The sequence below is a fragment of the Populus nigra genome, chromosome 1, assembly GCF_951802175.1.
Source record: "Populus nigra chromosome 1, ddPopNigr1.1, whole genome shotgun sequence".
Classification (NCBI taxonomy): Eukaryota; Viridiplantae; Streptophyta; class Magnoliopsida; order Malpighiales; family Salicaceae; genus Populus; species Populus nigra.
Window position 1 is genome coordinate 29,507,548 of NC_084852.1, and position 117,554 is coordinate 29,625,101.

Sequence of the window (117,554 nt, forward strand, 5' to 3'; positions counted from 1 at the left end):
CAAAGATATTAATAAGAAAAGAAAAAAAATTTACTAAGAAATTATTTTGTTTCAATGGAAGTTAAATTATTACTCTTTTTATATATAAAAAAAACAGTGTGATATAGTTAAGTAAACAAATTAAAGGGCTCAAAGAAACACAAGATTATATATCTTTATCTATGTCCATTTCTCAATTTCCCGATTTAATCTTTAGTTAGCGTTAAAATATCTTTTTAAAATTTAGTAGCACATATAATCTTTAATTTATTTTATTAAACGTATACATCAGATTTTAAGTAATTAAGATTTTTCTTGCTACTACAAAACAAGTTAACAACGCCTGAATATTCTTTTTTTTTTACATCCAAAAAACTTTGATTTGACCCATAACATAGCAAGTGACAATGATCTAGTCAAGACTATAATATTAGGGGGAATTTATTTTTTTTACATTTTTGTGTATTATCATTTGCCCCCTTAAGTCTTTTAAACAATCATGTTTGAAAGAATTTAACCAAAAAAAGTGGGAGAAGAAAATACTTATTGTATAAACATTACTTTTGTGGTTATGTTTGCATGAAAAATGTTACCTTTATGATTGTGCCTTAATGAGAAATGGATGTTTTTTTTTTTGTGACTTTTGTTAACATTTGAATTTTTCTTGCAAGGAAGATGAGATGCTATCAAGTTCTAGTAGAGAACAGTATTATCTAGGAAATGAAAAATAATTTGTGATTAAAAAAAAGCATTATATAAGGAAATATTATATGGAGATGTATATATTTGAATGGAGATCCCCCGATGGATATTTTTCATGGAGTCACGTATGGAGATGTCAATAGAGATATAAAGATCTCAGAAGATTTCAATGGAGACATGACATCTTGCTATGGAGATTTTTTATAGAGTTATGGAGATTTCAATGCAAACATAGAGATCTCGTCATAGAGATTTTTCATGGAGATACGTTTGAAGACATGAAAAATTCAATAGAGATGTGAAGATTTTAATGGAGACATGAAGATCTCATCATGGAGATTCTTTATGGTGTCATTAAAGACATTCAAAAAGTTACGACTTTATTTAAAAAGTTTAAAATATTGAGATATAATTTTAAAAATTATTTGATCTTAGGTAGTGCTTCATAAAAAAAAATTATGTTTATTTATATTACATCTCGATCTTCATACATTGTTGAAGATATCACCTAGAGATCAATCTTTAATATTCTTTTTTAAGGCATGATATTCTTCAATGTCATGATTATGGTCATAGTGATAATGACAGAACTTGTTAGGATTTTTTTATTTTCATGTCACTCTTCATTAGAGGTGGATAATGTATGAATTCATTTTCATCAGCATACATAGTGGTAAGAAGTGTGATTAGCGGCTTAAAAATGTCAGGCGATCATAAATGGACCCTTTATTGCCCCTCTTGGATGATGTCTAAGTAGGAGATTAAAAGTGTTGTGGAGATTATGCTATTTGGAAATGAAGGTATCCCTATCTGGTGACACTTGCTTGTTTTACTCGAATATGGTTCCTCATTGCTATTTTACATTGAGGAGAGTTCTATTAAAGAGAGTATACAAGTTTTTCTATAATTAGTGGTTACTTTGGTGGCAATTAATTCGAGTATATTTTTCATGTTTAATATTTTCTCGTTAAATCTTTAGAGATAAGCTCTAGTGCTTTTATTTTCTCATTGGATAATGGAAAAGAGCTTAGTCCTGCTCTTTTTAGCTAGAATAATAGTGTTGAAATGAAAGATGAGTCTTTCATAGAGATTGTGAAGGCTAACAATTAAGTCAGGTTCAAGATTGTGATATCATACTTTAGCAGAACCATAAAATATTGTTGGGAGAACTTTGCACATTGCATCAATATTTTGTTTCAAAAACTCTAGGATGCTTTTGATGTTTTTGATGTTCTCTTTAGGGTCTGTAAAATCATTATGGTTGTCTAAGTTAGCCTTCTCAGAGACATGTTCTTTAGAGATGTCAGTGTGTAACACTCAATGACAAAGTAAAGTCTCTTACTAAGTGGTACTAATATTCATTATTATGAGCTTATGCAATTATTAATCTCATCTCGTGTCTAAGTTTACAACTCCTTTGTAAAGTTCAAGTATCGTGCATACTTAACATATTATTTTATCTTGTTCCTTTGAGGAAACAAAGTTGTAGAGTTGTCTTTGTGCCTTTAGTGCATAAAATGAAGTTGTATGTTATATTTTACATTAATGGAATGGAAAATTAAGAAGATGTTTTTGTATGGTTAAACAATATTATTGAGCACTTGAACTTAGTGAAAGAGCCGTTAAAGACCTAGAGTTTCTATAATATAGAGATCAATATTTTTCATATGTTAGAATTTCACCATCCATAAAAAAATACAATGGATGAGAGAGAATAAACTGGATGAGAGAGAAAAATACAATGGATGAGAGAGAATAAACTGGATGAGAGAGAATAAACTAGTTTTTGTTTAAGTTTCCATAGACAACGCCTTCAATGAAGTTGTGAAAACACTTCAAACAAAAATTTAACTTTTTATGGTTATGTTATGGGTTGATGGTAGTGATAGGCTGCCTTTGATTGATAGGCTTAACCGGTTGGCTGGATGTTCACCTAAAAAGTACGTCTGTGAAGAATAGGAGATTATTTGTTGTTTAAGTAAAAAAATATAGAAAAATATAATAATGTATAAGAGAAAAATAAAATGAAGTTGGAAGGAGTGCACATCTGAGTGTAGCTTGTGTATGTGTTGGCCAGAAATTGTATAGCCTGGCCTGGCTTTGGCTGTGAATGGTCTGAGTTTTGTATGCTAGAACTTGTGTGGTATGGTCAGGCACCTTTGCATGGCAACTGCTGCTGCATTTAACAATCTGATAACTATTATTAAATATACAATCTAACATGAAAATGCTTTTTTGTTTCCATATCCTTGCATATTATCTTTCTAAGAATTTGCTTAAGACAGTTTTTCTCAAAGGAGCTTCCTCATCCTCATCATCTTTATCAGACTTCAAATGTATGTTTAGAGCACATCGGATTATGGAATTGACCTGCATCCTCAATCTGGCATTGTCAATGAAAGTTTCTGTCAGCATCTTCCTCAACTCATTGTCCGTTCTATCACTGTCATTTGTGTTGTGAGTTTCATCCAATCTTGCCACAGAATTTTCCAAATCCTGTGCCAGGAGCTGTGCCTGCTCGAGTTTATGAAACAAATGCAAGCATGTAAAGGTTAACATAACCAGGATTGCAAGAAATTATGAGAAACGGATGTTAAAAAGGTAGGATGGTACATGAAATCATAGAAACTTGTTCAACCAGAGTTTAGTCCAAAGTGTGCAGTGCAAGGAAAACCAGTCTAGATTTTGTACATGAAACACTTCTGAATTTCCTTAGAGCCGATAATACACCCAAGACACCAAGTTGGATAAAGAATCTTGACACGCTATGCTGTAATTGTAAGTAGTGCAGATTTAAAAAATTGCTGATTTCAAAACTGTTCCACGTTATGTAGCGTCATCACCCAACAACACCAGCATCGATTTGGACTTTTTCCCAAAAACTGGTGCTTTCAATGGGGTTTTTTTTTTCAGATTATTTGAAGTCACCTTGCATGCATCTATCCATCATGTTTGCGTCCTGCCATGAGAGATGGATAGAATTGTCTCATGCAGTAGCAATCTAAAATTGTCTTCTTTCTTTGGGTAGACACATCTTTTCTACACTGTTCTGTTTTTTATATGGATTACAATCCGTATCAATCAATTGATGAACAAAGGTTCTGAAAAAACATCAAATAGACATGTAGAAAAGGATATCCCTGTCAAGAGCATCGAGAAGGATATCCCCGTCAAGAATTTAAATGTTCACAGAACAATGATAAATCCCATTGCATTCCAAACCACTATCTGCGCACCTTTGTTCTTTCATCCAAATATCACATGCAAGGAACCGTTGATTCAAAGAATAAGAATAATAGTTTAACGGTTTTAAACCACTGAGGCTGATGAGAATAAGTTGGTTGTTAAATAAATCAACACCCATATAAATTCATCCAGAAATGCACAAATTTAAATTATTCACATGCAATGTAAATGCATGCATTTATGTTTGATATGAAAGCATACAAGGTACTATATTTTGTGGGGAAAAGCACCATGTTTTAAATGAGATTGTCCAAACACTATATTTCAATAAATGTGAGCTCCAAACTCCAAAGCTACCATCATGTGGAAAAAAGATTCAAGGAGGAAACATTTTCTCATTTTCAGGGTAATAAATAAAATGTGGGAAGTTACCTCTGCAAGAAGGAGACCAATTCGATTGTCAGATGTAGTCAAGAGATCAATGGCATCAGATGGTGATGAAGTATCCACAATTAATTTATCTTCCTCCTCGATAAGGAAGTTCACACTGCATTCTTCAAGCCTGTTGTGAAGAATTTCACACTCATGCAACAGCTTGGCATTAGCAGCAATTACATTCTCGGTTATTTGCTTTTCCTTATGAACTGCTCTCTGAAATATACATAAAGAACAGTACTAATTGATGGGGTTTTTTGCAACAAAGAACTCTATGCACATAATAGAATGCCACATGTGAATATGCAAGTATCATTCAATAATATTTCAAAGAGAAACAATACAATAAGATTGATTGAAGAAAACCTAAGAGCAAACCAAATTAATAGAAATAAGGGAGAAAATTTAACTGGTTGGGTAGACATTGAAGACCTGACTTGAACTTGTGATACAAGAAGCAAAATGATGAAACCAACATGTTTTGGTGAAAAGGGAATTTACCTCTACTTCTAATTTCTCTTTCATCAATCGGCTAAGCTCCTGCTTTAGTTCTCTCTGAGAATTTCGAAGAGATTTGACCTCTTTAACAAGGAGCTTTACATCTGCTTTTGACTTCACCTGTAACTCTTCATGATCTTTATTTAAGTCTTCAAAATCTTTTCTAGCAACATCCAACTGCTGCAGCAACATTTTGTTCTCATGCAGTAACGAAATTTTAGCAGACTCAGAACATGCCTTTTCATCCTGGATATTATCATGGATCATTCACCAGCTCTCATCGTAATGGAATAGAATGAAATGTAGAGAATGATAGTTTAAAGAGAATAAACCTGTTCATGTTTCAGTTTTAGCTCCAACTCCAAACACTGTCTACGGAGTTCCTCCACATCCCACTGCGTTTGAGTAAATCTTTCCCTTTCAATCAAAACAGCTTGTTGCATGTTTTCTTTACAATTGTTTGTAGTAGTCTCAAGATCCACTTCCAAATCTTTAACCTACCAAAAAAAGTCCTCAAAACCCGGTTATGTCCTCGCTAATGATATGTACATGTATATTATAAACTGCATGGCTTATTATTGCCTACTGAAAACTAGTCAAAAAATGCTACTACACTCATAGAATCAAGAGATGACGGCTAGATTGGAGCAAATAGAGTTAGTGTTGTCCAGTAACACGAACTTCACAATTCAAAGCACAATTTTGGTTGCACTGCAGTATTTCATCCAATTAAATAACAGTGACAAACCTAAACCTTTGAATACAATGAGCCCATAATTGTTCAGTTGCACTTTACTAATATGAATGTCTATCCAAACCATTCAACATCATCTACCATCAAAAGATCATTCAATTTTACTGAGTTAAGTAAATTTGTAATAACAAAGATAATGGTGTTGTCTATCCGTTTCTCTTCTTCTCAGAAAAGATAATTAGTTACACTAAAATAGGAATAAGAATATACAGAACACAGGTGTGCATGCGCATATCGAGAGCGAGACGTGTTTATATCTTGCTGGAATTTTTGCCATTAAAATAGCACTAGTATAATGATGGCAAGTCTACCTAGCTCCAAAACTTCAATGAAATTCACCTGGTCCATCTCAATGTTAGAAAGAATTTTTCTTCCAAAAAAGATAAAAGATAAAAGATTCACTTTGCATCACACATCACCTTAAATTTATTCCTACGCTGCTATAAAAATGAAACTAAAGCTGCGCAAGAAAGCACAAAAGCATAGTCAAGCATACCTTTGTTGTCAAGAATTGCCTCACAGCAATCTCTTGATTTAATCTTGCTATAAGATCTTCCACATCTGTTTTTGCAGTAGCCAGTCTTTGCTGTAAAGTATTAAGAACCCTGTTCAATTTATGGCGCTCATCTGATGGAAGAGCAACTAGTACATCCCTTGATAACTGTAAATCAGAGCTTACAGAAGCATCAATGATTTTAGAACTCTCAGTTCCTTCAGGACAATCAAAGGAATTATCACCAAATAAAGTACCCATCCCCAAATTTGATATTTCACTAGCTCTCACAGAACTGATGTCACTCTCAATACTCTCTGTAGACAGTCGTCGGATATGACCATCCAGCCTCAGATACTCTTGTTCGGGCAAAGGTACCGTTTCATCACCAAGAAAAGATTTAGCTTTAGATGTACTATCAGCATGTTTATCTCTGCCTGTGATACTTTTAACCCTTACAGTATGTATTTTCTGCAGGGAAAGCCTTTCTAGGTTATCCAGAATAGAGGTCTTGCTAAACCTGCTGTGTTTAACAGGTGTTTCAGCGGCATCGGTTATGTTTTGATCAGACATTGAAGCTTCCATGCCAAGATCATCATTGATATCTCTTTCAATCCTAGGAGTTGCAAACCCTAACATCTCATCAGGAGAATCATAATCATGATATGATGCAACTGATGTACTACCAGCAAGAACAGAACCATCCGAGCTGGTTTGCAGAAGAAATGATGGAACCATGCCAATAACAGATGAATCAACATCTTCCCCTTGCTGATTTGCATCATCAAAAGCTGAATAGGATAAAACTACATATTAATTCAGAAAATCATGAGCAATAGAGTATTTATATTCTTTGCTTTGGGAACAGTACACTGTTCAAGGTTCAACCAAAAAACAGAGTTATTTTCAAGATGCATCTACAAACACCTACATGATCTTGCTGCAGCCTCAAGCTCAAGAAATGTTCCTACTGGAGCACTTCTGGATACATCAATGTCTGATAATAGTTTTTCCATCCAATCCTCCAGAGAACATCTTCGCTGCAAAATACTAGCCATTTTGAGAATATTATTACCATTATTATTCTAAAGGAAATAGCTAATTTTAAATTCTAGATACACATTAATCTCAGATTGTATTGTTGAAGACAAGGGTATTTTTGTTATTTCTAAATTTGGTGAAAAATCTAGAATTTCCAGGTCTTTTTAGTGTTTCTTTAGTTTAAAGTAATTAGCTTTATTGGGTATTTCATATTCCAAAATAGAACTAATAGTATTTTCTTATATAGGACTTGGAGTATTAGAAACTCTATGCAAAGGTATGTAATGCATTATTTTTAGAAGAGACTGGATGAATAAAATCCAACAATTTTGCTTTTGATTGCAATGCAATCTCCTCTTAGGTGTGACTCCTAAGAATCCTAGATGTGAAGCTTAGGTTTTCTATCCTCTAGATGTGACTCCTAGAAACCATACTAGTGTGACTCTAGTAGTTTCTACAATTTCCAGTAACTCAAATCCCACATTCCAACCATCAAACAACCTCCATTGAATTCCAAGCCCAATCAATCCTATTGCTCTTAACCATCAAAAGAAGAACTCAAACCAAAAAGTTACTATTAACATCACTTTTCATAGCCGTAAACAGCCCCTGAAATTCACACCCGGAGCAGCACCCTAAGCTGTCCTGCATACCCTTTGCTGTAAATAAACACATGTAAACATGGCTAATAAGGAAAACACAAACTTATCGAGTTTCTCCATCCATCCTTTTGATAACTAACAAAATACTAAAAGAACACCAAGATGGAGGCACAGTCCCCATTAAAAAGGTTTGGCAAAAGAAGGCTGATAAGCAAATTGATCTGTAAAGATTCAAACCAAAAAAGTGAAGAAGGAATAATCTCTAGTTCCAAAGTTAAGAATATGATCTCTCTAGCTGACAAGAAAAAAGCAACATCCACCACACCATCTTATATGCTTGTTCACCAGAAGTTTCATCCAAATCAAGCCCAAGGCTCCATTTTCCAAGCTACAGAACTTCTTTTCATATACTTTGCTTTCTAGCATTTCAGTTCTGGAACCAAAGAACACAATTTCCAACCCCTTGAAATAACAACAGTTGTGAGTTGTGGCTTAAGTTGGTGAGTAGGTTTTCGTTGGATTGGTAATTGCATGGTTTGGAGTCCTAAACAAGAACAGAATGTGTTTACATATTCTATTTAGGAAATGAGGCTTGTTGGTGTTGTGCTTGAAGTGTGTTTCCTAATGAATCTTAATGAAAGACCTTGTTGCTAGTATAAATAGCACGTGTAGTGTCTAGTTTATGTGTGCCTCAAATATTGATTGTGTGTAATGGCAACCATAAATCTGGTAGTAGAATTTTTTGGCACTCATTATTGTAGGTTTTTGAAAGGGTTGCCTTCTCGTTTAGTTTTACACAAAAGTAGTTTGCGGGGGCTAATAGTTATGCAGCAAATATTCCTTGGATGTAACCGGGTTTTGGATAGTTAGGTGTGTGTGTGTGTGTGTGCGTGTGTGTGATTAATTTGTGCTTGTTAACCCTGTATTTGATACTAAAGTTTTGTGGAGTAGGCTTTGCCGAACCACGTTATATTTTGTCCCTTTTATTTTGTGCTATTACTTGGTTACTTGGGTTTTGCACAACACCACCACCAAAACCAAATTGTTCTACTAGGTAAATCCAGCTAGTAGATAAGTTCTTGTGAATCTAGTTCTAATCCAAAAGTACGTGATGCAGCCGACTAAATAACCAAGGATATCTAGGTTGAAACCCCATTATGCATGTACTCACCCCTTCATCAATTTCAGTGCCTGCACAATCCTATAAGAAAAAATTACTCAAGCTCCCACCTAATTTCAAAACACTGCATCCTCAATGGACTAACCAATCTGCATTGCCAAAATTCAGCCAAACATCACCTCTCTTTCCCAGTTTGGCCCCATACTAACAGACCTTGGCTAACAGAGTAATCTCCCAGCTGAAATTCAAATAACTTATCACCATGCCTCTTGCATCTGCTCCCTCAACTCAAGGCTGCAAGAGTCTCTGCCTGAAACTTAACTAAATTCAGGTGCAAACCCGTTGTTTTGGTCACTCCACCTGCCCATTTCTCACACTTTGGTTTTTTTTTTTTGGATGCTCAAAATCCACAACTAAGTGCTGGCAAAAGAGAACAACTATAACAGTATCCTATTTAGACATGGAGGGTATGGAAACCCAGCTTGGAAGCATGACAATCACTCAAACTATGCAAGATCATGTGTTTATGGGTGAAACCATACAAGGGAAACTAAAAATAGAAACATTCAAACATCAACTGAAGTCCAAAATCATTATTTCAGCAAAGCTGTTTCACATTCACAAACAACTGTCATTCCAGGCTGGTTCTGTCAATTGCTAAGCCATTTTCTTTACATTTTTTATATTGTAAAAGTCGTTATAATGGAGCTGCTCTCCATGAATAGCAGAAATGGAGTTAAGAAGATCAATCGTTCTCATCACGGCTTGAAGTCACATTGATAAACTTATATGCACTTTCTAGCAGAAGCGATTATCGAGCATACCACAAGTCACCATAGACAAATAAAAACTGCTGAAGGATATTGTCCTTCTGAATCTACCTTGGATATAATATATTTTGCCAAGCTTCCCGCATACACTTCTATAATTACATATCCAGACTACAGTTCTACTCAAGTTACAATTTTCAATGCTTTTATTCTCCACAAACAGTCAAAATCTGAAGAGAAATTTAGTCCCAAAATAACCAGAATAAGGCCTAAGGGTTCCTTTATTATCTTAGGCACTGAGCATGATGAATATAATCAAATATAACAACATAGAGAGCAAGTGTGGAATAATGGTGCTCCAGTTGCAAAATTTCAGCAAACCATCCAAATAATGGAGGCATGCTTGAGTCTCTAAAACTAGACAAGACAATGGAATATCTCCTTTCCCATGCTAGTTACACAGCTTCCAGGAGCAGCAGTATCTGAATGTATGTCTTTATTTGTTTGTTCCATTATTTCCTTTTGATCTATTCTCTGTTTTCACGGTTGCAATGAGGTAAGAAAAATTGAGACAGATATTAAAAGAAATCTTCAAAAACCTTCTACATATATATGCATATACAGAATCCCAGTCCTGTGGCAGGGATAAAATTCAGTGACATCATGTTCATATGCATCGCTGATTTCTTATATTGAAGAGCACAGACGGAACCACCTTTAAGTTTTAAATACTGGAAAATCATGGAAGCAACATAGAATCATGCAGATTCTTATATACACGACGTGGCATAAAAAACCAAGAAAATGTAAAAGGGGGGCAAAAAGAACCTACCTCTTCCACAGATATCCTGCTCTTCATTCTCAAAATCCTCTTTGGAGGAGCTGGAGGAAGAGTTTTAAGAGGAAATGCCTTTTTAAGCTACAATCAATAGTAAAAGTGAGCTTAAAACCACTATACAACCAAACGAGACAAAAAAAAATGACATACAAGAAGCAGCAATTTTCGAAAGTCAAATAAACACCCATCAACAAAAATGACTTGACATTTAAATCACCTCATAAAATAGATTTAAAAAATCACTAAATCTTCGCAATATCCCTCTGGTGGTGGTGAGCCCTTCGGGTGACAGTACACCAACTTGAACTCTGTAAAACTGTGGTCAATGAATGTTAAAACAGAAAGTTATCTGATTTCACAATATAAAATAAAATTGAGCTGTGAAGAATAATACCGCGACAGGATCTGAACCTCTTGACTTGGGCACAAGAATCCAAGAAGGAATGGTAACACAATAACTCCATCCGGTATGAGGATCATGAGGCCAGACGGAATTCCGTCCATCCTAATATTCAGAGACTAGGACATTAGCAATCAAATAAAGTTCCAACAAGTGTGTAAAGCTTAAGTCATTTCCATGAACAATCAAAATTATATATATAATTCATACACCAAAAATCAGCAAGACCCACAATCATGAATAAGAAAAAGAGCACGAAAACTGTATTGAAAAGACAAACCCATTTACGAGGAGGGAGGCTCCAGTCCATTCCAAGTGGGAGAGGGGACGTTCCATCATGACGGTGCCTTGGAGGGCTCTTTGGCTTATCATGGCGATCGATTACTGTTGAAGAATTTGATGATGATGATGATGATGATGATGAACGGTGAAGAAGGTGGTGAAGGTGAGAAGTGGATATTGGATCGAAGAAGGGATCGGAGAAATCCAAGAGAGAGAGGTCGTATGTGTACATATCCATTCTTTCTTTTTTTTTAATCTCTGCTTGTGGCATCTTAACAATCAGTAATTATCGGGATAGATTTTAAAGAGAACTAACTAGTCGATGTGATGTGGCTCCGCACCGTCGTATGTATTTTTGCTGTTTTTTTAACCAAAAAAAAACATTATCACCATAAACTTAAAAATATGAGGAAATGATATTATTTAAAAACTAAAATCAGTAAAATAGCATATTTGATCTTGTTGTGTTTTATATTATTTAAAAAATATTTAATAAAATAGCATAAGTTTATCTTGTCGACAACTACTTATTGTGTTTTTAAAACATAACAACTTAAACTGTCACACTTCTGAAGCGCAGTATTAATTAAAATTTAAGTATCTTCTTAAATCAAAGAACACATTCCAGACGCAGCTCTTCTCTTTACAAACTGGATAGGCAACACTTTTGTCCTACGATTGCAAGATCAATATCGATCGGATGGTGTATTCATCAGCATTGTAAAACTATTTAATTTTAATATATTTCCTATTTATGTTTAATTTAATTATCATAAAATGTATTATACATGTATTTAATTATAATTTAAATTATTATGCAGGATGATACAACTATTTATTGTCGTACACAAAAACGGATCTGACTACATGAGCGAGTCCATCCATATATGGTCCAGATTGGTTTTGTGTACATTAATTGTCTTAACCACATCAAGCTTGTCTATGACTTGATCCATGCACTGATTGATTGTTTTGGCTATTGTCTAATTGTTTTCTAAAATGTCTATCAAAATGGTCTACTAATTGATATTATGGTTTACAATCGTGATATTTAGTCAAATATCACAGTTCTGAACTGCGATATTTTTAAATTGTGCTATTTTGCCAAAACTTGTTCATTATATGTTATTTTACCATTTATTTGTATTTTATGCGCTAATTGCCAATTTACCCATATTTTTTTACATCTCGTTTCACCAATTAGTCTAGTTGCACATTTGTAGGCTTGCAGCCCTACCCTTTTGCCCATGATTTTAAAAAAAAAAAATTATAAATTGTTTGATTAAAATTGTATTTGCCTATGATTTTTGAAAACTTACACTTTTTAACCGAGCATGTTATATGCATAATAGTTTACCTAGCGTACTAAGAAAAATCAATAAGAATTATATAATTATTTACAAGTTTACTATTATTTTTAATTTAATAATTAAAGAGCTACTATACTAAAAAAAATAACAAAAATATCATTATTTTGTCATTGGACCAATAAAAAAAAAAGTAGATGCTCACTTTTTAACCTAGTAGGTCTAACAAGTTCATACAAAATGAAAAGTACGCCAACAAACCATAACAAAAAAAAACACTAAAAACAATTATTCAATAAGGCAAAGCACAAAATAAAATCATATGGTTTTAGAACAAAAAAAAAGTTGGAAATAGATTAGGAGTCGTTACTAGAAAAACAACTCATTAAGAAACACATCTTACCAAGCACATGTTCTAAACAAAAAATAAAGAGTTTCATGAAAATGTTGATGTGACATCTTAGTCCTTAGAAACAGGATTTTAACAGACAACCCAACCGAGACAACGTGTTCCCTCCACCTAATTTAGCAACAAACAATTATTTAAATAAAATCTAATTTAATCTTTCAAACCCCTTAAAATTTCAAACAATTCTAAAACCCCACCCAAAAGCCCACCAAACATAATCCACCATTCTATTCTAACAAAATTAAAGAACCAAGAAAAATTACAAAATAAATCCCTTTACCAATTAAAATCAAAACGAAAATCGTACAACTAACACAATACCATATAAATAACACGCTATAGTAAAAAAAAGACACAACACCAAGACAAGTTGAGTCAAAGCTAATTGAACCTAGAGACAACACACAATAGAAAAATCACATAACTTGCATTCCAATAAACCAAAGATGGCAGAGCAAACCTAAAAAAAAAGATTGATCAAATTACTCAATCCTTATCTAGTACCTATCATGAATAAATATGTAGAGGAAGTCTCCCATTATAAGTCAGTTGTTCTTCTATGTTCCAATAAAGAATGTGATGTACTCTAAGCAAAAATCTAAATTATTTAATGATAAGAGGTTGCTAGAATTTGACAGCCATGAAAAACATTTATAATCCTCCAAAATAATCTAATAAATCATCGACCCAAGGTCAAAAAACAAAGCCCAACAAAAACTAAAGTGCAAAACACTTAATAAACCCTAAACAATGATTAATGGGTTATCATGAACCCAAATTAAATTAAAAGTCCAAACTAAAACTAAAACAAGTCTAAAATAATGAAAATAATACAAAGCTGAAAGAATAAATATAATTCTTCATAAAACAAGCTTAAATAGCCTAAAACAAAAAAAGTAATATGTCATTAATAATCCAGTCTTTCTTTCCTTGCGTAGCTAAGATAAATAAGAAATCCTTATAAAAAAAGGATTTTTAAAACATTAAGAAATCCTTACCACACTTGAAAACTTTGTTGCTACCCATTAAAGATCATTTTAGAACTAAACATTTTTTAAAAGTAAGTTGTTGAATATCCTTGTATCATGAGGAAATGAATTATTTTCAAGTAAGAAGTCCACAAGTCAAAAGGCAACACATAGCAAAATTTATCTAGCATCTTCTGACCTGTATTGTGATGCTTTTATGAACTTTGATCATCTTGGAGTTTTAACCCAATATAGAACAATACCTCCTGAAATTTCTAGTGAAATTTCAATTCAATCCAATGGTTGGATTAAGAATTATGCTTTTTAGGAAAATTTCAAATTTGATTGATCAACCCTTACATGGATTGTATCAGTTTGAAAGGCTTAATTAATTTTATTGAGGAGTTAATTGTAAGGAAAATCAGTTTTTAGAGTTAATGTAGGTGTTAATTGGAAGAAATTAAAGTTTGGGGGTTGAAATTAGACTTTGTAAGGTTTAATTGGTCAAATCAAAGGCTTTATTGTGAAAAAATTAAAGTTTAGAGGTCAATTAAGAATTTAATTATAGATTCTCAAGACCAATGACCAATCTAGAAGTGGCACACAATTTCGAGGGTAGAAAATGGTCAAATCAAGGGCCAAACTGAAAAGAATTGAAATTTTAGTGGTCAATTAAGGATAAAATTCAACGAATTGAAAACCAAGGACTCGTTTGTAAAAGGAATTGAACTTTGGAGCTAATATTTGAATTTGACAAGGGTGCAATTGCATGCAATTAAAAGTTGAGAGACAATTATGGGTGCAATTAAAAGGATTTAGAAGAGAATGGACAAATTAAAATTGGCCAAATCCAAAATTAAAAAACCTAATTTTTAGGGTTTAATCTAGACGATATGTCATTCACCCGCTGTTCATCTCTTTCTTTAAAAATTTTGGTTAATCAAGTAATCATGTTCAGGCTAATGAATGTGGCGTCTTCAACCACCTCAAGGATTGTAACCACAACTATTCAACAGAGAAACACCCCCTCTATAATCTCATGTCCATGAAATTGGATGTTTACACCCCAATTCTTCTACAGAAGTCTCCAACATCTTGTCCCTGATCAACATTCCTTACATTTTTATATTTTAAGTTGATTAAGTTAACACCTTTAAACGAATAAATATGAAATTATAGACCTCCAAATTAAGCAAGGTTGGATCCAGAAGAAAGGTGTACACCTTCTCTACTAACTTCAGGTAGTTTTTGATGATATTTACATCGAATTTGCTTCAGCGAAGCCTTGAAAGTGGTCAACCCAATCAGCCTTGATAATGACACCTATTATTTCAAAAACCATCCAATTTTTTCATGTGTTCACTCTTGAAAAGCCTCTTAGAGGTTCTTATCAAGGGTTTTAAAAACTTTCATCTCAAGATCAAAAAGCCAAAAATGGCTCATTGACCTTTAAGTCTAACAAACTACCAATAAACAAAACCACTATTGTAAAACCAACCTAATACAAGAGCTTCTAGTTGTTAACTGTTATCTAGAACCCTCTTATTTAAATTAAAGAGCTAGACTTTGATTAATCTTTGATGAAATCCACCAAAAACTTAGAAAAATCCTATAAATACCCCTTAAAAATCAGAAAATATAACAGGGAAAAAGGGTAGGAAAAAGAAAATAAAAACACGGGGAAATACTCTATTAATAGACTCTATTAAGAAGGTTCAAAAGTCTAACATAGAAGATCTAATAAACTTTGAAAAGAAAGAGAGTGAAAGGGAAAAAAAAAAGCAGCAACCTATAGTCAGCAAGTTTAAAGAGGGTATAACCATGTAAAAACTCAAGGGTGGAGTCTATATGGCTTACCCACTCATGCATTCTTAATGTTTAATGACATTTTATGCTTGTTTTGGTGTCACATGGTATTAAGCTTGAATGTTGTTTAATGCATCAAAATGTAGTTTTTCTTTACTTGATGTTGCTTAGAGTTAGTTGTTAATGTTTTTTGGATGTTTGTGAAACATTTGGATATTGTTTTTGCTAAGATAGAATGGTTTTTGTAATATGCTAAAAGTGGTAATGGTTGTTTGATGTCTATTTCTAGATTGTTAGTTCATGTACTTAGTTCCTGAGCTTGGTTTTTATTCTAAAGAGTTAGTTTTGGATATAAATTTAATGCATTTGTTGACTGTCAATAAGGCTGTAATTTTGGTTTTTGCAATTTTGTGCATGTTTTCTATGATTTATGGTTTTTTATTGTTTGTTTTTATTAAAACATATATGAATATGAAAATGTGGTTTATTAAGGTAAAAAACTAGAAGTTTAAAGCTTCAAATGAGAATTTTTGGGTTTGGCAGTAGCTTAAGCATTTTTGGGTTTTTGCTTTTGAATGTTTTTTTATGTTCATCCGAATAACATTATCTTGAGTACTAGTTTTAGATTTTGTTTTGATTCAATTTTGGTTTCTGCATGTTTATATGACTTGTTTAATCGATAATCTAGGGTTTTCATGCATCAATAACAAGTTTTTTTTGTGGATTTTTAATCCTAGAATTTTAGTTTTGAACTAAAACCTATTTTGATAAAATCATGTCGATTCTTTGGTAAATGAAGTGAATTGATGCTTTTATAATATGAAGATTTAAAAGGTAAGGCATATCATGGATCTCGATATATAGTCTCGATTATATTAGAGGAATGCAAAGAATTTAATATTTGTAAAAAAAATATATAACAATACTAGTACATTGTTTACAAAATTAGAACAAAGGAGTTTTGAAAACCAAACTTCCATTAATAAGATTAATAACTATACTTTGGGAATGTAAAAGACATTATGATTAGAGATAGATTTTAGAAATTGATAAAAAAAATAAAAAGAAAAAAAATGAATTGATCTGAAAGGATTACTAATATAAAAGAGAATGATAAAACTGTTGCTTTCTAACTCAATTCAACCAAGGTTATTTACTTAAAAAGAGTAAGATAATTTTGGAATTTAGAATTTTTTGTAGGGATATTTTAAGGATACACACACACACACACACACACACACACATACATCATAAAAAGAAGGTATACCTGAGAACTAGAAGAGAAAACCTCAGTACGTGGTGTTGTTATACCTGAGAATGATCTAGAAGATCGGGTCATAGAATTCCAGCCTATATACTGATTTTGTGAAAATAAATGCAAGTAAATATAAATAGATTTCTGATGCGAACGAACAAGGCAAGACCAACAATGTCAAATTCCTTGATCAAACACAGAGCATACTTAAATGTACATAAAATATAACAAGAATATAAATAACAAAAATTGAATCTTACTTAAATTTGTAATGTAAATCAATACAGGAGATCTTGGTTACAGAGGATAATGGATATGGGCTACAGATATGAGTTATATAGGAGAGTCCAATTTTTCTGAGGGAAAATAATAGTCTGTCTTCTAAGGTTTTAGGAGTCCTCTTTTATAGATGAGTTGTCATGGAAGAAGCTAAAATATCTTGTTGAAAAGTTTGGAGATTCCTTCACAACCCATGTGAAACCATGTGGTATTATTGCCTGCAATGATTAGGTGATGACAAAATGGAAATTTCTCATGTTTTTTGTGAGACTTTCATTTGTTGTCTCCTTACCATCGACACTTGATTTGTCTGTTTGTAGTAGCAGGTAATATTTGTAGGAAAAAGCCTAAAACAAATGGGCTTAAAATAAAAAGGGACTCAAAACAGTTGAGTTGAAAAGATATGGGCTCCAAATAGATGAGCTTGAGTAAGCCTGAAATATCGCTTTATAGGTGGCAGGATACCAAAGCAGTCATCTTCATTATCATCTCCAAGGGAAACGGCAGGAGTGGTCGAACTAGATGAGCTGGATTGGGACAAGATCGTTTTTGGTCTTGGCTTTGTATAATGCCTTGTACTATTTGTAGGTATTCTTCCTTCGTTTTAACAGAGGCAAGGAGAGCTGCCATTTGAGCCTTTCAGGCTAGAAATTTTGATTGAGGATGATGATCAATGATGGGAGTTGTTTGGTGTTTTTGTTGTCATTCCGTAACAGCTAATTTGGAACTTTTGGACTCAGCTATAAAGGAATCCTACCATTTGATTTTGAATTTGTGAACAAGTACTGGATATCTGTTTTGTAAATTATAATCATAGAACCACGAACATACCCATAGAACAAAAAAATTTGTACAGAAAATAAGAAGGGAAGAAAACTTCCTTTCAAAAGGAACTGGTTGAAAATTATTTTTGAAATGGATGTAACCATTTTCAACCAGAGGATGTTCTTTGCGGTAGTCAACATGACAACCATAGTAGTCCTACCATTGGAGGAACCAGAAGGGGAGGTTTGTAGTATTCATGACACTATGGAAGTAAAAAAGTCAAGAATAGCTATGGTTTTGATTTTGTAGGAGGAAGGTATTAAACCATGCCTGTTGGTAATCCCACTACGTATAGGAAGTATTGAAGTCCTAGGGGTTTGTATGGAAGTGTATGGGGAAGGAGAGAGGTTGATGTAAGGGTTGTCCCCAATCTTTAGGGTGGATAACTTTGTGAATGATGCATGTAGAATATGTCGGTTTAGTGTGAGCAGAATGTAGTTTGAAGTGTTTGAACTTGACAGAGTTGGTAATCTCAAGGATGACGGCATAGTAAGATTGTGGTTTGGCTAAATTCCAGAGTTTATTGTACCAATTTGGAGGGGAAATTTTTGAAGCAGTAATGGAAGGGTTTTCTTGATAAAATCCTTCTTTCATAGTTAAAATATTTTGGAAAGTAGTTTTGAAAATATATTTGGATTTGGTTTTTGAAAAACTAGTTTGTTGTAAAGAAATGAGGGGTTTTGAAGCAGAAATGCCTCCTTGGGGTTTTGAAAGGGATTTGGAAATACTACCTGTTTGAGATATGAAATCACTAGAGGCCTATTGGGATTTTTTTGTAATGCTATGAGTAATTCTAGTGATTTGGATATAGTGTCAACCCAATGTTGAACTGCGTCTATTTGTATCTATGGTGGTTTTGTAGTTTCTTCTTCTTCAATAACTGCCTCATACCAAGATTTGATAAGTTTGACAGCTAAAATGGCTGAAGACATGAGTTTGCAGAAGGCTTGGGGCTTTCTGGTTTTGTAGGCTGGGTTTGGGGGGTTTTCCCCTTGTCTTTAACTTTTGCTTTAGGAGGCATTAGGACCTGTTTTAAAGGAATTCTTGGGGTTATAAAATTAGGGATTGAATTTGAATCTCCTTTAATGTAGATAATATCGAAATAAAAAATGCTTAAAATAGCTTGCCATCAGGCAAAAATCTATTTTAAAGCAAGATTTTGAACATCTTTTTGTAAAACTTCTTTTGCAGTTAACACGTAAAAGAAATTTTTGATTTAATAAATCACTTTGAAATTTTATAATACAAAGAACAATTGAAAAGATCTCTTTTTTTATATTAGAGTAATTTTTTTACAATCATTCCAGTGGGCGGATGTATACTAGAGTATTTGTTCTTTGTTATTTTATACTTATTTAAGAATCCCACCATATCCAGAACATAATTTAGACTGCTTAAAAACCTTTGCAATTGAATTTTATCAGTGATCTTATCAGGAAATTTATTTATAAAGATTAAAGATCTCTCTATTGGTGTTACAGTGCCTTAGCAGATATAGTGGCCTAGGAAACGGACACAGGTTTGGAAGAGAGAAATTTTTGTTTTAGAAATAACTAAACCATTTTGTTTTATAGTATGAAAGAATGTATATAGATGTTTGAAATGTTGATCTATGGAATGTGAAAATAATAAGCACATCGTCAATGTAAACAATACAGAATTTTGAATTTGCATTGAAAATGTCATTCATGATGCGTTGAAATTCAGATGGTGTATTTTTAAGCCAAAGGGCATGACATTCCATTCGTATTGGCCAAAAGGAACTGTAAAAGCAGTTTTGTATCTATCTTTAGGATTAATCTGGATTTGTCAAAATCCGGATTTCATATCAAATTTAGAAAATATGAATGCAAAGTGCAACTTTTGCAACAAATCTTTTTTGTTGGGGATTGGATATCTGATCCATTTTAAAACATAATTTAAAGATTTGTAATTGATCACAAGTCTTGGTATGCCTCTTTTGATTTCAGAGTTTTTATTAATATAAAAGGTTGCACACGACCAGGGTGATCTAGACTTTTGGATAAGACTTTTAGACTCGAGATCGTGGATTTCAAGTTTGCAATGCTATTCTAAATCAGTATTCATTTATATAGGTCTTGCTTTTATAGGTATTAGTTTTTCTGAAAAAGTATCTTCATAAGGAAGATCAACGATGCGTTTTTTTTCCAGAAAGCATTATGTAAGTTTGAACAGATCTGTTGTTCAATCTTACTTTGTAAATCAATGATTTTCTTTTGTAAATCAGAGTTTTGTTATTGTTTGTTGATACGACAAAAAGAAACATGGTTTTGTAAATCATGTAAGTGGAATTGTTTTCCATGAATCAGTGCATTGATATGATAAGTATGTATAAAGAATGCTTTAATCAAATTCAAATTTCTAGTCTTAGATTTTTCTAAGAATGGGAAAACAAGTTTGATGTTATTGATTTTGAAAGTAATACAATTATGAATTGCTTGATATGGAGTGATCATGTTAATGAATGGAGTGCCAAGAACGATAGTATGATTAATATCTTTTGTAACGATAAAGAATGTTTTAAGAGAATGTCGTTGTTGAAAACAGAGGCTTGGGTTTTTCCTACAATATGCAATTTTGAATTATTAGCAGTAGAGAGTTTTTCAGAGGTATTTTATAAAAATCATTTTGGAACCACGCCTTCTTTGATGCAGTTTAAATCTGCATTTGTGTCAAATAAGGCAATAGTGTCAAGTTTGAAATCTTCTGAGAAAATAAGCGTAATCTTAATGAAATATTTTTTGAAAGATATTTGTGTTGATACATTCAGGAAATCATCTGGAATATGCTCAATATTTGTAAGTGTATGGGGCAATGCATGAGATTCAATGGTTTGATCTTCTAATTCAAACTCAGTGTCAGACTGGCTTTCAATTTTGGATAAAAGATGTTGTAATATGGCAAAGTCTTTCTGTTGGGTTTGTTTTAAAGTTTGTAATTCGGATTTGAGAGTTTTGATCTTAGAATGTAATTCTAGAATGATGACTATGGTTTTGGATTTCTTTTTGTTAAGGATCTTTATAAGGTTATAGGTATTAGTGCTGGTAGAGGGTAATATAGAGCGGTTTGGAGGGTTAGATGAAGGGTGCTCTGGTTGGTTGAAATCTTTCAATAGTTTATCCAAATAGGTTTTTTAAAAATGAGGATCATCAAGTCTTTTCATAGCCTCAAGAATGAATTCTTGGTCTTGGGTTAAGACGTTAATTTATTTGGAATTCGTAGAGGCATCTGAAGTAGCACTGGTAGTTACTATTTCATCAATTTGAAATTCTTCTTCAGAAGTGTCTGAAGGAGAGCGGTCAGTGTTTGTGGCTTCAATGTAAAAATTTTGTATTTGGTTGATGGTATCTTCATCTATTTAGAGTTCATGTAGTTTGGTATTGACTTTGCAGAAATGGGATGTATGTCCTTTTTGGTTACATTTGTAACAAGTAATGTTTTTAGGGTCAAATTTTGGTTTGAGTTTTGACTGGAAAGGTCTGTGGGGTTTGGTAAATTTATAGGGCTTTTTGTAGTAAGGTTGATCTGGTTTGGAATAAAATTGTTGTCGGTATTTATGGGTTGTTCGTTTATAAGGAGGTTTTTTGCTCGAATATTTTTTAGGTTGTGAAAAGGTTCCACTGCAGGATGGTTTTTTGGTGGAAAGGTCAAATTGGTGACAGAAATTACCACGTTCTTGCCTGGTACGTTTCATTTCCCACTCTAGGTGTTTTTGGAGGTTGAGTTCCTGACAGATCTTAAAACCTTCTTTTTGTATGAAGCTCACAAGTTCACCATATGTAAGCTGATCATATGGTATGGTTTTGATTGAAAGGTTTTCTTAATTTTGTTTCGAACCTTTTCTCTTAAGAGAATCGGTAAGCCTGCAAGGAATTTTTCTTTCCAAAAAGGTTGGTTTGAATCTTCTCGAAGCATAACACGAGTAAGGAAGGTATTTTTGTACCACTGAAAATCACTAAGCTTCTTGGACTGAAGGTTGGGGAAAAATTCAACATTTTTATCTTTCAGATGGGAAGGATCTCCGATAAAATGTAAGGAGATGGTAAAGATAAGGGTGGACACAACATCTTGGATGGTGTTTCCTGGAGGGTCAAGGATTGGTATTTGGTTTTCATAGGTTTGTATAGAATTTAGAATATGTAAGTGGTCTGTTTCAGTGAGATGGTAATCCCTCCATCCTTTAAGCTGGCCAAAGAAACCTGCAATAAGGAGTTCAGTTATGGCTTTGTCTGGGTTCCTGTTTGGGTTTTGTAGGCATTAGCTGTCATGGTCATTTGTTGGAGGGTGTTTAAGATATTGTATTCAGACATTTCATTTATGTTCTATTCATAGAGGGAAAAATCATTATATTTATGTTGGCTAATGACAGTTGGTTCAATAGTTATGGAAATGTCTGGAGCAATGACTGTTTTGGGAGCTTGCTAGGTACTGTTTTGGGAGCTTGCTAGGTACTGTTTTGGGAGCTTGCCAGGTAAGTCTGTTTAGTTGAAGAGGCTGTTCTTGAAAAGTATTTGTATTGGAGGTTGATACGGGGTTATTTTGGAGAGTATTAACCTGATTTGTAGAGGATGAAGGATTGGATTGTTGAGGTGTGTCTGGGACAGTTAAGGTTGTTCGATCAAGGTTTTGTAAGTGTGTTTTAATGGCTTTAAGAAAATTTATTTGATTTTCTTCAATTTGTACTTGGCTTGTTTTAGTAACTTGATATGGTTTGAATACATGGCTTTTTAGCTTTAGATTAATAGGGTTTTTTTATCAATCATGAAGTGGACTTGGGTCTTTTGTATTTGTTTTTCCAATCTGGTAAGCTGTTTACCTATGGTATGGAGGTTGGTATTTGTGAAATTGTTTTATTGGATGATATGTTTGGTATTTGTGAGAGTATCCTCTCCAAGTAAATTTGTATGGGGTTGTGTCAACTGTTTGTTCTTTGTGAGTAAGTTGTATTTTGCGTAAAGATGGATGGTCAGACTCAACTGTAGGTCCATTAGTGAGGCTTTATATAAGAGTTTTGGAATGGGTTGTAATAGGACATACATGTTTAATGGATGCAAATAGATATGTAATATGGTGTGCTGGTACATAATGAAACTCAAACAAATCAAAGAATAAAATTTGTACTTTATGGGTCTCAATGTAAGCATAAAATTGTTTTTGGATATCATTTCTTTGTTGGAGGAAGTGTTGAAAAAACTAAGATTGTTTTTCAATATTATGATCACCATAAAAATCTCTTCTGAAAGAGTTTTGTTTATGACAAAATGCTTTTCTGAAGTCAAAATATTCAGCTCGTTTTGGATGTTTTCAGTAACAACTGAAAAGATTAGTGAAGTTGGAGGAGATGGTTGCTCAAAGTCTGTATAAACAGGTTTTGATATATTTGTAGTGCAGTCTGCATTTTGAAAACTAGTAGAAGGGATATCAGATGTAGATTTTCTAGGAGGGTTTACGTGATAAGGGATATTGATAACAAAAGGGATTTTGGAAATTCTTCCTAGATCTATTGTACTAGAAAAGGAAGAGCCTTCTGAGAATCTAGAACTTGTAGAGTGTCGATGGAAAGACAATTTGACTTTACCATATGTGTAGTAGGTAATGTTTATAATTTGGACATTGGGTTGAGGTAATTCTAGTCGTGCTGCACCTTCAAGGATCCAATCTTCTGGAAGGGATATATCTTTCCATTAGATTGCTTTTGGGACAACAGTGTTTGAGCGGGATAAATCTGTTTGTAGAATGAGTATTTCTCCTTTTTGAGATTGGAATTTGTGTTTGCTAGCAAAGGCTGAGAACATGGCTTTGTAGTGAATTTTGAATATGAGCGTAACAGGGATATTTCATTCTAGCATGTCATAATTATGGGTCTTTATTTGTAGTAGCATACTTTGCAAAATATTTTTGTCTTTGAGGGATATGGTTATGTTTGGATAACAGTCAAATGATACTGGGCCACTGCAAAGGCTAGACTCAATAGAATTGAGGAGGGAGAAGTTTTGAAATCTAGCATCCTGGAGGACAACTAGAATGGAGGTGTTTAAACCTTCTTTTGTAAGGGGTTTTATCCCGATTTAGACAAGGCCAATATGGATATATTTATAGTTTCAGGCTAGATGTTTTTATAAGGTTTTTGAGAGAGGAGTTGGATGGTTTCAAAAGGTTTTGTAAGCTGAATATCTCTTTCTTCAGTTTTGATAGTAAAAACTGTTTTTAAAATATCATATTTAAATTTTTGATAAATCTGAGTTTGAGAAATTTTTGGAGTTTTCCAATCATCAATGTTTTTTGTAAAATCTTTAATAGTTATCTCTTCACTTTGTACAATCCTTCTGCTTTCAGAAGATTCAGAGGTAAAGGAAGCTGAAATAGAAATAGTCTTGTGGAAAACGGAATCCATAGAAAGGAAAGATAAACTAGGAAATAGGTTGCAGGTTATATGGATTTATTGCCCTAAAACTCAAACGGGACTTATACTATTCAGTTGCATTCACCTATTGTCTAATGGTCTCTGTTCTTTCTAGGAATTCTGTCTTTTATGTTACTATTCCTACCTAGACCCTAGTAGGCTCTGATACCATAAAAAGTCTTTGGAAACATGTTTTTTTGTATCTTCTATTTTGAAAGTATAAAAATTCACTCTAAAATTATTTCAAACAAAAAAAATTTATGTCTTTGTCTCCATTTCCCTAACCTAACATGTTTTATTTTCTAACGAGATGATATACTCGCACGCTGCTGCGGGCTTATAAAATAAATGTACTTGATGGTGTTATAATTGTGAACCAGCGCTAAATAAATAATAGAAACTAAAGGTATGATGGAGCCAATATTTCATGATGGAAAAAAAGTTGTATTGGTGATCAAAAACTTAGAGATTGAACAAAATGATTTGTAGCAATCCACAATGTTTTGTAAGGAAAGATACAGTGCTTTTGCCACATGATTTGACTTTTCTGTTAATAAAAAGTAAAAAAAATTACAAAGCTAAATTCTCTACCAACTTAATATTTAAAAAAATTGATAAAGATAATTTTGAAAGGAAAAAAACCCATGAGGAAAAACGTTGTAGCAATTGACAATGTTTTGTGAGGAAAACTATAGTGTTTTCCTCAATACAATCGACAAAGATAATTTTCGAAAAAGATAATTTTTGAAAGAATCATAAAAAAACCATTTAGAGAAATATTATAGCAAATCTACAGTGTTTTGTGAGGAAAACAACAACGCTTTTCCAATATGATTTAGTTTTATTGTAATTATAATTTTTAACCAACTCAATATTTTAAAAAAAATCAACAAAGATAATTTTGGAAAAAAAATTAAAAAAATCATGTGGGAAAACACTGTAGCAATTCACAATGTTTTAAAGAAAAAAAATTACAAAGCTAAATTCTCAATAAACTCAATATTAAAAAAATAAAATTGACAGAGATAATTTTTTTAAAAATAAAATAAAATAAAGGATAAAAAAACCATGCTGGAAACACTGTAGCAATTCAAAGTGTTTTGTAATGAAAGCTACAGTGCTTCCCCACATGATTTAGCCTTATTTGTAATGACTTATAATTGTAATTTTCAACCAGCTCAATATTAAAAAAATAAAATTGATAAAGACAATTTTGAAAAATTCATAAGAAAAAAAAACTATGTGGAGAGATACTGTAGCAATCCACAGTATTTTGTAAGGAAAGTTATAGTGTTTTCCTCACATGATTAAACTTTATTACAAAGTTAAATTCTAACTAGCTCAATATTAAAAAAATAACATCAACAAAGATAATTTAAAAAAAAATATTACAAAAAAAGAAAACATAAAAGAAACTGGAAAAAAAATCATGTGAGGAAAAACTGTATCAATCCATAGTGTTTTGTGAGGAAAGTTACAATGTTTTTCTCATATGATTTAGCCTTACTTGTATTTACTTGTAATTATAATTCTTAACCAGCTTAATATAAAAAAAATTGATAAAGATAATTTTAGTAAAAAAACATAAAAAAACTTATGTGGGAAAAAACTCTAGCAATCCACAGTAATTTGCGAGGAAAGCTACGTGCTTCCTTCACATATTGTAACTGTAATTAACCAGCTCAATATTAAAAAATAAAATGAAAAAAAGATAATTTTGGAGAAAATTATATATTTAAAAAAACCATGTGGAGAAACCCTATAGCAATCAACAATGTTTTAAAGAAAAAAAATTACTAAACTAAATTCTCAATCGGCTCTTACTTGTAATTGTAATTCTTAACCAGCTTAATATTAAAAAAATAAAATTGATAAAGACAATTTTAGAAAAAAAAAAAACTATGTGGGGAAAAACACTATAGCAATCCACATTAATTTGCGAGGAAAGCTACAATGCTTTCCTCACATATTGTAACTATAATTGTTAACCAACTCAATATTAAAAAATAAAATGGAAAAAAGATAATTTTAGAGAAAATCATAAAAAAATAATAAAAAAAACTTTGTGGAGAAACACTGTAGCAATCAACAATGTTTTAAAGGAAAAAAATGACAAAAATAAATTCTCAATCAGCTCAATATTAAAAAAATAAAATCAACAAATATAATTTTGGAAACTAAAAAATAAAATAGAAAAAACATGTGGGAAACACCGTAGCAATCCATAATATTTTTAAAAACAATTACAAAGCAAAATTTTTAACCAGTTCAATATTAAAAAAGTAAAATTGACAAAGAGAATTTTGAGAAAAAAAAAGAAAAAAAACAAAAAATGACAAAAAAACAAAAAAGTGAAAAAAAATGAATTGTGGATTACTGTTGTAATTCATAATGTATTGAGTGTAGATAAACAGTGAATTCCACCCCCTCTTTAACTTATTATTTAATAGTTAATGTTTTTTTTCTCAAAATATAATTAAAAATTATCTATTTAAGAATATGTTTAGGAACGAACCGCGTTTCCAAAAAAATTAATTTTTTTTGCTAAAATTTAATATAATTTATATGTTTTGGATCGTTTTGATGTGCTGATGTTAAAAATAATTTTTTAAAAATAAAAAAATTATTAATATACATTTTAATATAAAAAAATTATTTTAAAAATAATTATTATCACACTCTAGCACCACCCTCTTAGGAGTTTATGACTGTTGTCTGTTGTTGCTCTGAGCAACTTTTGCAGTTTTCAGTGTTGTCCTACGGATTTTTTTTTTATTTTTTTTTTATAATGGATGAAGAACAATTATGTTATTTCGAGCATGCAAATTATTTGTGTGCGTTGCTGTTCGAAACAATAATGACTGCTTTACGTGGTTGTCTTTGACAAGCTATTTATCTCGGCTTTGGCACTTTTTCTTTTTCTTTCTCTGTTTTCCCTTTTATCTCCCCTATTTTCTAACCTTTATGCTGCTTTACTCTGTTGTTTTTCCATGTCGTTTGGCCTTATGCTTCCCTTGTAATGCCTTCAACTTGGGCAGCTAAGTTTCTTGCTTCAGTTTTTGTTGCTTGATGAACGCAGTTCTTTCAACAAGTTTTCAGTTTGAGCTCTTCGCGTTACTTGGATTTTGCAATGCTCGAACAGCCGTGGTTGCTTCTTCTTCTTCTTCTTCTTCTTTTTTTTTTTTTTTTTTTTATCTTGTTTATTTTTTATTTTAAAAGTATTTTTTAAAAAAATTAAATTTTATTTTATTTTTTTATTTTAAATTAATATTTTTTAGTGTATTTAGATCATTTTGACTATTAATGTCAAAAATAAATTTTAAAAAATAAAAAAAATATTATTTTAATATATTTTAATATAATTTTTTTTAAATAATTGCTAGTACTTTCAAACACCCTCTTAATAAAGACTAGGTTTCTCTTTCATGCTTAAAGATGCTTTGGATTGCAACTATATCGTAGTGTTTAATATTTTTTAATTAAAAATATATTTAAATAACATATTTTATTTTATTTTTTATTAAAATATTTTAAAAATATTAATTTAAATATATTTTTGGATAAAAAAAATTTGTAAAACAAACATTCACAAACATCTTTGAAAATTTATCTTAGATCAATAAGGTCTATTCCAGGCAATGCATGTTTCAAGCATAGTTATTAAACTCGGATCGGTTTGGCAAGTTAACTCGGGACCCAATCGATTTGGTGGTTAAACTAGTCTGGGTAAAGCAAAAGACCGGAATAAGTAAAAACCTGGCAAAACCTGTTTGACCCGCTTAGTTGAGACCCAGTTTTTTTTCCAAATGTGTTTTTTCTCATAGCAAAAGACTTATTTTTTTTATATGTTTTTTAACTGGTTAGTAACCCTTTTTAAAGTTCATTGTATAAATACTAGAAGAATATTTTATTTTTTCAATGTGAGATTTTAAGCCTTGCAATGTATGTGTGTGTGTGTATTTTATGTTCACAATAAAATTATTTTTTCAGTGTGGAATTTGAAGCCTTTTAGTATATATACTCTATATTCACAAGAAAAAAATTATGATTTTTCAATGTAGAATAAAAAACTTTTTTGGTTTAAATACTTCAACTTAAAAGGAGAACATACTATTATAGTATTTTTTCAATATGGGATACAAAACCTTTTGAAATAATATTTTAAACTTAATTATTTATAACATGTATAACTTATATTCACATGTATTATTTCTTAAGTTTTTTTTACGTAAAACATTAAAATTTTAAATATTTTTTTTAAAATTTTTCTAGATTAATTTAAATTGATCAAAATTGACCTGTATAACTCAAGACCCCTTTCCCTGACCGGATCAACAGCAATTCCTTAACCCTTGGTCCTGATCGGGTTTTATAGCCATGTTCAAGACCATATCCTTAAGCCGGTTTTGGACTTTTAATAATTTTACAAACAAAACAACGAATGTGAATAATTGAGATGAATATAGGATTAATAATAGCCGCTGGATCAGGCCACCGGGGACCAGAGCATCAGAAGATATCAACGGTCAAGGTTAGATAGGTGTTAGGTGGGCTCTATGTACGGCTAGAGACATTGATGGACCTCGAAGCTTATTAGTCCATATCAAAGTTTGATTTTTTTTTTGTTTGACAAATTTGTCCCCATCTCTCTTTTGGTTATAATAACAAGAAGAGGCCCTCAGCAAACTCAAACTCTGTTTAGCCCTTAGCCTAGCCCTTCTGAAGGTCCAATTTAGGGTTTCTTTGGTGTTTTTCTTTTTCTTTTTTGATTCTTTCAATTTTAATTTGAAAGCTCGAAACTTTCAATAGAAAGCTCTAAGCTTTCCGCAGCTCATCAAGTAAGCCTCAAAGCCCATCTTCTTCTTCTTCTTCCTCCTCCATAATTTTTTTTTTCTAAAAACTATTTTTATTGAATTTTCAAAAGAAATCAAGAAAATGGTTTTGATTTGATTTTTTTTGTTTGTTTTTGCAGGGTGTTTGTTTCTTTTCTTGATTTGGCTCACTTCAGTTCAGATCTGTGAATCAAGGTCAGATGAAGTTGCTGTTACTTGTTTCTGTTTATTTTACTTGATCTGTTATGGTTTTTGGCTACTGGACTTGGCTTAAAAATCGTCTTTAGGGTTTATGCTGGAATATGTTGCAGTTTAGTGGGTTAGAGTTATTTTGATTTTCGTGTTTGTTGGGTTTGGCTCATGCTCCTGTCAGTAGTAGCTTAGTTCATTTTGGGTTTGTGAAGTTATGATATAGCTCAGTTCACTGCAATATTACTGTCACTTCATGCTTGCTGGTATTCTTGGATAGCAAATTCCTAGGAGCTTTTACTCTGTACTGGTTGCTGGTTGTCCTGAAAAGACTTGTCAAGCTTTGATAAAATTCCTCAATCTGGCAGCGATCCTCACCAAATTTTCAGTACAATGCATTCAAGTACACTCGACACAAGCATTTTCTTATGTTCGGGCCCTTTTTTTATTTGCTGGCATATAAGCATTTGAAATTCTCTCATATGGGATATTATGGAACTTCCTTTAATGCACTTGATGCTCTTATTCTGCATCTATTTATTGGACTGGATGCTAAATTACTCGTTCTAAGAGCTCAATGGTTAGTCTGCATGATCAAATACTAATCACCTATTGATGTTCCTTTTTGCCCAAAGCTGTAAAAACCCATAGATTGGAGGCAGCTTACTGGAGGGTATTGTGAGCCTACTTCTGTGCCAACATCTTTTGTGTTAGTTTCTTTTGAAATTCTGACAGGAATCCTCCGTTACTTTGCTTCTTAACTTGTAAGGTGCCACCACTTCATCATGAATGTAAACACTTGTTCTCTTGCCTGGAAAAGCTAGTATTACTTTCATTTCAGCTTTCATCTTAACAATGTTCAGAGTAGGAGCAAAATCAAATATGCTGTTTAAATGCTATTTTTTATTACATTTTCTTGTTGGAGTTTGAAATTGGTTATGACTAATCTGCATCAGAATCAAATTTATAGTTCTCCATTATCGTCTTATTTGTTTTTTCATGCCCACTTAATTCCTGCATTTTATCCTGTTGCAGGATTAAGCCTTATCATGGAAGTAGAAGACCCTATGAGTCCCATTATGGCAATTACCCCTGTGACCCCAACAGATAACAATGAACCACCCACTTCTGAGGAACAGCCTAGTAAACGCAGGAGAAAGAAGTCTATTGTCTGGGAACACTTCACAATTGAAACTGTTGGAGCTGGTTGTATGAGAGCGTGCTGTAAACAGTGCAAGAAATCATTTGCATATATAACTGGTTCAAAGCTTGCAGGAACCAGTCACCTCAAGCGACATATTGCCCTGGGGATCTGCCCTGTAAGCCGTCAGAAAAATGAATCATCACCATATACACCAGGCTTGAAAACAGACCCTCCTAAAAAACGTTTCCGAGCATCTCCTGGATTCTCAGGCATTCCCTTGGATCAGGACCGCTGCAACCATGAGATAGCTAAGATGATCATTCAGCATGATTATCCACTCCACATAGTGGAACACCCGGGTTTCATTGATTTTGTCCGGACTCTTCAACCTCATTACAATATGGTGAGTTTCAACACCATTCAAGGGGAATGTGTGGATGTGTACCTGAGGGAGAAGCAAAGGCTTTTGAATCTTATCAGTGGAATTCCTGGACGAGTCAACCTTACGTTGGATTTTGGGATTTCAAATCTAGATATTGGATATGCTTTCTTAACAGGTCACTTCATTGATGGTGATTGGAATTTACAGCGACGAATCCTTAATGTTGCCACGTTACCTTTCTATGATTCTGATTATGCCTTCAACCAAGCAGTTGTGTCTTGCCTATCTGATTGGCAGTTGAGGAGCAAGTTATTTACTCTCACTCTTGATCAATCCTTCTCAAATGAGAATGTAATTGGAAATCTAAGAGGACTTCTTTCTGTCAAGAACCCATTTGTGCTCAATGGTCAGTTACTGAAAGGGAGTTGCTATGCTCGAGTGTTAAGTCATCTTGCACAAAATGCACTCAGTGCCACAGGCGAGATTGTTGGGAGAATCCGTGAAAGTGTGAAATATGTGAAAACCTCAGAAGCTCATGATGAGAAGTTTACTGAACTCAGGCAACAACTTCAAGTCCCTAGCACGAAAATCCTCATTATTGACAATCAAACTAAATGGAACACGACTTACCACATGCTGGTGGCTGCCAGTGAATTAAAGGAAGTGTTTGCGTGCTTAGATACCTCTGATCCTGTTTACAAGATAAACCCATCAACTGATGATTGGAAGAAGGCGGATATTCTCTGCACATACTTGAAGCTTTTATATGATGCAGCTAACATTTTGACAGGCCCAACATGCCCACCTGCCCATGTATTTTACCATGAAGTGTACAAAATCCAGTTAGAGCTGACACATGCAACCATGAGCCAAGACCCCTTTGTCAGTAACCTGATCAAACCCATGAAAGAAAAGTTTGATCAATATTGGAAGGATTGCTTCCTTGTTTTGGCAATTGCAGTGGTCATGGATCCAAGGTTTAAGATGAAGCTTCTAGAATTTAGCTTCCCAAAGGTCTTTGGTGAGGACGCTGGTATGTGGATCAAGAGTGTTGATGATGGCATTCATGAACTCTTTCTAGACTATCTTGCTCCCAATATTCATCTACCAGCAGCATATGTGGAAGAAGGGCATATTAGCCTTACTCAATCAGACACTCTTCAAGAAGTTGAAGCAGCACCTGCTCCAGATGGATATTCCCAAGAACTGCACCCTCATGTACCTCTTCAAGTGGCACACCCTGACACATCAAATCCTCATGAAGTGCCTCTTCAAGAAGGCCAGCATCAGGAGGTATCTCCTCAGGAGTCACTCGTCCAAGAAGTGCCCTCACAGGCATTAACCCTTCAAGAGATGCACGTGGAAGAAGTGCCTTCCCAAGAAGTATCCATTCATGAGATGCACACTGAAGTGTCCTCACAGGAACCGCCCTCTCAAGAAATGCATGCTCAAGATATAACACCTCAAGAATCACACACGGAAGAAGCACCTTCTCAAGAGATGCAGAGTGATGATGCCTCTCAAGTACCCCCTCAAGATATTAACACTGAAGAAGTAAACCCCCAAGATACTCATGCTGAAGAAGTTCCCTCCCATGAAGTACTTGTTCAAGAGATTCACCCTAATGAAGTTCCCTCCCAAGAGGTATCTGTTCAAGAGATGCAGGCAGAAGAAGCGCCAGCTCAAGCAATGCAGACAGAAGAAGCGCACCCTCAAGCAATGCAGGCAGAAGAAGCTCCACTGCAAGAGATGCACTCAGAAGAAGCCCCACCTGAAGAGATGCGCACTGAAGAAGCGCTGCCGGAAGAGATGCGTACAGAAGAAGCGCCGCTGGAAGAGATGCAGACCGAGGAAGCGCCGCCTCAAGAGATGCGCACAGAGGAAGCGCCGCCTCAAGAGATGCACACCGAGGAAGCGCCGCCTCAAGAGATGCACACCGAGGAAGCGCCGCCTCAAGAGATGCGCACAGAGGAAGCGCCGCCTCAAGAGATGCATGCCGAGGAAGCGCCGCCTCAAGAGATGCATGCCGAGGAAGTGCCTCAAGAGATGTGCACAGAGGAAGCACCGCCGCAAGAGATGCGCACAGAGGAAGCACCGCCTCAAGAGATGCATGCTGAGGAAGCACCGCCGCAAGAGATGCGCACAGAGGAAGCACCGCCGCAAGAGATGCGCACAGAGGAAGTGCCGCCTCAAGAGATGCAACTCCAAGTAATCCATCAAGAGATGCAGCCTCTAGAATTGCACACTCAAGATCTACCTATGCTTTCTATTGGAGATGGGCTTTCAGATTTTGATATATATATTTCTGAGATTACAAGTGGGCAACATTTGAAGTCGGAATTGGATCAGTATCTAGAGGAGTCTCTTCTTCCTCGTGTGCATGAGTTTGATGTAGTAGGTTGGTGGAAACTAAACAGGCTAAAGTACCCAACACTTTCGAAGATGGCTGCTGATATTTTATCAATACCAGTATCTACTGTTGCTCCTGATTCTGTGTTCGACACTGAAAACAGAAAGATAGATAGCTACAGGGGTTCACTACTTCCTATAACACTTGAAGCCCTTGTTTGCGCCAAGGATTGGCTCCAGCATGGATCATCGATGTCATCATCACCACTGGAGATTTCTAACGCACTTGTGAAGAAAGAATTTTAGGTCTTATGTAGGAACATCTTTCGTCCTACAGCCTGGGCATATTTGACTTGCTTTTAGGCGTATGCAATTGTTTTTCCCTTTTCTTCTCATTTATACTGCCAATATAAGATATTTGATTAGGATTTGTTATGCTACATCAGACTTGGAACTAATCTTGGTTTCAGTGATCACTTTGGATTAATGCCTTTTGCCATTAGCGTTTTTGTTTATGCTAATATCAATTTGCAGGGTTCTGTTTCCATTCCTGTGGGATTCTCTTCGCTACATCATGTATGTTAAAAAAGAAAAAGAAATCAAAATTAGCATCTCATTTTCCTCTTTCTCGTAGCTTTAGTTCGGTGATGGAAACCTGCCCCCTGGATTATGGTGAATAATCATTTAGCTTTAGCCTGGAAATGTTACCAGTTGTGGTTCTGAATAATCATTTCCATGGGGAAGCTGTGAGGTATATTGATCGATCACAAGTTAAATGCATGCATGCGCGCTTTCAAAGGATACAGGAATTTGGCTTCGAATACTTGGAAAACTGAAGAAACTTTTGCTAGAGATAGTTCATCAATGGTTCCTCCCTCTGAAGTTATACTATAAACTTCTGCGGAACAGAGACTTTAACAAGCACCAGTGGTCTGGTGGAGCTGTGATAATGTTGTCCATCATTAGCATCTTTTTAGATGAATGCTTTGCCATCTGAGCTAAATCCTTTTTCGTTTTTTTAGTTTTTTTCTATATAAAAAAGGTAAAAAATAGCTAATTCTAATATTAGTGAAATTACTTTCTTGGATATTTGAAGCATCCACACCCAAAAAAGAAAAAACGCAATATAAAGCAGTGAGAAGGTCGCAGTGTTAGTTTTTAGGGTTTCAAGTTTAATACAACTATTAGCTGAATTAACAAAACCTAAACGAGATACGGTTTTCTGGAGGCTAAGATACAAAACATTGGAATAATATAATAATGATTTTGCCATTTTATACAAAAATCATTGTCCTTGTTGATGGTGTACATGATTCATTAATTTATTATATTCGGACAAATTTATCTTCTTCATATTTTTATGGTATAGTAAATTAACTTAATAACTTTAAAAGCAAATAAAAACAGTGAACCAAGTTTCAAGAAAGCCCCAGGTTGCAGCTTGATAGAGATGAATGGCATTGTCCGTGAACTTGTTGCCGGTGACCAGTTACATCCTAAAGCAAAAGAGACAGTACTGTCCATTAAAGGCTCAAAGAGCAAATGATGCCTAATCTTAGGTAAGTTCACATAACCTATATTAACAATGCGGTATGAACAAGTTTCATAAGATTACACACCACCATTGCTGCTCCTGCTCCTCCTCCTTGCAAAGTCCCAGGATAAAAAAGTGCTGCATCACAAATATGGAAGTAGATGACAGGTCTACAAAAGTTTTAAAAGAACGAGAGATGAGAGAATCTTTACTATTTCATTTTATTGTTGAAAATGATCATTTACAGTACAACATATATAAGGATTCAGTTGCTATTACACAAAGGGTTCAACCAAGATATAAACCTAATTTGTCAACAACCACTAACAGCTTTAGCTTACTCTCTTACTCATGCTACTACTTGTCGAACATCAGCAACTCCGCTTGTCATCAAGCTCAATTACCATCTGTTCCCTCACTGCAACAAAACATGATTCACCATAGCCAGTTGGGAGTTATTCAAACCCTTCTAAATAACCAGCAACATGCGAGACACCCTTGAGTAAATCTAGATGTCAGCTAATATCATTATAGACAAACAAAGCCAAATGATGGCATCTCATTTGAAGCTATGGAACTGCAAGTAACAAAGCCAAATAGAGACTTTTAATTCTTGGTTTGAGGGAAGACAATTTTCTCAGAGTTACAGATATTCATGCTCATGTTTCCTTGCAAATAAGTTTGGCAATCGCAGCAAATTTATAGAACATACGATAAATAAAGGCAAATCGATGACGAACACATCAAGTAACAATTCTGAAGTGAACACATACTTTTCCATTGTTAATAAATCATCCCTTAGTTCCTTCCGGTACTGGTTTGTAATTTCACGGATTTAAATGACACAGGGAGGAAAAAGAAGACGAGAACACTTCAAATTCAAGTTGATGGAAGGTTTTTTTTTTTTATGTTTTAGTCTATGGTGAAGTAAAGCTTCAACAAACCACAAATCATAAGGAATAACATATCATACACTGAGAAAGGATAAGTAGAGGCACCAAGAACCAAATGCTGCTACATTTTGATGAGGGTTTCGCATCATCACATTTACATAAATTCAAGTAGCATTTTCTTCTAACATGTCACTTCCATGTTCAATGTTTCCTTAAAACCAGCGAGGGAAGGGAGATATTAACACAGTAAATGCAATCCAAATCCATTGAACTATTTATGGAATATGATCATAATATGAACTTCTGCACGTTCGCAAATCCAAGTCGCAACAACTCAATCAAAAACAACAAAACTGGCCATCATACTCCACAGCCAAAAAGACACAAGATAGGAACTAACCTTCAGCTTGACCCTGGGTCAAGGACAGGAAGCCTACAATGTAGACTGATAGATTTATCAGTTTGACGAGTTCCGGGAATGAAGAACTGGAATATCACAGTCAAACAAGCACCCTGAGGGGCAATCCCATAGAAAGCACAATCCGGCTTGGCCAAGTGACACTGTAGACTCTTAGAAAAGTGTCTTACACTGACCTGCACAGACTGAGCATCTCCCATCAAAATCGCCCTCTCTGATCGAGTCTGCGCACTTAAATCTCGATCCTCATCTGGGGCTTGGGCTTTATCTCCAACAACCAACAGCTTGCGAAACTCAGCACCAAGTGTGATCAAGGTAGTTGAAATCTGCAGGTGAAGATCCCCGTACTTGCTTATAGAAACATTCAGAAGATCACCAACATGCTTCATGCGATCAACAAAGTTCTGCAGCCGATTCAAATCAGGAACCTGAACCAGAGTCCGAGGAAGATCTTGGGCAGCGTCAAGAGCAGCTTGAAGTTGCAGAAGTTGATCCCTAGACAGAGGCTTGGAAATGGGAACATCTTGAATAACAGCAGACTTATAACCCTTTGTCTCAAAGGTAAGAAAGGGCATTGGCTGAGTAGAATTAGGAGGCAGCTTCTTCACCAATTTAACCTGAAGCCGATTCGCACCCCCAGATTCACTGGAAATAATACTGACACTGCTACGAACAGCGCGAAGAAGGAGGGAGATGTCAAAGGCGAACGCAATGCGGTCTTCATTCTGGCTGGAAATACGATAGTCGTCGAAGAGAGCTTGTTTGCGGAACTGAGCGATGGATTGGATGCCGTCCGGGGTGGTAAGGAGGTTGTGGAGGAAGAAGGCGTGCTCTCTGGTGAGGAAAAGATGGCAAATCTTTCCCATTTTATCCAAGGCAGGCAGGAATCTCCTGTCCAACAGACTTACGCCATTCTCAGTCACAAATGCCTTGAACTTCATCTCTCTCTCTCTCTATTCTTTTCTTTGTGTGTGTGTGCGTGTTCTGTGAAGAAGGCGCTCACCACATCGGCGGATGTACGAAGAGGAGGCAAGGAAGGATGTGAGAAAGGGTTTCGTTATTTATTATTCTTACGGTCACGTTTTGAAAATTGATTAGGTTTGGAGGGTTAGTTGGTAATTGTGTTTAAAAAAATTTAAAAAATTTTCATTTTTTATTTTATTTTAAATTAATATATTTTTAAATCATTTTTAATATGTTAATATTAAAAATAATTTTTTAAACATAAAAAAATATATTATTTTAATATATTTTAAAATAAAACTTTTAAAAATATCCACTACTATATTTTCAAACACTTTTTTTTATTTTTTAAATTATTTTTTATTTAAAAATTCATTAAATCTTTTTTAAAAAATATTTAATTTTAAGATGAACACATTAAAAAAATATAAAAACATTAAAAAAATTAATTTTTTTACAAACATGATCTAATTAGGGAACGAGGAAGGGAAGAGTGCTTGTTCTATCACACTTTCTGCTCATGGCTTTCCACTTTGGGCACCAAAAATAAAAAAGCCATAATCAACGAGATTCATTCATAGAGTAGCGTGAGGGCAACATTCCTCCAGGTGTACGGAGCTGGGAAGTCCTCGAGGAACAACTTGCGACTTCTAATTAATGATTTTTTCCAGGAAATCATTTTTTTTTTCAGCAACAAGACAATTTCTCCAGATTATTCCGACACATTTTTCGAATATGTCAGCTGCATGGTTTCCCTGAGCTTACAGCCTTTCTTGACAGAGAAGCAATACAATCACACACACTTATCTTCTACCTTTCAATACTCTTACGTATTACATGGCCGGTGGCCGGTCCTCTACAAGATGAAGCTTGCTCAACATGTCGGCCAAAGCTTGCTGCGTAGCCTTGGAACAGTCTTGTGATTTCCTCCCTTCCTCTACAACCCGAACAATGCATTTGTACAAATGATCATACCTGTGAATTGGGTTATTGATGTCAAGACCGCGGCAGCTGTGATCAAGAACATAAGACCGCTTCATATCTTTTCTCCACCGTGTGAGGATGTATTGAGGCGGGATCTCCTCCAAGCCATTTTGGTTAAGGACACTCAATGCATGCCTACACAAGAACCCACTAAAATTGAACAATCCACAAACACAAAGAACATCCATTTCGGATGCATTGTACGTGACCTCAAAATCTCTAGTTTCCCGCTTACTTCCTTCAACTTCAACTTCTTCTTTGACTAAATATGTCATCACCTGTCCATCAACATAAGCTTGTCTTGTGCTAAAACAGGAGTACATACCCTCCACCTCCCTTTCAAATCTCCTCTGGATTTCATTTGTGTACAACTTTGAGAGTTGCAGCTCAAAGAAACACCTTGATTTTAGCATAAAACTTGAATTCCTCGAATCCATATCGGCCAAGGATTCAAGCTGACGATTCGCCTGTAAAGCTTGATCATAGTTGTCCATAAATTCTTTGAGAGATGTATGTCTATCCAGATACCCTTCAAAAAATGAAGCTGCAGTTTCATTTTGCTGGAGCGGTAACATTCCTGCCAGAAATGTCTCTTTCAAATAGGCTGGAACCCACCTTTTCCTATCCTCATATAATGTTTGGATCCATTTATGATCCCTGATTCCATGATGCTGTGTCATCTCTTCCCAAGCTGCTTCAAATTCCTCAGGCCTGAGAAAGCAGTAAACTACTTTACTCAATGATACTTTAATTGCTTCAAAATCAAACAATTCTCCCAGAATCTCTGGAATTCTTTGCACGATACGTGACAAATAAAAACAATGAGAAGCTCTCGGGAAAACATCAGCGACAGCAGTTTGCAAGGTCTTATGGTGATCAGTGATGATAGCTTGTGGAGGACGTCCTAACACACATGTAAGCCATGCCCTCAACAGCCATGTATATGATTCGGTTGTTTCATCGGCAAGCATACCACATCCCAATAGGATAGGTTGTCCATGATGGTTTACTCCAATAAATGCAACCAGTGGTACTTCAAATTTGTATGTCAAGCACATAGTGTCAATTGCAATTACATCACAAAAGTAACCATACGCAGCCCTAGACCTTGCATCAGTCCAAAACAAATTCCTCATGTATCCTTTCTCATTAAGTTCTACCACGTAAAAGAAGTTGGGATCCATCAATTGCAAGCGGAAAAAAAAACTTTGAACAGCTTGGGCATCTCCTTCTTTGAGCTTCAATTGACTGGGCAGGAGAACATCATTCCCAAACTGTCCTCCATCAGTATCCACACCTCCATTGCCCTCAGCATCAACAATCACAGTGCGAAACAGCTTAATTTTCTGTACTTCTTCAGGACCATCTAACTGCAATGTCCTTTTGGTCCCAGGACCAATAATTTTATGAGATTTATAGAATTTACCGCTTCCTGGGGTAATTAAGTGATTGTGCTCAAGTTCGACTTCAATAATTTTCCACCTCTTGTTTTCCATCAACCTGAACTTCACCATCGCTGGACAGCCTGTTCTTGTCTCAGGTCTTGGTCGGTTTGCTTCACTTTTCTTCTTGAAGCCTGCACTACTGCAGCTAAGTTTTCCTCTGTATCTTTCTTTACTCTTCCTATACCATGTATTACTTACTCGAATCCCATATCCCTGTTGCTTGGCATAGCAATTGTAAAAGTAATACACGTCCTCATAGGACTCAAACTCCATGCCAACGGAAGGAGGCAGGGGGTTCTCAATCACACCAGTCTGATTGACATATTCCGTCATCGCACAATCTCCTTCAATCCCACATTCATCAGCAGCATCATCATTTCCCACCGATTCTGTGTTAAGACACTCTTCTTCCATCTACAAAATACTCAAAACCAAATGGCAATAAATAAATAATTTTTAAATTAAAGTAACAATCACTGGAAATTAATTTATCAGGTTTGTTAACAAAGAGATTAGTTTGCTAGCAACCCACTTCTCTTCCATGGCATAAAGAATCCTTACAGAGAAAGCCCATGACTACGAAAACATAGATTCTTCTTCAACATCTCAAGAAATGCACAATCATGCAGTTATCTACCTCCAAAAGAGAATTAATCAGGATCTGACATAAACAAGCAACAATCTTTTCCTTTCCTTTCTTTTCTTTTGGTGCTAACAAGCAATAATCTTACAAGCAAGAAAAGTTATTGTTTCAGGAACACATCAAAACTTGAAGTACACACAAAAAGAGAGTAACCATCTCCGACCAAAATGAGTACTCACCTGAAAATCAAGAGATACCCCTCTTTCTACCTGTAAAGAAACCAAGCACCAAACCACCAACTCAGCTTCAAAACCCGACAAGGATTAAGGAAAATTTATGTGAGTGATTTTTGTTTCAGAATGGAGCTGAGGGACTTCAGTGGGAGAAAAAGATTTAGTTGAAGAAATTTCTTCCATTTTGCTTTATGGGTGCCGTTCTTTTTAGTGTATTTATACCGAATCCTCGCAACTTCGGTTTATTTCCAATCGATGCCCTGTCCGATCATATTTATAAAAAAACCACTGGGTTTTTTCTAATTAAGCTTTCCTTTTTAAAAGTAGTTTTTATTTAAAAATATATTAAAATAATATATTTTTTAATTTTTTAAAATTTATTTTTTTAACATTAACACTTAAAATAATAAATAAATACATAAAAAATTAATTTCAAAATAAAATAAAATAAAATTAAAAAATACGGTTAAACTACCATATCAAACACCACCAACATCACCTCTAATAAGAACATGTCTAGATTGCACCGAAGCTTGTAGCCTAGCGGTCTTGGCAGGGTTTCCCTGCCTATGCATCTTGGGTTCAAGCCTCAGCATGTACACGTGTTACCCCGCGGTGATTTACTTATTTATTAGGCTTACAGGATGTTCAATGAATCCAGAAATTAATTGTGATACGCGTAAGTTAGTTCGGACCCATAAAGATATATATATATATATATATATAAAAGAACATGTCTAGATTACTGCATTTATAAAGGGAAAAAAAGTCTTTCTCTCTCTCTCTCTATAAATTCAAGCGCATGATGACATGTTGTTATGAATTAAAATAAAATAAAGGATTAAGTACGAGACTATGGTTTGTTTATCTTCTCCATAAGAGTTATTATTTTTTTAGTTTAATGTGGGTGTCCGGACCAGCTTGCGGGTATCTCGACTAATCCCACGGGTCTTGAAATTAACGACCATGCAAGCCTCCAGTGGCCATCATATGAGCAATCACAGGGCTCGAACCTGAGACCACAAAGGGAGCAAACCTCTTGGTCCCAAGCTCTTATCATTGGGCCACCACCTAGATGGTTTCCATAAGAGTTATTTTTTATTTTTTATTTTTTTTGATTTACGTGGGTGTCCGGGCTAGCTTGCGCGCACCACGACTAATCCCACGACCCACTGAACACCCTGCAAACTTAGTGAATATATAAGGTACCACGGGAATGACAGACATACACATTAGAACTTGAACCCAGAAGCAGTGGAAGGAGTCAAGCCCCTCCCACCGCTAGGCCAAGAAGAGTTATTTGATCTTGACGGTGGTTGTGCAACACATGTCTAAGATGGATTTTTTTTTTGATTTACGTGGGGTGTCCGGGCCAGCTTGCGCGCACCACGACTATTCCCCACGGTCCATTGGACATCCTGCAAGTCCAGGGACAGGTCAGGCACCGCGGGAGTGACAGGCGTGCACATAAAGAGTCAAATCCGGGATGAGGGCGGAACAAGTCACACGGTTGATTACAGCAGCTAGGCCCTCGAGTGCATGTCTAAGATGGATTTTGAGTTTGTTGGTTGATGTTTGATGGAGAATAATGTTTGATCTGTTGTAATAAAATACGATGAAAAACAAACACAATAAAACTGGAGGCGTACTGTGTGCTTCCATAGCCCAGTGGGTCTACAGCAGCTGTTCGATACAATTTAGTTGTCCGTACTTCCACATCTGCATCCAGCTTCTTGTGGGACTTTGAATTTTGTGCTCTCTCAGGATCAAACAAGTGATTGTGCTCAGGCTTGACTTCATCCACCCTCCACCTCAACCTTAACATGGCAAGACAACCAGTTCTTGTTCCCTTTCTATGGCTGTGCGCTTCCTTGCTTGTCTTAAAACCCTCACAGTTACAGCAAATCCCAAATCCTTAGCATAGCAATTATAATAACTATAGGCGTCATCATACGATTCAAACTCTATCCCCACAACAGGTGGTGGATAATCCTTCCTTTGGGACTCACCATTCTGAAACACCCTTCTACTGTAGCATCAGCTCTGTTGTTTTCAAGGACATGGTGTTCAATATCAAACAGTTGTTCGCAGTTGTCCTCAAGATCATTGCCTTCAGGCAGGTCGATATCTTCTATCCCAAGGTCATCGCCCTCAATCCCAATTTCAAGGTTATCTTCCTCCCGTAGCTGCTCACTGTTCTGGGAACCTTCTTCTATCTGCAAAAGTTGAATGAACAACCAATGTTAGCACAAGCAAGCAACAAACAGCCAAGTCCTTTCCAGTTTTGTTGTAAATGGCTATCATTTAGCTGTAGCATTAAAATTCAAGACTTGATCTTCACTCTCCTGGTCATAGAACTCACGATGTCACTCTCTAATCACTAAGAACAGTAAAGAAATGGTTTTTCTGTAATATTTGTATTATCTTTGCATTATCTTATTTGACTCAACCCGTTAATAGAATCCAGGCAGAATCATCAATAGCCACTGGAAAAGCGCGTGAGGCCACGAACACAACTGCCCTTTGTCAAATTATATCCACAAAATAAATGAATAACAATAATGTGGCCTCCGTTTAATTACTTCTTCAAATTAAAAACAAAAGAAAGAGAAGACTGTATGTCTCTCACTTCACACACGTTCCCAAAGCAAAACCAAAAATGGCTACATGGTCTCTGCTCTCTCCTCTTCCTCCTCCTGCTTCTATGCCCACCAGCAACATTAATACAGGCACAAAAACAAGTATGATCTCAAGTAGAAGAAGAAGAAGAGGGACATTAATAATAGCAAATGCCACAAACAGTAGCCAAGACAATGAAAAAGACAAAGATGCACCAGCTTTCAACCCCTTTGGTTTTGTCACTGATAATCCTTCCAGTCGTTCTTCCATTCAGCTCCCTGAGTCTCCTGCTGAGGATGGCAATGTTGGCCAAATGCTCTATGTAAGCATTCTTTTATATACTAATTTAGCTTATGCTAGCTAGCAGTACTAAATTAAATTGTCTCAATCAAGCATATATACAACTTAACTTGCATGACTTTTTTTTTAAGATTTTACTTCATTGTTTTCAATGTAGAGTGATGTTTTTCAAGCCCCCTTTTAATCTTGAACATTCAATAATTTTGTCCAGTCTGTTAGTTTTAGTGAAATAAATATTTCAAGTTTTTGGGTTACACATAACCATCATTTTATTACTTTTTGAAATTGTTAAGAGATTTTAATATAAGATTCTGGGTCGAATTGTAATTTCAGGTGATATCAAATGTTTGAATTTGAAACATGAGTCTGTGTGGCAATCGATTAAACTGTTCAGTGCCATTTTTAGCGAAGGCATATACATCCTTTGTTTTTTGAATCAAGGAGCTCAAGAAGCCATATCATTTCAGTGTTGTTCATGTAGTCTTTTTAGTTGAATAAAATTCGTTAAAACAGTAGTGCTTGTCATTATGTCAAAAAAAAAGAAATATATTCTTTATCGTGGCATTCATTAATTTCTTTTCTGATGCAGAGGATAGAAGACAAGGGAAAGGAAAATGGCTCCTACATAAAATCTGGGGAGCTAATATGGTTTGTGAGAGAAACTGGTAAAACTTTTATCCATGGCATCCAACAGTACTTCCTTTTTCTTTCTAACTACTTGTTTGACAAATATATGTTTGGATGGCAGGATCTCCTGACAGCCGCCGTGGAACAGTTATCTTCTTACATGGGGCGCCAGCACAATCTTACAGTTATCGAGTTGTCATGTCTCAGGTTGCTTACCTGGTTTCTAATTTATCTTCATACTTTCCTTTTGTTTTCAATGTCTAAACTGCCTAGACTTTTTCATATAAATTTCTCTACGGCAAAGTTCTTAAAATTTCTCACCTGCTGAGCTGAACTGTAACTTGAAAGGTCAATTTCTGCAGAAGAATTTAAGAGATGAGGTTTTTGTCTTCATGGCTTGATAACATTGTTCTGAGATTGTGCTTCAGGATTTTATGTAGGTTACCACTCTGCTGGATTCACATGTTCTTGAGCTATAACCACAGCTTATTGCATGGAAATACCTACCCTTTTAATGCCTGGAATTTGGCAAAATTTTCCTCTGTTTCAAACAAAATCTGCTTAAACAAGATCTAATTGTGTGTTAAGTTTCTTTATTTAGCTGTCATCAACAACTTGAGGAGTGTAGGTGCCTGAATAATAGGTGACCAGTGCTCTGTGGTGTTAGGATTTTCTTTTCCTTCAGAAGAAAGGTGCCAAATAAAGACAAAACAAGTTCCCTCGAGAAAACGAGTAGAATCAAAGATGGAAAGCCCTTTTCATCAACTCATACAGAAAATTAACTTACCTGCTTGAGCCATTATCTACAGCTAGATTACACATTTCTTCGATAGTAAAGTTAATTACCCTTTTCCTATATAGATGTCAGATGCCGGGTTCCACTGCTTTGCACCTGATTGGATAGGGTTTGGTTTCAGTGACAAGCCACAACCTGGATATGGCTTTGACTACACAGGTTTTGTTTTCTGATATTAAGCACTTCAAACATTTTAATTCTCGTCAATTCTCTCATTTCGAGAATTTTCAACTGTGGCAGAAAAGGAGTTCCATGAAGCACTTGATAAATTACTTGATGTGCTGGGGGTCAAATCTCCCTTCTTCCTTGTTGTTCAGGTTTGAATAAATTAGCTGAACAAAAGCTACTCAATCATGCATGTTTGTGATGAAACTTCATATAATATTTACCTATTCGGTTTACAAAACTTCCGAAGTCTGCATTTTGGTCTGGGTTCGGTTTTCAAGCGTGATAATCTATCAATGCTGCAAGTCCATTCATGTAAACAATACCTAACATGCTTCTCCTATTCCCAAAGGGATTTCTTGTAGGTTCATATGGATTGACCTGGGCCCTGAAAAACAAGAGCAAGATATCAAAACTAGCAATTTTGAATAGTCCGGTGACAGTTTCATCTCCTGTTCCTGGACTATTTCAACAGCTAAGGTTCAGTGCTTAGCCTTTTAATGAAAGTGCTAATTTCGATATCAGTTCTTAAGCTATCCATATATATTATTCTTAGTTTCTCTTAAATGTACCGACACTGACCCCGCTAACCCACTGCTTTTTCACCTGCACTTCCTTTAATTTGTTCATCCAGGATTCCTCTGTATGGTGAATTTACCTGCCAAAATGCTGTCATGGCTGAGCGCTTTATTGAAGCAGGCAGCCCGTAGGTATCCTAAATATATGCTCTCAGTTTTTATCATTTCCAACTAAACATTTAATTTTTAGTGCCGAGACCAATCTGCTCCACTATGCATTAGTATTTTTAGCTTAAACCAATAAGAAAGCAAATGGCAAGAGTCTTACATGAAGTTTCCAAACGTGTTGTTTTACCTGAATCTCTAAATACACCTATTCTGCAGCCTATGATCATACCTCAGTTCAAGATTGAGATTTCTGACTCGTGTCTGTTGGAGGTCATAATCGCCATTCAAGTGCCTCATCCATCCGTATATTGTTAATTAGACTTGCCCAGGTCTATACTGCTATCTTGTGCTTAATGTTTTATTAATTACAATGTGAGTGGGGAGATTTGAACTCGTGACTACTCAATGAACAAGACTCTGATTTTTTTTTTAAATAATTATCTCAACCTAATATCTTAAACTGTTGGATGGGAGGCTCGGAATATGATTTATATTATATTTTTAATTCACACCCTCAAGTGAAAAGCTTTTTGGACTTGAAATTTACACATGCTCATATTATCTTGTACTTAATTTTTATTAAATAAAATAATGGTAGTAAGATTCAAACTCATAACTGCTTCATCCTAAGAATAGTTTTATATTATACACCAACAGTTATCAATATTATATTTACAAATTCCAGTCCTCAGATCTCTGTGTAACTTGCACCTTAGTTTGTTACTGCTTCTACGTTACCCTCAAGTAGCTAATGTCAATTGCATGTTAATGTCTATATTTCTTGCCTAGATGATCCAAATCATGCTTGCATTTCTTCCTTCGTTGCTGCTGCTCTTTTCTTATAACCATCTGGAAGTAATCAAACTACCTTCAAACAAAATCAATAAATACATGCAAGCCTGCAATTCAGAGTCTGTTCTGAGCGCTAACGCTTGCAGAGACGATAGCACAGATGTGAAGACACAGACACTATCCTGTTCTTAAAATTTAAGCATGCCAATGGAGGGACACCTAAAGATTTGTAAAGATAGCAATTTTCCTTAGTACCTTAGGAGCTTGAGCTGCTTTATGTTGCAGAATGTTAGAGAATAATATAAATCATATTCTAGGATCTCACCTAATAGTTTAAGCTTGTGGGTTAAGATGGTTTTATGACATGATATCAGAGCCTTGATGACCAAGTGGTCACGAATTCGAATCTCACCATCCCTATTTATTTGATAAAAATTAAGCACAAAATAAAATGGGTCTATACAAGTTTCAAGCTCAAAGGGCTTTCATTTGAAGGAATGTGTTTGAGAATAATATAAATTATATTTTAGAACCTCACCTAATAGCTTAAACTTTTAGTTTATACGTGCTTTACTTTCTCTGAATGCGCTTGTTTTGCAGCTATGTCCTGAAGCTGGAAAAGGCCGACGTTTATCGGTTACCATATTTGGCAAGCAGTGGACCAGGGTTTGGTTTGTATTTCATTTCTTCTTTGACATTTGCTAGTAAATTTGCGATAAATGGTAAATGATATATTCTGAAAGAAACCAAGCAAGTAATGTCCTGATTAGCTATTCCCAGCCCTTGATTTGTCTAATATTTATTCACTTCAAGGCAGTCTGATATATCTCCATTTTTTATGCATGGATATAACTAGCGAATTTAACAAACAATTGGTAGAAGAAATCATGCTCTAATCTTGTAGAAACTTTGTCCTAAAAACATCATTAGCAGCATAAAACAGACATGGCGTGCAATACAATTTAAACTACTGTTTTAAAGAATTGTGTAAGCTAAAATATCAGAAGTCCTTCCTTCTTCTGCTTTTCTTTTCCCCTTTAATTTCAGTGACTTCACTCTTCAACGGAACCAGCAGTTAGCAAATGGTTGGTGATGGATAAGCATACATGAATGTCTTGACTATTAAGGGTTTCATGCTTTTACTCTTGTTGTTTCAGCTTTGCTTGAGGCCGCGAGGAAGATCAACTTCAGAGATATTGTAAGCCAAATCGCTGATGGCTTTGCATCTGAAAGGTAGGTAGAGCTTTTTTTAGATTGTAGTACTGCAGCACGTGAATTAGTTTTATTCAAATGGGACTTCGTGTATTGATGGCCTCTGGACTTTAGATGGGATAAACCAATACTTCTTGCCTGGGGAATAGCAGACAAGTATCTGCCTCAGGCTGTGGCAGAAGAGTTTCAGAAAGGAAACCCTAATGCTGTGAAGCTTAAGTTAATAGAAGGCGCTGGCCATATGCCACAAGAGGACTGGTAATTTAATCTTATTACCTCATTTTTTTGCACAACCACTTTCCCTCCGTCTTTCTCATGTAAAATCTTTGTCCTGGTACTAACAGGCCTGAGAAAGTTGTGGATGCTCTGAGAGTATTCTTTTGATCAGCTCAATGCATGAATTATCATTTGGACGCAGATGCGCTTCTGTCTGACCACAGGTGAGAAATATGACTGCCCAACTGGAGATGGGGGAGGGTAAGCAGTTCGATTTTTTTCTGAAAAGAGTAGCCAAATTCGTATCTTACTTTCTCTTCTTCTTACCGTTTCCCCCGAAATCTGCTGCAGGCCTTTGACTACGGATATTTTCAGGAGCATAGATGAGCGGGTAAAGGAGAAAATGAACACAAAAAAAAAGGAAAGAAAGAGGAAAATCATCAGACGTTATAGATTTATTTCCTTCTAACATCTTATGAGATAACACTGCAAAAGTTTTTTATTCATCTCTCTGTGTGTATCAGAATATTCATGCGGCAAGCATTTAGCATAATATTAATAATAATATAAAAAAACCTTACTGTTCTTCATGTGCTGAACGTCTGTTTTTCAGGAAAGATGGAATGGGAAAATGACGAATATGATAGAGTGGGAGGATGGATGTTAACTCATACATCTAGTTGTTTGGTTAACAGGAGAGGTAAGATGAAAACCAATCAGTAACCAGAAAAGCTGCTCCTATGGCAGAATGAATCCAAGTAAGCAAATCTTGCTGGTGGGCACAATTAACTTTGGCATTTGTTAACAATTTTATACAGTGCTAATTTTATCAAAGTTGGTTTCATCAAGAAAAAAAATAAAGCATTCCGCCATTTTTCTCAAGATCATTGATTTTGTGAAAGATTGATCGGATTTTTGTGTTCTACAAGAGATAAAAATTTGAGGGACTGTAATTGATCATTAGGAAACAATCAATCCCTCAAGGGAAAAAAAACAATAAAAAATTGTGGATTTCAATGAGAGAATAGGGAAAAAGAAGAAAAGATAAATAGGTCGTAGGCACCTCCATGGGAAGATCAATGCGACACGCTCTAACTGTAATGCATGGAAGAGAATGTCTAGATGTTTTTGGGAACATCATGGACGATTGAGTTTGGAAGACGTACGACAATATTGCATGTGCTGCTAGAGCACGATGGGTCGACACATAAGCTATTGTTTTCCTCTTTGGTTAGTTTGGTCTCTAATTATATAGGAACCTTTCAATTAAGTCCAAAATCTTATCACACCTTAGTTTAAGCCTTTAATTTTCAATTTAATTACTAATTATTTAATAACTCTTCAATTTAGACTCGAATTACAACCCAAACCCAATGCAAGGCCAACCGAGGAAAGAATAAAGATACGAGAAAGAAAAACAATAGCTAACCACCCGGGTTAATACATATTGATCATGCCTCTTACTTGGGTTGTGATTTTTTCTTGTAATTCAAGTTAAACGTGGGTGATTTAACAAATTTTTTTTAATTCGATCCATGTTTATATTGGTTATTTGGGTTATATTTGACTCTGTCAAATCAATCTAATCATATTAGATTAACTCTCACATGATTAATTTAAAGTTTAGCCTGTATAAACAATTAGGTTGAGAGATTTTAAAGTTAGCCGCTAGACCAAAATTAAAGACACTTCAAAAAAGTTCACCACTATCTACTCTTTTACTAGAAAAACTTACAAAAACATTACTCACATCTCAAATCTATATCCACAGTGACATATGGGCAACAAAACTAGTTAGTTACTGTAAAAGAAGCTTATATTAACTACGGAATTTCCATGGGTTGGCCGCCACAATTTTTATGGGCATTCATTTTAGCAACGGAGAGCATTTATTAATTCATGGGATTTGAGAAATTAATCACAAACGTGTTTATTTCAAACAGCCTTCATGCTAATTTAAGAAAATTTTATTAACATTATCCATTCGGAAAAAAATTACACCACCTGAAAGGGAGAGTCCTCCTGGTCATACAATTAATAGGAGCCGTCGGCATGCACAGAATTGCAGTACCTTAAACAAGATATACCAATAGTCATGACAAAATCCATTTCACTGCCAATACTTGTAAGAACTAGATGCACCACCTCCTTTCCATACTTTCAATTTAAGGGTAATGCAATTCTGGGATGTAATTCAACTGGTCAGATTCTAGATCTGTTTTTTAGAGATCACCAGTTCGAGTGCCACAAATTTTAGAGCCACTTGAGACTTACGTGATCGTTAACTTTCGGACATTAAAATATTACACTACTAAAAAATATAGTAATTAGCAACAGACTACTCCGTTGCAAATAATACTAAAATCCGTTGCTAAAACAATTTAGCAATGGAATCAACAACGGCAAATATCGGATGCAAATTTATCGTTGCTGATTTTTTAGCAACGGATTTATCTGTTGCTGATTTCACAGCAATGAAAATTCTATTGTTTACAATTAGCAACGGATAATCCGATGCTAACAACCAGCAACGGATTTTCCATTGCATATATTAGCAACGGATAATCCGTTGCTAGTTTTGTGAATCAGCAACGGAGAATCTGCATTAAGTTTAGCAACGGAGAATCCGTTGCTGAGTATATTATTTTTAATAAATTAATTTTTATTTATTTATTAAAGTAACTTTTAATTTATTTAATTAATTATTTATTGATATTTTAAAAGTTGTAGAATATATATAACCAACATAAATTAATATTAAAAATAATTGTATCACTAATACAAAATGGAATAAAAATAATATTCATATTATAAAAATTTAGTTAAACTTGCATTAACACAATTAAGTCGAAATACAAAAAAAAAAACAACAAAAGATACAATCATGGTGCTGGTTGCGAAGACGAACCATGATATTGTGGATCGACACAAGATTGATTAGGATATAGTGGTCGAGGTATAGGTCGATAAATTGGTTGAGATGTGGGACCCATAGGTGTCATTATCTGGGGAGCCATAGGTGACGACATTGATGGGGTCAAAGGTGGTGGCATACCTTGGCCAATATTTGATGTCCCACTATGATATCCAAGATTATTCATAAGATATTCTTTCATGGAATTCATTTGTCGTTTCATTTCAAGAATAAAATTATTTTTTTTCTTTATCTCCTCTTCTTTATTCTTTATCTCCTTATGCAATGCTTGATACGATGAACTGGGATATGATGACTCCACCGAGTAGGAATGTGATGAAGAGCTTATACTAACTATAGATTTTGGCATACGAGGTGTACCATATACCCTACCCTTTGTAACTCCTCCTGAAGCTACACACCAAGCTGCTCCATCAAATAAATGATGATTTTCTCGATTAGTTCCATACTTTGAAATCATCTCCATTTTATAATTTTCCTACAAATTAAATACATGCAACAATAAATTCATTTGAATGTTAATAATACTTAAGTTATATTAAGAAATAATCAAATAAAAATACATACAACCACTTTTTTAGACTTGTTGTCGACAAAGCTACCAGACTGCTTAGTATTTTGATGCAAAGCTGAAAAGACATCATCCCATGGAGGTTCTTTTCCATCAGCTTCCTCTTGCTTTCAAGATTAATAAATATTATAAAAGATAAATATACAAATTTTAATTCATTATCTTAAGCATACAAAAAAAAATCCTTACCATGTTAGCTCGATATGATGCAAATGACACTGTTCCTCCAGAATGAGTGCTTATTTTGCCATCTGTTTTGGTTAATTTATTCCTCCTAGTAGATTCAGACCTCCTTTGAAATTCAGGGGTGGACCAAACATCTTTGATCATTTGATTCAAGTCATCATTGTTTATTCAAGCAAGACCTTTATCAAGGCAATCTATAATATTTGTAGTGTTTTCTTTTGACATGGCTTTCTTGCGAGTTCATGTCAATTGTTGATTCAAAGCTATCCTAGCCTTATCTTCCCAAATATTACGAACAATCGACTCATCTTCCTCAAGAAAGGAATATTTTTTCTACCAAATAATATATATACCAAGTAAAAAGAGTGCACAAAATTTCAAAGTATATAAATAATTAATCATATTGTGTTATCTTGTTCAGAATTTGCAAAAGATGATGTAATAACTAAAGAAATTAAATGATATTAAAGAATAAACAAGAAATAAGAACAAATTATAACACAAATCAGTCCCTGCTATTCAATTAATAATTTATGGTTACAAATAACAAGACAATTACTAACACACTTCTATACCTATTCAGTTGATAATTTTCATAGTGCTACATTAAAGTGATCAAAATTGAAAAGAATATGGCAATTAATGTTGGTTCTTACCTTAAACTCTTTAAAGAGTTCATCCCTGCACATTGAATCTACTTTTTCCCAAGAGTGCCATGCTCCCTTAATATTGGACCTCAAAATATCTCTGATTGTATGTCCACATGATGCGTTATTAAACCTGAAAATATATAACAACAAACTTATATTAAACAAATAATAAGTAATAATAAGTAATTTTTTTTCATACCTGAAATTATAACCTTAATAAGTTAGTTTTTAAAAGTTTGAACTTACTTTGTTGTTCCATACAAACAAAGCTCTTTTTTTCTTGTAATTGGATCTATTGGTGTGTCAAAACCCTTCCTTTTAACACTTTGATCATAATTGTATGGAGAAGATGTTAAACCGTGGTTTGATGGAACACCATCTTGATCCTCATCACATACACCTCTCTCATTACTACCGTCTTCCTCATCTTCATCTCTACTGTTCACATCATCATCATCACTATCATCATCATCAACTCTCTCATAACTCCTATATGAATTATGTCCCCCATAAACAAGTTGGTTATCTCGAGAGAAACCTTCTTGAGTTTGAAGCAAATCTTGGAAGCGAAAGCCCTCACAATATTGATATGCTTCAACCCTCCCATAATCATGTTGAGGAGGATGTGTACTCCCCAAAGTAGGTATATAATACTCATTTGCGTTCTGATACAAAGGTTGATGAAATGTGGATCCTTTATTATTATGCCTTGATGTAGTTTGAAATGATTTGGATGAAGTGGACCTGTCACTCCTAGAATCTAATATGGATCCTCATCGAGGCATGCTAAAAACCAGAAAAAATATATACATTATCATATGAATACATACAACATAACAATAAATTAGCTCATAGTTAAACTATCAGGAACAAAAAATTCACAGATATTTTCCCAAGACTGCCATAACTAGAATGAAAACAAACAATATTTGAGATGTATTTTTGTAAGTGCAACTTCATTATAAACAATATCTAGTTTATGATGTTCAAAATCAGTATGGATTATCCACTTAATAGCCATCACTTCAAAAAATATTATACTTCAAATAAAATAATTACTGTAACAAAAACAAATATATAAATAACATCAAGACCATTTCATTAAGCATTCCTTGCAATAATAAAAGTCAGTCGTGAAGTTTAAATTGTCAAAAGCCAATTAACACAAACAATAATAAAAATAAAAATCTAAATAATTAATTAAGCAGAAATCAAAATTATGAGTATGCTTACCTTAATGTTTGTTCCTATAAATAAAAACATTGAGTAGGAAGAACCCTTTCATTCATGCTTCAACATCTATAAGCAAGAAGACAAATCACAAAATAAACTATAACATCAGAATCACAATTTAAAGATTGATACTTGAAAAGTTAGAAATGGTTTCAAAGGTCAATAAAAATGATATATGTAATGTGATCCATAACACATACTTGAATAAAATAATAAAGAAAAAACATTGAAAGCCTAAACATTGTCAAGTAGTATGAGGAAATAATATGAAATCATCCATACATATAATAAAGATAATTCATTAGATATACTATGAAATATAATTAACTTGTGCTTCTTATTATTATCATCACTCCTAACCATGTCATCATTATCACACAAAACCATGTTGTCGTCACCACCACCACCACCACCACCACCACCACCACCATTATCATCATCATCAGCTTCTTTTTCTTCTTCTTCATCATCTTCGATTCCCCAATTTATGTCAAGTTGAAGCAATTCATGTTGACCGATTTCTTCATAATAAGATGAGTTAACAAGTATATTTGGATCATCAAGTGTTTAAGTAGGAAGAACACGACATGGTTGAGAAATCTCATCTGATTGATCAACATCAAATGATCTCATATTATTGGCATCTTGAATAAATTCACCCATGTCAACATTATAACGACTTCTAGCAGTTGTCTTAATAACCGTCCACCATTCAAAGGATTTATTACCAGGTGGATATGTATAATAGACTTGTTGACATTGGTGTGCTAACACAAAATCTTCATTTCCGTGTAGTCGAGATGTATGCTTGATTTCAACCAAACCATTTGAACGATGCACTCTAATCTCTCGTTTTGTATCATACCAATTACATTTAAACATAAATAACTTGCACTTACTCCCTAAGTATTTTAGCCGAACAACTTCTTTAAGCATTCCATAATAATCATGTTCATTATCATCATAGCAACTTCCTTTCACACAAACTTCACTATTCATTGTCTTTTTAGAACGATCATAATGTTGAGTATGAAATTTAAAACCATTCACATAATACCCATTATAACATTTCACTGAAGTTGAAGGGCCCATAGCAAGTCCAAAGAGTTGATTTTCAATTCCGTTAGATTGGTATTCCACCTAGCATAATAGTTAACTCCATAAGAAATAGTGATTTAAAAGAGATTAGTAATATTTTTAAAGTAACTAATTCATATAAAATATAAATTAATTTTATTAAAATACTTAAATTATTTCTTAACCAATTTGGAAAGATCTCTTCGCATAATTTTTCAATTTCAACATCACTCGCATGTGGTTGTTGTGACTTTAGCTCTTGACGACATTGCCTAAAATTTTAAAATGTTAAAGTTAATAATAAATTATTATAAATTAAGTACAAAATAATATTTCATATTTACTCTAAATAAGGCTTCAGTTCTTGACAATTGAATATCATATAGTTATGTGCAATTTACATTTCAGCATGTGACAACTATCTTCTATAAAATCTTTTGGATAATTTTTTCCCTGGATAGGAAAAAATAGAGAGACGTCCATCTAGACTTTTAAGGCCACCATCATCATTCCATGGAACTCGATTTTAAATTTTTTGCACGTCATCACCAAAATAATGAGATGCAAAATTGGTAATTTCATCAATCAAGTATGCTTCACATATGGATCCCTCAACTTTAGCTTTAGTGGTCACTTTCTTCTTCAAATAAAACATATACCTATATCATTTTTGTCAATTAGTTTATTTTTTAAAATAAAAAAGGGAATAAAATTAACATAGTATGAAAACATACCGTTCAAATGGATACATCCATTGATATTGAACTAGTCCACCAACTTTTGCCTCGTAAGGTAGATGTATCGTCAAGTGTTCCATAGAGTCAAAGAATGGTGGAGGAAAAATCCTTTCAAGTTTGCAAATTATTTCAATTATATTCATTTGCATTAACTCCATGTGTTGGGCATTTAAATTTGTTGTACAAATATCTCGAAAAAAATACGGACAGTTTAGTTAATGCCTCCCACAGTGGCCTAGGTAAGTAAGGTCGGAAAGTTGTTGAAAGAAGTCTTTGAATGAAGATATGATAATCATGACTCTTCATCCCCGAAACCTTACATTGTGCCTCTTTCACACATCGTGAAATGCTTGAAGCATAACCATCAGGAAATGATAATTCCTTCATCCATGACAACTTCTTGTTGTTGTTTCTTGTGTAGACAATAAGTGCCTTTAGGTTTGTAAACCCGACCACTCGTATCTTGTTGCAAATGTAAATTTGGCTTCTTACAATACAATTGAATATCCAACCTAGCCTTTAAATTGTCCTTGCTTCTATTAGGACAATCCATTATTGTATAAAAAATATTGTCAAAGATATATTTCTCAGTATGCATGACATCAAGATTATGACGAATCAAATTTGTATGCCAATATGGAAGCTCCCAGAAAATGCTCTTCTTCACCTAATTATGTTTAACACCAAAGCCAAGAATTTTATCATTAAATGATGAACCTCTAATACGTCCCTCAGTATACTTTGACACTTCGTTTAACATTTCCAAACCAGATGGACGAGGTAAAGGAGGGAGCCTTTCAATTACTCCTTTCAAAAACTTATCAGATTGACATCTATATGGGTGGTTCATGGGTAGGAATCGTCAATGACAAAAAAAATATATAGTTTTCCCTCTATTTTTTAATCTAAAAGCCTTGCTATGCTCCATATAATAAGGACAAGATAGATTTTCATGAGTACTCCACCCCGATAACATGCCATATGCTGGAAAGTCACTAATGGTCCATATTAAAGCTGCCCTTAATTGAAAATTTTCCTTTCTGTATACATCATATGTTTTAACACCAACAGACCACAAATTCTTTAACTCATCAATCAAAGGTCTTAGGAAAACATCAAGCTTTTTCCCCAGATTCTTTGGCCCAGGAATCATCATTGTCAAAAACATGAATGGTCTAATCATGCACTTCCATGGAGGCAAATTATAAATAGTCACAATTACTTGCTAACAAGAGTATGTATTTGAAGACATGTCAAATGGACAAAACCAAAGTTGTTAAAATCGTGATTTTAACACGGCACGAAAAGTGCAAAACAAACTTAGATCGTAAAAACGGATCGTAAAATCATAAAATTGTAAGGAATTTTAAAATACATTAAAAAAAATTCATGCTTCAAATAAAAATTCATAGCACTTTAAAATACATGGTTCAAATAAAAATTCATACATAATTTAAATAACTTTTTATTAATTAATAATTAACAAACTTTTTGTTATATATTATAAATTCACAAAACTATAATACTTTCAATCTGCTTCAGTAAATATACTATACAATTAAATTTTTTGTAAAATCAAACAGAGACACATTCCAATTTCAATCAGGTAGAGACCCATTCCAATTTCCACATTCCACAGACACATTCAATCAGGCAAATACATTCCATTAAAATCAATTCATCATACTAAACAAACTCAATGCTTTTACAGTTTTACAAAACATCATCAGGAATCCTATCCGGGGCAATACTAATGGATTTCGGTGAAAGGACCTTAATCAGGATACTAAGAAAAACATCAGCTTTACACTAAAATCATTAAAATCATTCCATCAATTCAATTCATCATACTAAGCAAAACATTATAAAATCATTCCATCAATTCAATTCATCAACATCTATACAGGGGAATATTACACTATTACAGTTTAACATTTTGAAGGCCTACACAGGGGAATATTACATCATGGGCAATCACATGAAGGCTGAAGATACAGGGGAGCAACTTACGATGAAGAGGAAGCCGTTGATGATGAAGGCTGAAGAGGAGAGCAATGTCGCCTGCTGCTGTTGATGAAGAGGAAGTCGTGAGTTGTTGATGATGGGAAAGAAAGAAGATCGTTGTCGGCTTGCCGCTGTTGATGAAGATTGAAGAGTAAGTCGTGAGTTGTTGATGATGGGAAAGAAAGGAGATCGTCGCCGCCTCGCCGCTGTTGATGAAAAGGAAGCCGTGACCGTGAGCATTGGTGACTGGAGTGAAGACTGGACTAATGACTAGAATGAAGACCGGACCGATGACTGGGTCATTGGAGTGAAGACTGGACTGATCATCACCACTTTTGTGGTAGCCGGTTGGTTAATAGAGAAAGAGATTAGGGGTTTGTATTCAGTGAAAAGGAAGAAACACCCAAAATGCGATATGGCGCGATGATTGGAGTGAAGATTTGGAGTGACTGTGCATTTAGCCAGCCAATAGGCGCCGGACAGCTGGAGCATGGGAGAAAAATTTACTTCAGTTTATGTGTATTGGTGAAATCATTCAATCGGTCCTGAAATCGCGATTTTATGCGATTTCACCCGATTTCACCCATTTTCGATTTTTCCAAACGATTCAACACGCAAAGCATGTTTTGACTCGTAAAATCATATGATTTTACAAGTAAAAACGCGATTTTAACAACCTTGGACAAAACCCAGCAATGCATAACCCTAACCGAATATTTCTCGGATCTAATGCAAAGCTTAAGTGGACACGATTAAACTCTTTTCATGCCTCCCCATCAGATGGGTGCACCATAACCCCATTATCTGACTTATGAAAATGATGTCATGTCATATCTTTGGCATGATATAGAGACATGAATAGTCTCTGAAGCCTTCGTGTCAAGGGAAAGTATCGGAGTTGCTTCTCCGCCTTATTGGAACCTTTACTAGTTGGATTTCTAGGTTTGTATCGTGAACTTCCACAAAAATCACAATTTATTTTCATTGCATTTGCCTCATAGTATAGCATACAGTAATTAGGACACACAACATATTTCTCATAACCAAGTCCAAGTGGCCGCATAAATTTCTTGGCATCATAAAAATTTGATACTAGATTTTCATCATTAGGCATGCAACTTTTTGTAAAATCAATAAACTTGTTGAAGGTAGTCTGAGTCAAATTTAAAGTTGATTTCATATTAAACAATTGTGTACAAGCAGATAATTTGGATTGCTTGGTACACCCATCCCACAAAGCATAGTTTTGAAACTCAACCCGGTCATCGACCAGGTCAAGTGATCGGGTCACGGGTCAGATGGGTTGACCCGGGTCAACAAAAAAAACACCTATAAAAAAAACACATAACTAATTACAATGCAACACTTACATAAACTAAATTTAAATTATAAACCAACAACATAAATTTAATTCAATATCCAGAACACAAACAAAATATAAATTATAAAATATTTAAAACAAAACATCCAACCACATAAATTCTAAAATATTTAAAACAAAACATCCAACAACATAAATTCTAAATCAACAACACATTCACCTTTGTTGAATACACACATTAAGTTCTTCTGTGTCCATAGGAGCAAAATTTGGATCAAATGTCGATGGAATTGAGCCAATCTCGTTAACACCTAATAAATCATCAGCATGCTCCTTTGAAATTAGATTAACAATGACAGTCTCATTGTTAATCACACATAACAGAAAAAAAAAACTACTTAGTTGATGCTTTAGAAAATTAACAATGACAGCCCCATGGTTTTCATTCAATACAAAAGAATTAACAATGTAATTGACACAATACATATTCAACACAATACACTGAATACAATGGGAGCAATGCTATTCGTGGAACTTTTATGAGATTTCAGAATTTTTAATTTTCTTTCATTTCCTTATTCTTTTCTATTGAAGGGTTTCTTAGACCCTGTTTTATTGTAATATTTAACTTAATTTCCTACAAAACGTTTCCCTTTTAAACTCTAACAGAATTACAAAAACGTTAGTATTGATCATTTGAGTTTAATTCCTGTCTTGAAAAATAAGAAATAGCTAGAGACACACAGGACTTAAACCTCACGACAATTTTTGTATCTTTATTTTTCTTAGAAAAAATGCGCAGACAGAAAAAAAAAAGATGCAGACCATTGGGATATTTAATAAAAATATGCTTTCAAGATCACTGGATTTTGATATTGAAACAGATTAAAGAACACCATAGATTCATTTGAACTAATACTACTCTGACAGTATTATTCTGTAAAACTAGCAGTCGGCCTTTTTATCCACAACTCCACATAACATGTATTGAATTTTTTTTGGGGTTTTCTTTTATATGAAAATGGCTAAAAATAGCTAGTAATATACTAAATCATGTGAGCTAAAAACCATGGACAAAAACTAATCTATAAAGATCAAGATTCAAGCTTTAACCACGCAATTAATTACTTTTGATCAAACAAGCAAAACCCAGATTGTGTTTTCAATTTAACAATCCTTATGTCCATGAAATAAAGCACATGCCTTTGACTAGATATGGGTTAGTTCACAGTCCTTGCACTCACACACACTCTTTTATGCTTCAAAATTCCCAAGTCTAACAGTGATATGAGACAAAAAGAATGAAAGAAAGAGTAGTTGCAATACTAACCGGAAGAGGCAGCAGGTGCAATAGACCGGGACGCGGAGGTCGAAGGAAGAGAAGAGGCAGAAGCAACGGCAGGAAGCGGTGGGAAGTCCTCTGCTCCTCTGTCAAGACGTCCTCTGCGATCAGCTGGGTTTCAATTAGGTTCGCAAATTGTAACTGATATTGCTTCATTCTTCTTCAGTCTTTAGTCTTCAGCATTTTGGCCTTTTAAAAGGCCAAAACGACGTCATTTAATAACTGGCAATTAAAAAAAAATTGACCGGGTCTCACCCGGGTTTGACCGGGTGGACCGGGTCCTGGGTCAACCGGGCCAATTTCCATCCGGGTTTTTGCCTCCACCCGGACCGGTCCCATGCCCGGGTCAGCCGGGTCCCGGGTCGACCAGTCGGGCCGGTCCGAGTTTTAAAACATTGCCACAAAGGCTCCTCCGCAGCTTTCAAAAGCTAAAAAAAATTAGTTACCTTCGGATTTGGAAGTTCCTCTGCTGCCACAGGACTAGACACATTTTCATTATAGTATGCATTACCAACCCCCATTGCATCCATAACCAGATTCCTATATAGATTTTCTAGACAAACATCATTCACAACATGACCAATTCCAACCGATGAAGGTCCAGCCAATATTGGTTCTGCGACATAAGGTATCCTATGTACAGTTCAATTTTCATAACAAGGTAAAAAACCTTTTGTCAATAGATGTTTACAAACATCATCTACCTTTAAAAACTTTTGATTTTTGCACCTTACACAAGGACATCTAATTTTTTCCCCGGATATATTTTTATCAATTGAAAAGGAAAAATTAATAAATCTTTTAACACCTGTAATGTATTCAGGACGAAGACGACTATCCATAAGACAACGATACATCCACGATCGATCATCCATGTTAATCTAATTAACATGATAACACCAATAAGCATTTTTGGAAATAAGCATACTTCTTTAACTACTAATACTTAAACAGTCATTTAAAATAACATATGTACCACATAAACAAACTGTAATTATTTGTCCAGCTTACACATATATAAAGACAAGGAGGTCTAGACAAGGATTAAATGGGTTAAAAAATGAGGTGATACTAATTAACAAGCTTCAGCACATAAATCTTGTAAACCTTCTAATTGAATTCATTTTCACATATATTATTTTAAGCATTAAAATTGAATTTAATTACATGATTTAATAATTTATTTGAAATATAAGAATTCTAATAGGTTATTAATTGAATCCAAATTTAAACAATATTGTTATTTATCCTGTTGCTGACATTATTAGAGTAGTGGTTTTACTTAATATCGTATGCTAAAATGAACTTTGCAATTGTTGAAAACTATTAAGTAGCAGTCTATTCAAGAACAGAAAATAAAAAGGTGGCAACTTTGCCGAGGTGATCACTTGCCTGTTGATTTCCTCTTTTCCCTGTTGCCGATATGATAGATTGTCCTACCCAATCACTTCAGGTTGATCAATATAGATTACACCTTATGCTTGTAAAGGACTACATCTTAATATTGGTTTGCACTATTTTTTAATGATAATACAGTGCTAATTCATGATAATTATTTTCTTCAAGCATCTGAATCTCTTGTCTGTAATCATTAGTGTCCTATGTTTCGATTCATTCCGCAGTTCCTTTCTATTTTTCTTCCTGTTTTTTTGGCGAGTTGATGATCTCTATATGATGAAAACTATCATAAGCCAAGGATTAAAGTCCAATGAAGCATCTTACAGTCATAGTTACACTGCGAGCGCATCATTTTCTTCTTTTTATGGTCTCTTTCAAAACAGGAGTAGTGCTTATGCATGACTGCAATTTATCCCCATGGTGTATCTTGCGTAACAGGTTGATTCAGAACTCCTTGTGTTTTTATGTTGCTTTTCCCCCTATAATTTATATCCTTATTTTTGGAGTTGACCAAATTACTTGACATGTTTTAAGAGTTTGATTTCCTTTTCTTTTGTATCAAAATAAGCACAGTAAATAATTTATTGTCTGAAATTATTTACGTACATAAATTTATTATTAAATTTCAAATATAATAAAACTCAATATCTAAAAATATTCATCATTGCCCCCATAAAATAAAGAAAGTTTGAACGATTAATTTGATTTTTACCGCCTTCTACATCACTTAACCATTTATTATAGAATCTTTTAATTTTTTTTATTAAATAAATTAATAAATATATTTTTATTGATCAAAATTGAATATTTTTGCAAGGTAAATTTAGCTTTATACGCATATGTTATTAAATAACAAAAAAACACTTATTGAGTTAAAAAAAATTAAAAACTACTTTAAAAAGTGTGGAGAAAATATTGTTGACTACACTACAATTCACTAGGAAACAAACCACTGTAGATTGCCATAATAATTTATCTTTTTTTTTTACTGCAATCTTGTAGACCTAAATTAATATTCATGTAGAACATATTTATTAAGGAATGAAATGATTCAGCCAATAGGGGACTGTGATGAAAAACACAGTAAAAAAAATGATTTTTTTAAACTTAGAGCTAAACATACACCTTGATAGATTAATCGGATTGTAATGATAAAAAAAAAGAGAGATCTTGGTTGAGACTATCTTTGATAATAAACCTATGCTGTGAATAAACAGAATACGAAACTAGATCCTAATAATCTACCACCCTGATGCCAGATTGCTTGATATTGCTTTTTAAGGCATTCAAAGTTTTATCCAATGACTTTTGGGACATCATAAATGATTGTAATAGTTAGGTAGGAAACAAAGTATTATAGATTATCATGATTTTTTTGTCTTTTTTTTTATAGCAACTTTGTAGGCCCAAATTAATAATCACTTAAAATGCATTTATTAAGGAATGTTAGAATTAAAAGATAGGGGGTTGCAATGAAAGAAAATCATTCAATTAATTTTTTTATACAAACTATCATTGAATAAGGAAAGAAAAAAGGCAGTCCTATGCCCAAAAAATTTAATTGAATATAACCAGCATTATGTTCATATGAACCTCCAAAACTAGGATTTACAAGGAAAATAAATTTAAATATGCATTATCTTGTCCCAATGAAAGGCAGAGTTCCAATTAATTGAAAATGTTAGGATAGGCATGATAAACAGACAAATTAAGCATGATATAAATTAGCAACCATCTAAAAATGGAGCAAAATAAACTTACCTAAGCCCCAAGAATCAATGGCCAAAGGTGGAGGTTTTCTTATTGCAACCCAATCAGACTTAGCCAACTCTATTGGATTATATTGTGATCCAATAAGCCATTCATATTGCTGGAAAAATAAAAAACATAAACAGTATGTTAAACCCATCCAATTTGTATAACCATCGCTAGTCTTTAAGACAAATCCAAGTTAAATTACGAAAAACAAAAAGCATATCCAAGTTAAACTATAGATTTTTAATATTTTTTTGGCACTTGTCTTCTCATAACAATTTTTTTTCTTTTAAGATCTAACCTGAAAAATTTCAATCTTGAACAAGATTATAAGTGCATTTTGAAATTTCAAAATAACTAACATTTAATTTATAACAAGAAACTAACTTATGGTTTTCAAAAACATAATGACTAACTTATAAAATCATAAAAAATGCATAGACTAAATTATAATTTACTCTAATTATTATCTCTTAAAACCTATAACTTAATAGGAATCTGTATGGTTATGACATTATTTTTCTACAAAACTGAGCCTTTGCATAAAACGAAATTCCAATGAGATGCTTTTAGTTCAAAAAGCAAAACAACAAGGTACACAAAGCATAGCAGAAATAACTTAGCTGTAAATAAACCTAGCTAACCAAAAGTCAGATCAATAGAAGGGCAGTACAGGACCAAGAATTCACAGCATAGAACTACCGACTTCCCAGCAACAATCAGAAGAAATTTGCAGTTAATTGATATATTATTCAGTCACCTCCAGATTTTATTTTGGTCTCATAATTTCCATCAAAAAATAAACTCGATATCAGATTTAATGAAAGAAAATCATTCAATTAATTTTTTTTATACAAACTATCATTGAATAAGGAAAGAAAAAAGACAATTCCATGCGAAGAAAATTTAAGTGAATATAACCAGCATTATGTTCACATAAACCTCCAAAACTAGGATCTACAAGGAAAATAAATTTAAATATGCATTATCTTGTCCCAATGAAAGGCAGAGTTCCAATTAATTAAAAAGATTAGGATAGGCATGCCCAACAAACAAATTAAGCATGATATAATTAAGCAACCATCTAAAAATAGAGCAAAATAGACTTACCTAAGCCCCAAGAATCAACGGCTCAAGGTGGAGGTTTTCTTATTGCAACCCAATCAGACTTAGCCAATTCTATGGTTTATATTGTGATCTAATAAGCCATTCATATTGCTGGAAAAATAAAAAAAACATAAACAGTATGTTAAACTCATCCAGCTATAACCATTGCTAGTCTTTAAAACAAATCCAAGTTAAACTATGAAAAACAGAAATAATATCAGCACTAGTAGCTCCTAAATTGACCATCCACCATCATAAAGAATTCTATACTTGATTAATGGAAGAATATACTGAAAATTTATAACATAATTGAAACATTTCATCTGTGAGAAACATGAGGACAGAAAAGACAGGTTGTGTAAGCCTTATTCTAAATTACTAAAAAACTTTCCTGGAGAACAAGTTTATACATCAATGTAAATCAATTTACAAGAAACAAACTTCTTAATGCAGTTCTCAAAAAGTAATCAGAGTCTATCCTACTTCTAAAAGATATTCAATTTTGAAATTTAGGAATATAGTACAAAATAAATCTACTATAAGAGTAACAAGAAATTTTCATCAATTGCTCTCTTCTAGATACTTGAATTACCAGCATTGGTCCAGTTGCCTAAATCATTCAATTTATGAACCGTAACCCTAAAAATTAAATTGGGGGTTTTGATAAATTTTTATTTAAACATGCATAATTTCCATCAATCACTCTCTTCCAGATACATGAATTACCATCATTGGTCCAGTTGTTTAAAATCATTCAATTTATGAACTGTAACCCTAAAAATTAAATTGGGGGTTTTGATAAATTTCAATTAAACATGCATAATTAGGTTATAGATCATGATAAAAACATTTCATAAACCTTATATTATCGAATTAATAGCCTAAAACCATTATTCAAAGTATCGATAAAAAAAATCGTTACCTGTGTTCTTGAGTTATAGGTGAGCGGGATGAATCTACACAATATAATAACACCTAAGATTGAGAAAGTTAGGTTAAAACTTTTTAGCGTATGTTAAATTGCAATAGAGAAAAACATAAATCCTAAATTAATTACCTGAATTATTGAAGAAAAGAGTGCAAAACCCAACCTATTTACAAAGAGAAGGGGTAAATCAGAGAAGGGATAAATCAGGATATTTGATGGTGATAGTGATGGGTCTGGTGCGATGTTGCCATAGGTCTGTGTTTTTTGTGGTTTACAGAGAAAGATTGAAACTGTTAAGATGAAGGAGAAGAAGATGAAGAACAAAAATTAGAGATGTTGAAGATGAATGAGAAGAAGATGAAAAGTTTGGGACAGAGGAAAATCAAATCGATGAAGAGAGGGTGATTTTTCTACGGTTATTGATGTTTTTAGAGACGAAGGAGACTGGGAGTTAATTAATTTTCAGCTGTTGGTTTTGTTCTTCTCTGTTTACGTTTCTAAGGGTGTGGGGGGAGAGTACTTTACGATTTAAACGGTTGAGATTTTATCATATCAAAAGTAATCAACAGTTTATATAATTTTGGTTTTATATTAAGATTTAAATAATTAATTTTTTAATTAGTAACGGATGATCCGTTGCAAACTTTACGTTATCTTTAGTTGTTAAAGCCTGTTGCTAATATTAAAAAAATAATATATGTAATCCGTTGCAAATCCATTCCTGAATTTAGCAATGGATAATTGCTAATATTAAAAAAATAATATATGTAATCCGTTGCAAATCCATTTCTTGAATTTAGCAATGAAATTATCCGTTACTAAATTCAGATGCTAATAGCCCCTGTTTTTAGTATTGTTAGTCGAGATACGTATAAATTAACTCGGATATTTAGGATTAAAAAAAAAAATAGAGCTCAGGCTTGGGCAGCAAGAAAGCACCATGTGATATCTCACAGCAACAATCTACTTCGCTTTCTTATTTGGTTTCTTAGTATTTTGATTGTTGAGTACCAATTTCCTGGATGCTTTACCTACAGCGGCTTGTTTCTTATTAGTCCCTCTTCCGGGTTTTTCATCTCATCACTATCACCAGTATCGCCGTCACCTTCTTCATCGTCATCTTCTCTGTTATTATCACTTGCTTTGTAATTTTATTTTATTTTTTTTGCTTGAGGATTTTTTCCAGGACTTTCAGGCTTCAACTCTCTCTTTGATTTGGCCTTTTTATTTGGAAATTACCTCTTCCTCGCTGGCTGGTTCATTGCCACCACCTAATTCATCGCCATGGTCGTCATCTGCATCTCTTTTTCTCTCTGAAGTTCTAGCTGTTGGTTTACCCCTTGCTTTCCCAGCTTGGTTTCCATTAAGCTAGCTTGTGCAGCTCGGGTACGTACATAGGCTGTCGTCTAAAATCCAAAATACAAGCCCATAAAAAATCAACTACAACATATCCTTATCTTGAAAGGATTTTTTATGCTACAATCTTTACGTTACATTCAGCAAACATTAATTTTCTAAGAGACATAAAGTTGGCAGAGCTTTTCCATATCTTGTAACGATATTATTTGTCAATGGCATATAATCTATAGTTCATGTAGAGTTTTATTTCAACCCAATTCTTTATTTATCAACGTCATAAATTTGGCAGTACAAGCATTCTTTTTCAAGGAATTTTTCAGCAATCATTGTTTTACAGAGGAAATGTACGCAGCTTGCAATTCAATTAGTTTTGGGATTTTGTTATTTATTTTATAAACTTTAGGTTTTTATTTTAATTGGATTTTATATTCAACTCATTATTTCATTGAGGTTTGATTCTTTTATAAACTATAAATACTTTCTTTGAAGGGTCAAAACAAAATAAAAACTTGGTTTTATTTCATAAATAATATTGTGTGCGTAATAGGTTATTTATATTCTTGGTTTTCCATTGAATTCTTCAAGATTTATAAAAATATAATTGTTTTTGTGGCGTTCTTTCTTGTACTTCCAACTTTTTATTCTTTATAATTAAAAGGTTGAAGTCTTTCATTTAATAACTTCGATTTTTTGGTTCAAGTGATCATTGACTCTGGTTTTTATCAATCTAATTTTAGCTTTCTTAAGTTGTTTCTATCTTGTTTGTAGGTTCTAAAGTTCTTACTCTCCGAGTTTGCATTATAATGTTATTTTACCTTCAACACCAAGAGATTCATTGGAGATTCCATTGCGTCCAGTTATGAGATTTAAAGCAAAGAGGTTGAAGAAAGAAATTAACGGACTTCTTCAAGATGCATGGGTTAAGGTGGACTTCAAGACTATATCAAAGAATGAAGAATAAGCCTTGATTAGTTTGATTTATGTTCAAGAAAGGCTTGTAGAGGAGTTTCCAGATATTACAGAAAGATTGGAATAAGAAGATTCAAATTTGTTAGTTTTGATTTTTCGCTATATTTTGGCCATAATTAGAGTTGCAAAATGAATTTTGATGTGATTCTAGTTGCATTGAAAAGTATGCATCCATATATTTTCAGTGACATATGGTAGACCTCCTAATTTATCAAGATAAAGGGTAATCATTCATTTGAAATTGGACTTCAACTTTAAAAGCAAATTACAAAATTTGACTTTGAGCTTGTTTTAATTAGTTGATCTATTATATATTTATCTTTTAGGTTATTATAGGCCTGCAACATTTAAGAGTTATTTGAGTTAGGTTTTATTTTTTTTATTTTGAGCTTTTAATTTGTTAAAACTTATTTATCAAGTCTGAGTTCATTAAGTCAAATTAGGGTTAGCTTAATTTCTACTATATAAACCAATTGTTAATACTATTTGAAGGTTGATAAATTTTACCTATAAGTTGTCGCATATTATGTGTTTATTTCTCTTTGTGTGGTTGAGTGATTCTTGTGCTAAGTTCTTGATTGAATTGACAAACTCTCGAATGATTGATTAACTTCGTTGTGATTTATACTTCTTATTTGCGTCTTGTTATCAGTGTAATGTGAAAATGATCAATTGCATGTAACTTTGGTTCTTCAAGATAAGGTTTTTGATGGGTTAATTTACAAATTTTTTTCAAAATCTCAAATTAGCAATCTAAATGACAATTCCACGACACATCACATCACCTCCCTTTAAAATGACATACCCTACTACAAAAAAATCAATCTTCAGAACAAAGGTTTATCAATGTTTGAATGAAGGAAAACTTAATAAAAGGATAAGCAACATTCAAGAATTCTTTCGGCTTTTCAATTGAGTCACTTCTAACTTTTATATCTCTCAAAAACTAAAAATGAAAAGTGAATAGATAGATGTCTCCCACTAAATCACAAGTGGAATATTTTTTTTTTAATATAAAAAAATAAACTTTGAAAATACTAATGTTTTTAAAAAAATAAGAAAAGATTGGAGGGTTGAATTATTAATTTGATTAAATTCAAAGCCTAGTTAATTTAATAATACAGTTAAAAAAAAGGGACCACAATCAACCAAAGAATACACGTAGCACCCAAGATAAAAAGAGATGCAAAGAACAGAGCATAAGCAAGAAAAAAATAGAAGAAGCTGAAGCATCTGATGACCGCATTAAAAATAAATAAAAAAGAAATTTACAGACCATAAACATAGCCAAGCAAGCAACACAAAGCCTCCAAGAAACTCCCCAAGCAAAAGCATCCAACACAAAACAATGGAGAACGATAGCCCACCTGCAAGCCCAAGACAGACGCAGCAAACGAAAGGATGAGAAGCTCCGCAGAGCGTCAAAAAACCTGTAAAAAAGATGCATAAGCCCTGTGAAGGACATAATGAAATGATAACAGAAGCACAAAAGTCACCACTGTCAAATCTGAAAAGAAAACCCGAAACGAAAAAAATAGAAAAAGAACCAAACCTAATTACATCAAAACGAAGCAGAAACCAAGCAAGAATGATCAATGAACTGGCAACGTAAACTGCTAGTCCTGCAAATCCCAACCAAAACTGCAGCCCATAAGGCCAGCATTGTTGTAAATTGGATGTGAGTTAACTTGTTAAATCTATTATTTGAGTTATGAAATGAAAACAATTCAATAAAAAATAAATTTAATATTAAAGGATCGGATTATAAGATTAAGATAATCTTCTATAAAAAATAAAAAAATGACATAATTTAACCATGGTTAAAATATCAAAACCCGTGACCCTAATCATAAGACCAATATATCTTCATAGAAAACAAATCAAAATAAATTATGAAACTCAATTCTTAATCGATCCAATGTTGAATGATGAGATTGAAAAAAAAAACTCAATTAAAAAAAGATACAAAAAATAACACAAGTTAACTCGGGTAAATTGTTAAAAATTATTCTAGGGTCATTGTGCCGGAATAACCTAATAGAAAGCAAACAAACAAATCATGAAGCCTAATTCTCAATCAACTTAATATTAAATGATAAAATTGAAAAACAAAAGTTAATTAAGAAAAAAACATGAGTAAACCGGGTTAACTTGTCAAACTCGTGATTCGTGTCATGAAAGTGAGATAACATAATAAAAACAAATCTAATATTAAATGATGAAATTAAGAGAGAGAAAAAAACAAATTTAATATTAAATGATGAAATTAAGAGAGAGAAAAACATTGATTGAAAAAAATAAAAATAAAAAACACAAAGTACTATTCTAACGAATAGTGCTTTGTCAGGAGGGATACAATAAAAACCTTTCTTCAATTAAAAAAAAGACATAAACTCGTTATTCTTGTCATGAAATTGAGCTAACTTAATAAAAAACACAAATTTAATATTAAATGATAATTTTTAAAAAAAAAAAACAAACAAAGCACTATTCTAATAAATAATGTTTTGTCAGGAGGGGTACAATAAAAACCCTTCTTTAATTAAAAAAACACAAAAAATAACTCGAGTTAACTCGGGTTAATGCATTAAGCACTATTCTTAGGTCATGATATCAGAATAACTTAATAGAAAGCAAATAAAATAAATCATTAAGTCTAATTCTCAATCTACCTAATATTAAAAAATAAAATTATGAAATAAAAGTTAATTAAAAAGAAAAAAAAACAAAGTTAAATAGATTAATCTGTCAAACTCGTGATCTATGTCATGAAAATGAGATAACCCAATAAAAAGATTAAATATTAAATGATGAAATGAAAAAAAAACATTGATTAAAAAAACAAATAAGAAAAAAGAAAGAAACAAACTTTATTAGAGGGGTATAGTAAAAACCCATTTTCAATTTGTTTTTTAAAAAAACACAAAAACGATCCAAGTCAATTCAAGTTTACACATTAAGCACTATTCTCGGGTCATGATATCAAAATAACCTAATAGAAAACAAATAAAACAAATCACGAAGTGTAATACTCAATCAACCCAATACTAAATGATGAAGTTGAGAAATAAAAATTAATTAAAAAAACAGAATCAATCAAGTCAACCCATCAAACTCGTAATTCATGTCATAAACATGAGATAACTCAAGAAAAAATAAATCTAACATTTGATGATAATATTAAAAAAAAAACATTGATTGAAAAAAAATTAAAAAAAATAAGAAACAAACAAACAAAACACTATTGTAATGAAGAATACTTTGTGAGGAAGGGTATGTTAAAAACCTCTCATCTTTTAGTTTTTTTTATTAATTCTTAATGTTAATGATAATTTTAATTAATTTCATTATAATTAAATTAACAATAATTATAGAAAGAGAAAAGTTAAAACATGTAGAAAAATCACCGTATGTATCATTTATTTACTATGGATCGTATCAATGAAATAACAATTATTCCCTTAAAAAAATTTCTTAGATCTCTACCTTTTTAGGGATAAAATGATATTTTTATTTAGTTTATTTGTTATTTGGGAATTGTTTAGTGGTGTCTTTATCTTTTCATTATGCATTTGCATAGTAAAATAACTTTGCTACCTTTAAAATAAAAAAATCATTTAACTATGGTAAATGGTCTTTTCAGGCATTTAACTTGTTTTGCTACAGCATAATTAATCTATTACCCTTGGATTAAAATTTTCAAAAGCTTGGCTCGAGGGCTAATTCATAATTGCATGATGGTTTATTTGTAATAATATTTGGTTCATGAGCGTAGAGTTGTATTTTCAAAAAATAAAAAAAGCAGAAAATTGTTGATACATGCATTGAATGTGTTAGTGTGTCCGCTGCTCCACCGTCTTTGGAAGGCGCGTACAACCGACTCCGGTGGTCAAAAATTTGGTTTCTTCGCGTCGTTCAATTGGTCTCGACCTCCTTTTCCTTTATATGTAGCTCATGTAGTCGATGGACCTCCGATGCGTCCCTAAGATCCTTTTCTTTCTTTTCTCTTTTCACCTAGAAATTCATGCATAACCCTCCATATTTTTCACATCGGCCCTTCAAGTTATTTTTCTCTTGATTTTGTCTCTTAATTTTTTTTTATTTTTTATTGATTTTATTTTGTTTTCAATTACATCCTCATTTAATTTTTTTGTCTATTAAATTTGGTCATTGTTCTTTTAATTTCCTTTTCTATTTAAGATAGTTTTTTATTTTTTTCAATTTCAATTTCACCCCTTCATTTTTTTATCCTTTCATATTTGATGCTCATTCTTTTTTTCTCCTTGGTTACCTTTTTTTTTATTTTTTTTAATTGTATAATTTAGCATTAAATTAGTTGCTAGTTGAAATTCTTAGTTGAACTCGGGTTTTCAATTTCACAGGTTCTGAATTTGAAATATTAACTAAGAGCCAGAAGATTTGTTTAGATCAATTAGTATGGGTTGAAATAGTCAATTTACTGGTTTTTTCTACAATGATTTTCATATTCCCACTCATTCAATTATTGTGAATTAGCTTATTTTTTAATTGATCGAGGTTACTGTTACTTTTTTTTTTTACAAAGTTAAATTACTATAACACTTATATAACACCCATAAATACAAAGAAACATTTAACTCGGGTCTAAAGTCATTTTTTTTTTAAAAAAAATTCACTTTTAAAACTTGACTTTAGGGGCTTAATCATTAACTTTGGAACAATTTGTTCTTTTACTTAATGTTGATAATAATTAAATAAACTATTTTATTTTTTCACATTCCATGCATCAATGTTGAAGTGGTTGGACGATATACTTTATGAATGGTTTTTTTTTCCTACTTTGTTAAGGGTTATTACGGACTCTAATAAATATTTATTTTAGGATTGATACTTGAAATTATAAACATCTAATTTTTACCATATAATTAAGTAATTTTTTTAAAATTTTTTTATTAAACCCAACTATGTTCATAAATCAAGTCTCTCATATTACCAGAGTCATATAATATGCGATCTTCTCAATATTTGTTTTAAAAAATTCTTCATGTTTTTTTAAGTTGATCCGTGCTTTGCCGAACATATAAGTTTCTTTTGAACCTAATAATAAATTAATTCACATTGAGTTAGCTGTCACATGATTTAATTGAAAACTTATACTAAATAAGGATCCAAATTAAAGAATTTCAAGATTTATCTTTTTTATCGAGATTTAATAGTATTGAAAAAAAGTCCGCACTCTTAATATTATTTTTTATTTTTAAAAAGATTGATTTGATCTACGACAAAAGGCGGGCCAAAGGACTTATTATAAGAAAAGCTAAATGATGTAGGGAAAACACTGTAGCTTTCCTCACAAAATATCGTGAATTGCTACAATGTTTTTCATATTGTGTTTTTTTTTTACACATGGTTTTTTTATTATAATTTTTTTAAAATTGTTTTTATCGATTCAATTTTTTAATATTGAGATAGTTGAGAATTTAGTTTTATATTTTTTTTCTTTTTATTTTATTTTTCTATGAGGTTAGTATGGTTTGCGAGTTTATTGAGATAACTCAGATTGTCTCGATTTATGAAAAGCTAAGTCATATTTTTATCGATCATCAAGATTGCATTTGGACCTGTAAAATCGATCGATTTAAGTCAAGCTAGCTTTTACATAATTTAATTAAAAACTTGAGTTAGACAAAGAATTAAATCGAAAGATTTCAAAATTAACCCACTCAATTAAGTTTAATAAAACTATTAAAATTTCTCTATCATCTTAATATTTGTTTTATATTTTAAAAAAAATTCATCCAATTTATATCGAAGCACGAAGTAGTAATATTGGAAGGAGAGGAAAGGAGGTTGACAAAATCAAGCTTCCAAAAAAAGAAAAAAGAAAACTCTCCTAAAAAATATCTAAAACCCTTGAAGGCTGAAACGGTAAAACCTGTTCTTTCTGTTTCTCAAAATCTAGAAGAAAGTAGAGCAGTGAAGGCATAAGCATGAGCATAGCTTCGTTATCATCAGTATCAGTGGACATGGCCACTACATTCGTCTCTTTAACTTCTCATCATCCCACCAGAATCCTCCGCTCTACTCTACTCCCTTTCTTACTCAAACCACAAAAAACCCATCAATCCCTCCTTCTCAAAACTACTCCCTCCCTCCAACGCCGCCGCTTCTCTGTCTCCTCCATCGACACGACCTCCTCTGCCCCTCAGACCGACGATTCCGGTTTAACCACCAAGATTCCTCCCGATAATCGCATTTCTGCCACTATTATCACCGGTTTTTTGGGCTCTGGCAAGGTCCCTTTTGTGTTTTCTTTTTTTGTTGCATTTTGATTGCATTTGTTGTGTAATTGAGGATTAAAGACGCGCTTTTGTTATTCTTGTTGTTGTTTTGTGGTCATTACGTATAACAGACAACATTGCTCAATCATATTTTGACTGCCGACCATGGGAAGCGCATAGCAGTTATTGAGAATGAGGTACTCTTGTCATCTTTCAGTTATCCTTTTGCATCCCATTCACGATTATGAGTAAAAGGAAAAAAAAGAAAGAATCTTCGTGATGGTTTTCAAGCTTTTGTTATTATTTTTGTTATTTGATGCTATCATTTATTGAAAATTTAAGTGGTTATGCTGAATTTTCAGTATGGTGAAGTTGACATTGATGGGTCTCTTGTCGCTGCAAAAACAGCTGGGGCTGAGGACATTATAATGCTGAACAACGGTTGTTTATGCTGTACTGTAAGGGGTGATCTTGTCAGGATGATTGCAGATTTGGTTAACAAGAAGAAAGGAAAATTTGATCATATTGTAATTGAGACTACGGGTAGGTAATCATTCAACTTTTCATTTCTCTGTGTCGAATGACTGTTCAAGAATGTAGTATACTGTTCGGCATCTGAAATTAGTTCGCTTTCTAGTAACTGTGTTGTTCATTACAAATCTTATATGCAACTTTGCAGGGCTGGCAAATCCAGCACCAATCATTCAAACTTTTTATGCTGAAGACCAGGTTTTTAATGATGTCAAATTGGACGGTGTTGTGACTTTAGTTGATGCTAAACATGCTCATTTGCATCTTGATGAGGTTAAGCCAGAGGGAGTGGTGAACGAGGCAGCGGAGCAAATTGCTTATGCTGATAGGATTATAGTAAATAAGGTACTTGTGATTTTAAGTTATATTGTTGCTTAAATTTGACTTTGTTAGACTTTAATCTGCTCAATTTACATGACAATACTGCTAAGTTCTATCAGTTCAACTCATAATCCTTGTAAAGATTTTAGTATATTCAAATTATTATCTGCATTTTGTTTCAAATTGCTTTTAGTTGCTTTATTAGCTGGTAAACAAACTTTTGGGTTGTTCCCCCAGAAACTTAAAATCCAAATGCTGGCAGGTTCCTTCTAATGCTTCTTTAAAGAGGGACTTAACTGAATAAATGAAACCCATGGCCTCATATATAAATGTATGACAATGGTTAACTTTTCATTAGGAAATCCTGGTGCGGGTTGCAAGTTTGAAGTCAGTTATTAACTTTTTGGTCTATCACTGACTCATGTGATTTCTTGTCTTTTTGCCAGATTGATCTTGTTGGTGAGCAAGAAATTGCTTCTTTGGTGCAGCGGATAAGGGCTAGTATCTTGCTTCTTTTCTTTTGCTTTTTTCTTAATTGTTCAATTCTTTTTGAGTACTGATGGGAGTCTCTGAAGGCAGAAGATCAATCGTATGGCTAATTTGAAGTGTACACAATATGGAAAAGTTGACTTGGATTATGTCCTTGGCATTGGAGGCTTTGATTTGGAGAGGTTATGTTTTACTCTCATTTCCTAGTTTCTACATATGAATATTTGATCGACACCCCCCCCCCCCCCCACAACAAAGAAAGACTTAATTTCTTGATTATTATATTGAATGTTTTCTGTACTTTGCTATTGCTAGTTTCTACATATGAATATTTGATCGACACCCCCCCCCCCCCCACAACAAAGAAAGACTTAATTTCTTGATTATTATATTGAATGTTTTCTGTACTTTGCTGTTGCTAGAGGAGACTGTTTGTGCATTGAACTTTATTTTTTAATGAACGTATCCATTGAATTCAACCCCCATGCTTGTTGAATTCTTACATGTGTATTGTACTACTGGTTTATACTTTCTGTGTTGACACCACTGCTATAATGTGCTAGGCATTGCATTTAGATACACTCTCTCTTTCACATCCCTCTCCTCTTCTCCTTTCATGTATTTGTTTTTTGTTTTCCATTGCTGGGAATTGGGAGCATGGAGGGGAGGGTGCCCACATTCTATATCATAAAAACAAGTTAGGTTACTCAACTTTATTCTATGAATTTCCAGGTTTATGTCTGATTTGGAGCTGTAGTTGACAGTTGACACTGGAGTCATTTTTAGAAACATCTATGAAATTACTCACACTTAGAAAACTAGTGCTACATAGTTGAAAGCAATAATGAACAACCAAGAAAAATCTTGAAATTTACTAGCAACAAGTTCTACACGGGAACCAGAGATCTAATTGCAGCTGTACCCATCAGAAATCTCTTAGCTATAATTTGAGAAAGAAATAGAGACCCCAATTCTCAGCTATAATTTGAGATCCTATTCAAACCTAAAAAAAGAGCTCCATGCTTCTGAAGATGGAAGTTTACATAGTATTTTTTGGTTGACTTCTAAAGTTACTGGAATCCCATGTTAATGTGGATACTAAACTAATCCAATTAGTATAAGCCTAGTAAAAGCTCATAACTATGGCTCCTTCCAATTTTTGGAGATTACTATGGTACCCTGTCCACTTGGAAAACATGGAAAACTTCATTTTTTTTTTTTTTTTACAAATTCACTAAAGCCTAGGTCCTCTTCTTTTCGACATGTCCTGCATTATGCTATCTGGTATTCAACTATTTATGCAAAAAAATAAATAAATTGAATGCTTTGAATTCTTTTTTTGTTACATTGTTTCTAAAAAGAATCAAATTTATTTAAAAAGAATTGAAAAGGATTATGAGCTCTATTTTCGTCATATGTTGAGGGCTTAAAGAACCTAACCCTTTGCCAACATGACAAAATCCTCTTGTCAAATATTAGTCTCATAAGAGTTTTTATTTCTTTTTGGATGTAAATCTAATTATATCTGAACATAAAAGGAGTTGAAAGTATTTATGCAAAGAGAGAAAAATAATGCAAAAAGTTACCATGATTGTAGTGCATCTCTTTTGCCACTACGTGTCCCTAATATATTTGCAGTGTTTTGTACTGATATTTTGAGGAGTTAAAACTGCATTAAAAGTATTTGGGATTGCAGCTGAGTTAACAAATCACAGTTTTCCCAAAAACAGATGATGTTTTGCAAAGCTCAATCCGAAACATATCTTGAGTCATGTTATTCAACTAGATCGTTTGGGGGAAAGCCCAGCTCATATAGATTATGGTGATCTGTGCATAGATAGACAGTACATTAGGGTGGCTTTTCGTGTTATGATTTTATCAAAATATCAGCGATAGGATATTCAGTGATGATACTATTTCTTGTACTTGACTTGAATGTTGGTGGGATTTATTGTAGCTGGAAAAATAACGGGAGATTTTGTTGTGATAGCATACGCTTTTACAAAACTTTTCTATGCTTGGAAAGTTCTGTTGTTGATTCATGTTATGGTCTTATTAAATAATGAGTTAATTATGCTTTCCCAATGACCTGATTCTCCGTGCCTTGTTAATGTTCCTTCTTTAGTAGCATTATCATTAAGTGAACCTGTTGTTATCCCTATCTCCTATCTCTTTCCTTTCTGTGTACTTCTATTTTTCTTGCTGAAATAGACATTTGCTGTTCTAGAAGTGTCGGGTCACTTCCGAGTTAAACTACAAAATCTGCAGTTTTTGTCTAAAACTTGCTCCTCTTCTCAGGATTGAGAGTGCTGTCAATGATGAAGATAGAAAGGAAGATCATGCCAGTCATGATCACAACGACAACCACAGCCACAATCATGCTCATGATCATGATCATGATCACCATCATCATCATGATGAACATGACCACAAGCACGGTATTTCTCTTCATTCACAATGGCTGTACTTAACTTAAAACAGCATACACAAATTGTTAGGTGCTGTTCTATTTTAGTGGAGAAAGCATCTGCTTGTCCCGAAAAAAGTACCAAGGTTCTTACTGGAGAAACATTTTGTTACATAACTTGAAACTTGATTCATGTTTGTTCTGGAACATGGAAAAATTTAAATTTTTTGTGGTGGCTAGTTAGATGATCTCATATGGTGAAACCTTCAAGTAAAATAGAAAACATGAAATGGATAAAGATTGATACATTTCTGATGAAACACTTTTTGTTATGTTTAATGGTTGCATTAGGTGATATTATTCAGAATTCACAGTCCTTCTCTCCAAGCTCCTTTTCAAGCTGTTAAAAGTAGCCAATGAAATTTCTACAGCAATGTATTTAGAATTTAACACCAATTTCATGTATTGTTGAAAGTCCATTTATCTCAAAGTTTAGCAGCGACATTTAAACTGACCTTTTTATGTGGGTTGTACTTGTACTCTCTTGTTACTAATGGAAATATTTACCAACAAATTATCTTATTAGTTGGCTGAGAAAAAGAAAATAAAAAAGAATTGAAAGAAACCTCTGCCTGTGCCCTGTAATTATTTGCCTAGAGAAACAGTTTTTTGGTACCTTTCATGTTTGGCGCTCTTTATCCATGTTTAGAGCTCTTTTCCTCTTGCAATTTGTCATTATGGCTAAAGCTCTAATGATAGTGTGCCTACTGGCCTATACATTTATGACTAGTTTCTTTTTGGATGTTCATGATCATAATTTGAGTTTTTGAAAATGCCTGCAAATTTTAGGTATTTTATTAATTAATTCTGCCACCCTACTTGTGATAATTTTATGGCTGATCTTAGCTTGTGGATTCTATCATGCAGATCATCATGATGGTCGTCATTCCCATGACCACACTCATGATCCTGGTGTTTCTTCTGTCAGCATAGTCTGTGAAGGGAGCCTAGATTTAGAAAAGGTAGGTTTTACATGTGGATTGTTCAATTTCCATGATGCACCTGAGAATTGCAGAACTGTACATATATGAAATAACCTCACATGAGCATTTCTTGCTGTTCTATAGTTGCTCATCTTCATGTTTGATTTATTTGCCTGGTAGCTGGGAAGTGTAAAAACTATCAATATTGGATTGATGTGACCATTGTATTTCCACATTTTCAGGCTAACTTCTGGCTTGGTTCTTTATTGATGGAACGTAGTGAGGACATATACCGAATGAAAGGTCTATTATCTGTTCAGGGGATGAACGAGAGATTTGTATTCCAGGTGAGCTAACAAGTTCCAAAGTTCTACTTTCATTTTGATAAAAGAAAGTTTGTAATGGCTCATTTGTGTTCATAATGTCCTATTTGGTTGCTTAAAATGATCACTTTTTTTTTGAGTTAAAAAATATCACCTTTAATTAATTGCTAGTCAATGTTGATAAAATACAGCATATGGCTATCAAACAACATTAATATGCTAATGTGTGGATTCTTGAAAAGGTAGGACCTTGTAATGAAATATTCTTGTTTCGTTATTTTGTCATGCATTTGTTAATTGTTGAAGTTTATTATCACCTGTGTTAGACAATTAATTCTGGGTCGCATTTCCAAAGGTGAAATGTGTGTTTTGTAATCCAAATATGGATGTGGGTCTCCCTTATGTATTCGTGCTATATAGTTCTCTATTAGTTGTTGCTAGAAGATCTATTCAACATAAAATGATTTCGTATGCTGGTGGTAATAAAAGACAAGGCACATTCTTGCTCGACAATCTTAGTTCATGATGTTATTCAAACTTAAGCTAGCTTAGGTGTTATATGACACCCTTGTAGGAATGCTAAATTGACGCAATATAGCGTGATTAGAGTTAAGGTTCTCAAGCCCTAAGGTTATACACCTATACTGTAGAGAAATTTAGAGAAAACTCTCTAGTGTTTTATTAAAATCTTAATAATAATTATTCTCTCAAAATAAACTAGACACCTCCATATGTATTAGTCTTAAAATTTTTATGGGAAAAGATTCCTAATTAAAACTAAAATCCTTTATAGAAAATGATTTTTAATTAAAACTTACCTAATTAATAGAATCTATTTAACATTAGGATTCTTAAATACTAATTAAAAACAAATAATTAAAATTCAAAATCAACAAGGAATATAATTAAAACAACTTCAAACTTTATATTAGATGCTTTCAGGTTTCTTCGTGGACTTCTCTTCAGGCTTGGTCTTGTCTATCTGATTCATAAATATAGTTGTAACACACTCCACGTTAGTCCCCTCTACTTGTGAAAAACTTGACCTCGAATCATCTCCAAGCTCGAGATATAGAGGCTGATCATCATAGAAAAGATAAGTGTCTGACACATTAAAAGTTCTGGAAATACCCATATTATTAGGTAAATCAATAATATAAGCATTGTTCCTAATTTTCTTCATGTTGATGCAAGGACCATATTTCTTATGTTGTAGTTTGCTATATGACCTGACCAGAAATCTTTCTTTGTGAAGGAACACCATCACGTTATTTGTTTCCTTGGACACTTTAGCACGATGATGCCTATCATCGACTTTTTTTTATTTGGTGTTGGTCTTTATCAATTTCTGCTTCACATGTTCCATAATAGCTTAAGCATCCATAACCATCTTCTTAGCAGCCACACTAAACCCAACACCTATATAAACGGGCACAAGATCTTGCAAATGTTAGGACATTGTAGATACACAATCTTGAATGGTGATTTACTCGTGACACCGTTTTCTAGCATTGTTGTTTGCAAATTTTGCTTGTGCAAGGGCATAATCCCACTGTTTTGCCTTGTTTCCATAACTGCTCCTTATCAATTTTCCATGTGTTCGATTTAGTGACCCTGTTTGCCCATCTTTCTATGGATGTGCTGTGCTATTGAACTGTAATGAAAAATCATACAATTTCCATAATGTACGTCAAAAGTGACTAAGAAACTTATTGTCCCGGTCAGAAGTGGTCTTCGGCACTCGATGTAAACAAATTACCTCTTGAAAGAAAAGTCGAGCAATAGCAGACACATCATTCGTTTTTTTTGCAAGGAATAAAATGTGTCTTCTTTGAGAACCTATCAACTATAACAAATACAAAATCCATCCCCTATTGTGTATGAGGTAATCCAAGTACAAAATTCATAGACAAGTTCTCCTGTATGTGTTTAGGAATAGTCAAAGGCATATATAGACCTGTATTTTGAGCTTGTCCCTTAGCAGTTTGACAAATATAACATTTTTGCATAAATTTACCAATATCTCGCTTCAAGTGAGGCCAATAATATTTGTCAATGACTTCATCAATAGTCATTTGTCGCTCCAAGTGACCAGCCGAACTTCCTCCATGCAAATCCAAAATCACTTTCGCCGCAATAAAGATCGAGGAATGAAAAGTTGGTATCTTTCATTAGAAATTCATCATAAATGTGAAAGTCATCAACAAGCAGATTTTGGCACTTCTTTCACATCTTACCAAAATCGTTATCATGCTCCTTCAACTCGTTCAAATAGTTGAATCCAATGATCTCTCTTGAGTAACCAAGAAGGCTGTTTTTTCACTCGAAGCATCAACAACTCTATTATGAACTTAAGCTTTGTACACAATTCTGATTGAAACCGTTAACGGTAAGTGACTAATCTTGCATGCATGTCATTACTTATTCTCCTTTGATTATATAAAAATTTTAGAGCCTCATGGTTAGAATACAATACAAGCTCCTTATCAATTAAATTATGCTCCCACTTTTTAAAAGTTCGAAAAACAACATAAAACTATGTCACATATGGATTATTTTAACCTAGCACCACTCAACTTCTCACTAAAAAATGTCACAGGTCTCTTCTCTTGGGATAGAACTCCACCAATTCTAACACCACAAGCATTACATTCTGCCTCAAACAGTTTGTCCAAATCTAGAAATGCCAAATCTGGAGCATTGCTTAATTTTTCTTTGATTAAAGCAAAGCTCTTTTCTGTCTCTTCTCCCCAATCGAATTTTCTCTTCTTCATGCATTCAGTCATGAGTACCATAATATTATTCAAAGCTCTTTTCTATCTCTTCTCCCTAATCGAATTTTCTCTTCTTCATGCATTCAGTCATGAGTACCATAATATTATTGAAATTTTAGATAAATCGCCAATAGAAAGTAGCTAACCCTTAAAAACTACAAACCTCACTATCTATTTTAGGAGTTGGCCAATCTCTAATGGTCAAACCTTCTCCTTATCAACATGTATGCCCTATGCATTAACAATATAGCATAAAAATAGTAGTTTGTCAGTCATAAAACTATACTTGTGCAAATTCACATATAATTTTTTTTCAGCAGCCTCTTTCTCAAGTGTTATACATGATCAATCTCAAATCTACTATAAATCAAGATATTATCAAAATGAACACCACAAATTTATTTATATAAGGACATAAGACCCGATCATCACCTTCATGAAAGTGCTCGGTGCGTTAGACAACCCGAAAGGCATAACCAACCAATCATTACAATCCCTCATTTGTCTTGAAAGTTGTCTTCCATATGTCACCTGGCTGAATCCGAATTTGATGTTAACCACTCCTCAAGTCAATCTTCATCAAGATTGATGCCCCATGTAACTGATCAAGCATGCATCTAACCGAGGAATTGAAAATTTGTATCCCATGATTATTTTGCTGATAACATGATTGTCCACAAACATGCGCCGACTGCCATCCTTATTTGGAGTCAATAATCCTGGAATTGCATAAGGACTTAGACTATCTTGGATTTGTCTCTTTCTCAACAACTCTTTTACCTTCTCTTTCAATATCTTACCCTAATTAAGACTCATTCGATAATGTGGTAGATTTGAAAGGCTAGGTCCCGACATCAAATCAATCTGATGTTGAATGTTTCTCATTGATGGCAATCTATCTGGCAATCCATAATGTAGAATCTCCTCAAACTCGGCAAGTAAAGGCTTAATTGCATCGGGAATGTCTGCTCTTTTCTCTTTTGCTTGTTCATCATTAATGTTTTCACAACCAATGCATGAATTTGCCTAGTTTCTTGTACCTTTGCTTGTATCTCAAGTTCTGAGGAAAAGCCCTCACCTCTACTTTCGAGATTTTAGGATAGGATTCTTTCTTCAAAGGTACAAGAGTATAATTCACACCATTCTTTCTAATCTTGTACAAATTATCTCTGCCCTAGTGTTTAGTATTCGCAACATATTGTCGAGGTCTACCGAAGATCAAACTACATGCATCCATATCTATCATATCATAATACATCTCTTCCCTATACTTCTCAATGGAAAATGGTACTCTACATTGTTGGTTTACCCTTATCTCTCCTATTGACTTAATCCACCAAATCTTGTAAAGTTCAGGATGAGGTTCTAGTGGTAATTTTAATTTTAATTTATCAACAATATGTGTACCAATAATATTTTCACAACTCCCATTATCGATAATTAAGTGAAACAAGTTTTTATTTATGGTGTAACAAGTACGAAATAACCTATTTTAGTGTGAATCCTCAATAATCGTTGGTGTTAGCAACATCTTCCTAACCACATAGTTTTGGCTCTCATTAACGTCATCATCACTTATACAAATTTTCTCTGTCACCCCCATTAGGTTCACACAGCTCGCCCTTTTCATCAAAGGGTTGTGGCTCATACTGTCCTTCGATTAGATTGACTGATTTTTGTCTCCTATAATTATTGAAACGATGTCCTGGTTCTTCACATTTAAAGCATTTGACAATCATTGGCCTAGCTTAGGGGTTATTCGGTTTGTTCGTTTCAACTTGTTTTCCTGAAGTCGTGTCAAGTCTAGTAGTATCGAGTCTCATTGGAGTTGGCCTTGGTGGTTGTATTGCCTTTCCTTTATCAGCAAGAGCGAATCTACTTGTGTCATTATACGATGTTCTTAGAAGTATTGCCCGTCAAATCTATTACTACTACCAGCCCTGTTTTTTATTAGCACCTTAGCTTTTAATGCCATGCTCCTTGCCCCAAAGAGCTTAAATAAGATTTGTACTCCGATATCTTGGATTGCTGGTTTTAACCCTCATGAACCTTGTAACCTGTTGATTCTCTGACATATTTATTACCTTGTGAACAATCCTAGTATTGCTAAAACAAATATTGCTTATAGTCCATAATTAGAAGGAAGGAATCTCTCATGCAACAACTGCCTGATGTACGCCCATGATGCAATATGTTGTCTCCCGTCTCTTAACCGTGTATCTATCTGATGTTTCCACCAAAGAACAAGCTCCACCTATCAGGTTATATGCGACTAGTTTTACCATCTTCTCTTCTTAGAAACTTGAGTACTCCTTAACCCTATCATATTTAACTATCCAATCTAGAAATTCTTTCAAAATAAACTAGACATCTCTATTTATATTAGTTTGAAAATCTTTTATGAGAAAGAATTTCTAATTAAAACTAAAATCCTTTATAGAAAAAAATTTCTAATAAAAACTTATTTAATTAATAGAATTCATCTGGCATTAGAATTTCTAAATACTAATTAAAAATAAATAATTAAAATCTAAAATTAATTAGAAAAATAATTAAAATAACAACTTCAAGCTTCATATTAGATGCTTTTGGGTTTTTTTCAGGGTCTTCTCTTGAGGTTTGGTCTGGTTTATCGGGTTCATAAATATATTTGTAATATGCACTACATCATATAACCAAGGAAGTAGAAACTGGCAATTAAAAGAAGATAGTTAAATTTATAACATGATTGCTGATAGGAAACTGAAGGATTGACTAGTAAACAGCTCTAAGCAATGCTACGTAGTTTATATTTAGATTCTGTATTTTATTTACCCAAGCAATCAAGGGGTCTGGAACTGGCTTTGTTGCTGATTGAACTGGAATTAGATCCTAATCAGTCTTTCCTTTGCCTCATTTTATTTGACAGGGTGTTCATGACATATTCGAAGGTTCACCTGATCGGTTATGGGGCCCTGAGGAACCCAGAATGAACAAGATTGTGTTCATAGGGAAGAACTTGGACGCTCAGGAATTAAAGAAAGGCTTTAAAGCCTGTTTACTGTAAAATTTAGAACAATTAAGATATTTAGTTAACATATCTTAATCTTGTATTCTTGATGAGCTAACCATAATGTACACAATTGTTTTGACTTTCTTTGGGCAATAATATCAATAAATATTCACAGTAAAAAGATCACTGAAAAGGGATGGCTGAGCTGCTTTTAATGGTGGGGGCAGTGGGATTTCTTCCGTTGAATTCCCGGGGGAGAATCAAGTTGATTACACTGGACTCTTGAGCTTTCTCATGTGACGTTTATTTCATTGTTGTTCCTTGGGGCCCGTGTTAATTTTTTAGCTAATATTCATTACAAAACACATTAAAGGGGAGGCAAGCTGTTAGTGGGAGGCAGGATTTACTTCCTGTTGTTTGATATTAGTATGAATTTGCATATTTTAGGCCGTCTTCCTCTCTGCTTTGTTATATATATATATATATATATTGGATGGAAAGTTGGCTTTGAAAATGTATGCAACACTGAATAAAAATTAGTGTTAGGCCGACTTTCGCTAGGATGATGTTGGGGAAAACAGGCCAGCTTGCTCTAGAGAAAAATGATGGGGAAGAACCGGTTTATTCTAGATTAGGATTTATGGTGGATAAAACCAGCTCTAAGATAATCTAAAGAAGGATAATAGTAGCCTTAACATCTAAACATTTAAAAGAGGGTATAAATGCAAGGGAAAGAGAGAAGGTGACTCTGTCTCTTTCTTTTCAAAAAACAGTTGACTAACAACCTTGGTTGCAACAACCTCTATTTGCAAAGCAGAACCAAGACAGTTTGCATGCAAGTCTTTTTGACTGTTGAGTGAGAAGAGAGTTAGAAGAAAGGAGAGAAAACCATGAAAGGAAAGTGAGCTGGAAAGGTCGGCTGCTGCAGCAGAGAAGGAAGAGGAGGAAACCAAAAGGAAGAAGAAGAACAATCATTAAACCTACATTAAGACTGTACAGAAACGTAAGGCAAGACCAACACCATTTCCTTGGCTGGGTATTACCCTAAATTTCAAACAAAAAGGAAGGGAAAAAACTCTAGAATGAGAGTTTAACACCCTTATTTTTTGACTCAAGATTTAGTAAACTAAGAGTGATGAACTTAAGTGGAATGATGGACAAATGAAGACGTGCAGATTCTTAACAAAGAAATGAATGAGTGTGATTTTGAATGTGAAAAACTAAGTAAGGGGTCGGCCAAATGGAAGGGATGGATGGCATGAGGATTGAAATGAAAAGATACATGGATTATAACCTTATTGAACTCCTAAGGACATGTAAAAGCTAAAACAAAATCTAAATTGATGTTGTATTAATTCTCACAAAGGTTTGATGAATTTGTATGAGATATGAAATGGAATGATGAAAATGCTTGGATTGTGGTCTTGTTGGACTCGTAAGGACATCTTTGTGCTGGAACCGAAATTATATTGACGTTCATGCTTTGATTTTATTATGAGATTTGCATGAATATGGTTCAAGTGAATGAGAATATGGTTGCAACATGATTGTTGTGATTATACTTGCATGTTAATACCACAAATTCTGCATATGTGGTGGATGAAGTTATGTGAAAATGTGTTGGATTGATATTACGTGCAAAATTATATTGTTACTAAGCTTTAAAATCACGCTGGAGCTGAAATGAAAATTACATCTTGATCTAATACTTTGGTTTTGTTATATATGTATGTTTGTGACTCATGGGAATGGGTATATATTAAAAAATATTATTGTGAATACACTTGTGATAAAATATTATGAAATTGCATGTACAAACTAGGGAGTAATAGGCAACAAGGTTTCGACCAGGGGGGATGGAATGAATCATGAAGGAAACTATGCATGATGACCATAGTTAGAATGATACGAGATGAATTGGAAATATAACCCTTATGTGTTGAATAATTGTATTAGTTGTGTAGGTGAATTACCATGATACAATTGGGAATATAGAAATGTAAAATTTGTAACAATGCTAGGTGTTGGTTTTGGAAGTAATGAATTGGGAGAAACCTTGATAAATGTACATTGGGGATGTTGTTTTTGTGTTACTTGATAATGTATGATGAACGAAGTGTGATTGGGGACATTCTATGTCCGACTGGGCTGGATACATGTAGGGGAGAAGGCATAGCGTAAACCTTACGTGTAGTCTAGGGAAAAGGTAAAACTAGAAATGACTCACCTTGTTGCTAATAATTTCTGAATCGGTAGTGACTTAGTATGCGTTGATGATTTTTGGGTCGACAGTGACTCAGTTTTTGTCAATAATTTCTGAGTCAACAGTAGCCTATATGTGTTGATGGTTTTAGCGTCAGCCGTAAAACTGGGTTGTGTTGACGATTTCTAAGTTGACAATGACTCAATTTTCATCAATGATTTCTGAGTCAGTAGTAGCTTATATGCATTGAGCCGTTGACAATTCCAACGTCAACTGTAGAACTAGATTGCGTTGATGATTTTTGGGTCAACGACTCAGTTTTTGTCAATGATTTCCGAGTTAGAAGTAACCTATGTGCGCTGATGATTTCAACGTCAGCTGCAAAACTGAGTTACGCTGATGATTTCTGAGTCAACAGTGACTTAGTATTCATCAACGATTTCTAAGTTAACAGCAGATTAAGTGCGCTGATGATTTCATGCATCAGTCGTAGGACTGGGTTACGTTGTCGAATACTGGTTCACCGGTGAATAAGTTTTTGCTGCCAAATCCTGTGTCACCAACGAATCAATTTTCACTGTCGAATATTGTGTTACCAATGAATCAGCTTCGCTGTCGAATCTTGTGTCACCAACAAATCAGTTTTCGCTGCCGAATCGTGTGTCACTAGCGAATCAGTCTTTGTTGCTGAATTTTGGGTCACCAATGAATTAGTTTTCGCTGTCGATTTTCTACGATAAACTTCCATGTCAAAAATGACTTAAATGCTCGCAACGATTTCATTGTATGATTGTGTAATATGTGGAACACTTGAATGTGAACATGTGTATTCTTGAAATATGTACGGTGATGATTTATGTGATTACCAAATGCAAATGTGCTAATTTGCGATCATTGATGTGTTAGGTGGTGTGACCGAGATCAGACCTATAACCGGACAAGGACACCTCACAAGAGGAACAGATAAATGGCTTCCACCCTTTCTAGTATACCGTTAATTCCCCGAAGTGAATTTATTATGAAGGATCTTTTATTGTGTTATAGCTAGTACTAAACTGTTGTGGAATGTTTGTACGAATATCATGAAGGATATACTATTGTGATATAATAAATGTTAAATTGTTACGAAATGTTTGTACGAGTACTATAAAAGATTTTTATTATGTTATAATGAATGCTAATTATGGAATGTTTGTATTAGTATTACGAAAGGTCTATCATGGTGTTATAATGAATGCTCATCTATTATTAAATGTTTGTACGAGTATTATGAAGAATCAACTATTGTGTTATAAAGAATGCTAAATTTATATGAAATGTTTGTAAGAGTATTATGAATGATCTACTATTGAGATATATTGAATGCTAAATTGTTATAGAATGTTGAATGAGTATTATGATACTTCGGCTAATGAGATCCTAGAGGGATTGTTAGGTTGCGACTGATGATTAGTTTCAGCTAATGGCATCCTAAGGGGATGGTCAGGATAAATTGATGATTAACTTTGTTTAATGGCATCCATGGATGCCCATGTTGTGTTTGATGATTTAACTTCGACTAATGGCATTATAGATGGATGACCGAGTTGTGCTAATGATTAGTTTCGGTTAATGACATCCTAGAGGGATGACCGAGTTGAATATGACAACTAGCTTTGGTTAATGACATCCTAGAGGGATGACCGAGTTGAATATGACAACTAGCTTTGGTTAATAACATCATAGATAGATGACCAAGTTGATTATGATAATTAGCTTCAACTAATTGTATCTGTAGGAGATAACGAGTTTGATTTTATGATTAGTTTTGGTTAATGGTATTGAGATGGATGACTGAGTTTGGATGTTGCGATTAGCTACGACTATATGCATCTAAGGTGGAAGACTAAGTTAGAGTGAAGTATTTAACCCCATGCTATTTTTGTAACATGGACATCACACAATTTTGTAGCCATGTTGTTCTTGTTGTTTATTATCATGTTTAGATTATTTACAATTCTTATATCCATGTTGTTTTTGTAACAGAGACATCACACAATCAAGGTGTGTGTGTAGGAAAAGCCCGTTCCACGGGTTCATATCTTTTGAAAGGTGCTATGTAATGATATGTTTTAGGTGTTATGTATTTGATAGGAATGAATATAGTAATTATATAGTTGCCGATGGATACTTTTGTATGAAATCATAACGATACAATATTAGATTGTGTATTGTCATTCGACACTTTTGTATAAACTCGTGATGATAATGAGGCTAGAACATGAACGCAATCTTATTAATATGTCAATGAGATGTAACATGAACTTACAAACATGTAAATATAATGTCATGGGTGTGTGTATTGAGTAACTATTTTATAGGGATGTTGATTTATGATAACCATATTAGTATTGTGCCATGATAAGGAATATAACCTATTGTTAACCTCAGGATGTTATTGTGAAAAGCATCGGGGATGTAAGGATAAAATAAAAATTCCACCGATTTTGGCTTTGAGAAGCCGAACTATTACAATGGAGGCAACGTTAATGACACAATCTATTGCTTGAATTACTTGAGGGCAACATTATGAACAAGGTAATAGGTTAAAGGCATTTTCCTTCACCATTGTCAAACCCAGTCTATTCCAAATCCAATGGGTTGAGCTAGAAACTTGATGATCCATACTTGTGGTTAAACTACGAGTGTTCCAATTCAATCTAATTGATTAGGTTAATATTTAATACTAATAAAATTAAAAAGAAATCACATTTTCTTAATTAAAAATAAAAAAACCAAGACAGGTCCATCTAATAATTAACGGATTGACTTGATGATTTAATTAAGGTAGTATTTATCATTGCTATAGTTTTTTAAAATGCTTTTTGCTAGGAAATATATTAAAATAATATATATATATATATATATATAAAATTTATTTTTAGCATCGATCTAAAACACTAAAAAACAAATTAATTTAAAGCAAAGAATATTTTTTTTTCAAAAATGCAGTGTTATCGCAGAAATATACATTGTCTAATAGAGCATTTAGTAAACTATATTTTGATTTTAATAACTATGATTATTTTAATTAAACTAATCAATTTCTTGAAATCTGTGTATATGGTTTTGCAAATGGCATTTTAATTTTAATGCCTTCTTTTGGATAACATTATAGAATTTACATGAATTAAAATATTTAAAGATAAAACGTTAACAAGCTTTAAATGGATAAAATGAAAGTATAGAACCATCATATATGAGCTATAGCCTCAAAAAACTCACCAAAGAGGCTAAAAAGCCAAGACACAAGAAAATATAAATTTGGGTTCAAGAATATGAACGCAAAAATTCAAAGAATACCCAGAAATGTGCAATAAGAAACCAAAACCCAAAATAACACTTGAAAACTAGAAATAAGACCAAAACATGGTAGACTCGACTTTAACATACTTATAACAACCCTCTAAAACATTAAAACATTCACAATAAACAACAAAACCAATGTAACAATACCTTAGTTTAAAAACTTTAGAAATTGTTTTTTTTTTAAAAAAAACATTGTTATATTGATCTGATAAACATTCCAAACCAAAATTTAACATGAACTTAGTCTTCGTACACTCAATAATACACAACAAAAAACTTGCAATCATAATCTTGACCAATCAAAGGTCTTAACACACACACACACATATGAATCCAAACAATTAAACTTAACTTCATGACATCAAAAACAAATATTTAAACATGTTAACACACGATTTTAACAATTTAGAAACAGCAAGTTATATACTCAAAAACATTTTTGAACTTACCTCTAACAAATGCATTTCACATCTAAGAACAATAATATGTTAAACATGGCTTCTAAACTGAAATGAAATCAACATAATCAATAAAAAAGAAACAAAAGTATTAACATGGAAGACATTAAAAGAGAGGTGTGTCTATTGGGCTACACCATCTCACTAAAGTTTTAGCTATACCTTGTTGAATAATGTAGCTTTTTTTTTTAAGATTTCGTTGCTTCTTTCCTCATGTTTTCAGCTCCTTAGCTTGTATAAACTTCTTTTTTTCTTCTTCTTCCTTCAAATTTTCACATTATTTGCTTCTATTTTCTCTCCATTTACTAAAAAAAAATACTTTTATGTTTTCTCTCTAATTTCCTCTATATTTTCTCTCTTTGATTTCTTTCTCTCTAAATCCACCTCCTTTCTACTTAAAAGCAAATGCTCTTTTATAAGCAAACCAAAACTAGAAATTGCAAAACCATGGTGGGTTTGCCAAAAGGTTCTGTGTAAGAATATTATCCTTTCTCTTCTAAAACCTTCCTCTCCAAAATAGGTGGCGCTTGATACCTTTTTTGTCCTCTTGTAAACTAAAATCAAACATAAGAAAACAACCTTAGAGTCTTTTTTGTCATGGTGAATTTTTTGTTTAGTCATATATGATTGGGTTGAATACTTTGTTAAGATCATTATTGAGATTGAGCCATAAACGTATCATTGTTAGACCTAAACCTTGTAGAGATCAGGTAGATTTATCATTAGGAACAAACCACATTTGATTTGGAGGTCTAGAACTTTACATTCAATGATTGGAAGGTTGGCCCTCAATTAGCTTGAATATGCTAATATAAGGATGGCTAATTGGGGTCAAAATATTGTCGAGTTCGTTCAGGCAAATGAGATGTAAACATTTGAGAGAAGTAGCTGATCCTTGTATAGATGTTTCTTAGTCGGGTGGTGGTAATTGGATCCTTTGAGGTGTCACGTTTATTCACCTGAAGTTGGCATCTCGTCAGCCTTTTCAGCTGAAAAAAAAAGACAAGGACCAAATGACGTGTCACTCATTTATTTATTAAAGTCTAAGTGACATGTCGTTCATTTAAATCCTAAAAATTAGGGCCATTTTCTCATGGAATGGACTTGGCTTTTGTAGGATTTTAGAAAAAATTCAATTTGGTCACTATTCTTTCAATTTTAGCATATACACCCTTAATTGACTATGACACTTCTCAGTTTTTGCAATTATACCTCGGAAAACCTTGGTTTGAATCCTTTGATTTGAGCGTATTTTACAAATTAGTCATTGGTTTACAGATTATGCAATTTGACCTCTTAATTTTAGTCCCTGAACTCACACGCTTTTTGCACTTTGGTTCTTGGTTTCAAGATTCTTTAATTTGACCCTTAATCAACCTTCAATCTTTAAGTTTCTTTTAATTAAACCCTTGGTTGTATAAATGTATCCTTTCAAAGTTTCAATTGTGTCCCAAATCTTCCAATCTTTTTGAATTAATCTGAATTAGGCCTTCATACTTGATGTTTCTTCAATTGAGTCCTTGATTGAACCCATAAAACTCATTAGAAGTTTAATTAAACCCTTAAACTTAATTAATTATTTCAATTTTTGCCCAATTGATTTCAAACTTAATTTTTCTTCAATTAAATCCTTAAATAAGTCAATTGAGTCTATTAAAAATTTAATTAAATCCTTAGACTTAATTAATTCTTTCAATTTTAGTCATGTTTAGATTTCAAACTCAATTTTCTTTCTTTCTTCATCCTATCTTGTCAAAATATCCCTAATTTTGCTATTCTTCTGACATTTTGGTCTGTTGCAGCTCGAGAACTTATCACTTTGTGTCTCGAAAGTACTTTTGGATTTTAAGTTTTGAATTTTTTTATTTTTGAATAAAAAAAGAAGAAATATATGTATTTTTGTATGAAAGAATTTTAGGGGATCCAAGATTGGGTTATGACATACATTTCTATAAACTTTATTTTAATTTTATCTAGGATAAAAAGGGCAGGGACTTAATTTTTATGGTGTTAGATAAGTTATCTAAAGTGACACATTTCATACCATGTCATAAAATTGATGATGCAACTAATAATGTTGATTTGTTCTTTAGAGAGATAGTACAACTTTATGGTGTTCATAAGAGTATTGTTTCAAATCGAGATGTTAAGTTTTTTATTTATTTTTGGAAGATTTTGTGGGGAAAGTTAGGAACAAAATTATTGTTTTTAACTAGTCATCCATAAATAGATAATAAAATGAAAGTAGTAAATTAGACCTTTACCAAATTATTATGTATTGTCATTCAAAGTAATTTAAAAAGTTAGGAGTAATGTTTGTTGTTTATTGAGTTTGTATATAATATGAGTATACATTCTATTACTGATCATTTATCAATTAAAATTATTTATGATTTTAATCCATTAACGCCTTTGGACTTGTTACCTTCACTTGCTGATGAAATTGTTACTCTTGATGGATATAAAAAAGGCTAAAATAGTGAAGAAACTTCATGAAAGTGTCTAGTAGCACATTGAAAAAAAAATGAATAATGTGCCTATAAAGCTAACAAAGGTCATTGATGTGTTATCTTTAAACCTGGTGATTGAATTTTAGTGTTTATGAGGAAGGAAAGATTTACGTCCCAAGTCCTTGAATGAATTAATGACAATGTATACAAGTTAGAACTTCCGAATAAGTATAACATTAGTGCTAAATTTAATGTTTATAATCTTTTTTTTTTGTTAATATAGGTGATGATTTAAGACTGAATGAATTTGTGGAGAGAGAGGATGTTGAGAATCAACAAGCAATACAACAAGATCCATTGCATGTGACTGTTCAAGGTTGAATTATTTTAAGGAAACGGGGAATGATGAGAATCAACAAGTAACATCACATGATCCATTGCATGTGACAGTTCAAGGTCAAATTATTTAAATGAGAGGGGGATGATATGAATCAATAAGCAATACCATAAGATCCATAGCATATACTAATTGGAATAATTACAAAAGCAAGAGCTAAGAGGATCAAAGAGGCATTAAATAGGTCGATTCATAACATTCAGTCCAAGCAAGCTTTGAGAATTCATTCTAAGGTGACAACAAACATGAATTTGAGTTCAAACAAGGATCAAGTCTTGATAAATATGATCTAAGCAAGAGATGAGGTTGTTTAAGATGTATTTGAGCTTGGATTGGCTAAATAACTATATGTTAATGATTATAACTTTCAATCTAACTATTGGATCGAGTTAAAAATTTTCCAGAAAATTTTATGGGTCCTATTTCCTACAAGGTTAAAGCCTTTTGGTAAGGCCCATGAGTAAACTATAAGGATTGTGCTTTTATTTATAAAAGACTTAGGCTTTGTATTTTATTTTATCCATACTTTTAAGTTATTTATTTATTTGGGTTTAACTTTTAGCCCATAGTTAATTAAAGTTTATTTATTTTTAAGTCAAACATATAATACTTTTATTTTTTGGATGTGAAGATAAATTGTTTTTTTTTTGGACTAAAAACTACATGAGCACTCTTGCTTTTAGTTTTTAATTGAATTTTTCAGAATTTATCAAAAAAAATCATATTTATAGCGTTATAACAATATACTTCCGATTCTTGATTTAAGTAATCAACAAGTCAGAGACTTATAATATGATTTTAGCTTTCTTTAAAAAATATTTTGATACTAGGTTTTAAAATTTTGCCCTCTAGATTTGCATTATAATATGTCATTTAAGTCATTGTCTTCCTCAATTTTATGGTGATTGAAATCTTGAAATTTCTTGCTAAAATCTAGAAATTAGTGATGGAAACTAAGGGGTATTGTTATGGCCTCTACAACAATTTTTTATACCATTTTTAAGCATGAATTTACTTTATTTTGGAACCAAACTTGTTTAATAGTTTTGATTCAAAAGAAATAATTAGTTGTATTCTATTAATTATTCATTTGATTCATCTTAAAGAGAAAGATCAATACACAAAAAAAAAAAAAAACATTTAATATATATATATATATATACACACACACACTAATAAAAGATAGCCACTAAGCACCACAAAATTTATCTGGTGAAGGGGTGTTTAAGATGTTGAAAAATTTATTTTTTTAAAATAATTTTTTTTTATTTGAAAATGAATTAAAATAATATATTTTTTAATTTTTTTAATTTTTTTTTGATAAAAAAAACAAAAAAAATTAATTAAAAAAAATTAAAAATTCTGCGCAATCTCACCTGCTTTAAAATTCCAGCAAAACCTTTGACCTTCTTTTGAAAAAGGGACGGCAAAACCTCCCTTGCTCTCTAGTAATTTCATTTGTTTTTCTTTTCTCTCCATTTGGGATTTCTGCTAGGAGAGTCAACAAACTATCGATGGAGAGGGAAAGCCTTTTAAATGGCCACAATAGTGTTGATTTGGTCAAGATTGGCGTGTGCTACATGTTGCAATCTGTGATGGCTGAGACGGCTCTCATTGCTCTAACCTCTCGGCTTTTGTTTCTCGTTAAGGTACATTTCTCACTTTCCAAACAAATCCATCTTTGCAAATTGCAAATTCTAGTGCCTCATGTCACTCATCCTTCGATGGTGTTTTTGTTTTGTTATTATTATTAAATCACCTGTTCTCTGCTGAAAGGAAGGAGCTTCTTTTGTGCTTTCCTGATTTATCTTCCTTATGGTTGCTTAACTTTTCATGTAAATTTAAAGGTATTATTGGTTTGATTGTGAGATCGATCTCTTGCAAATGAATGTATTAAATAACCAGAAATGAAGAGGGGAACTTTTTGGAGACTTAAGTATATTGGGTTTTGACCATATTCAAGTGAAGTTCATCGTGACAGTTCAAGCAGGAATTTCAATTCTATTTGTTTAGCTGACGAGTTGGATGCTTGGATCCCTTTCATTTGATCTTCTCATGAAGAATTGTTGCATGAGACCATATGGTTAAACTGAAGGCAAAGATAAATGGAGAAAATAATTGAAAAGTCTTTGATTGATGGAAAAAATGACTTTTTAAGAGAAATACTGAATTTCTAACAAAAAGAAAATCTCTTTATAATTCCCATCTTGCATCAGAAGCACATTTCCTTCTTGTGCTGGAGTCATTATTGCTACCCTATTCTTCATGGTCATTGGCTACAAATTGGCATTGGCTAACTTTCTTTTCATTCACCAAAATATGCAATAATTTAGTGGCAGACAAAATCTTGTTTTGGGATAATCTGGTGACCTTTCCGATAGCTTTTTTTCTTTTTAATCCATACTCTTGCTATATGTTGGCTGACAATTCAAAATATTTTCTGGATTGTTGCCTGCTATTTTTTTATGTATTATTGGTTAATCTCATGATCTCCTTTTCAAATGTATGCATTACTTGACCCTTTTTAATAACAGACATCACCTTTGTTGGATGCTAATATGCTCGCATATTTGGTAGGAACTGATAACAGGTAAAGTTAAGTTTTTTGTTGTGTTTTGATGAATTCAGCATTAAATGCCCTTTATTGAGGGGCACGTGGTTAAAAAGTAATTGATTGGTTAATGGAACTGCATTGCAGGTTCCCAATGGGCAGATTGAATAGATTGGAAAAGGCTGCTGCTGAAAATATGGGTGGCGGTGATGCTGAGGATACTGAAAGTGAAGATGATGATGACGACGAGGATGATGAAGACGACGACGACGACGACGATGATGGAGAAGATGAGAGTGAAGATGAAGATGATTCTGATGATGAGCCTTTTGGTGATGGAGAAAGTGATGATGACGACGACGATGATGATAGCGATGAATATGATGATGAATACGATGATGATGGGGATGAAGAAGATGAGGAGGATGAAGAGAGTGATGAAGAGGATGACAAAGAAATGCAAGCCCAACCACCTTCCGAAAGGAAGAAGTGAGACGGAATTCTCTCTTTAATCTAGTTCTCGTGGAGCTTGGATTCAAGAGTTTGATGGGGTAGAGGGGAAAAAGAAAACCCTTACATGTACATTTTAGTAACAAAGATTGCATCACTTTATAAAGTGATTCATTAATTTATAAAGCAAAACTGCATCACTTTTTTTTGTTGAAGTGAGGCCCTCCGATACTTGCTAGCCAGATTGTTTTTTAGGCTAAGTTGCTCAACTCCTTACTGCCCTTTCCATTCTGTTGTATCGTATATTCGGTGATTCCAAACGATCCCGTTTGTTAAGAATGTTAAAAATTAAAGGCAAACCTTCCTCAAATATTGCCACCAGGAGATCATCAATGGATGGAAACTATAAATACAACGGGATGAACTATAAGGTCCTTAAGAAGAGAATGAGAAAATAATTATCACTCTAAAAACAACATAGTTTTGACAGGAGGAAAGAATAAAAAAGAAAGAAAAGGGATAGCAACCTAATCTCTATCTCGGAAAAAAGTATATCTTCAAACACAGAAAACCTAACATTACACAACAGTTACAAATCCTTGGCAACAAAAACTCTCAAGCGGACAATAAGTTATATGTGGTTCTAGACAGCCCTGTCATTCATTTTCTGAAAGAATGCATTGTATCAGCAGCTTTCTTATTCGTTTCGTGTCCTCTTCAGACAATGCATGGACTTTATTTTCGGCATAGAACTTCTGCCAAGATAACCCTATTTCAGACCAGGTTCAATAGTAAATACATAATATCTGAATTAGATGACAAATTATTATAGATGAAACAATGAGAAAGAAACATATCTTGACAAAACTACAGGAATTCTCCGGTACTCGGACAAGAGGTATTTTCAGCAAGGATACATTACCTTGAGAAATCTGACAATCGAAGATCCATCACGAGGTGATCTCTTTTCATGTACTATTTGATTTCATATTGGAGACAATAGTGTCTTGTCTGAAACTGTTGGTATATTTAAGCCACCAGATTTTTTCTTTCTTCCATGTGCTAGAAAAATTATTGCTTCATAGTTTCAGTTTCTTCTTCCAGAACCTTCAATCGCTTACTTAGCTGCTTGAAACTTGTTTACCTTTATAAGAATTACTGCCAGCCTAAACTCATAGAAGAATACCTCGTCCATTTTTCTATTAGCCACTGATATGGGTTAATAAAAATACAATGCAAAATTATTAAAAACACATTAGCTTGCTTTTACCAGGTAAAACTGAGAACAACTAAGCCCACTTTTGGGCTTGGTTTCAAAGGGCTTTGGGTGGTTTGACCATAGACAAATAGAACTCAATTTGGGTTATGTTTGACCAGGTCAAACCAAAACAAACTAAGCCTCTTTTTGAGCTTGATTTAAAGGTGTTGGGTTTGTTTAATCACGATCAAACAAAGCTCAAATTCTTCTCTTGGGTCCAGTTTGATCAGGTCATACCAAACCCAAGGGCCTATTTTTGGATTCAATTTAAAGATGTTGGGTCGGTTTAATCACCATCCATTCGAGCCTAAATCAAACTCATTTTTAGGCTCAATTCAAAGGTGTTGGGCTGGTTTGACCATGATCAAAGCAAAGTCAAACCAAGCCTAAACCAAACCTATTTTTGGGTTCGGTTCTTTGCTTATAGGTCAGTTCGATCATATCAAACCAAACCTAACCGAACTTATTTGGGTTCGGGTTAACATTTTTTATGTTCGGTTTAACCTCAATCAAACCGAACCTAATCAAGCTTACCTTAAGCTCGATTCTTTTGAACAATCCTCTCTTTTTTTTTGTCTTTCTATAATGTTCATTTTATTCATGTCGATATTATGAACTGCACCGACACCTTTAGCCTATACAACATAACTACAATGCATAAAGTTATTATAAGATGTTACACATAAGAAGCTACTCCTATTTTTTTAAGGTTACTCATTTATATAAAGAAAGGTAAAGCGAAAGGACAAATGATCTCTTGAATCTTCCTCTCTCTTTTACTACTTGCAATAATCTTTTCTCTTTACAAGCCCATTCATATTGGGCTCGGTTCAAAAGTGTTTATCCAATTTGACCACAGTGAAACCAAGGTCAAGTTGAACCCATTTTTAAGTTAGGCTCTTTGCTCATGGGTCAACTCGATCAAATCAAACCAAATCTAATCAAACTCATTTTGTGTTCAAGTTAACACCTTTTGTGTTTGGTTTAACCTTAGTGAAACCAAACCTAATTGAAATTACCTTAAGCTCGGTTCTTTTGAATAACCCTCTTTTTTTTCTCTCTAAAGTCCATTATTATTAATGTCGATGTTATGCACTACACTAACACCTTTAGCCTATACAACATGGATATAACTCATAAAGCTATTACAGGTGCAACACCTAAGAATCTATTTCTATTTTTTAAAGATTACTCCTCATTATATAAATAAAGGTAAAGCAAGAAGGAAAATGATCTTTTAAATCTTTTCCTTTCTCACTTACTACCCATAATCATTTTTTTCTCTACAAGAAAACAACACCTTTAAAACAATATACTAACTTAGCCATCAGAGTATTTTTTGTAGGTAACCCTACCCAGGATTATGCATCAAGAAAGCCTAGGTCTAACTAAATTTATTTGAAGTTTCTTTACACCTTCATCAGTGGTGCTGTCTATAGGAATTTGAACAAAGGTTTTGCTCATTTCTGGTATAATCCTTCTCATTTACTTAGTTATAAGGTTTCTATGGTGAATAACACTAAGAATATATGAGGAAGAATTACTAACCTCCCACAATCTTTGTCAACTCCTCTTGACCTCCAATAACTCACTCAACAGATGAGAGCTCTCACAGAAGTTGTATTGTCTACCCAACAACATCTCAGAGTTATCTCTGTTTTTCTATAAAACATGGACATGGAATAACCTTCTCGTGATTGGTCACCTAGATATGATCTGTATAGATTTAAAGGAAAGGCACAATACCATAACCTTCGCTATTGACCTGGTCTCCCACAGAGTCTCATTTCAGCACTTTAGAACCCAAAAACAATGTACAAATGAAAAAGATGTAAAACCATAAAGTCACATAAGAGACTCACCACTATATGACAACGTGTTGTACACATGCCTCCTAGAGACTTTGTGATTACCAAAATGAACCTAGAGAAACTACGATGGCTTATCTGATCTTAAAGAGCATGTACAAGATGTTAGGAGTAACTTGGAGTTAGTTATCTATGATTTCAGTGCCATATGCAAAATACTCCCTACCATCTCTAGGGGTTCTACATTTACTTGGTATCGTAGTTTGAAGCTAGGATCCATATCCAGCTTTTCAAACTTATGCAATAAATTGATTGCTCGTTTTAGTATGAGCATTTCAACTAAAAAGAGCTCAACTGAACTTTTTTTCATTACTCAATCAGAATGAGAAAGCACTAGAAACCATTTGAAAAGATTTAATAATTAGATGTTGAAGGTGGAAAACCAACTAGAACCAGTAGTAACAGAAGCCTTGATTAATGGAATACATAACTACTCCATGTGGGAACATCTCTGAGTGCTACCTAATATAAACCTTTTTAATGTGAAGCAAACCATGGAGAATCATATTTGTGTAGAAAACACAAGTGCATCACGATAAGAATATCCTTGTTTTAACATATGAAGAGAAGTATTTCCAAAGCAAGATAATAGATGTCCTCCTCGAGATACCTAAACTTTTAGAGGTAATACTAGGATTTCAGCACGAAATAGACTGGTATACCCATAATTGATGACCACTCCCTTAAACACCACTAGGGATGAGGTACTCATAGCAATATAATAAAAGGAATATGTGCAATATCCACCACTCATGATGGGAGATACAAAGAAGGGAAATAAAAAGAAGTAATGCCTTTTTAATAAGGATAAAAGACATGACACTAAACAATGTTTTGCCTTTAAAAAAGAAATATAAAGGCTCATAGCTAAAGGCCATCTCTAATAATTTATAAAAAAACAGATATGGTAGCAAGGAATAGAAGCCGAGCTTTCTTACAGGTCTTTTTCAGAAATTAATGTCATTGTGAGAGAAAATTTAATTGGTGAAGTTAAAAGAAAAGGCAAAAAATCTTACGGGAAATAAGTGTTAGTTATAAGAGTTCAAAACCATTGGCATGTACCAATTATGTTTACGTATGAGGATAAAGAATGTGTAACTATTTTATATGAAGACGCTCTTGTTATTTCCATCATACTCTCAAGCTTCAATGTACACAAGGTCCTTATGGAAAATGAAAATATTGTAAACATCATATTAGAAGATGTTATGGTTTAGATGGGTATTGAATCCTCTAGGTTGATTCTAGTCAAGACACTTTTTATTGGGATTGAGGGGAAATGAGTGCCAATAGAAGATGCTCTAGATATCATAGTGACTATAGGGACATACCTTAAATGTTGTATACTATACTAGACCTTTATGGTGATTAAGACGAACCTCTCCTACTATGTCATCTTTAGTGGACATCTTTTTCATGAAATTAATGTAGTGATTAGTAATAAATATCTTATTATGAAATTCATTGTAGATGAAAGAGTGGCTACTATGAGGGGAAATGAACTAATCTCAAAGAGGTGTATCTCAACTTGTCTAAAAGGTAAGAAGTCATTGGTTTTAGACTAGCTAAGGTCCTCAAAAAAACGAATAAAGGTTAGAACCTAAATCTCAAAAGAATTGAAAAAAGTAAGCATTGGTGAGAGTGAAGATCTGATAAAAAAAAGTGGGCTCCACTCTAGAACCAAGACAATATCAATTATTGTCAGAGCTCTTTAATATCCAAAAATCAAATTTTACATTTAAGCCATCAGACATGTCAAGCATCAACCCTACAATGACCTCTCATCGGTTGAACATTAGTTCTTCCTTCTTCCCAGTTAGGTAAACAAAAAGAAATTCTAAAGGGTAACAACAGAAAGCTATCTTAGAGGAGATGAACAAATTGTTTGAGACAAGATTCATTCGGGAGGTGATGTGCCCTGAATGGCTTACTAATGTTGTCTTGGTGAAAAAAATCCAATGAAAAATGGTGAATGTGTGTGGACTTTGCTAACCTAAAAAAAATGCCCTAAATATAACTTTCCTTTGCCAAAGATAGATCATCTGGTTGACTTTATTGCTGTTTTTGAATACTTAAGTCCAGTGGATGCAAATTCTGGATATCATCAAACCCCAATGCATCCTGATGATGAAAAGAAAACTGTTTTCATCACTGACCAAGGAATATTTTGCTACAGAACCATGCCATTTATTTTAAAGAATGTTGGAGCAACATATCAAAAGATGGTGAACAAAGTCTTCAAGAATCAAAATAGGCAGGAACATGGAAACCTATATTGATGATATATTGGTCAAGAGTATGATTTTTTAGTAACATCTCCAAGATCTGCAAAAGGTCTTCTCTGTTTTACAACAACAGTAGATGAAATTTAAATCCTACCAAATGTGCGTTCAACATGAAAGAAGGGGAATTTATGGGTTTCCTTATAAGTAGTAAGGGCATTGTGCCTAATCTAGAGAAAAACCAAGCTATCATGAATATGACTCCTTTTTTATTAGTAAAAGAGGTCTAAAGGCTAATAGGAAGAATTGCAGCTTTCAACATATTCATTTCTTACCTCAGATAGCGTTCTTTAAAGAATATCTCTAATTTTGAATGGACTTTAAAGTTCTAACAAGGCTTTGAAACACTCAAGCTCCATTTATCTTCTCTAAAAATCTTTTCTCAACTTAGAAAAAAAAGAAAAAACTTTTTTTTCTACTTGGGGGCTACCAACTTGGTAGTTAGTGTAGTATTGATATGAGAAGATGAAGGAATATAGAAACTAGTATATTATACAAGCAAGGTTCTCTATGATGCAGAGACAAGATGAATGAGGGTTGAATAGGTGACCCTTGTATTGTTTTATGTTAATAGGAAATTGAAACCATATTTCCAAGCATGTCAAGTTATTGTATTGACTGATCTACCTTTGAGGCAAATCCTCTATAAACCTGGCCTCTCAGGTTATCTGGTTAAATGGGCTATTGAGATGGGAGAGTATGGACTCCAATATCAGCTTAGAAAAACTATCAAAGGCCAATGTTTAGCTAATATCATTGCAAAATGCTTCTTCAGCCATCTCTATTAGAGATTGAAACTGAAGTAGCGAAGAACCAATTTCCAATTGACCCTTGGATGTTGCATATTGATGAAGAATCAAACACTAACGGTAGTGGAGCATGGCTTATGTTAAATAGTCATTGGGCATAAATTTTTGAACATTCAATTTGTTTGGAATTTCCATCCTCCAATAATGTAACGAAGTATAACGCTTTTTTGCATGTTTTAACTTAGCAAATTATAAAACCCTGTCAAAAAAAAAAAGAATTGAACCATTAAAATACTCGGGAGAAAACATGAGGGGACTAGTCAATAAATAACTTAAAAGATATTAGGATAAGAATATACAACATCCGAACATGACCTACCCTCATTAAGAGAGAGTATAAATACATTGAGAGAATAAAAAGGTGATTTTCCTCTCCCCATGGTCCTATAAAACAACCCCCTCTCTTGCATAATTTCCACCAAAACACCTCTTGCATGTCACCTTCCTTGAATACTTAAGTGCGAGAAGAGTTGAAGAGTGAAAGAAAATCAAAAACATTGAAGGGATGAGGAAGATAAGAGGGTGGCTGGACATCAATGAAGAAGAAAAGAAAAACAAAAAGGAAGAAGAAGAAAACCACCAAAGCACTCCCCTAAATTCTATTTAAATTCATGTGGTAAAGGTGATCCTTACTCTTGTATTTGTTTTTTTGAGACTATGAGGTAAAATGAGAAGTAAACCCTAAACAAGGTGACATAAGGTTCTTACATCTCTTGATTATGAAAAGCTAAATGGAGAGGTTAAAAGATTGGGATGATAAGAGTATAATTTCAAATTCTATAACAAAAGAAATTGATATATATTAAAAAGGAAACTCTAGCTAAGGTTGACCTATTGAAAAGGTGAAAGGAGGATAGAATGAGAATGAGATGATACAATATGTTAGTTGTGACCTTGACAAGCACTTAGGATAAAATGCTTAAGCTAAAACAAAATTTTAGAAATGTTAATATCCTTGTTTTGCATCATAAGTTGTAGAGCTTACTTGATTATGAACTTAGAGGATTGATGTATGATTATTGCATGATAGCATAAAGATGTTTGTAATAGAAGTGATAATTTACATGATTAAACTTAAAGGAATGAAGACATTATGGTTCAACCACAAGGAAAAAAAATGAAGGAAGTTCCCTTGTATGATGAACATCCTTAGAGAAACAAATAAGATAGTAGAAATTGAGTTCATTTATAATATGAGATTAGTTACTAGCTTGTGTTTTATGATTTGGAATTATATGATTATGAATGATGAAATGAACACTTGGTATAAATATTCTATATTTCGACCACCATGAAAGCATAGGAAGGAAAATCATGCTTGAATATAATTGAATACTACTTGACAATATTGTGATGAACTAGATAAAATTATAGAAATGAATATAATTCTTAAACATGTTTCGTAGAACTTCATAAATTAAAATGCATAGAACACATTATACCATGTTATAAAAGATGAGAAAATAGATGATATGATATGGTAAAAACACAAAGTATACTTGGTAGAGAAAAGACATAGGTTCCGACCATTTTGGAAGAAAATAAGAAAGAAAGATCGTCATGAATATTGTCGCACCCGACATCGTGACAACCTCTAAAAATTAAATTTGCGGAAAAAAACATATTTCTAGCATCTTGTTCTTTGGGGGGGGAGTCTTATTTAAGGAGTTGCCACCAAGTATTATGTTCACTAGGAATCTTAATTGGTCAATAGAAATTTTATGGTACAGAACTGGTTAAGCACCCCTTAAACGTCTTACCTGAGCTAGGCTGCATTACTTATTTTGTCTTAAATTGTTAAAGGTTTGTTGTATTACCGATGGTCTACTTGTAATATTCCTGACTCTGGTGTCAATGAATATTCAGTTACAAATACTTCTAACTCTGGCTTTGGCAAATTTTACGTAACATAAAAAATGGTAATCCTGATTTTGACATTAGTGAATAAACCAGTGAAATGAATTAAAAGCAAATCATACATATTTTTTATATATTTTTTATGAAAAAAGGACACGTATGTATCGCATACCAGATTTGTATTTCACAGTAAAAATTCATAAATTAAATATATAGTGAAATCATTAGGAAAAAAAACACGTGGGGTCCACAAATAAATTCAAAAGGATTCACAATTTTTTTTGGAATTTTTTTATATCCAAAAGGGACCTATATGGCTAGATGACAAAATAAAAGAGAATGAAATAAAAGGGGTAAGACATAAGGGTGTGTTTTGCCAAACACACCCTTAGTGCAATACAAATTAGGCTGGTTGGGCTCGAGGCCCAGACTCGGCCCAACTTTCACTATTTTCTGAATGAAATATAAAGGGTAAACACACCCTTGGTGCAATACAAATTGGGTTGGTTGGGCCTAAGACCCAGACTTGGCTCAAGATTCACTATTTTCTGTTTTTGTTTTGTTGGGTCCAGCTCAGCCCGTACAAGCTAGGCTAGACCCAACAATTCAAGCCAATTACTCGATTGTCATGGTCAATAGGCGTGTGTGAAATGTTCACACATGCTTGCTACAAGAGATGGTTAATTAAAATGCAAGGTAACAGTGTCAAGTGAATTGAATTGATAGCGGGGGAAGAAAGAAGACTTACCTAGGGGATGTTCTGAATGAAGACACTACGAGCTCCTTGTTGGGATTCTGGAATCCCCACCTTTCTTCTTCTGCTTTGTCATCTTCTTTTTCGTTCTTTTTATTTTATATGTTTTCCTCTTCATCCCCTTCTCTCTCTACTATTTTTTTCTTATTCTTTATCTTCTCTGTATCTTCTTTGTGTTTTCTCCTTTTGTTCATCCCTTAGTTTTTTTTTTCGTTCTCTCTGTCCTTTGGCTTCTAGTCTCATGTTCTCATGTTTGTTCCTTCTTGTTTGTTCATGTCTGTGTTCTTTATTTCCTAATTTTTTTTGTTCGTTCACCCCTGTGTTTTTCTCCCTCCTTGTTTGTGTCTTCTTCCCCTTCGTCCGTCCTCTGTCTTTTTCTCACTCCCCCCCATTGTTCGTGGTGTTTCTCTGGCTTTTATAAAGCCAGAGAATGCCACACGGTCGCCTCTAGATAATGAGGCAACTGACCATTGTTATTGCAGGAGTAATGCATCGTAGGGCAGCTAGAAGACGTGGTTCATGAATGAAGAAGGTGATGAAGATTTTTCTTTGAAACAATGTCGTTTTCACCTCAAAGGGATATTTCCAATTTGCCCCCTGAACTTCTGACATTTAGCAATTAGGTCCTTATAGAGATCTTTTTTTCTAATTTTACCCCTGGATCAATTGCAATTGAACCTATGCATTTTAAAACATTTACAAAACAGTCCTTGGCTTCCAAGTTAATCAATTCAGTCCTTAATTGGCTCTAAACTTTGGTATTTATTCAATTAAGCTTTTGATTGCATTAATTAAATAAATCAAAATTTAATTAAGTCTATAAACTTATCAATTCTTTCAATTTTTGACCAAAATGACTCCTAAATTTATAATTTCATCCTTATTAGTCCTTCAACTTTCATCTCATATTGTCTTGTTCTCATTCTCAAATTATATTTTTATTTTTTATTTACTTTATTTATTTATTAAAAAAATAAAAATTTGGGTTATGAAAGTTACCCCCTCTTTATAATATTCACAATACAAAGACATTGGAAAATTTTCTTTTGTTTTTGACTTTGCATAGTAAATTTATAAAGAAAAGTATACATGAAAAAGAACTTTTGCTTTTTTCAAGAATCTTGAAAACTTTGAACGCAGTAGATTAACAGATGTCCTTCGCTGAGTGATGTTGAAATAAAAAAATTAGTCATTTGAAAGGCGACCTAACTTGTCAATAAAAAATCAAACAAAGTTTTTGGAATTGGTTTAATTATTTCAGACGACTTGCCCGTTGGTGAAAAATACAAATATTTGTTGAAAGTGGTCTAATTGTTTCAGGCGACCTACCCGTGGGTGAAAAATACATAGATTTTTCAGAAGTGGTCTAATTGTTCTAGGTGGCCTACCCATTGTTGAAAAATACAAAGATTTTTTAACAATGATCTAATTGTTCCAAGCGACCTGCTTGTTTGGTGAAAAATACATAAAAAATTGAAGTGGTCTAATTATTTCAGGCGACCTGCCTGTTTGAAAAACTCGAAGGTTTGTTTTTTCCTTTCATTGATTTCATTGTAATGGGTAACTACCCATTGATGAAACATATGATTTTTTTTTCAGATTGGTCTAATTCTTATAGGTAACCTACCCGGGTGAAAACTTGAAGCTTTCATTGTGATGGGTGATTCCTAATTGAAAAATACAAAGATTTTTCAAGTAGTCTAATTCTCATGGGCAGTCTACTAATGTTATTATTTCTTAAGAGTGAAAAACATTCAAGAGCATTTTCAATTTTTAGCCATTTCGAGGTGGCCTTCCTTTTGACGGATCCTATTGGAGATTTCTCTCATGAATTTTTGCAAAACATATTGTTCAATGTTTAGGAGTTAGATGACATGCACACATCTTTATCTAATTTGAAATATGGCCTCCCATTTCTTCTCAATCTCCTTGTTGATTGATTGATAAGGTTTTGCCATTTTTATTTTGAGTCATCTGTCACTCGGCTTCTAATCCACTAAAATTGACCCATGTATGTCTTTTTCCAGAATATTTGTAATTTTACCCAGATCAGTCTTTATGGTGCCCATCATGACCTATTTACTCGCTAGAAACTCTATGTCTCATTGACCAATTTGAGAAAACCATTCATTAATTCCTTGTCTCACTATTAAAAATATTTGGTGTTACTTGTTAAAAGGATTAATCTACCTTTCGTAAACAAAAATGCCCCTTTGTCTCATTGTACGAAATGTTCCTTTCCTCTTTTTCTGTTACCTGAAAAGATCAAATCCCCTTCTAAGCACAATATTGCCCCCTTGTACGGGTCTTGCTCCTAAGTGTGCTCTATCAGTGACTCAGACAAATAATGTTTTTGAGTAACCCTTCTCTCTTTTCTCCTTTTTTGGTTTTGGTGAAGGAATCTTTGTCTAGAATGAATCTTGATCTTACATTTTGAAAATAATTTTTTTTAATGTGAGTTTAAAACAATTTTCTTTTGAAATCTTGCAACTCCTTGGTAATGTTTCTTGGAAATAAGATGATTTGCTCTTGTGTTGACAAGATTGCAATTGGTGAAGGTACATGATGAAGTGACCTTCTACTTTTATGGGTTTCAAAACAAATGGCTCGAGTAAAAACTCAAGGTTTTGTTTGAGAAAAATTTGTCTATCTTTGAACACTCATTTCATAAACATGAATAATAATGAGAAGCTTGTTCTTGATGTCATGACTATTATGAAAGAGTACTTTTGGCATTTTGAGAGCACCGTTTATTGTTCCAACTTGCTTGTTTGCTTGATTAGAAAAGACTTCTATAGGCACGTAACGTAGGTTGTGGTTCTTTGCTTTGAAAAAAAAAGGATTCATAAGGCTCAAAGAGTGTTTCAAGGTTTCAAAGACCAAGGATCATTATCAGTAGTTTGAATCTTTGTGTCTTCCATTCTTTTCCTTTTACAGCTTTTCTTTGATTTAACCCTTTTTCACTGTTTTGGCTGGGGCATACTCATTTTGTTTTGTCCATCACTTTTTGTTATGATTTAGGCATGCCCCCTAGTATTTGAGTTTTTTGGGCTCTTTTGCCTTTTTGGCTTTCTCATTTTTTTTTATTATTGAAATTTTCACTTGCCCCCTAATGTGGGGTGCAATCCTAGTCGGAATTTTTCTTGAAAGAAAATTTATTCTGACTCAAAAAGGGACCATAAGGGATATGTTCATTTTTAGAATGTGAAAGGGATAACAAAGATGGTCTTTCCTCATTTCAAGCGTAAACAGTTAAGATCAATAAACTTTGATCTCGTCCAGTGTGATGGTTTGGACTTTGTAAAGAGATGCATTTCATGAGTTTATGAACAACTGAACCACTACATACCATTATGCATATATTTAAAACACCTGGCTCAAGAGTCATGGTGTGAGGGTGGCTATTCATTTTTTTCTATTCATATACTTTAATTTAGAATTTAGTCACCTCAATGAAGGAATTACTTGATTCATTTGTCATTCTACAAGTATAAGACAATTAATTTCTAAGGACCGATGTGGAGAAATTAGTTAAATGAGGGGTAGGTGTTTTTTAGTACTTATTTCTCTTGCTTTTGTAACCACCTTTAATATTATGAACTTTAGTTTCCTTCCTTTTTCTAGTGAAACTATTCTTTTCAATTAGGTTAGCAATCTTGCCTAACCCATTGGCTTGTTCAATCCTTTCAGTTATAACAACTAAGTCAGTGGAGTGTTGTGCATAACTTCTAACCATATATTCAAAGCAAGACCTTAAAGGTGTTGAAAAATAAATTGATCATCTCCTTTCCAATAAAAGAGGATTAATCTGTGCAATTGCCTCATGCCATCTTTGGGTGTATTCCCTTATGGACTTTCTGTTGTCCTTCTCCAGAGCTTGCAAGCTTGATCTATCAGGGCTCATATCTATATTGAACTTATACTGCCTAATAAAGACATAAACTAAATCCTTCCACTTTTTCACCTTGGTATTGTCCAATTATATAAACCAAGTAAGGGTAGCGTCACTAAAGCTGTCTTGGAAGAAATGAATCAACAGTTTCTCATCATTAACCACCTCAGCTATTTTGTTGCAGTATGCTTTGAGATGAGTTACAGGGCATTGAGTTCTAGTATATTTGACAAATTCTAGCACTCTAAACTTTTTGAGAATTACCATGTTGGGCACCAAAAATATCTCAATAGCCTTTATAAGATCATAAAGGTGAGTTCCCTCAACTACCCTCATTCTTTGCTCTAGGACAACCAATTTTTCCTGGCCATCTTCTCTTACTATCTTATCCTTTTGAGATCCTTTTATTGTAAAGTCAATGGTAGATGGTATTTTATGAGATATGCTGGTTGAGCAAATTAGAAATACATAGTTTGTTGAAATTCAGACGACACATCATTTGCCTCTAGATTATGTGGATTGAAAGAAGTTGTAGGCATTTGTGGAGGCTAAGCTATAAGTGTTACTTCTTTGAATTTAGATCCTAAAGCTTATTCGAGTAGACTAGTAAGTCTTGCGACTTCTTCTTTAAGACTTTTCATCTCTTTTTGGTGTTGGGTTTCCAACCGGGCTCTTTCTTCATTTTCATTTGTGTTTTCCACAGCCGAATGTTATAGGTGTTTCAATGGAGAACTTATATTTCAACCTGCTAAATGAAAATTATGCAATCATGCACAAGTGATGATGTTATCAACAAAAAAAAATGCAGATTCAATGTCGCCCTTCATGAGGTGACAATGGTCGTTATTCATAGATTTTAGGAACTTGATGTCATTAACATGCCAACGAGGGGATCCTTGCTCAATCATGCCTTAAGGTTGAGTTTTTGATAACCTTTCGGCTTTCAATTCAAGTTAGTTTTCTTTTGTCAACTGTAACAACTCAAACTCTTGTATCCTATGTGACGACCATTTGCCACCCAATGATCTTGAAATTCAAGATGCCACATGTTGGGCTTGTCATAATGAGATTACACGGGGTATAACCTAGTAAGTACTAGTTCTTTAAGTGCATTAAAAGGTAAGTCATTATCTAGTCTCAAAGGGTCTTACGCATGCCTAGTGATTTTCCTCGAAATGTTGATATGAGGCTTACAAGAAGCGCGAAGATAGAGGCCCTGAGTAATATCATATTGGCATATCAACCACTTCTAAGTAAACAATCAAGTGAGAGTTGAATGGTTTGACGAGTTTTATTTAGGCTAAAGTTGTTGGGGGTACCGTTACTTCCTCACTTATCCTAGATTTTAAGGTGTGTGCTCTTAAAAGGATGCATGACAATATAAATAATGATGCATGCCAAAGCAGTAAAGGCAATAAAATAAACCAATAAGCACAATAAACAAGATAGCAATAATAAGATAAAAAGTGAAGCTCAGTCATAAAAGTTCCTAATGAAGTCGTCATTCTATCACACCTGACATCGCGGCGGCCTCTAAAAATTAAATTTGTGAAAAAGAACAATTTTCTAGCATCTTGTTCTTGGGGGGGGGATGTCTTATTTAAAAAATCGTCACTTAGTATTACGGTCACTAAAAACCCTAACTGGTCAACAAAGATTTTATGGTACAAGACTGATTACACAAAAGAAAAGATATTATCACCCTTTAAACGTCCTACATGAGGTAAGTTGTATTACTGGTTTTGTCTTAAATTGCTAAAGATCTATTATATTATGTTACCGATAGTCTACTTATAATACTCTTGACTCTAACGCCAGTGAATATTTGACTACGAATTCTTTCAACTCTAGCGTTGATAAATATTACATAGCACAAAAAATGGTATTCATTACTCTGATGTCAGTGAATAAACCAGTAAAATGAATTGAATGCAAAGCATACATTTTTTTATATTTTTCACCAAAAAACATTAAAAGATAGGTATGTATTGCATGTCAGATTCGCATTTCACAATAAAAATTCACAAATAAAATATATAGTGAAATCATAAAAAAACAAGGGAACCACAAATAAATTCAAAAGGGTCCATAAATTTTTTTGGAATTTTCCAATATCTAAAAAGAGCATGTTTGGCTAGATATCAAAATAAAAGGGAGTTAAATAAAATGAGTAAGTCATAGGGTGTGTTTTACCAAACATATCATTGGCTCAATATAAATTAAGTCAACTGGGCCTGAGGCCAATGCTTGACTTAGCCTTCATTGTTTTCTATTTTTTATTTTGGAGGGGGGGCTAGGTCGAGCTTAGCTTGTACGAGCTGGGCTAAACCCAATTGTCCAGCTTGGTCACGAGCCCAAACTAGTGACCTGGTTGGCCATGGTCAGCAGGTATGCATGAAATGTTCACACATGCTTGCTATAGGAGATGGTTAATTAAAATTCAAGGTAACAATGTCAAGTGAATTGAATTAAGAGCAGGGGAAGAAAGAAGACATACCTAGGGGATGTTTTGGATGAAGACGTTGCGGGCTCCTTGCTGGGATTCTGGAATTCCCACATTTTCTTCTACTCTATCATCTTCTTTTATGTTCTTTTTATTTTCTTTGTTTTCCTCTTCATCCCCTTCTCTTTCTACTATTTTTTTTTTGTTCTCTCCCTTCTCTGTATCTTCTCTATGTTTTCTCCTCTCATTCATCCCTTAGTTTTTTTTCATTCTCTCTATCCTCTGGTTTCTGGTCTCCTGTTCTCGTGTTAGTTCCTTCTTGTTCGTTTGTGTCTGTGTTCTTTATTTCCTGGTTTATTTTTATATGTTTGCCCCTGTGTTTTTCTCCCTCCTTGCCTGTGTCTTCTTCCTCTTCATCTGCCCTCTATTTTTTTCTCACTCCCCTTATAGTTCGTGGTGTTTCTCTGGCTTTTATAAAGCCAGAGAATGCCACGCGGTTGCCTCCAGATAGTGAGGTGACCGACCATTGTTATTACAGGGATAATGCATCGTGGGGCAGTTAGAAGACGTGGTTCATGAATGAAGAAGGTGATGAATAGTTTTTTTGAAACGACATCGTTTTCACTTGAAATGGATATTTCCAATTTGCCCCTTGAACTTCTGACATTTATCAATTGGGTCCTCATGGAAATCTTTTTTTTTAATTTTACCTCTGGATCAATTGCAATTGAACCCCTAGATTTCAGCGTCATTTCTAAAACAATCATTGGTTTCCAATTTAATCAATTCAATTCTTAATTAGCTCTAAACTTTGGTATTTCTTTAATTAAGCCATTGATTGCATTAATTAAATAAATCAAAGTTTAATTAAGTCCATAAACTTATCAATTCTTTTAATTTTTGACCATATTGACTCCCAAATTTATAATTTCATCCTTATTAGTCCTTAAACTTTCAACTCGTATTGTCTTGACCTCATTCTCAAATCATTTTTCATTTTTTGTATTTAGTTTTTAAAAAATCAAAAATTAAGTTGTGGCAAATACAGTGACAACTAATATAACCTTCTTAACAATGTTTGATGATTGAGTAAAGTTGTGATAGATTGAAAACATTACATGTTAATCTTACTTCATATAAACTTGGAGATGAATTGTGTTATAGTCGATGTCGATAAACAGGTTATGGTATGATCCTTTAAGAGGAAGAACTTGATATTGGCCTTTATGCATGAACTCGGGGAAAAGAAACATCAAAGTAACTTAGTTCTTGTTGATGATTTTCGGTGTCGTAGTGACTTAGTTTTCATTAACAATTTTCAATGTCAAAGTGACTCAGTTTTCATTGATGATTTTCAGTGTCCAAGTGACTTAGTTTTTGTATATGATTTTCAGTGCCATGATAACTCAATTTTTGTTTATGATTTTCAATCAAAGTGATTTAGTTTTCGTTGATGATTTTTAGTGTCATAATGACTTAATTTTCATTGATGACATTCAATAAAGTTGGAATGGGTGTCTAATTATAACATTATTACTATGTAAATACACAAATACAAGAGACATTTGTATGAATGGGTGTGTGTACATATATGTGTGTGGAAATAATCATTGATGATGCCTAAAGAGAGAAAAATATTGAGTAATGGTCTTGTTATATATCAGGAGGTACATCTGGAATTGGATCTTCGACTGGGCGAGGACACACTATGAGAGGAACAGGTAGGTGATTTCCACCTTCATCTAATTTCATTAAATTTTCAAAGTGCTCTTGTATAATATTACTATTCAAATTTAGTTGTTTAATTTATTCATGAATTGTAAAGAATGTTGAGACTAGTTTTGACTAATGGTATCCATATTGCATAACCGAGAATGAATGACGAAGTTAGCTATAACTAATGATATCCATGTTAGATTACCGGAAACAACTACTATAGATTAGTTTTGCTAGTGCCATTAGTTTCCAAGCCAGGAAACTAATCAATTTAAAATCTCATTTCAAAATCATTACATACTTCTAATGTAATGGATACACTTGTACTTGCGTAAAATCAAGAATAAAATTATAATCAATTTAACAAGGCATAAGGTGATTATTAAAAATTAATAAAGAATAAAATTATACAACTTGTTTGTTATCTATGAGTGAACTTAATAATAAGTACATTGGGATTAGAATGAATTATAAGTATAAGTAGATTTTAAAGAAAGGATGAAGAAAATATGGGTGTTTAGGAGGCTAAAATGTTTTGGCCAAATGGAGTTTTAAGGGAGATTGTTCAATTATGTAATTTATATTTTGCTTCCTAGCTATAAAATGTATTATTTTGAAAGATGATGCTAGAATCAAACTTGTGTGATTAGAATTTACAAAGTTATTGGAATTTCATAAAGTTATGGAATATACATCTCAATAACTATTTAAAAGAAATGTTAGTGTATTAGGAACTAGAAACATCTTGAGGATGATCTAGACTTGATGAAATAAAGGTGTTGGTTTCGGCCATGATGAAAAAGAATAATGAGATTTCTCTTTATAATGGATTAATGTAAATGCATGTGTCACTTGGACTTTTATTCATGTAAATAAGCTTAGTCATAGAAAACCATCATTTGAAAAGCATAAGCTTAAATTGTACAAAAATCAATAGGATAATGCTTACAGAGAAAGTTGAAAATAATATGAAAATGTGAGTTTTATGTGTAATTGGTTAAAAATAAGATGGAATGAATGCTTAGGAGACATGGACTATAAATCAGCCAATTAGAAAGATGGTGGTAGAGAAAGCCTTACGTGAAGCAATTAATGCTAAACATCCATATAATTAGGGAAAAGTGAACATAAATGATAGACATGTTCATTTAGTTAATGGTGAGCATGAAGAAAAGGATAATGACATGAAAAATAAAAAAGTTTAGTGAATGCCATGTTAACATGAATACACAAGACATTTTTAAAAGAGTAACTAGAAAGATGAGTGTGTGTTGGTTTCAGCTAAATAGGAAAGGGAAATATTGTGAATGGTTACAAATTATACAAATGAATGGATGATGTAAATGTTTTTCTATTTTATACAAGCATGAATAGGTCAAGTCATATGGGACTAAATGATGTATTGACTTGAATCCTCCTTTTGAAACAGGAGGGACACCAAGTGCATGATCATCGATTGGAGGTCGCATCGTAAGAGGGGTAGGTAGGCCTCGTTTCCCTGCTTTCTTATTTTCTTGTCGTCGATTATCTTTAATTTGAATTGATGGATAATTGTTAAATTGATAACTATGATATTGGTCTTGATTAAGTAGTTTTATCTAAATTGATAAAGAATGATATTGGCTTAAGTGTTATGATTAACTCAATATGTTGTGGTCGGCTGCAAGTGTGTAGGACCCAATAAGTTGTTGTTTCCTAAGAGAGGAAACCAATGTGGTTGGTTTCAAGTGTAACCTAATGAAATGTTGTTTCCTAAAAGAGAAAACCAATGTGGTTAGTTCCAAGTGTATGAAACCTGAGATGTTATTTTCTAAGAGACAAATGAATGTGGTGGGTTCCAAATGTATGTAAACCAATAAGATGTTTCTTCCTAAAAATAGAAACCAATATTGTTGGTCCTAAGTGCATGTAACCTATTAAGATATTGTTTCCTAAGAAAGGAAATCCATGTGGTTTGGTTTTGAAATCCATGTAACCCAATGAGATGTTATTTCCTGATAAAGAAAACCAATATGTTTGGTTCCAAAAGTATAGAACCTTATAAGATGATGTTTTTCCCAAGGATAGTAATCGATGTGAGTGGATGGAATTCATGGAAATGTTGATTTCTAATGGAAGGAAACCTATGTGTTGAGCTGGTTCCAAAATTAATAGGGACTTATGTGTTAAGTCGTAAAATAATATAAAATTTCAATACTTTAATTTGCATAAGATGAAGGAGTTTATTCAATTAGATTTAAATGTATTAACTTTGTGCGTACGTGCGTGTGTGTGTGTTTGTCCATCTTATATTATAAGACCAACTTAATTAAGAGCTTACTCCATCTAGCTATAGGAACCCTTTAGATATGTGCTATGTTTTGTGTTGGGATGCTAATAATATTTTGTAAGTAATTTCTTCTCTAACACATATTTGAATGATCATGTAGACATTGCACTTTAAAAATCTATTTATATGTTGTGCTCAAAAATCCAAATAATGTTATTTTATGGCATGTATTTAAATTTTTATGTTACAAATTACCATGTTTATTTTGTATTATAGATGTTGTTATATATCATGTTGACAATAATGAAAAAATATCAAATGTTACACTATGGATTATTATAAATAGAAATTTAATGCGTATTAACAAATTGAGTATGGATTGGTCTAAACGACACTAAACTTGTGTAGTTGATAACTTGGTATCAACCTTCTAAAGGGAAATGTTGCTGAAATTTTAGTAGGGTACAAAAAACAATTATGCATATGATAAGCATTGGACTTGAGAATCAATGAAAAAAATTGGATATAAGTGTTACAATTTAATATCAGAACACTACTTGTCCAGGAAAAAGACTTTATTATGTTAAGAAAAGTATTGATGAGAATAGATGAATTATAAGTTACTAAAAATTTATATATGTTGTTAGGATGGTGCAAACAAGAAAAGAAACTAGGATTGAGTCATCGATTAGGCTAGGGCAAGAAAGTGTTGGTAATAGAGGGATGGATCCGATAAACGATCATTTGAATGACACAACATTCCACATGCTAGAGGAAAAATCCTAGTTTATAGATGGGGAGCCACCCGTCCATAGGGATGATCCTCCGACAAGAGATAGGAACTTGAATAGGACCAATAGGGGGACAATAATAATTATAATTCTCAATTAGATCATTGGATTAGACTGAAAATTAACCCAGAGTTGCCCAAAAAAATTTCTATGTCGAGATAAACTTTCAGGTCAATCGGAGTTTGGGAAAACCTAATGATATACACCAGAACAAGATGTACGGGTTTTGTTATTTACTTTCTTTTGACTTGTGGACTTTCTATTTGACAAGGATCCTTTTCCTACAATGATGTAACATCTTGTTTTGAGAATTTTTTAGCTACACAAAGATCTTTAATGGGTTGCAACATAATCTCCAAGTGTGGCAAAAATTCATTAATGTTCCAAAATCCTTTTCCTACAAGGATTCCTTATTCATCCTAGCTATACAAGGAAAGAAGAGCTAATGGCATTTAAAGACGTATTGATTAGCTTATTTTGAAGAGTTTCTTAATCCTACAAGGAAGGTTAAAGGAAAGCTAAAGGAAGGCAACAAAGGTTTTCATGTTTTGAAAGAATTATTTAAAATTACAATTAATTATCCTAGACAAACAAGGAAATTAAAAGGCAAACTAACTTCAACAATCAATTTCCTAGCTTTTTGAATATCTAAAGGTGGCAACAAATATCCTAATGTTTCTAAGATGTGAATTTCGTTCATGACATTATTTAAATTAGAAAAATTATCTTAGGTTATTTTGTTTAATTAAGTACAATAACTTTAGTTTACATGTCAAATTTGTTATTTTTATTATTTTTTCATGTTTGAGCTTAGTTAACATACTTTGGGTTCATTGTAAGTGGGTAAATATTATCTCACTCTTTAAAAAATTATTAAATTATTCAAAATCGAAGAAAATAAAATCTTCAAGTAATAAATCTCTAAACAACTCTAGATTTGTTTAAGAGAATCCTAAGAACTCCTGAGTAATTTTATTTTATTATTTTCACTGCATGTATGATATTTGAGAACCCAATGAATATGATTGGTGCTAATATATTATGTGATCTTAATAGGATATGGGAACATTGATACAACAAGCAAGCCCCCAGAGAGTTTTTGTTTTGAAAATGCTATTGCCAGCTTCATAAATTGCCTGTACAACAATTTGATGCGTTGTTCATGGAAACAGTAAAAAAAAAAAAAAAGGGAAACGTGCATCTCTCTTCTTGTTTAACCCATTTATGCAACTTTTATTGTAATTATCATTCGATCACAACGAGTTGAAAGGGGTGTTTCTGAGATTCAGGAACACATGGCGTTTGCCAAATGCTCTCTGCCTTCATGTGCAGGACTGGCAAAATACTTGACCAGTGCAATGGCACCAATGT

General features: G+C 33.4%; 7 protein-coding genes and 1 long non-coding RNA gene across 18 annotated transcripts; 4 read left to right on the forward strand and 4 right to left on the reverse strand.

Moving 5' to 3' along the window:
* Positions 1 to 2,839: 2,839 nt before the first annotated feature.
* On the reverse strand, positions 2,840 to 11,389 carry LOC133669967 (PX domain-containing protein EREX). Of its 2 annotated transcripts, none has more exons than XM_062090321.1 (10): positions 11,107 to 11,389; positions 10,813 to 10,923; positions 10,636 to 10,734; positions 10,413 to 10,499; positions 6,979 to 7,087; positions 6,051 to 6,838; positions 5,133 to 5,297; positions 4,804 to 5,046; positions 4,300 to 4,518; positions 2,840 to 3,195 (listed from the first exon to the last, which is right to left on the reverse strand). In XM_062090321.1, the coding sequence occupies exons 1-10, from the start codon at positions 11,188 to 11,190 to the stop codon at positions 2,938 to 2,940; spliced, it is 2,163 nt and encodes a 720-aa protein (XP_061946305.1). In that variant the 5' UTR covers positions 11,191 to 11,389; the 3' UTR covers positions 2,840 to 2,937. The 2 variants fall into 2 exon arrangements, with proteins under 2 accessions (XP_061946305.1, XP_061946295.1); XM_062090311.1 differs by having other exon boundaries at positions 11,099 to 11,389.
* A 17,658-nt stretch (positions 11,390 to 29,047) lies between these two features.
* Positions 29,048 to 33,756, forward strand: LOC133669910 (zinc finger BED domain-containing protein DAYSLEEPER-like). Of its 2 annotated transcripts, XM_062090247.1 has the most exons (4): positions 29,048 to 29,211; positions 29,346 to 29,400; positions 30,030 to 30,185; positions 30,430 to 33,756. In XM_062090247.1, exon 4 carries the CDS (start codon positions 30,444 to 30,446, stop codon positions 33,573 to 33,575), a length of 3,132 nt encoding a protein of 1,043 aa, XP_061946231.1. In that variant the 5' UTR covers positions 29,048 to 29,211; positions 29,346 to 29,400; positions 30,030 to 30,185; positions 30,430 to 30,443; the 3' UTR covers positions 33,576 to 33,756. The 2 variants fall into 2 exon arrangements, with proteins under 2 accessions (XP_061946231.1, XP_061946223.1); XM_062090239.1 differs by lacking the exon at positions 30,030 to 30,185.
* Positions 33,757 to 34,513: 757 nt separating this feature from the next.
* Positions 34,514 to 37,268, reverse strand: LOC133669942 (uncharacterized). 7 transcript variants are annotated; one of them, XR_009833984.1, is made up of 4 exons: positions 36,097 to 37,267; positions 35,153 to 35,380; positions 34,889 to 34,941; positions 34,514 to 34,765 (listed from the first exon to the last, which is right to left on the reverse strand). XR_009833984.1 is itself a non-coding variant. In XM_062090286.1 (2 exons), exon 1 carries the CDS (start codon positions 37,053 to 37,055, stop codon positions 36,099 to 36,101), a length of 957 nt encoding a protein of 318 aa, XP_061946270.1. In that variant the 5' UTR covers positions 37,056 to 37,268; the 3' UTR covers positions 35,001 to 35,300; positions 36,097 to 36,098. The 7 variants fall into 7 exon arrangements, 2 of the variants coding, with proteins under 2 accessions (XP_061946270.1, XP_061946258.1); XR_009833983.1 differs by having other exon boundaries at positions 35,145 to 35,380; XR_009833986.1 differs by having other exon boundaries at positions 35,153 to 35,221; positions 36,097 to 37,265.
* Positions 37,269 to 37,624: 356 nt separating this feature from the next.
* On the reverse strand, positions 37,625 to 40,539 carry LOC133669921 (protein FAR1-RELATED SEQUENCE 6-like). The gene is made up of 2 exons (XM_062090256.1): positions 40,329 to 40,539; positions 37,625 to 39,920 (listed from the first exon to the last, which is right to left on the reverse strand). Exon 2 carries the CDS (start codon positions 39,918 to 39,920, stop codon positions 37,911 to 37,913), a length of 2,010 nt encoding a protein of 669 aa, XP_061946240.1. The 5' UTR covers positions 40,329 to 40,539; the 3' UTR covers positions 37,625 to 37,910.
* Positions 40,540 to 42,903: 2,364 nt separating this feature from the next.
* LOC133669932 (uncharacterized) lies at positions 42,904 to 48,325 on the forward strand. 2 transcript variants are annotated; one of them, XM_062090267.1, is made up of 12 exons: positions 42,904 to 43,263; positions 43,831 to 43,906; positions 43,990 to 44,075; positions 44,730 to 44,823; positions 44,905 to 44,981; positions 45,182 to 45,309; positions 45,464 to 45,535; positions 46,908 to 46,978; positions 47,465 to 47,540; positions 47,634 to 47,777; positions 47,864 to 47,996; positions 48,087 to 48,325. In XM_062090267.1, the coding sequence occupies exons 1-11, from the start codon at positions 42,982 to 42,984 to the stop codon at positions 47,901 to 47,903; spliced, it is 1,146 nt and encodes a 381-aa protein (XP_061946251.1). In that variant the 5' UTR covers positions 42,904 to 42,981; the 3' UTR covers positions 47,904 to 47,996; positions 48,087 to 48,325. The 2 variants fall into 2 exon arrangements, with proteins under 2 accessions (XP_061946251.1, XP_061946254.1); XM_062090270.1 differs by having other exon boundaries at positions 47,864 to 47,959.
* A 24,830-nt stretch (positions 48,326 to 73,155) lies between these two features.
* Positions 73,156 to 84,568, forward strand: LOC133690972 (uncharacterized). Of its 2 annotated transcripts, XR_009841556.1 has the most exons (11): positions 73,156 to 73,582; positions 73,699 to 73,764; positions 73,930 to 74,110; positions 74,247 to 74,443; positions 74,866 to 74,916; positions 74,999 to 75,090; positions 77,207 to 77,346; positions 78,243 to 78,337; positions 78,541 to 78,645; positions 83,524 to 83,656; positions 84,304 to 84,529. XR_009841556.1 is itself a non-coding variant. In XM_062111259.1 (10 exons), exons 1-10 carry the CDS (start codon positions 73,277 to 73,279, stop codon positions 84,439 to 84,441), a joined length of 1,371 nt encoding a protein of 456 aa, XP_061967243.1. In that variant the 5' UTR covers positions 73,157 to 73,276; the 3' UTR covers positions 84,442 to 84,568. The 2 variants fall into 2 exon arrangements, 1 of the variants encoding a protein (XP_061967243.1); XM_062111259.1 differs by lacking the exon at positions 83,524 to 83,656 and having other exon boundaries at positions 73,157 to 73,582; positions 84,304 to 84,568.
* A 10,076-nt stretch (positions 84,569 to 94,644) lies between these two features.
* On the forward strand, positions 94,645 to 96,459 carry LOC133696919 (phosphopantothenoylcysteine decarboxylase subunit VHS3-like). The gene is made up of 3 exons (XM_062119221.1): positions 94,645 to 94,892; positions 95,778 to 95,833; positions 95,942 to 96,459. The coding sequence occupies exons 1-3, from the start codon at positions 94,758 to 94,760 to the stop codon at positions 96,285 to 96,287; spliced, it is 537 nt and encodes a 178-aa protein (XP_061975205.1). The 5' UTR covers positions 94,645 to 94,757; the 3' UTR covers positions 96,288 to 96,459.
* Positions 96,460 to 96,691: 232 nt separating this feature from the next.
* LOC133696929 (uncharacterized) lies at positions 96,692 to 97,397 on the reverse strand. Its single transcript, XR_009842764.1, has 2 exons — positions 97,167 to 97,397; positions 96,692 to 97,013 (listed from the first exon to the last, which is right to left on the reverse strand). It is a non-coding gene; the product is annotated as an uncharacterized LOC133696929 (long non-coding RNA).
* Between the last annotated feature and the right edge of the window lie 20,157 nt (positions 97,398 to 117,554).

Excerpts from the sequence above, each read along its gene's own strand:
- LOC133669910 (XM_062090247.1), top strand. The coding sequence starts at position 30,444 with ATGGAAGTAGAAGACCCTATGAGTCCCATTATGGCAATTACCCCTGTG.
- LOC133669921 (XM_062090256.1), bottom strand. The coding sequence starts at position 39,920 with ATGGAAGAAGAGTGTCTTAACACAGAATCGGTGGGAAATGATGATGCT.
- LOC133669942 (XM_062090286.1), bottom strand. The coding sequence starts at position 37,055 with ATGAAGTTCAAGGCATTTGTGACTGAGAATGGCGTAAGTCTGTTGGAC.
- LOC133690972 (XM_062111259.1), top strand. The coding sequence starts at position 73,277 with ATGAGCATAGCTTCGTTATCATCAGTATCAGTGGACATGGCCACTACA. Across the intron at positions 73,583-73,698 it reads GTTTTTTGGGCTCTGGCAAG|ACAACATTGCTCAATCATAT; the intron begins GTCCCTTTTGTG and ends TACGTATAACAG. Across the intron at positions 78,338-78,540 it reads GGAGCCTAGATTTAGAAAAG|GCTAACTTCTGGCTTGGTTC; the intron begins GTAGGTTTTACA and ends CCACATTTTCAG.
- LOC133669967 (XM_062090311.1), bottom strand. The coding sequence starts at position 11,371 with ATGCCACAAGCAGAGATTAAAAAAAAAGAAAGAATGGATATGTACACA. Across the intron at positions 10,500-10,635 it reads TTTTAAATCTATTTTATGAG|CTTAAAAAGGCATTTCCTCT; the intron begins GTGATTTAAATG and ends TATTGATTGTAG. Across the intron at positions 6,839-6,978 it reads TGAGGCTGCAGCAAGATCAT|CTTTTGATGATGCAAATCAG; the intron begins GTAGGTGTTTGT and ends TATCCTATTCAG.
- LOC133669932 (XM_062090267.1), top strand. The coding sequence starts at position 42,982 with ATGGCTACATGGTCTCTGCTCTCTCCTCTTCCTCCTCCTGCTTCTATG. Across the intron at positions 43,907-43,989 it reads ATGGTTTGTGAGAGAAACTG|GATCTCCTGACAGCCGCCGT; the intron begins GTAAAACTTTTA and ends TTTGGATGGCAG. Across the intron at positions 46,979-47,464 it reads AAGCAGTGGACCAGGGTTTG|CTTTGCTTGAGGCCGCGAGG; the intron begins GTTTGTATTTCA and ends TTGTTGTTTCAG.
- LOC133696919 (XM_062119221.1), top strand. The coding sequence starts at position 94,758 with ATGGAGAGGGAAAGCCTTTTAAATGGCCACAATAGTGTTGATTTGGTC. Across the intron at positions 94,893-95,777 it reads GGCTTTTGTTTCTCGTTAAG|ACATCACCTTTGTTGGATGC; the intron begins GTACATTTCTCA and ends TTTTAATAACAG. Across the intron at positions 95,834-95,941 it reads TTGGTAGGAACTGATAACAG|GTTCCCAATGGGCAGATTGA; the intron begins GTAAAGTTAAGT and ends ACTGCATTGCAG.